At 35.0% G+C, this 144,179-nt stretch overlaps 4 protein-coding genes, 1 long non-coding RNA gene, 1 other non-coding gene and 4 pseudogenes across 6 annotated transcripts; 4 read left to right on the top strand and 6 right to left on the bottom strand.

Moving 5' to 3' along the window:
- The first annotated feature begins 23,563 nt into the window (after positions 1-23,563).
- On the top strand, positions 23,564-24,762 carry LOC120196311 (mitochondrial uncoupling protein 5-like). Its single transcript, XM_039198142.1, has 2 exons — positions 23,564-23,652; positions 23,761-24,762. The coding sequence occupies exon 2, from the start codon at positions 23,782-23,784 to the stop codon at positions 24,745-24,747; it is 966 nt and encodes a 321-aa protein (XP_039054073.1). The 5' UTR covers positions 23,564-23,652; positions 23,761-23,781; the 3' UTR covers positions 24,748-24,762.
- An 18,593-nt stretch (positions 24,763-43,355) lies between these two features.
- LOC120196120 lies at positions 43,356-56,613 on the bottom strand (annotated as a pseudogene).
- A 12,439-nt stretch (positions 56,614-69,052) lies between these two features.
- On the bottom strand, positions 69,053-70,272 carry LOC120196062 (annotated as a pseudogene).
- Positions 70,273-81,561: 11,289 nt separating this feature from the next.
- On the top strand, positions 81,562-82,329 carry LOC120196052 (60S ribosomal protein L28-1-like). The gene is made up of 2 exons (XM_039197948.1): positions 81,562-81,705; positions 82,087-82,329. The coding sequence occupies exons 1-2, from the start codon at positions 81,567-81,569 to the stop codon at positions 82,296-82,298; spliced, it is 351 nt and encodes a 116-aa protein (XP_039053879.1). The 5' UTR covers positions 81,562-81,566; the 3' UTR covers positions 82,299-82,329.
- Positions 82,330-89,954: 7,625 nt separating this feature from the next.
- LOC120196045 (classical arabinogalactan protein 4-like) lies at positions 89,955-90,777 on the top strand. The gene has a single exon (XM_039197941.1). It carries the CDS (start codon positions 90,154-90,156, stop codon positions 90,541-90,543), a length of 390 nt encoding a protein of 129 aa, XP_039053872.1. The 5' UTR covers positions 89,955-90,153; the 3' UTR covers positions 90,544-90,777.
- Positions 90,778-97,531: 6,754 nt separating this feature from the next.
- Positions 97,532-97,637, bottom strand: LOC120196511. Its single transcript, XR_005523178.1, has one exon. It is a non-coding gene; the product is annotated as a small nucleolar RNA R71 (small nucleolar RNA).
- A 10,960-nt stretch (positions 97,638-108,597) lies between these two features.
- On the top strand, positions 108,598-110,353 carry LOC120196290 (annotated as a pseudogene).
- Positions 110,354-114,003: 3,650 nt separating this feature from the next.
- Positions 114,004-124,564, bottom strand: LOC120196300 (kinesin-like protein KIN-14B). Its single transcript, XM_039198136.1, has 8 exons — positions 124,382-124,564; positions 123,605-123,796; positions 123,316-123,507; positions 122,724-123,077; positions 116,343-116,441; positions 115,391-115,531; positions 115,145-115,303; positions 114,004-114,620 (listed from the first exon to the last, which is right to left on the bottom strand). The coding sequence occupies exons 1-8, from the start codon at positions 124,562-124,564 to the stop codon at positions 114,165-114,167; spliced, it is 1,776 nt and encodes a 591-aa protein (XP_039054067.1). The 3' UTR covers positions 114,004-114,164.
- A 4,713-nt stretch (positions 124,565-129,277) lies between these two features.
- Positions 129,278-130,702, bottom strand: LOC120196495 (annotated as a pseudogene).
- A 120-nt stretch (positions 130,703-130,822) lies between these two features.
- On the bottom strand, positions 130,823-131,361 carry LOC120196038. The gene is made up of 3 exons (XR_005523131.1): positions 131,130-131,361; positions 131,010-131,027; positions 130,823-130,892 (listed from the first exon to the last, which is right to left on the bottom strand). It is a non-coding gene; the product is annotated as an uncharacterized LOC120196038 (long non-coding RNA).
- Positions 131,362-144,179: the final 12,818 nt, after the last annotated feature.

The raw sequence follows: 144,179 nt of genomic DNA, 5'->3' as shown, positions 1-144,179 counted from the left end.
TCTACCCTGTCAAGGATGTCAAAAGCTTCCTCAGGTGATTTATCTAGTAGGGTGTCATTTGCTGAGGCATCTAACATCATTCAAGTTGGTGCGTTGACTCCATTATAAAACATCACCACTTGCATCCAATCATGAAATCCATGATTAACATATTTTCGAAGTAAACTTTTATACCTATCCCAACATTCGTACATTGATTCATCATCGCCCTGGTGAAAAATCACAATGTCATTCTGAAGCTGTGTATTCATATTGGGCGGATTATATCGGAGTAGGAAACTATTGCATAAATCTGCCCATGACTCTATTGATCCTAAAGGAACTCCGCTGAGCCAAGCTTTTTCTCTATCACGTAAGGAGTAAGGAAAAAACTTCAGTTTGAGAACATCTTAATGTACTCCTTATTATCTAAATGAATCGCATACTTCAACGAAAGCACGCACATACTGTCTAGCATCTTCATTGGGTCTGCTACCAAATTGGCCGATAGAGTTCAGCATATTAAACATCACCGGTTTAAGTTCAAAATGAGTGGTTTGTATCTCAGGTGCCATTATGGCAGGATTGAGGTCATCAAGAATTGGGTTCAAATGATCTCGTATCGCTCTTGGTCTTGCAACTTGATCTCCAAAATTTCCCATGTCGTTTTGATTCAATTGTCATCTGGTTCTTTGGGCACGCAACCTTTGTCTGAATGATTGCTCAACTTTGGGGTCGAATGGTTCCAAAGGTTTACCAGCAGATCTCAATGTCATGCACTAATAAAAAATCTATAAAAGAAAATAATAAACTACGTTAGACTATATAATTATAACGTGACACAAAGAACTTGTTATGACTGGAAATTTCGTCAGTTATCAATCTCCGGCAACAGCGCCAAAAACTTGATCGCTTGTGAATGTATATGCTAAGGCAAGCTAATCTATGCAAGTATACACAATCGATGCAAGTAATATAGTAGTGAGTGAGTATCGTCTCCACAGGGATTGGATTAGAAATATCTTTTCACCACAACTAGAACTAATGCCACAAATTAATCCTACTAAGTATTAAAGCTAAGAATAATGATTCAATGATTTCAGACAAGTGTGGTCAAGACAAAGAAAATATGCAGATAGATAAAACAAAACAAAACAAGTATTGGATGAAATATAATGCAAAACAACCTCACATATTCATACGTGTCACAGAGCACTGATGCTAAACCATTGTCTCGGCAACAATTATTTTAAGCCCATAATGAATTATTATGACTCACTAAACTACCCGACAAGATTACTAGGTATTCTTAGATGGTTGCTATGGCAATACTTATCGGCGTTAACTATAGAAGTTGTCTTAACCTACTCTAACATGTATCTATTTTAGTCGTTTGAAAATCGCTCCTTATCTCTAAGGTAGACAAGTTAGAACTTAACCTCTCTGCTATTGTCTGGCTATGGAGGACACCAAGGAAGACTGGGGGGCAGATGGAGAGAAAGCACTGCAGTTGCTTGCTCACGCCTAAGGTAAGGCTCTTCTTTCTTCTTCCTTGCCCCCTTTCTTTTTGCGACTACGGCTGGTAATTATAAGGAGAATCTCCTAGGGCTTTGCATGCTTTTGAAGTTTTCTTAATTAGTTGTTATTAATTTCCCAAACTTAAAAAGGAAATATGGCTGGCGATGTCAGGATATTCATGGCTTGCTTGCACGTGAAGCAGGTCATCCAGCAGGCATGTGACATAGGTGGTTTCGCCATATTTGCTTCAAACTTCTTCAGATAAATCTTACCTCTGTGAGATAAATCTGCTCCTTAAGTTCTCATCTGCTCCATTGGCCTTTGCAACTTTTCATTGTCACGACTGAAATGTTCTTCCTCTGTAGAATTCCTGCACAAACACAACTCAAATAACCCCTTCTCCTCAGCAGCATCAGTTAAGCCAAATAAATCTTGCCTAGGAAAAACTTATCCACCACAACCTATATGTAACTAAATGCAACTAAAAATGCAGTGCATACTTTGTTTAGACGAGCAATAACTTAAGTGAAAAGACTATAATTTAAGCCTTTTTACGAAGTTATCATGCTTTTATTAACCGAGATGAGTGAAGAATGGGCTGTAAGAAATATCAAAAAGAAAGGTGATAGTGAATGTATTACTTGGATTGCCTTGAAAGAAGTAATCTACCGCCATCCAGACAAAAGAAAGTAGATTGATATGTTGGCTTTAGGAATTTATGGATTAATCATTTTTTCAAAGATTATGGGGCATGTAGATATATCAACTGTAGACTTATTTGAAAAATTGAACAAGAATGCAGATTCGGTTCCTGCTATGTTAGCTGAAACATTTCCCTCCTTGAATTCTTGCAGACACGAAGGAGAGGGACATTTTATAGGCTGTGCACCTCTATTGTTGGTATGGATGTTGAATCATCTTGAGCACGAAGAAAGAGCTCCTGGACTAGTATTCCTAGAAGATTTCTCACCTTTGCAAGATTTTCTTTCTCATAAATGGCCTGGAGGTTATAATGAAGAAAAATGGATGAACATCTTCTGAAATCTCGAAGATAACGACGTATTATGGCGAGCCTCATGGAATACTTTTTCAAACATACTGTATAAGTGTGGAGAGCATGATTAGGTTCCCTTTCCTGGCATATGGGGTTCCGTAGGATATGTACCTTTGATGGTTTCCAGAAAATATGGATCAAGTCAGTTTATTCCTGCGACATCTAGTTTATTAGAATCAGAATTTGCATTTAGAAGTGATTAGTACAAGGAAAAGATCAGAAAGGTTGCTGAGGCTTGGAAATGGATTCATCGGGTAAATTTATTTACTTTCAGTCAAAAGCTCTCATTCGAATACGAGCAATGGAGAATCAACCGAGTCAACGACAACATTCCAGTGGTTAATTTCGAGAGTGTTCAACCTATCAAAGAACATTTGAGAATTATACCATCTCCATTAGAACTGGCAAAGAAAGACTTTGAGATCGAAAGAAAGCAATGGGAAAAAACTCTCCAAAATCTGGAAAATGAAGTATACCATAAAGAAATTGAGATAGACATTCATAAGGGGTGAGCAGATCAAGTCAGCAAAGTTAAAAAATAGCTCAGGATGGATTTCAATGATCTCCAGTCAACCTATCAGCGGGTGGTAAAGACTCAGATTATGAAAGGATCAAGCAAACAAGAGGCAACATGTCTAAAAAGAAAAACTGAAGAAGGTAAAGAGGAGCTCAAACAAAGTAAACACCATGTTAAGATACTTGTCAAAGAAAATGAGGCATTAGAGCAAAGACTATTAGAAAATCAAGCTCAAAACCAGAGACTAAAAGGCAAGATCATAAGATTGGAAACCGCACTTCGAAGTTAATAAAGTAACTCGGAAGTTAAAAATCTCAGAAAGCATGTGAATGAGCTGGACACCAAAGTCCAAGATCTTCAGAGAAAGACGAATCAACTCCCTATTATCCCGTACGAAGGAATTTTGCAATGGCGTTATCGTTGGGAACGCGCTCAATGGAGAGTCAAACAAAGAGACGACCTCATTGTAAGGTATCTGGAGCAAGTTCAGGGAGTGGCACAATATTTACTGGACTTAGCATACGAGGTTGTAACATCCTCAATATCAGGTTATTGATCAAATTGTAAAGTTTCATAATTTGGTGACTAGAGTAGAACCATGGATTAGTTCAATGATTTATTTGGAAATAAATCATAAAAGTTGTTAGTAATTATTAGATGAATTGAAGGGAAAAAGGGTCATTTGACAAGGATATTTTTATTTTCCTTATAAGATAAGGAAACCACGTGGGAAGAGAAAAAAGGTTCCAGAGTTCTCTTCTCTTCTCTTCTTCCTTCTTCATACGTGAAGGCTTGACTCAATGGTGAGTTTCTTTGTTTGTTGATTAATTATTTATTTTAAGGTTGGGTTATGATCATTAGATGATAATTAAGCTTAAGGAAAGCTTAATTTGTTCTAAAACAACAAGATGAAAGATATAGAAGAAATGAAAGATATAGAAGATATTAAAGAAAATGAGTTTTTAGATGAATTTATGGAAAGGAGTTAATAAGTGAAATTTGAGAAGGAAATTGACTTGTCATCACTAAGAATAAGAGATATATGAAGTTAGAAAATATTAATAACAAAGTTGAAAGTTTAGCAAGATTCTTAAATTTTAAGAATCGTGATGAGATATGGAAGATAAAGATGGTTTATATGGATATAAGTTGGTTTAAGTAATGGTAATTGAGTTTAATGACATGATAGGGGCTTAAAATAGAAGTATTAAGCTGAAAAGAGTGAATTTTCGGGCATAAAAATGAATTCTGGGCTTTGTGCATCGATGCACATTCAATGTGTACCGATGCATCATGGGTATTTCCAGAAATTGTTCAGTGTGTATCGATGCACCCATTAAAAAGGGAAACATCAAATACAGTTAGTTCATCGATGCATAAGGAGTGCATCGATGCACCCCTTTAAAATGAAAACATCGAAGGTGATTGGTGTATCGATGCATGGGTAGTGCATCGATGCACATGTTAAAGAATGGATCGATGCACTTCAAGGGGAAATTAAAATAGACATTTCTTGTGATCTAAGAAATGATAGATTAAAATATATCAATTGGATATTGATATGTATCAATGTATGATTATATAGATATCGAGCATGAACAAGTTCCGGAGCGATTACCAAGTCAAGATTTGATCAAAATAAAGGAAATCATAAAAGTGGATTGGAACTTAGTGAGGCCCAGGTGAGTGCATTTTAGTGATGTATGATGAATAGAAACAAGACTCACGATGAGTCTATTTCCTATGTTAGAATGCATAAATTATATGATTATACGTATATGAATGAAACGAATTGTATGTATGCATGATTATATGTGTTAAAATGCTTTTGAATGTAATAATATGAGAAGTATGTGCTATGTGATGTATATATATATATGAACATATGTGAAACTAAACTATATGACTACATGTATATGTGAAAGCAACTATTAGCTTATATGACATGTGATATGAAAGTATATATGTGAAATGATATAAGTGAAAATGCCCATGTTATATGATACGAGAGCTATAGGTATAGTTGGCATGCCAAGAGTCGAGGGTCTACGCGGTCCTTCGGGACATACAGTGATCCTTCGGGATATTTCATAGTGGTCCTTCGGGACAAAATTTCATAGCCCCTAGTGGGACCCCTTATGAGCTGTGGTGACAGCATAGTGAACAACCTCAATAGACTCACATATCTACAGTTCTCACAGGTGTACATAGGCTAATAAGAGATAACATTGAATACAATATATATGATATAGATATATGTTTTGTTATATAAATTATATGATATGATATATGTGTGTGTTAATGATTATTGTATATGTTATAAGATATATGATGATATGAACATAATAGATCGTTTAAACAAGAGAATAGAAATATGAATGGTAATAATATGATAATGATAGCAAATAAGATAATTATATGTATGTGTGGATTTGATATATGAATGGATATATGTTTGGATATGATGTGATAGCAGTAATTGTTCATGCAAGATTACAAGTTATAGTTTACATTATATATTTATTGCCTCACTAAGTCATAGACTTAGCGTGCAAGTGATTTACACATAGGTTTCAAGAAGAGTGAAGAGAAATGTGGAACAAGACAGGTCAGTTCTCCTTACTGAAAGTCAGATCAGAAGAGAGATGAATAATATGTATTTGAATATATAAAGTTCTAGTTGGCATGTATTCAAAAGAATATATTGTATAAGCTCTGAATAGTTTTGTAAACGTTTTTTTATAAGTTATATGTTATAAAAGTTTTAAATTACTCACTATTTTATACAAGTAAATGTTTTGAAAAGTCAATGTGACACCACAGACTCGTATTTGGTTTTTAATAAGGTTGGGGTTGTTACATTTAATGGTATAAGACCTAAGGTTTAGCAGATTCTAGGCTTAAATCGAAGTCAAATGAGGTTTAAAAATGTGTATATACCAACTAAAAGTGAAATTTTTTTATCTGATAGTGTAAGGAGTATGTTGTCTTGCTAATAGAATAAGATTTGTATGATATAGTAGGAATTGAATATAGAAATTGTCAAAGTAAAGTAAATCGATAGCTAACAAATCTGATGGTGATAACAATTCACCTGCCCTGGCCAGACAGGATGAAGAGCGAAAACCTCAAAAAGTGTCTTATAAGATTAAAGGTTGATTTCAGAAAGTTGAAATCATACTAGAATATTGATAGAAGATCTTTATTGTTTTGAATTGGAAAAGCAATATGGATTAGTTTTGTTAGTATATGGATAAGATAGAATATGGTGAACAAGTGTCACCATAAGAACGTTAAAAAGATCAAATGACGTGGTGAGTACTTATAGAAGAGCTCAAGAATATGTGCATCAGTGACAAGAGTATAAGATGTAGAAAGCCAGAGTTTATGAGTTGAAACAAAGAATAGTGTTGTACATAAGCAAAAGTGTGTATATGATAAGAGATTTCATTTTAGAAGGAAAAAGTTAGTGTTGGCTGACAAGAATATGTGATGGGAATGTACTGGAAGTATAAGATTATAAGATATTGTCAGGATATGATAGCCAAATATGAAATGAATCTGGATACAGTTGTATATTTGGATCATGGTAATGTGGTATAGTAAAGGAAATAAGGATTTGTATATTTGATTAAAGCTGAGGATTGATAAGAAGAGTTTGAGAATGTGTATATCGATAATTAGTTTATAAGACAAAGGAAGTTATAATGTTGAGTTTGAACAACGGAAAATTCAGGATGTATGAGAATAGATGTGAAATTGACAAGTTAAGTAAACGAATTTTGAGATAATTTCGATTAGAAATGATGTATATGATTGGTTGACTAGGGCTTGTGCCCTAGATTGAACAGATGTTATCGACTAGATATCAGAGTAAAAGTGATAGAGTTATAAGATTGGAGGAAAAGATAAAGTTGAGTCAATCAATTATGATGTGAATCTGAATATAGTTGTGTATTTTGATCAGATAGTTATGATGTAGAAAATGAGATAATTATTTGCATGAAACCTTAAGGAAGGAAAATACAAGTATAAGAAATGATAAAGAATGAAGTTCTGTATAAGAAATGGGTTATCAAAGTTATGAGGATGCAATGAAGACTGGTACATAGAGATGAGTATAGATGATAAGACAAGAGTATGTGAACATGAAAGGAAAGATATGATTTGTGTATAAGGAATAAATAATGGAATAAAGAAATAAAATGGATTAAATTAAAGGATCAGATATGATAAATGTTATATGGAAGTGTAGATGATAATTTTGGTATAGAAGTAAGAAAAGTGTGCAAGGTGATGTGAAAAGATTCTTTAAAGTGTATGTTGAATCGTATTTAAAGAAGATTTAAGGTCGTGTTCTTGGTTAAATGATGATGGAAAAAGAGTTTGGCTATGGTTATAAGGTAATTAGAGATGTATGTTATTGTCTATGTGATGAGTGACATTATATGGAATTTTAGAAAGGTCAAAGGAAAATGCAGAATCGAAGGAGATAAAAGACATAAATGGATTGAGGCTATGGGTTACTGTCTATATTATAAGTGACACTAGAAATTCGAAGATATGTTCTTATTAATATGTTCAGTGAAAATTTGAGGAAAAATTTTCTTTAAAGGAGGAGAGATTTGTAACATCCTCAATACCGGGTTAGTGGTCAAATTGTAAAGTTTCATAATTTGGTGACTAGAGTAGAACCATGGATTAGTTCAATGATTTATTTGGAAATAAATCATAAAAGTTGTTAGTAATTATTAGATAAATTGAAGGGCAAAAGGGTCATTTGACAAGGAAGATTTTTATTTTCCTTATAAGATAAAGAAACCACATGGGAAGAGAGAAAAGGTTTCAGAGTTCTCTTCTCTTCTCTTCTTCCTTCTTCATACGTGAAGGCTTGACTCAAAGGTGAGTTTCTTTGTTTGTTGATTAATTATTGATTTTAAGGTTGGGTTATTTTCATTAGATGATAATTAAGCTTAAGGAAAGCTTAATTTGTTCTAAAACAATAAGATGAAAGATATAGAAGAGATTAAAGAAAATGAGTTTTTAGATGAATTTCTAGAAATAAGTTAATAAGTGAAATTTGAGAAGGAATTTGACTTGTCATCACTAAGAATAAGAGATATATGAAGTTAGAAAAGATTAATAACAAAGTTCAAAGTTTAGCAAGATTCTTAAATTTTAATAATCATGATGAGATATGGAAGATAAATATGGTTTATATGGATATAAGTTGGTTTAAGTAATGGTAATTGAGTTTAATGACATGATAGGGGCATAAAATAGAAGTATTAAGCTGAAAAGAGTGAATTTTTGGGAATAAAAATAAATTCTGGGCTATGTGCATCGATGCACATTCAATGTGTACCGATGCATCAAGGGTATTTCCAAAAATTGTTCAGTGTGTATCGATGCACAGGAAGTGCATGGATGCACCCATTAAAAATGGAAACATCGAATGCAGTTAGTGCATCGATGCATAAGGAGTGCATCGATGCACCCCTTTAAAATGAAAACATCGAAGGTGATTGGTGTATCGATGCATGGGTAGTGCATCGATGCACATGTTAAAGAATGCATCGATACACTGTAGAATGTATCGATGCACTTCAAGGGGAAATTGAAATAGACATTTCTTGTGGTCTAAGAAATGATAGATTAGAATATATCAATTGGATACTGATATGTATCAATGTATGATTATATAGATATCGAGTACGAACAAGTTCCGGAGCGATTATCAAGTCAAGATTCGATCGAAAGAAAGGAAATCATAAAAGTGGATTGGAACTTAGTGAGGCCCAGGTGAGTGCATTTTAGTGATGTATGATGAATGGAAACAAGACTCACGATGAGTATATTTCCTATGTTAGAATGCATGAATATATGATTATACGTATATGAATGACATGAATTGTATGTATGCATGATTATATGTGTTAACATGCTTTTGAATGTAATAATATGAGAAGTATGTGCTATGTGATGTATATATATATATGAACATATGTGAAACTGAACTATGTGACTACATGTATATGTGAAAGCAGCTATGAGCTTATATTACATGTGATATGAAAGTATATATGTGAAATGATATAAGTGAATATGCCCATGTTATATGATACGAGAGCTATAAGTATAGTTGGCATGCCAAGAGTCGAGGGTCTACGCGGTCCTTCGGGACATACAGTGATCCTTCGGGATATTTCATAGTGGTCTTTTGGGACAAAATTTCATAGCCCCTAATGGGACCCCTTATAAGCTGCGGTGACACTATAGTGAACAACCTCAATAGACTCACATATCTACAGTTCTCACAGGTGTACATGGGCTAATAAGAGATAACATTGAATACAATATATGTGATATTGATATATGTTTTGTTATATAAATTATATGATATGATATATATGTGTGTTAATGATTATTGTATATGTTATAAGATATATGATATGAACATAATAGATTGTATAAACAAGAGAATAGAAATATGAATGGTAATAATATGATAATGATAGGAAAGAAGATAATTATATGCATGTGTGGATTTGATATATGAATGGATATATGTTTGGGTATGATGTGATAGCAGTAATTGTTCATGCAAGATTACAAGTTATAGTTTACATTATATATTTATTGCCTCACTAAGTCATAGACTTAGCGTGTAAGTGATTTACACGTAGGTTACAAGAAGAGTGAAGAGCAATGTAGAACAAGACAGGTTAGTTCTCCTTACTGAAAGTCAGATCAGAAGAGAGGTGAATAATATGTATTTTAATATATAAAGTTCTAGGTTGCATGTATTCAAAAGAATATATTGTATAAGCTCTGAATAGTTTTGTAAACGTTTTTTATAAGTTATATGTTATAAAAGTTTTAAATTACTCACTATTTTATACAAGTAAATGTTTTGAAAAGTCAATGTGACACCTCAGACTCGTATTCGGTTTTTAATAGGGTTGGGGGTGTTACACTACCACTTTGAATGAAGAATTGGAACCAGGAATCAAAGAAGCTCATAAGGTCTTTGAGTTACTCAAACACATACAGCAGTTAGGCGAAGTCGCTCAGATGTATTTGTGATGTTGTATCTATACTATGTTTTAAAGCTTTGTAATAAAACTTTGTTTTAATATAGAAGATGTTCTAAAGGAATCATCTCAATATCAACACCTTGCATTTTTGCATTGGCATTTTTATACTTGTTAATAAATATTCATATTCATTAAAAATGGGTTTTTTTTCTTTTTCGAAGAATACTGGACACCCCTAAGCATCCATATAATACCAGAAAAAGGGTAATGGACGATAAGATCGCTCAAATTGAAAGAAATCAGCTTGAAATGCAAGAAAATCTCAAGAAAGCTCATGAAGAAATGCATGAATAGTTTATGAAATCCCATAATGAGATAATGGAAAATTTTGCAAGTATGTTATAAAGGAAAAGTATAGACCAATTAAATACTCCAGCTGTTGGTACTTTCACTGAAGAGCCTTTATATCCTCTAGGTTTTACACCAAAAGTATAAGGTTAAAAGGCCAAACTAATGGGAGAGCCTTTATACCCTCTATATCAGACAACCCCTAATACTAAAGCTCAGTCAGGAGTATTTACTCAACCAGGAAGGGTAAACCTAAATTTACCTAGTGCTTCTATAAACCAACAACAAGTTGAGAATGTTCAGATTTTGATCAAGAAGAAAATAAAGAGTCAAACAAACAATTGGAACAGCTAATGAAAGAAGTTAGGGTTATGAAAGAAGGCTCTAATGTATATGGAATTGAAGCTAAGAAATTGAGTTTGGTACCTGATTTGGTATTACCACCCAAGTTCAAAATCCCAGATTTTGAAAATTTTGATGGTATGAAATGTCCTTCTACCCATATCACGATGTTTTGTAGAAAAATAACAGGTTATATAGTAAATGATCAACTACTGATCCATTGTTTCCAAGAAAGTTTAACTGGTTAGGTTATCCAATGGTATAACAATTAAGTAGAGCTCATATTAAATCTTGGAAAGACTTGGCTAAATCTTTTTTGGAACAATATAAGCATGTGAAGGATATAAGTCCTAATCGAATGGTGCTACAGAACATGGAAAAGAAATTCAATGAAAGTTTCAGGCAATATGCCCAGAGATTGAGGGACATAGTTCTACAGGTACATCCACCCATGGAAGAAGAAGAAACAAATGTGCTCTTTGTGAACACTTTGAAAGATCCTTTCTTTACCCACTTCATAGGGAATTCTTTTAAAAGCTTTGCTGACATAGTTACAGCAGGTGAAATGATTGAAATGACAGTTAAGAGTGGGAAAGTGATGAGTCTAGTAAGAAGCCATTTATGAGAAAGAAAGAAAGAAAATGAGGTGAATGATGCAAGGAAATATGAGTCTAATAATATTACAGTGTCTCGACCTCAGGATATTGGATCTTCTACACAAAACTTTGTTAAACAAAGGACAAGGGAACCAAGGATGGAAAGAGAGAAACCTCAGTTTGACCAAATTCCACTGACATACAAAAAGTTATACCAGATATTATATGACAAACATATAATATCACCTTATCATGTATCACCCCTACAACCTCCATATTCTAAGTGGTACAATAATAACTTGCAGCGTGAATATCATGTAAGAGCTCATGGATATTCTATCGAAAACTGCATCGCATTTAAAAGAATTGTTCAAAGCCTGAGAGCAAAGAATATCTTAAATTTTGGGGATAAAGAGCAACCAAATGTGGCTCAAAATCTGTTACTCAATCACACATGAGTAGGAATCAATGCAGTTATAGAGGAAAAAGGAAAGCATGAGATAAGGCAAGTCAGTAAAATAAAATCACCTATGTTATGGGTATCGACTCAAATGATCAAAGTTGGCTTACTAAAATCTGATTTGTCAGTAGAACAGCTAACTTGTGGAAATATATATCATTATCATGGTTATGAAGGACATGTTATACAACAATGCTAAGATTTTCGGATTTTGGTACAAAAAATGATGGATGAAAAGAAAATGGAATTTTTCAAGGAAGTATCAGAAGAAGAAATGGATATTTGCGTCTCTGGAGGATCATCTAGAGACGTTTACAACTCTAATCATCCTTTAATTATCACACCAAGGACTCAGATATTAGAAAATAAAGCTTTGAAGGTGGTTATCATTTCACTATTCCCGTTTCCTTATAAGGATGACAAGAAAGTTCCATGGAATTATGAATGCCAAATGAAGAAGATGATAGGAGGAAATGAAGAGGTAGATGAAGTTGGTCATTTTACCAGAAGTGGGAGATGTTATTCTAAGGAACCTGAGAAACAAGGTCCAGTTGATAAAGGGAAAAGGGTCGAGCTACAGTTACAAGAAGATGAAATTGTCATCAATGAACCTGTAATTGAAAATTAAGCTATATAATTCTTGAAGATTATCAAGCACAGTGAATACAGTATTGTTGAACAATTACACAAATTGTCGGCTCGTATATCAGTTTTAGCACTTTTATTAAGCTCTGAAGCACATCGAAATGCTTTGTTAAAAGTGTTAAATCAAACTTTTGTAACAAATGAATTACCTGTAAACAAATTAGACATGTTGATTACAAATATACAGGCTGACAATTTCCTTTCTTTTTCCGAAGATAAATTCCTTCTGAGAGGAACAGTAGCCTTAAAGCTCTACACATTACAATTAAGTGCAAATAACATATTTTATCTTGAGTGTTAATAGATAATGGCTCAGCTTTGAATGTAATGCCATTAGTGACCTTGAAGAAATTACCAATTGATAGCACACTCATGAGAAGTAGTCAGAGTATTATCCGAGCTTTTGATGAAACCAAGAATGAGGTATTAGGGAAAATCGATATTCCCTTAACTATTGGTTCAACTACCTATGAGATAGAATTCCTTGTAAAGATTATTATACCCACTTACAATTGTTTGTTGGGAAGACCCTGGATTCATCAAGCAAGGGTAGTTCCATCTACATTACACCAAAAGGTAAAATTTGTAATAGATGGTAGGCTGATATGTCTTAATAATGAAGAAGACATCATTGCTTTAGTCTCTACCACTGTTCCATATGTCAAATTGGATGAAGATGTTATTGAATGCTCCTTCAGATACTTGGAATTTATTAACTCAACATTTATGGCTGAGGGGAAAAAGATGCCTAAACCCAAAGTTTCCAATTACACAAAAATGGGACTCAGATTGACCATAGGGAAAGGGGAAAAAACTAGAAAAGGATTAGGAAGCTATTTGCAAGGGCCAGTTAATCCAGTTTTACCTATATACAAGAAAGATCGATTTAGTTTAGGGTATCGTCCGACAATAAAAGAGAGACAGAGGGACATTAGAAAGAATGAAGAACTGAGAAAAGCAAAGTTAGCTGGAGAAGACCTTACATGGGAACCAATGACCTTTCCACCATTAAATAATACTTTCGTATTTGGAGGACATACTTTTCAAAAGAATCAGCAAAGTAAAGGGCTGATTGTTGAAAATGCTTTGAAAGAAATAAGTATCAATGTCATATCAAATGATGAATATGCAGAAAGGAAAGCTATGAGCATTTACCCCGCCTCATTAGACTTTGAGTTAAATAATTGGACTGCAGAAGAATTACATGTAGTTTTCAAGTCTTTTTCAGAGTAATACACCCGAACTTTCACTGTTGCCTATACCCTGGGGCAATAGTTTGATTTTGTGTAAAGGGTTAAACTATGTGTTTTTCTTTTTCAATAAAAGATGCATTAGTTACAAATGACAATCATTTCAAATGCCTTTTCATGATTATATATATATATATATATATATATATATATATATATACTCTTGTTTATTTTTCTTTCAGGAACTCAAATATCAATGACATAGATGCGATGATATTGACCCGAAAATTGATTTTGAGCAGCCTATGTGTCCTGAGGAAGTTGAGGGTTATAGTGAAGGATGTGGTTTACCTTCAGAACTGTTAAAAATGGTGGAAAAAAGGATAAGAAAATTTTACCTCATAAGGAACCTATTGAGATCTTAAATCTAGGGTCTGATATGAATAAGAATGAGGTGAAAATTTACACCACTTTATATGATAAAGGGCTACAAGATTTGATTAAATTGCTGCAAGAGTACAAAGATGTATTTTCTTGGTCATATGAAGATATGTCGGGATTGGATACAGAGTTGGTAGTACATAAGTTGCCAATAAGATCAGAATGTAAGCCAGTGCAACAAAAGCTGAGAAGAATGAAACCTGAAATTATACTCAAGATCAAGGAAGAAGTAAAAAAAGTAATTTGATGTTGGGTTCCTTAAAGTAACCAAATACCCTGAATGGGTAGCAAATATTGTCCCTGTAACAAAGAAGGATGATAAAGTCTGTATGTGTGTTAATTATCGAGATCTTAATAGAGCCAGTCCAAAGGATAATTTTCCTTTGCCACACATAGACACATTTGTGGATAATATTGCTAAGAATTCTTTATTCTCATTTATGGATGGTTTCTCTGGCTATAATCAAATCAGAATGTACCCTGATGATATGGAGAAAACAACGTTTGTCACTCTATGGGGAACGTTTTGCTATAAAGTGATGCCATTTGGATTAAAGAATGTAGGGGCAACTTATCAAAGGGCTATGGTAACATTATTTCACAACATGATGCATAAAGAAATAGAAGTTTATGCAGATGATATGATTGTTAAAGCCAAGTCCGAAGAAGAGCATGTTGAGAATTTAAGGAAGTTTTTCCAGAGATTAAGGGAATGTCGGTTAAAGCTCAACCCAAATAAGTGTACATTTGGAGTGACATCTGGTAAACTTTTGGGATTTGTTGTAAGCCTAAAAGGAATTGAAATAGACCAAGATAAAGTCAAAGCTATTCAAGATTTGCCACCCTCATAAGCACAAAAAGTGGCTCGAGGATTTTTAGGAAGGCGTAATTATATAGCTAGATTTATTTCGCAGCTAATTGAGAATTACGATCCAAATTTTTGCCTCCTAAGAAAGAGTGATTCTGAGACATGGAATGAAGAATGTCAAAGAGCCTTTGAGACAATTAAGAAATATCTATCAAGTACTCTAATATTGGTATCACCTATCCCAGATAAACATCTAATTCTTTATTTATCGGTCTGGGATAATTCAATGGGGTGCGTATTAGGACAGTATGATCAAACTGAGAAGAAAGAAAGAGTTATTTATTATCTCAGTAAGAAGTTCACTGAATGTGAAACTAGATATTCTTTGATTGAGAAATTGTGATGTGCATTGGTATGGACCACTTGAAGGCTTAAACAGTATATGTTGTATCACACTACATGACTTATATCCAGATTTGATCCTTTGAAGTATCTGATGAATGTACCCGCATTATCTGGAAGATTAGCTCGTTGGCAAATTTTGTTGTCGGAATTCGACATCCAATATGTCAGTCGAAAAGCAGTAAAAGGGAGTGCAATAGCTGAATTTATTAATAATAGAACTTCTTAAGAATGTGAGCCAAAAAATTTTGATTTTCCTGAGGACTTTATGGCAATATCAGTAAAAAAATCAATTATATCCACCAATGAATATTGGAAGTTGACTTTTGATGGTGCTTCGAATGCTTTGGGGCACGAAATTGGGGCAATTTTAGTTTCACCGAATGAAGAGCATTATCCATTCATTATCAGACTTAATTTTGATTGTACAAACAATATGGATGAGTATGAAGCATGTATTTTGGGTCTTAGAGCTGCCATTGAACGTAAAGTAAAAATACTTAAGGTTTATGGGGATTCAGCTCTAGTAATTTACCAAATCAGAGAAGAATGAGAGACAAAAGATTTCAAGCTTATAAACTGTCAGAAATTGGTTTTGGAACTCATCAAAGAATTTGAAGAAGTGACTTTTGATTACATCCCCAAAGAATAAAATCAAATGGCAAATGCCTTGGCAACTTTGGCAGCCACATTTAAGGTAAATGAACATGCAAGTATGATGCCTATTGAAATGCAGGCTTACGAATATCCAGCTTATTGTTTTAACATTGAAGAAGAAGAAGAAGAGAAATCCTAGTACTATGATATCTTGCAATATATCAAATATCAGAGTTATCCTGAACAAGCAACCGAAAATGATAAGAGAATCATCCGAAGAATATCATCAGGGTATGTACTCGATGGGGAAGTCTTGTACAAAAAGTGTCTGGATCAAGTCCTGCTGAGATGTGTGGATACCAAGAAAGCTAAATTAATTCTTGAAGAAGTACACGAGGGAGTATGTGGTATACAATGGTTAGACAAATTATGAGATTTGGATATTATTGGTCAACTATGGAAACATACTGCAATAATTATGCCCAAAAGTGTCACAAGTGCAAAATCTATGGAGACAGAAAGCACACTCCTCCTCATCTATTACATGTAATGATAGCTCCTTGGTCATTCTCTATGTGGGGTATAGATGTTATTAGACAATTTTTTCCAAAAGCTTTAAATGGTCATCGCTTCATTTTGGTAGCAATAGACTATTTTACCAAATGGGTAGAAGCAGCTTCTTATGCAAATATTACTCAGTCCACAGTCTGTAAATTCTTGAAAAAAAGATCATTTGTCGATATGGTATGCCAGAGAGAATAATTACCGACAATACTTTGAATCTGAATAACAAAATGATAAAATCAGTCTGTGAGCAATTCCAGATAAAGCATCATAATTCCACCACCTATCACCCAAAGATGAATAGAGCGATTGAGGCAGCTAATAAAAATATCAATAGGCTTTTAGAGAAGATGACTGGAACTTATAAGGCTTGGCAGGAGAAACTACCATTTGCTCTGTTAGCCTATCGAACTTCGGTACGAACATCAACTGGGGTAACTCCATTTTCATTAACCTATGTGATGGAAGCAGTATTACCTATTGAGGTAGAAATTCCTTCATTACGTGTTCTATCAGAAATAAAGCTAGATGAGGTAGACTGGGTACAAACCAGATATAACTAGTTAAATTTGATCTAAGAAAAGAGAATGATAGTCATTTGTCATGGTCAGATGTATCAAAAGAGGATGATACGAGCGCATAATAAGAAAGTTCGCCTCTGAGAATTTTACGAAAGGGGTCTTGTGCTTAGAAGGATTTTATCATTTCAAAGGATTATCAAGGAAAGTGGATGCCAAATTGGGAATGACCTTATGTTATAAAAAAGGTTTTTTCTGGAGGAGCTTTAGTCCTTACGGAAATTGATGGACCTGAATTACCTTACCCAATAAATTCAGATGCAAATAAAAGATATTTTGCATGAAAGGAAAGAAAGTTTTAAGGAACTCCATACCTTCATCATAATTTCGAGATCCTTTTGACAAAAGCTACACTCAAATCACTTTGCGGTGTGCCAGTTCAAGAGCATTTATGTTATTGGTATTTGAGGATGCCTATTTTGTCTTTACAAATAAAAGTTTACCATGTATATTCTTTGCATGAATAAAGAAACATGTATTCTTTTTAATTCTTTTTGTAAAACATCTTGATTTGAGAATTTAAAAATGTAGTTTAATTTGAAATACATGAAATCATGGTGCATTATCATTAAAAAAGTTTCTTTGAAGAATACATGTATTATGAGATTAACAATAATGACATGATACATGAAATATTGAAGTATATAGGAGGTTTCAAATACCTGATGAGGATCTGAGATATGTGTCATTAATCGAATGATTTGTCACTTTTGCTGGTGGAATTGAGAAGAACAAAAATAGGTTCAAATTCGTTCAAAAAGGATCAAGATGGTAAGTTGATATAAAATGATTATATTTGCTACACCCATGATGAGACTAAGTCAAGAACAGACAACAAAAAGTGGTCCTCGTTCGAAAAAAAAAAGAAAAAAACCTGAAACTTTGTCATTACACATATTTTAGGCATAAATAGGATTATGGCATTCATAAATGCATGATAGCAAACATAATGTCACATTTTCAGGACTTTCAAATGAAAGTCGATGGAACTCTGAAATATAAGTAATCAACTCAAAATCCTTAAAAAAGATATCCAAAGATCGCATGAGTTTAGTATCCACTGAAGAGTAGTGGAACAATTTCTTTCCGAGATTGCAGATTTGGTCTCCACGGAAGAAGTGGAAGCAAATCAATCTTGAATATGATCTTCGCGGAAGAGTAGTGAAATAGATTCTTTCAAGCGATGCACATTCAGCCTTTACGGAAGAGTAATGAAACGATGCACATTCAGCCTTCACGGAAGAGTAGTGAAGTGATGCACATTCAACCTTCACAGAAGAGTAGTGAAGCAATGCACATCCAGCCTTCACAAAGAAGTAATGAAGCAGGAACATATCAAAAATTTGATCTCCACAAAAGAATAGTGGAACGGATTTTTATCAGAATATGAAGTCAATTAGACGAAAACTTCTTGTCTTTCTATCTTTGCTTTATTCTTGTTTACACAAAAATAAGCGAATATGGGCAACTGTCGACAATCATTTTCTTCTGAATTTGGTTTCAATATAATTATATTATTATATTATAATTACTTTATTAGTATATAATATTATATTATTATAACTAATTATTATAATTTTATTACAGGCTCAAATGGAAAATAACTACAACCCGAAGGCCCAATTACAAGTAAAACCCTGAACCCATATTACAACCAGATCCGGTGCACATCCAGACCCGGTACAGACCTAGACCCGGTGCAGACCCAGACCCGATCCAAATAGCCCAGCAGACCTAAAGATAAAACCCTAAATAATGCTAGGGTTTTCACACAATGTTTCAGTGCCCCACGAATCATAGTCATTTGATCCAGAGATAGATCTAACGGTCACCGTGCAACCAGCAAAACCCTAGGGTACTCATTGTAACCCTAAGGCTATTCCGGCGATGCCATAGTGGTATGATACCTCCGTCACCGAATACTTCAACCAGTGCATGCCACGATGCTGTTATATCCTCTCCAGATCGAAGCAATCTAAGTACATTAAATGCACTCAGCCTCTCCACCGCACAACTCACCACCCCTAGGGTGAGTCACCACCATAGCTCCGGTGACTCACCAGGGTTTACCCTTTTAACCAGTCCAAGGAATGACTCGAAGAACCTTATAAATAAGGTGAACCTGCAAACAAGAAAGGAACAGAGAGAAAAAAGAACGAAGCAACCACCCAAATACACAACAATCAAATTACCAAAATATCAAGAAAAAAATAGGAAAAAGAGTTACCTTCGTCGGAAAGCCCAAGAGTCATCGGAGAAGTTGAACTTCGAAGGTATATTTTCTTAGATCTACTGTGATTTAAGGCTATTTTGGGTAAAGGGTCGCCAGATTTGGCTTTAGGAAGAGAAGAGGTTTAATTTGGTATATTCGGGTAAATTCCGGCCACCGTGAGTGGTGGCCGACGAGGGGTATCGGTGTCGATATACGGTGGCCGACAGTTGCCAGATTCCCTCTGGCAAGGGAATCCTAGAGAGGGTCGAGAGCTTTTCTCTCTAAGAGATAGAAGCAATTTGATGAAATGAGGCTTGAAGCCTTTTTAGATCGGTTTAGGGTCTATATATATCCTCCTCGAACGGTGTCGTTTTAGGGAGGGAGTGTCGGTGCATTTTTAGAAATGGGAAAATGCCACCCGAGATCCTTGTAATTATTGTAATCATTCGATTTAGTACCTAAAAGCATGTTTTTGTTCATTCTAATTCAGTTTTCAAGTATTATTTATTTTTATTTTAGTCATTAAATATATATATGCACTTATATTTAGAATAAATAACACGTCTAGTACCTTAAATATTAATAAATTTTACTTTAGTCCCGTATTAGTAAATTAGGGTAACTTACATAATTTTAGTATTATTTCGAACTAGGTTAATTAATTTTAATAATTTATGTTTTAATTATTATTATTATATGATTAATTATTATTAGTATTTATACTTTAGTATTATTATTATACATAATTTATAATTTAATCTGTATAGTTTTAATATCAAATATTATAATTGGATTAGTAATATTTATGTTAAATATTATTTAGTAATTATTTATATTAAGTTATTTGTAAATTTAAAATTAAATACAAATTTGTTAATTTATTGCAAAGACTCTAATTAATAAATATCGGTATCAATTTTGGGCGTTGTGGGGGTGTTAATCCTTCCCCATACGTAACCAACTCCCGAACTCATTTTTCTAATAAGCAGACCCGAGTTGTATTATTTTAATATTATTCTTATGAATTTTATTAAAATAATATGACATTTTGGTGATCAATCTCGCCAAATTAAAATATTGATGGCGACTCTACAACTTGGTGTTTCATCTTATTCAAGGAGGATAAACACTTACTTTTTCGAGACTAGTTACACTCTTTGAAATGTACTATTTGCACTCTCCGTCGCCGGCAGAGAAACGACTCGACAGCTCCAATTGTTAATTGAAAAAAAATTAATATATCGGTTGATGATGATTCACTCCTTCTAGTTTGAACACAGAATCATATTTAGTAACTGAATGACAATCGATCGATTATATAAAGGTATTGGTCAAGATGTATTGAAGAAAAGGAACTTAAAAATCTCTCCTTTTCTTATCTGTTCCTAGAGTTTATATATTGACCGTAAATGGACTCCTTTTACATGCTTATGTTAAGTCTATGATCATGATTGATATGCATAGATCAGCAATAAGTATAAATATAGCCGTTAATTTAGCATGTTTAGTTAGAAATAAATTTTTCGATTTTATCAAGAGTCTCGTTGATGACGTATGCTCTTCGATAAATTTTCTTGAAATTGTTGGTTGTTGGTAGATAGATAAAGAGTGATATTTTTTTAAAAATATCATATACTTTAAAAATTATTCTTTTTTTAAAAAGAAATTATATTTTTTCAAAATGAGGGCATCTAAACATATCAAACTCAAAATGATATATGACAACTTCAATTTTTAAAACAAACGTATTTTATCATGAAAAATATTTTTGAATTTAAAACGTTATTTCAACCAAGATACTAAAATTTTTAATTTAAAATTAAACTTAAAATACAAATAAAGTTTGAAGTTGAGCATGATGATTGAACTTATTTTTATTAGAAAAGAAGTCTAAGGAAGGGTGGATTTACTAAGTCCGTTAGGAGAATTAGGCGTATACTATGTTTTGGAGCAGTTATTAGATTTAATGGAGATTTAGTGTATACTATTTTTTTGGAAAAAGTTATTAGATTTAATGGAGAGCTAGTGTATACTATTTTTTTTGTAGAAGTTGTTAGATTTAATTTAATATGTTAAAAAAATTATGTAATTATTTTTAGAAAAACTTAAAATTTTAGATTTTATTCTTAAACTTTTAGATTCACCTATATAAAGATGTAGATATTAGGTACATCTAAGATATTTCCATCCACGATCTTGAGTAGAAGCTGCTTACTCCACCTTAGTGATTATTAATATTTAAAAGAAGGTTAAAATCTGATTGAAAGAGTCGCTTTGGCCGAGTTGTAAATGCATGAGCCTTCAAAGTACATGGGATCTCCCGCGAGAGGTCGAATCAATGCGACAATATATTTTTAAGTTTTGTCTTTACCTACAAGTTGTACTACTTTTACCATTGGTATTGTGAATAAGCAGCAAGAATCCATATTTAACTCTGATGTTTCATATATTCAGCCCGCCGAGGTAGCAGCATCTAATAGGTTTGAGATTTGATTTCCATCCTTTTATAGTTACAAGGTGTGGTTTCATTTTTACCCCAAAAAAAAGGAATAAGCAATTGTTAGTGGACTGTGTATTGAGAGCATTTTAGTGGAACATGTTATATAAGTTTATATAATTCATCGGCAGATCTCAATTTTGTTTGCTGCTTACCACCTCTGCCAGTGAAGCTGTCTGTAAAACTATCCTTATTTTGTGAGTCAATATTATACCAAAATATCTCTGCATCCTGCCAGAGACTATTTGACGATCAGATAAACAAAGAGACATTGAACGATGATAAGAAGAAACTATAGATAGATGAGACAATTTGATGGAATATGGATCCACATGGTAGGGTTTGCCAAAAGCTAGCCTTTTTATGGATGCCAGAAACTAGTTTTCCATGTTTGGTCATATTGAAGTTGAAACGGTAGATCCATCATCTAATAAAATATCACTTGAAAATTTAACACAGCTTTACTTCGGTCGAGTGGTTAAGGCATGCGCCTGCTAAGTATATGGGATTTTTCCGCGAGAGTTCGAATCTCTCTTAAAACTTTTCAACTTACAAGTTGGGCCCAGGCTTCCTCACCTATACACCTACATGCAATGCAAACTTGGTCAAGTATTCAATACGTACACGTGGATGGCTTTTTATAGCACTGCAAAAGCCCATCTCTCAACTTGGACCTTCAATTCCATCTTTAATTACTTACCCTTCAATTTGACTTGATAAAATATCTATTTTGTAATTCATTTATATAGTCATATTTTTGTTTTAATAATTTAATTATTTTTTTAAATCTTACGTAAGGTAATATTTTATTTTTAAAATTATTATAAAAATAATTATTTAAATTATACTTAAAATTAACCTTTAGTGTCTAATTATATTTAAAGATAACTTTAATGCCTAAAGAATTTATCATTAAAAATAATTATCTATTATTTTCTCCGTTAAACTTTTAGGTATCTACTGCTAAAAATCGTTAAATGTCACATGTCACGTTTATATTTTTTAATAAAATATTATTTAATTTTTTTTAAAGAAAATAGGATAGCGTGGATCAATCCATGACCCTATTTAAAAGGAGCCAAACACAAAGCCACTAAGCTAAGCATACTAATTATCATAATGTCAACACAATTTATATTAGTTTATTTTAACGTACCACTATAAAATAAATGATTTTAGCTGGATATTAGATCAAGCCTGAGACCTTTCGCAAGGATAAACAAATGTTTAGCCATTGAAGACTCTAAGGAACCATATAGGAAGTCAAAGAAAAAGAAAAGATAAAAGAAATCATGCAAAAAAAGAAAAAGGGTGAGACTGCCCAATCATAACCCAATTGTGCCATTGACCCAACCAAACTCACAATTTCGAAATTTCACAAAGTCGTATAATTTTTTTAAAAGAAAAATCTTACATTCAAATTTAAATTCAACGAACTATTGTTTGTTTGATATTTTTATTTATATATTTTCAAATTAAATAAATATTCATAATTTTTTTGAAAAATTATTTTAAATTAAATTCGAAACTTAATTCAGAGTAATATCCCTTAACATTACATGTACGCTTGGTTGACAATTTATATTTATAATTACATAAAATAATTTCATTCATTGTATCTAATAAACAAACCCTAAATTATTTTCAAATTACCCTCAACTTGGATCCGTCCGCCTACGTGTGGGAAATTATTGACTTTGATGAATTGAATTTTGAAACGCGTAGAGACGGTCCAAAGAAGTATCCCTCGCCTCGCATGTTCTTTTCCCCTTATAAATACTCATATTCAATAGCCATTGTCCTCCGTTCTCATCTCCTGGTTTCCAGTGAGATCAACCCTAGCTCCTACTGATCTTACTAGCTTCATCTCTTTTCTTATTTGTTTTCTGAATCGTAATTCTTTTTTCTTCATTGGCTTGTTGATCTGCAAACGAATTTTGGTAAAGAGATTAGTTTTTGCAAAATCAGAGTTCAGCTTTTGTTTGAGAGAATCGAGATGGGAGTCAAAGGTTTCGTGGAAGGAGGAATAGCCTCAATCGTGGCCGGATGTTCCACCCATCCTCTTGATTTAATCAAAGTCCGAATGCAACTCCAGGGTGAAAACCACGTCCCCAATCCGGCAGTTCAAACTCTCCGACCTGCTTTAGCCTTTCAAAACACCTCATCTGCGGTCCACATCCCACCTCCGCCGCCACCCGCAGCAGCGCGTGTCGGTCCAGTCGCCACCGGTATCAGGATCTTCCAGACCGAAGGCGTGGCTGCTCTTTTTTCTGGCGTATCTGCCACCGTCCTACGCCAGACCCTCTATTCCACCACCCGCATGGGACTCTACGACATCCTCAAACAGAAATGGACCGATGAGGAGACGAAAACAATGCCTCTCTCCCGTAAAATCGGCGCCGGATTAATCGCCGGAGGGATTGGCGCTGCTGTCGGGAACCCAGCCGACGTGGCCATGGTTCGGATGCAAGCCGACGGACGCCTCCCCGTATCCCAACGCCGTAACTACACCAGCGTGGTGGACGCCATCACTCGCATGAGCAAACAAGAAGGCGTGACCTCCTTGTGGCGTGGCTCGTCGCTAACCGTGAATCGTGCGATGTTGGTGACGGCATCGCAGCTGGCTTCCTACGATCAGATCAAAGAAACGATTTTGGAAAATGGGTTGATGAAAGATGGGCTCGGGACACACGTGGCGGCGAGTTTTTCAGCGGGGTTTGTGGCGTCGGTGGCGTCGAATCCTGTTGATGTGATCAAAACAAGGGTCATGAACATGAAGGTGGAGCCCGACCAGAAGCCGCCGTATGCCGGAGCTTTGGATTGTGCCATAAAGACGGTAAAAGCCGAAGGACCTATGGCGTTATACAAAGGGTTTATACCCACAATCTCAAGACAGGGACCATTTACGGTGGTGCTTTTTGTTACCCTTGAACAGGTCCGGAAATTGGTAAAGGATTTCTAAGGTATTAAAAGATGATGAAAATGAATTTTAGGAACCGTAAGTTAGGTAATTGTTTTCCAGATTGATGAGGTTAAAACTTAATATCCATGGAATTGTAAGAAAATGGTAATAATGTCTTATTCTATTAATGATACTTTTATCTTGATGTTAGTGTAGTGCGCTCTTGGTGGGGTTTTGATTTTCAAGGCAATTGCCTACTACGTTTTCCAAATTAACAAATGGCCTAATTATAACAAGTAGATGGCCATTGTAAACTTTCTAGACCAATTAAAATGTAGGGTATATCACCTAAGCCTTAAGGTGATCTATCTACCTCGATAAGCCAACCGGGTCGAACGTTCGCTCGCACATTGAAATTTAGGTGGCGTTTGGTTAGATGGAATCCCTTGGGATTGGTGGGAATTGGAATCCAATTCCATCACTTTCCCATGTTTGGTTCAAGTTTTTCAAGGGAATTAGAACCCATGATGGAATTCAATTCCATCAAATGAGGGAAAGTGAATTCCATCCAAAAATGGATGGAATTCAATTCCCTTGTTAGAGAGAATTGAAATTTGATCATACTACCATCATCAATCATTCGGTAACTTATTCATATATTGAATAAAAATATTTTTTTATTATTTCGGGTCTGGTCGGGTTCCTAATTCATGTATTCGGGTCGGGTCGGGTGAAACTTTATTTTGGTCGGGTCGGATCGGGTTTTTTTAAGTGTGATATTCGGATCGGGTTCGGGTTTAGGGTAAAAAAACCGTACCGACTTGAAAATATATATAATTCAGGTCGGATCGGATTAAGTCACTATTTTTATTAAATAAAAATAATTTTTTATTATTTCGGGTCGGGTCGGGTTGGATTTCTAATTCATATATTCAGGTCGGGTCGGATGAAACTTTATTTTGTTCGGGTCGGGTCGGGTTTTTTAAGTGTGATATTCGGGTCGGGTTTTTTTAAATGTGATATTCGGGTCGGGTTCGGTTTTAGGGTGAAAAAACCCGGACCGACCCAAAAAAATATATAATTTTACCTTATATATTTATGAATAATTACAATAATACTCCTCTATATATAATTTTTTTCAATTAAGTTAATGTTTTTATTGAATAAAAATATTTTTTTTATTTTGAGTTGTGTCGGGTCGAGTTTCTAATTCATATATTGAATAAAAATAGTTTTTTGTATATTTTTTGTAACTAATTAACATACTCTGATTGGAATGTATCGAAATATTACTCTATCTTTTGGTAACTTATTAACATATTTTGATTGCGATGATTTTAACTTATAATGTTTATTAACATGATTTTTATAATTTATTGAAATAAATAATCAATCAATAAAATAAAATTTTAATATTTTTTAATTTTTTATAATATATTACTACATGTAAGTTGTGAAATAAATTAAAATAAAGCAAAAAAACAAGAAGGGCAATTCTGTCATTTTACATTACTGAAATCAAATTCATCTGACATGTATGCGAACCAAACAGAATATGGAATTGAATTCCAATTCCATTTTCTGCCAACCAAACAGAATATGGAATTGGATTCCAATTCCTACAGATTCCAATTCCTTCATAGATTCCAATTCCCTCATAAACATTCCAGCAAACCAAACGCCACCTTAGGGGCGTAAACGAGGCGAGTAGAGTTCGAGTATTGTTGAGCTTGACTCGACTCAAAAACTTTAAAATGAAACTCAACTCGACTCGAAAAGTCGAACTCGAAATCATGAACTGAATCTCGTGAGCAGCTCAAAAAGGCTCGTAATGGAAAAAATCTTAAATTTAACTCGATTGAAGCTTCAAACTCAAACCTGAACCTTAAATACATGAAAATATTATTGTATTTAAAAAATCAATACATAAATATTAATATTATTAATAATTTATTTAAAAAGAATAAAACCTTTATATATTATATTTTTGAGCTGCTCACGAGCCTTTCGAGTCGAATATCAAGTAGCTCGTTTCGGCTCGTTAAGAACTCGAGTCGAGTCCATTCGACCCAAGTATTTATCGAGCCTTGATCGAGTCGATCTCGAATAGCTCACGATTTGTCTCGTCTCATTTACAGTCTTATTGAGACTTACTGAGGATCAATTCCCTGTGGTTTTATTTTGACGAACCAAAATGTATAAAAAAAAACTATGTAATCCTTAACGTTACTGGTATTTAAATATATTTTCCATTTCATAAAAAAAACTATACATCTATTATTTAATTTTTATTTTAATCATTTAATTATTATTTTTAAAGTATATATTTAGTCATGTCTTTAAAAATTTAATAGTAAAATATGTAAATGGTTCTTTGACTATATGATAATGTTTTATTGAGTTCATCGAGTATTAAAAGTTATAAAATTATCTTTCAACTATAGGAAGTTACTTTGTTGAGTCATTCGACTATTAAAAGCTATAAAATGATCACCCAACTCGTATTCTTTATTAAAAATTGATTACAATTTGAATTGAACGTTAACATGTGATTAAGATATGATAGTCATTTAAGACTTCGAGATCATATTTTATCATATCACGGCTAGTATATTAACATCCAGCTGGAATTGTCATCATTTGTTTTAATGAAAAATGATGAGTTTGAAACATATAAATAATTGGGTGACAATTTTATATCTTTCAAACTCAACAAAGCAAAGCCTTATAGTCAATAGATCATTTTGTAACTTTTAATAGTCGAATGACTCAATAAAGTATTGCCCTTTAGACAAGAGACCATTTATATACTTTACCCAAAAATTAATTATGATACTAACATATCACCATAACATTTTGTCACATCAATAATAAATATATAATAAACCATATGATCAAAATAGAATTAAAATATAACGTATTTGAAAAATAATAATAGTTGGTGTATACACACCATTTCGTCCCATGCCTTTATAATATATTATATTAAAAAAATTATATTATATTATTTTTTTTTGTTACACGTTTCAGGCCCAACAGTGTACAACACGAACAGGTGACCCAGTAAACCCTAGACGGATGCCTTGCTCCAGCCATCCTCACCAGCGCCGCATGAGGTCAACACCCGTGTCTGGATTTCATGCAACAAGCCCCCCGAAGACCCTTTGTTCTTCGCACCTCCCACGGCAGCACGACTCTCGTCTCCAACGGTCTCGAAATATCCTGCAACAAACAACCCAAAACAGCCGAAGCATTTTGAGTCCAAGTAGGACTCTAAATCTGAGTTAAAAATAGGTTTCTTTAGACTATAAATAGACTCATGCATCAAGAGGAAATGACACAGAGAAAAACATGGAACCAAAATCAGAGGAAGGGGCAACGATTTGGAAAAATTGAGGGAAGAAAAGGATAAAAAATAAGCGTGGAGGATCCAAAGCCAGTATCTAAAAGCAGGAGGAGTAACAGAGCATTTTCATTGCAAATCCAGTTTTTCTACACGCAAAACATGGGAGATGTAACAACTTTTGACTTATTCTTTTTATTTATTTTTTTATTTATTTACTTTATATATATTTTTCATTTTATCCTAATTTTAATATTTTTATTTCTTTTTACATTGTTATATATATATATATATATATTTCATTTTTCATTAATATTAATATATTAATATTTTTTATTATTATTTTCTCATGTTTATTTTCATATTTACAATCCAACACTTTTGACTTTTTAGGGATACTTTCAATCGATCAAAGATAATTAATTCGAATTAAATTTTGAAATTTCAATTTAAATTTTGATTTTCGCGATTAAGACAACCGATGAATTAATTGGTACCGAAAGGGTGGTTCAAGGGTGTTAATCCTTCGTTGACCGTAACCAACTCCCGAACCCAACACATTCTGGTACAACACAGATTAGGTAAGATGGTGTTCGACCTACCTAGATTCGTTTTAAATGGTCGGTGGCGACTCCAATTCATTTAATCCAAGTCAAAGCCCAATTCGGGGCCAACCGAAATACGGTTACGAAAGCTTGGCGACTCCGCTGGGGACATAGGTAAGTGAGTCAGACTAAGGTAATTTCCAGTTGTCTTTTTAACGAAAATGATAAGTTTAACTTTTAAGGTAACATTTCGGTCCTTATTACTTACTTTTGATTATATTTTCGAGTAAATAGTTGTACTAACCGTTTTCTAATTATTTCAGCATTCCAAACTCGTTTTTCACTTGAGGCTCTAAACCCGAGCTTCGAACCCGTTTTTAAGTGGGGGTGAATGCGACGCCTTCGTGTGAATTTATTCACCGTATGGGCCTAGCAAGTAACCTTCAGGATTCATATACCTTATGCCTTCGTGTGAGTTTATTCTCCGTATGGGCATAAGGGAATGTGTCCTCTCGAGTTTAACTTAGTTAACACAAGCTTATAATAGGCTTAGGACTAAGGGTCTGGCAAGCCCAAGGGGGCACGGGCAAGGAGAACTCGGGTACACTTTTTTAGAACCTAAACCGAGAGAGTACAGGGAATTAAAGCCCATCCCAAAACCTCATTCCAAACCCTAAGTTACTTTGTTTCCTGCCTTACTTTCTGTTCAAAGCATGTGAACTAAACAAATAAGCGGTTAGGATTTGTTTGAAATTAGCATGCGAGATAGATATCATGTCCATGTAGGAATTAAAGCATGTGGGGTAAACATCATGTGGGGTAGGACTTTTATTTTTCATGATTATTTTTTATTATTTTCACCTCACTAACTCTTTTCATTTTTATTTTTTTTATTTTATTTTCATCACTTCCATCATTTAAAAGAGGTGTTGATCCACCAAAAATGTGTTTGTTAAACATGAATATCTGCATTAATAGACAAAGGGGTTGTAATACAAGAGATGAAAAATATAAAGGACAGTCTACAAGGTGACTATGTGTCGCATTCAATCCAGAAGACGTGGTACCACAATTGAAGAGTGTATCACTCTGCTGCATTATAAAGGACTCAGAATGAACCGGGTCTACATCAAGCACAATGAAAGTCTATCTTTGAATAACTGACTGGCAGAGGTTGCAGGGGCAAGATGAAGGGAGTCCCTTCAAAGACCCTTGCTGACGAATTCAAGAAATAGACAAATGAACTTCACATAGTTCCTATCAATTGAGAGCTTCAATGATGTATTCGTTGGGAACAGGTTCAACAAAAGATAAATGTCAGAGATACAGTCATTTGAGACTTCTTGGGCCAGTACAAAAAGCAACTCAACATTTGCATGGTTCATCCAGAGAAGCCAGAGTGGTTCGACAGGTTATTCAACCGGTGACAGACGAAGGCAAAAGACTAGTCAACATGTCAGAAGCTGTCAGGATATTTTTGTCTCTTGAAAGATAAAACACTTTTGCCTCCAAATAAGGATTATTTCTAATAACAGATACATTTTTTGATCAATGCCTCGAACATTGCATGCATCATGCATTCCTGCATATTTCGCATTATTTTTTATTACATTCACATGTCTCATAAAAAATGGGAACATTTTGATTCTATTCCCAGGACCTACAAAGAGCTTTACCAACAACTTCTTGACACCCATGTAGTGTCACCATACCTGGTAGAAACCATGAAGTCCCCATACCCCAAGTGGTATGACGAGAATGCTTATTGTGAATATCACTGTGGTGTCCTAGGGCACACAACTGAGAATTGTTACGCATTCAAGAGAGCCTGTCTGTTTCAGTTATCCGGTGGTACAACCAGCTCAGCCGAACTCATATCAAGACGTGGAAAGACTTAGCCAAATATTTTTTAGAGCAGTACAAGCATATTAACGATATGAGACCAGATCGTGTTATGCTGCAGAGCCTGAAGAAGAAGCATAATGAGAGTTTCCGACAGTACGCATAGAGATGAAGGGATTTATTTGTGCAAGTTCATCCACCTTTGGATGAAAAAGAAACTAGAAAGTTGTTTGTACAGACCCTGAAGACACCTTACTTCAGGAACTTGGTAGCAATCACATCGGGAAGTTTCTCAGATCTAGTTATGGCTGGTGAGATAATCGAGCTAGCTATAAAACAAGGAAAATTTGAGGGAATGAACTCCTGTGAGAAGCCTCTCATGAGGAACAAAAAGCGAGAGATCGATAATGTCAACACCTACAACGCTAACAAAGGTGTTATGATCTCAACCACTGCAGCTGTACCATCTGGTACTTCTGAACGAACTCAGAGAGAACCAAGTAATGAAAGGGAATCTTACATGACTAATATGGGGATTAGACCTCATAATGCCTTCCATAAAAAGACTCGCATCAGTCTAATCCCAATGACATATGAGGAGTTACTCCTAACGCTAGTTGAGAAGAATCTTGTGACTCCGGTTAAATCCAAACCTAGAGAGGACCCATATCCTGAAGGCCATGATATTAACGCCATATGCAACTATCATATTGGGAGCTTAGGGCACACCACTGAGAACTGTGGGGCATTGAAACATAAGGTCCAAGATCTGATTGATTCAGGGGCATTGACTTTCAATGTGTAATGGAGCATTCTGATCGAGAGTCAGATGGGGTATCCATCAGGTATTTTTTTTACATTTTTAAGCATATCATCTTGTTTGAACTTTTCTTTCTTTCTTTCGTACTTCTTATGTGTGAACTTTTTTTAAGTCACTTGACGTTCAAATATTTTAAATAAAATGCTTCCTTATGAGAAAATGAGCAAATTTTAATCTTGAATTCCTTGAATATCATCTTAATTAAAGGCTTTTTAATAATCGATGTTGTAAATCTTTGACAAATGACAAGATTGAACCCTGCAAAACAAAGACCCCTTGATCATAATTTAAAAGCTACATCAGACTACATGCTCTTCTCTTATGAGGACCAAGCTAGTTTTCTTTTCTCATGAAAGAGTCCATCCAGGGTATGGCATTCAGACATGTATTAGGAGCGGATAAAATGTGGCATCTAGTACCTGAAATTGCAAAGCTACTTGGTTTCTACTTCTGTTAATGACGTTCAATGATGATCATGATCTTCTCAGATGAAATGGTCAAGTAGGTGAATCTAGTTTAGGTCAGTTGCTTGGGAATTGAACTCTAACGATGAGATTTTCTGACTTTCAAAAACACCTAGACTATAACAGGTTCTTCTTAACAAACTTAAGAAATTGGACCCGTATACCCACATTATAATATTATATATACACAATAAAGCTTGAGCTATCCCTCTAAAGCAATTGGTTAAACGCCCTGGCTTTATGGATAAGATTCAGCTAGCCTGATAAAGGTGATTATAATATACAATAAAGCTTGAGTTGTCCCTCTAGAGCAATTGGTTAAACGCCCCGGCTTTATGGATAAAATTCAGCTAGCCTGATAAAGGCGATTATAATATCTATACAATGATATTAAGATGTCCCTATAGAGCAATTGGTTAAAGGCCCGGCTTTATGGATTCAACTAGCCAGACAATGGTAAATTTAAATAAGGAGTTTCGGTAAAAATGGACTAAGGGAGTTAAGGAACACATGTTATAGTCAATTTCACACGAGCACTTAGGAATTTCATTTTTAGACCGATATTTCTGCATTGCCTTTGTTAGAAGAGCCTATGAAGCTTGAACAAATGAAAGATTTCAGAGAACTGAAACATAAGTGTTCTGAAAGGTCTAGCCATTGATTTTTCTAGTTGTGTCATTTTGTTCGCCTCCGATCAAAATGCCAAATCAAGAAAGAGGGGCATGCCATGATCTTCTCGATGACCGAATCGATGAAACAATCCTTAATTTAAATAACCTACCTCTAAACAAACTTTTCGATCATGATATTTGTCAAAGATTTGCAGCTATCAAAGCTTAAAAGAGAATTTGATTCTTTTGATATCCAATGAACTCATGTTTTATGATTTACTTCAATTATGAAACCTAGAATGAGGCAATATTTTTCAAAGTTGCTTTTGATATTATTCAAAATTTTGAAAATTCAAAGGAAGAAAGGCATTTTTCAAACAAGATAAGTTCTCTGGAAGCATATCTTGAATTCAACAAATATCTCTCTGAAGCTCAAGATCGAAGCTGAGATTTGGGGAAAATTTTGATAGGTGAAGGAAAACAAATTATCTTAGGTTGAGATTTACAAGAGTACACCCTGGTGGAAATGAAGACAAACTGAGTCAGGGGAGAATGAAGACTGCTCACACAATTATTCCCTTCACAGATCAGCATTTTGTACATCAGATTTAAGCATGTTGAAGAATCCAAGATCAAGAATCATAAATTTAAGATTCCAGCATTAAGAGTCATCGAGACGGATAACTAGAGATTGAGATTTCTCTCTAAACCTTAAAGTAACATGTTTCACATATACATTTTAGGCATACATAAGAGCATCGCATCCATAGCATCGCATATTTCAACTTCACAGTGAAAGATATTGAACTCTAAAGAAGTGTAATTTACAAGTGTGGATCTTAACTTCATAACGAATGATATCCAATTAAAAGCTCAATTTCACAGCGAATGAGCCATCTACGATTTTAACTTCGCAAAGAAAAATATCGTGCCCGATGAAGTGATTTAGTGTCACAACAAACATGTCATCCACAAATTTGACTTCCTTAAGTCAACGATTAAAGCTTCTGAAAGGATTTCTTTAACACGCATGAACAAGCAGATTATCGATCACCTTTGAGATTGTTTCTCTCGAAACAAAGGGGTCGTCTCGCTCAAGACTAATTTACTCAAAAAAAAGTTTTGTCTCTCTTGATACAGTTTCTTTTAAAACAAATTTTGTCTATCTTGAGACATTTTCTCTTAAAACAAATTTTGTCTCTCTAAAGAAAGTTTCCCTTGAAACAAAATCTTTGAATCTGTTTTCCTTGAAACAAATTTCGTTTCCCTTGAGACAGTTTCTTTTAAAACAAATTTTGTCTCTCTTGAAACATTTTCTCTTAAAACAAATTGTCTCTCTTGAGACAGTTTCCCTTGAAACAAAATCTTTGAATCTGTTTTCCTTGAAACATATTTTGTCTCCCTTGAAGACAGTTTCTTTTGGAACTAAGTTTTGTCTCTCTTGAGATAGTTTCTCTTAAAACAAATTTTGTCTATCTTGAGACAGTTTCCCTTGAAACAAAAACTTTGAATCTGTTTTCCTTGAAACAAATTTTGTCTCCCTTGAGATAGTTTCTTTTGGAACTAAGTTTTGTCTCTTTTGAGACAGTTTCCCTTGAAACAAGTTTTGTCTCTCTTGAGAGTTTCTCTTGAAACACCAACCTTTGAATATGTTTCTCTTGAAACACAAAAGACCTTCTAGTTCGATTACACTCAGCTCAGAGGAAAATCAAATTTACAATATTTATTTATTTTTTCATTTTTCATTAATATTATTATATTAATATTTTTTATTATTCTTTTCTCATGTTTATTTTCATTTTTACAATCCAACACTTTTGACTTTTTAAGGATACTTTCAATCGATCAAAGATAATTAATTCGAATTGAATTTTTAAATTTCAATTTAAATTTTGATTTTCGCGATTAAGACAACCGATAAATTAATTGGTATCGAAAGGGCGGTTCAAGGGTGCTAATCCTTCCTTGACCGTAACCGACTCTCAAACCCGACACGTTTCTGGTACAACGCAGATCAGGTAAGATGTTGTCTGACTTACCTAAATTCGTTTTAAATGGTTGGTGGCGACTCCAATTCATTTAATCCAAGTCGAAGCTCAATTCGGGGCCCAACCAAAAGACAGTTCTGATAGTTGGATGATTAAAATAAAAATTAAATAATAGATGAGTGATCAAATAAATAGTTTACCTTGAAATGTATTGTCACGTTTTTAATTAATAGGTTTAGGTTAACTATGAGATAAATTTAACATATCGTACATTCATACTTCATTAAAATGCTAGACAACCCTTAATTCAAACATCAGCTCCAGAATCATTCGTCTACGATTAAATTTAAACGATCTTTAGATCGAAGTTGAACCAAATAAAAGAACTAAAGGATATTTTTTGTGACTAAAAATGATCCAGCCACTGTAATTTGTAACTAATATTACTAATAGTTCCTTTTGATTTGCTCTCATTTATTAAACTCAGAATTGGTAAAGGCCAAATTGATGAGTATATGGTAATGAATTAATAGGGGACATCAGCTTGTTAAGTAGTTGGTTATTATATGCATGAATTAATACCCAAGTAACCACTTTTCGTTGCAATCGAAGTTAAGTGCCTATCAACGTTGGCTTAATTTTCAACGTCGCTGTTAATATTTTAAAACGATTAATAGGTAAAGTAGTATTTGTACGTAAATAAAATGCATAGATATACATATTCTGTCTAAATTAGGGCTGTAAATGAGACGAGACAGACCGCGAGTTATTCGAGATCGATTCGATCTTAGCTCGATAAATACTCTGATCGAATGGACTCGACTCGAGTTCTAACGAGCCGAAACGAGCTACTCGATATTCGACTCGAAAAGCTCGTGAGCAGCTCGAAAAAATATTATATTATAATTTTATATTTTTTAAAATTACATTATTAAAAATATATTAAAAATACATTATTGATGAATAAATATTCTTGAATTGAAAATGGTTAAAAATATTTTTGAATAAATATTCTTATATTTATTTTAAATTAATAAAAAATTATTTATCTAATGACAAATATTTAATATAATTCTAATGATAATATTTTTAATAACTAATTTTTAAAATTGTTGTTATATTTTAAGGTTTCGGGTTCAAATATCATAAATATCAATGGTTTGAGCATTTAATATCAAGATATTATATTGTACTTACCTCATAACTAATTTTTTATTTGACAATAAATATAATATAATATAATAAAAATATGATTCAATTCAAATATTAATAATTTTAAAAAATATATCAAAATAGAGTGTAACCGATTTTATAAAGAATTAAGAAAGAAAAAACTCATGTAGACTTACATTAATATCTTAATTAACAAAATTAATGGCATCAAATCATATTTGAGATAAAATGATCATCCAACAACAACAAAACCCTATTCTCATATGTAATGGGGTAAAGGGGAGGTAGGGTAGTAGGCTGACCCCAACGTCAGGTTGGGAGCAGCTTCCGTGGAAGACCTCCGGCAGTCAAAAATTTAAAATAAAGATAAAATACAATGCATGTATAAATAAATAAATAAATACATAGTTGAACAGTCTTCATATGCGTGTCTGTAATGGGGAATAATCCATGCGTAAAAATCTCAACATATAGACAGAAACGTAAGTCCGGGCTAAATTTAAAAAGAGGAAACATGAAGAGAAGGTTACACAGTAGTCAGAGAGAGCAAGTTACGAGAAGGAATAAAGTCAAATGGGTTAAAACCTAAACTAAGGCAACACTACTCCGCTACCCTAGTTCTAAGCCTTCATAAATTCCAATGACAGAAACGTATAAAAAGTAGAAGGCTAAATCCTTCAAATCAGATCTCAAGTAGTCTACCCACTTCCTCCTTGGTTGACCTCTCCTTTTGGAACCGTCGACTGTAATCGACTCTACCCTCCTGACAACATCCGACAGTTGTCGCCTAAGGACATGCCCAAACCACCGTAGTCTTCCATCCCTAAACTTTTCGGATACAGGAACCACCCCCAAGGACATCCTAATTGCAGAGTTTGGTGTCATGTCCCATAGAGTCCTACCACGTGCCCATCGAAGCATTCTCATTTCTACGGCCTCCATCCTCCTTACGTGATCCTTCTTGATTGCCCAACATTCTGATCCATACAGCAGCGTTGTTATAATTGACATTCTATAAAAATTTCCCTTAAGTTTTAGACGCACCTTCTTGTCACACAAAACTCCAGTGGCAGCCCTCCACTTTAGCCATCCCGCCTTTATACGATATGTAACGTCATCATCAACACCCTCATATTTATGTATCATAGACCCTAGGTACTTGAAGCAATCCTTTGAGGGGAGAACGTATCATTCGATGCATATTTCTACATCTTCATCGTTTTGGTTCCCGCTGAAGTTTGAACATAAATACTTTGTCTTTTCAATATTGATCCTTAGACCTTTATCTTCCAAAGCAGTCTTCCAGGTAGACAGTCTTCTATTCAGTTCATTTTTATTTCAGCAACTAGGACAATGTCATCAGCGAAAAGCATACACCATGGAATAACGTCTGGTGTCGCGCAATAGATGTCGTTTATAATCAAGGCGAAGATGTAAGGGATAAGAGCCGACCCCTGGTGGAGTCCGATTTCCACCGGGAATGCCTCGGTGTCGCCAACTGTAGTCCTGACGTAAGTAGTAGATCTACAGTACATATCACGAATCACCCGTATATAAGCATTTGGGATCTGTCTCATTTCCAAGGTCTTCCAGATCGTATCGCGGGGTACGCTATCATACGCCTTCTCAAGGTCAATGAACACCATGTGGAGATCTCTATTTTTTCCCTATATTTCTCCATAAGCCATCGAAGTAGATGAATCGCCTTCGTAGTAGACCTGTCTGGCATAAAGCCAAATTGGTTTTCCAAAACCTTAGTAACCTGTCTCAACCTTGCCTCTATCACCCTTTCCCATAGCTTCATGGTATGACTGAGTAGTTTAATACCTCTGTAGTTACCACAACGTTGGGGATCTCCTTTATTCTTATAGATTGGTATCACCGTAGACTCTCTCCACTCCTCTAGCATCTTGGCAGTCTCTAAAATAATATTAAAGATGTTGGTCAACCACTTAATTCCCTATTCTCCTAGGGTCAACCACACAGTGATAGGAATTTGATCTGGACCGACAGCTTTGTCCCTCCCCATCTTTATAAGGGTTTAGAGTAATGTGATAGGATTTAAGGTTTAGAGTTAATGTGATAGGATTTAAGGTTTAGAGTTTAGGATTTATGTAATAAGGTTTAGGGTTTAGGGTTTATGTTTAAGGTATAAGGTTTAAGTTATGTACATGAATGTAACATACAAATTATGCAAAATGATATTATGTGACTCCTACATAAATCATTCGCATACTTATACATAAGCATATCAACATGCAAAATAAATATACACACCTAATTAAAGAAAACAATCCTAAACAGTGACTAAATTAAGAAAAACCTAAATGTGAGGACTAATTTAAGCTAAAATTTAAACAATTGAGGGATTGTTTTGTACCAAACGCATAAATCTAGAGGGCCTAAAGCTAATTTACACCTAAGGTTACGGTGGCTAAATAATAATTAACCCCAAAGTTAATTAGGGTTTAGAACCTAAATTAAAACAAACCTAAACCTAAACTTAATATTCATTTCAACCGCTCAAGCCTCACGCCCTCACCTTCTCCAACTCCCCCCTCTCATTCTCACGCACGACCCATAACCAGAAAACAGTGTCGTTTCTCTCGCCTTTCTTCAACGGAGTTCTACACTTTGACCACCAAACCCTGATAACCAGGTAAATAAAGAATAAAGAATTTTGTTTGTCACTGTTCTCGGCGATCATGTCGGTCAAGGAATGTCACTGTGGGAAGCTCTTCCTTCTGTTTCTGTTGTCGGTGGCCAGGTCGAATTCCTAATAATCCATTCATTTATTACTTCTCTTTTTTGCTTTTTTTAATTTGTTACTTTTTTTCATTGGAAAATATAGCTCTGGGAAAACTTCGATTTTGGAGAGCATTGTCGGGAGGGATTTCTTACCTCGTGGATCTGGTAAATTTTCATCTATGTTCTTGGAATTTGGATAAGATAACGAATAATAGGAAATGTCGGATCTTGCTGATTGGAAGGTGATATAATTAGAAATAAACATATTAATTCAATGTTACTAATTTTAGCTCATTTGAGCATAGTTTTAGATCAGCCAACACTATAGTGAATGTGATTCCTTGTGATCCCTGTTCCCAAATTTAAATTAAATAGTTCACTTACTTTGTAATTATGGTTTAAAATGACATATATATGAACTCAAAAATGAAAAGAAAAGACACATATCCTTGTGAGTTGATAAGGTAGTTATGATGAAGAACATGTTCCTTCCAAAATCTAATTTTTGTTTTTTATTGCGTTTTAAGGGATTGTTACACGGAGACCATCGGTGTTGCAGCTTCATAAGACAGAATCAAGAGCTAAATATGCAGAGTTTCTTCATGCTCCAAAGAAGAGATTCACTGATTTTGGTAATGCCTCTATTAGGATACTTGAATATCTAAAAATTTGAATATGTTACCTACTTGTGTTCTAAAAATTTCTAGCTTATTTTCTAAAGTTTTACCATCTATGTTTCCTTTTTTCTTTGGTAATATGTGCATGATATTCAATTTCTTCTTCCTTTTGGGAATTGAAGATGTTATAGGTACTAACTGAGACTTGAAAGTATACAGGTTTTATGAGGAGGGCATATTGTGTAATATGAAATAATAGTATTTCTTTGATACATTAGTGCTCCAGCTTTGTTTTATATGTCAAATAATTTCATTAAGGTACAACATTTTTTTTGCTCACTTCATTATGGTGCAACTTGATAGCATCTTTTCCCATCCCTTTTTACAGTAAGAGAAGTGATGGTGTATAAAATAGACATTCTTGTTTACATCTAGCTATTTGATGAAGGGAAAAGGAAACAAAAACCCTTGCCTTCCATGTTCGATATATAACTTGCAAAAGGAAAAAAACTATTTCATTAAGGTAAGAAGCTTCGAGCTAGCTTCCGTTAATATTATATTAGATTGTTCCAAACTATGATAAGTGTTGGTTTCGTAACTTTAACTTATGAGATACACAAAGCACCATACTCATGGTATTAGATTGTTAGGAGCTATCATTCAGTGCAATGAAGGAACATAAGAGGATGGAGGGTACGAACAGTGCAACGATCTCCTCTTTGTGGCCTACAGTATGGCACGGGATCTTGTAGAGCAAGGCATGGGCAGATATGGGCACGGTGTGGGTCTTGCTCGGGGTGCTGGAATTGGCAAGACCAATGCAGCTCAATTAATTAGATGTTGGTGTTCTTCAAGTGGGAGCATGGGTGGCTGGATGGGGAGCCGAGCCTTTGTCTGCTCATGGGTGGTGCTTGAGCAGCAGGGTATGGGTGTTGCTGCTTGGTTGTCGTGCTTCACGTGGGGACTAGTGTTTTAATTGAATTTGGGTTTGATGTAAAGGGACTCTAGACATTTAATTTGGATTTTGGATTGAATTTCAAAAAAAAAGTATCCTAAATTTCTTGTAATTGTATTTTTATTTTTTAGATTTTTTATAGTTCATACACTCATATTATAATGTATTGGTGATGGTTGATTAAAGGGAAAATTATTTATATATTTTAAATGTAATATAAGATTTTTGTAGGTTCAAATTCGAGTTTGAGTTCGAGCTCCTAAATTTTTTTTGAGTTCGAGTTCGAGTTCAAGCTTCATAATTTTTAGCTCACGAGTTTTCGAGTCGAGTCGATTCTACGTTTAAAGTTTTCGAGTTCGAGTCGAGCTCAACAATACTCGAACTTGACTCGGCTCGTTTACACCCCTAGTCTAAATGAACATAATTCATTCGGAATATGATGGCTGAATTATCACGTTGTCCGAATCCGACACAAAAGGTAAGAAGATTCTTATGACAGTGATGCTGAGTTGGGATGTTTCTTCCTCACTTCCCTTATGAGGCTGTCTGAATAAGACTGCATGTGCAATGATTGTATCGGTGGGGGACATTAACCAATCTGCCTTTGAGACCCGGTTAACCCCTATATAACACCTCAATTTTTCCCGAAATCTAAAACCTTAAAATCTAGGTTTTATTTCTAAATCTCTAATTTTGATTTAGCGCCTATATCATAATGAATATAACATTTAGTGCTTATTTAGAAAACCCTAAAGAGTACAATAACTTAGATGGTAATTTACCCATTATTCTTTTAATCACAATCCTAACATTTGTTTAAAATCACGTGCGACAGCCTTTAATTTTCTTTCGCCCCTTTCTTCATAGCACAGCACGTTTTCTTTTCCCTATTTCTTTCTTGTTTCTTCACTCAACGTCGTTAGTCTCTTTCACGCTTCGTCGCTGTTCATCACTCAGGTGAGTTATTCAACGTGATTGGTCGGTTTTATCTCAGCCCTCTCATCTATGATTGTTGGGGAAAACAGGTTATTTCCCACACGAACGTAGTTTTAAAATTGACCTAAAATGTCAAGATTAAAACCACCAAAGGTTGTACAGCGGATAAACCTGTCAAACTATTGAATATTGAAACACAATGGAAAAGAACTGAATAAAAACAATAAAAGAGAGAACACAACAAATTTACGATGTTCGACGAGAATATCGTCTACTCCTCGGGCACCACATCGGATGATAACTTCACTATATCGCCAATATTACAACAAATGGAATTCTTTAGAATTCCCAAAATGGGAGAATGCAGAATACAAGAGGAAGAGAGAACTTGTTTTTGGGATGATTTCTAATGGAAATACTTAGACCTATTTATAGTTGAGTTTTAAGTTTTAAGAACAATATGTTCAAAGTTTGGCCACCTACCACAGAATTTTCCAATGTGTACAGGTTAGCCACCAAATATGAAATTCACATGTTCAAAGTTTAGCCACCAACCAAGATGAAATTTCTAATAAGTTGGCCACCAACCAATATGAAATTTCCAACTTGTCAATTTAATTTCTAGACAAATCTAACAGTGATTTCTTAAACCCATCGTCAAACTAAATGGGATTAATCTCTTCCTCCACACGCTGCCAGTGTGAACAATTGTCGCCTTGATCATCCGTTGATCGGGGACCACTTATAAGGAGATCTGGTCAATCGAAATCGGGCTGGGCAGTCTTGGTCAGTCGCGAGAGCCCTTATCGGGCCTTTTTTTCTGTCGATGTTGCCTCTCCTAATTAGCGCTGTCGTCGGTCGTTTTTGGTTAAGGTGAGACCTGTCGTGCTTCGTTATCGACTTCAGAGACTGCTGCCGGTGTGTTTCTGTTGCTGGAAGTCCCATTTTATCCATGCATGCAGCCCCATATTCGAACCAGAGACTACTTCCCGGTTCCTTTTGTTTCGAATTAAGAATTATTTTTATTCGTTCTAATTATTTCGTTAACTTGGAATTTGTATTTTTGGGAATCTAAAATTTGAACGTTATAATTTTCCAGGAGACTTTGACTCGGAATCGGAATCACTATCTCCATCGCCATTACTCACGACTTTCAATCGAATTGTATTTCTCGTATAGACCGTGAATGCTAATTTATATTTATAGCTATTTGGAGTGATCGGTAATTTAGATTATTAATTTATTATTACATTAATATGTAGGAACTGGTTCGAGTTGAACTATTGCTGGAGCTTATTGTGATAGACACTACGGCCGATGTTTAATCTAGTTGAGGTGTGTTTCTATTGGGTGCTATATGTATTTCAAGTTGATTGATAGATTGTTTGAAATTGGTTGTGAGCATGACTGATGTGTGTACTGATGTTTTAAATATATTTTGGTTAAGCCTGTTGTTTGGAAATTGGTTTCGAACATGACAATTATGTGATATTGTTGTATCAGTTGAAATTTATAAAAAAACTATATGTGAAATGTGATATTTATCAGATTCAGATTATGTTATGTTTAGACTCTAGATCATGTAACTATATTCTCATTCAGATCAGATTGGAATTTGGATATATGATATTCGAGTATGTGTTATTCGGATCGAATTCGATATCAAATATATGTGCTATTTGCATATCATATTTGGATGAATTTTAATAGAGGAAGCTCAGTGCATTCACTCGACGGGGTGAATGTCACTTTTTCAGATTTAGTGGTCTATGCCTTTGTGGCGAACCCCACTCATATGGTGTGTGAGTTGGAATTAGTGTGGTTTTGGGTATCCTACTCTTCTAGGTGTGACAGGAGTACGGGAGGGTGCATGAGCTTGTGCATAACATGTAAATTTATGACTATCATTGTTTGATTCAGATTACGATTATTACTGGTTAACTTGAACTATGATTTTAATATTATGACTCAGACTATTAATATTTTTTTGTTTGAATCGGATTGTGTTTTGACTTGTGTTTACTTGCACTTTAGAGACACACTAAGCTTAATAGCTTACACTCCCATAGTTTCTTTCTTTCAGATACTTAGATTTAAGTGAACCGATACTTGGTGTTCGACATTTCACCGTTTTCATTATTTATATAGTATGACTTTTTCTCGGACTCTATGATCATTACTTTGTCAGCATTTTATTCGAAAAATATTTATTTTGTTTAAATATTTTAGGACATTAGACATTAATTTATTATTTTGGATTGATAATAATGTTTTAATACTTATTTGACATACTAGATTTTCTTAAGTTATTTATTTAAAAATATTTTTTAGTTTTGGAGTTTCAAATGTCTTCTAGCATTAAATGATTAATTTAGAGTTTCAAAATTCAAAATCATTTCGTGAGGGACAAGTTTTAATGTGACTTTCTAAATTCGACTTAATTTTCCTTTAGGTAAGATTTAGGGGGTTACACCTTATTTTTCGGATAAAGACAAAATATATTGTATGCATTTTTAAGACTTCAATTTTAGAGAGTATATTGTTGGGAAGATAGCTGTAAACCTGAATGCGATAAAAAATACTCCTCTCTTCACTTTTGCTATTTTTCTTCAAGTTGTGTCTATACAGAAGAATCAAAACCAAGATTATCCTACTTCTCTTCATTTACAAAATCCTCGCAAACATCGAACGGACTTCCGTCACAGATGGAGGTGGCTCCAAATCTTTTTCCTCTAGTGCATTTCCATGCAACTTCTGCATCTGTGCCCCAAAGATTTCATCCAATACCTGCAGTTTAATGGCTGCCATTATGAATATTATGTCAAACTAAAAATGGAAACATTTGAGTCACTAGCACATCATCCAAAGGAGATGGTGAGTTCCTGTTAGGAATTGAAAAATGATTCAACCAAAACAATACTTCATTTTCATTTCTTATTTGAGAAGGGTTACATTGTTTATATAACTTTTAGTTGTTGAACAATGAAGCAACCTTCCTAACAGAATTGACAAAGATAACTGTTCCTTTCAACAACCTAACAGCCTAAGGTTTTTATTATCTGGAGCACAATGCATTCCTTGCGCATGAGCCTGACTGCTAGCTTCTCGATCTTTCTCCATGCACGCCATGCATCCTTCCATGCAACGTGATCAGCTGCACGATCATTCCTCTAACATTCCTCCTGCTTCTTCTTTTCCTCTTTCCTTTGTTAGACAAACATGTACCTTCTCTCAAAATAACGCAAAGGCTAATTTTGAAAATGGCTTTATGAACCTATCAGCAAATTGGTGTGTTGCAGGAACATAGCTAATAAGCAGTTGATTTCCAACAATCTTTTCTCTGACAAAATGTACATCTAAATCGACATGTTTAGATTGTGAATGTTGAACAGGATTTGCACTTATGGATATTGCACTTGTGTTATCACACCATACAATCGGTTTTTCCTGCCTTATTACTCCAGTATCATTCAACAATGCATTAATCGAGGTAACTTCTACAACCGTATCTGCTAGGCTGTGATATTCTTCTTCAATGGTGGATCTAGAGACAACCTTCTGCTTCTTTGTACTCCAGGATACTAAGTTACCACCAACTAGAACACAGTGACCGGACATGGATCTTCAATCATCCACACAACCACCCCAATCAGCATCTGCAAAGGCAACTTGTAACATCCCAAATCAGGGTCAGTGACTAAATTGCAAATTTTGAAAGTTTTGTGTTCAATTTAGAAATGAAATTAAAAGTCTCAGGATTTAAGTAAAGAATTAATATTGGATTAAATAGCAAAGATGGATGAACTAAAGGGGCAAAATGGTCTTTTCATGAGAAAGATTTTTATCTTCCCTTTTTGAGTATTATAAAATGTGGGAAATATGAGAGAGTTCCAGACTTCTCTTCTTCATTCTCTTCTTTTCCACCGTGAAGCCATAAGCAAAGGTAAGATCTCTTGTTAGTTGATATTTAGCTGAATTTAGGATTTGGTTATGATTATTGGATGATAATTAAGCTTAAGGAAAGCTTAAATCATCTTAAAAACAAAGGATGGTGGAATTAGGAGAGATTAAAGATTTTGAGTTTTTGAATGAAATCTTGAAATAAAGTTGATAAGTTGAATTTTAAGTTGAATTTGACTTGTAAATAGTTGAATTAAGAGATATGGAGTGATAGAAAGGAATTTAGAACATGTTGAAATTTGAGTATAATTATTGAATTTCATTAAGAGGATAGGATTTTGAGAATTAAGATGGTTACAAATGGGCTTAAGTATGTGTGTTTGAGTTTAGTATATAAAAGAGGTTGAAATATGAAGTGTTTAAGATGAAATGAAGTAAATTTCGTGTTGAAAATATGATTTCTGGGCTAGGGGAATCGGTACCCATTCAAGGGGAATCGATACCCCCTCAAACGAACCAGAAATTCTAGAATCTCATAGGGGAACTGATTCCCCCACAGGAGGGAACCGATTCCCCCTAAAGGAAAATTATGAATATGGGTTTAATAAGTTCGTTTAAGTTGCTAATATCCAATTACAAGGTGTAGGTATCTAATGATTGCCTCAAAATGTACATTTATGTAGATTTTGCGCGTAAAGCAATTCCGGAACATTTGGCAAGTAAGATCGATCAAGGGAAAGATAAGAGATTGGAATTGACTAGTGAGGCCAAGGTGAGTGCATACTAGTGACATGTAGTGTTTAATGGAAATAAGACTTGCGATGAGTCTATTTCCTAGAGTAATATGCATGAAGTCATAGACATGATTATGTGTTGGTTATAACTATATGTGATTATATGTATTACATTGATTGTATGTATGCATGACTAAAGATAATGATATGCTTTGTATATGCTATATGATTTATGTAAAACTTTATTATATAATAATGGAAGAACATGGAATAAGTTATATGATAGAGTCATAAGAAATGAAATGAACATGAGAGAATAAAATAATATAGTATAAGTCATATGATATGGTATAAGTGATTATACGAGAAATGTTAGGAGACTCTAAGAGAATAGTATAAATTCGAGGGCATAAATAAGGATACATAAGTTATATAGAGAAGATTGATAAATTAAAGGAAACTATGGTTTATGTATTAAAGTGAAGAGCTACAAAGTTTTATTAAAGAGTATTGTGGAAGTCATGAGAAATTGAACTAAATAAATAGATGGTTTATGTGAGTGAAAAGGGAAAATGATATAAAATAAGTGGAAATTATTTATAGGATAGAATGATACTAATTGAACCTGTAATATAAACTTTATAAAGGAGTACTTGGGTAAAATCATTATATGATACAATTATAGAATATTATTATACAAATTATATTAAAATAGTATATATGAGAATATGAGTAAGTTTATAGGTTATTGATAGGACATATAAGAGTATATAAATGTATGATAATATGAAAAAGTGAACTAAGTTTAATGATGTTGAACCTTATGAGTAGAAGTTATGTGATTATAAGTAACATGATTATATGATCACAAGATATGATACATGATATGAGATATGAAAGAGAAATATATGTTATATGAAATATTATATGACTATGCGATTATATGAAAATGTTCTACGCGTAAGTGAACCATGTGTTTATATGTATATGGGATATGTGATTTATATGACGATGAGCTATGTGAAAGAACTACATGACTATGTGTATATGTGAATGTATGTTAACATAAATATTAATGTCCATGTTATGTGTCATGAGAGCTAGGGGTATAGTTGGCATGCCAAGAGTCGAGGGTCTACGCGGTCCTTCGGGACATATATGTATTCTTTGGAACATGTGTGAAGTCTGGTGAGACACATATTTGATCCTTGGCATATGTATATGATTCTTAAGGAATGATATGTGGTTCTTCGGGACATATATGTATTTTTTGGAACATGTGTGAAGTCTGGTGAGACATATACTTGATCCCTAGTATATGTATATGATTCTTAAGGAATGATATGTGGTCCTTATGGACATTATTATATGGCACTACTGTGCAATTCTACGCGACACTCTGGTGCAATTCTACATGGCACTTCGGTGCAATTATACGAGCTGTGGTGACAGCATAGTGCACAACCTCTATAGACTCACATATCTATAGTTCTCACATGTGTACATGGGCTTTGAAAAGAGAACATAATTTGATATAATGATATGTGTATTTCTCGTGACATGGTAGAAGTGCATATATGTCATGGTGATATGAGATGCTATGCGTTTATGTATTATATGATTATAGAAATTAGTAATGTATTGTGGCATATTAAAATATATATAATATGTTTATATTCATTATATGCTCATATGACGGAATTGAAGTAATGACAAGGGAATTAGTAAGGATATACAGGCTGGTGATATGAGAACAATGTATGTGATATATGTATATGATGTGTGATATGAATTGCATGATATGATATATGTGTGATAGGGGTTATGGTATCTGTTACATAATATACATGAATATATGTTGATGTATATGTAAATGAGTTGTATAATTTGATAGCATAAAATAGTCATGCATGATTAGTGGGTATGAATTCCATTAGATGTGTTTTCTTTATGCCTCACTAAGTCATCGACTTAGCGTGTGAGTGTTTCACACGCAGGTTACAGAAAGTGAATATAGAAGCTGTGAGGAGTAATACAGGTTAGTATCTCCCTTACAAGATTTCAGATCAGAAAATAGATGAGTTAAATGATTTTCGTTATTTTGAATATAGTTGGCATGTACTAATTGATTGAGTTAAATATGCTCTGATCGATTTTGGTTATGGTGGTCAAATTATGTAACTAAACTGCTTTTACTTTAATGAAAGTTTTAAATTTTCTTTGAATTTTGTCAAGAGTCAAAGTTTGAAAAGTCAATGTGACACCTCAGACTCGTATCCGGGTCGGTACGGGTTGGGGGTGTTACACAACTACTCTCAATGCTTCCTTTGCTGGTTTAAAAACTAAACCATATTCAATTGTGCCAACTAGATACCTTAGAATGCATTTGGCAGCCAACAGATGATTCTCGCGTGGTTCATGCATGAACTGAGAAACCTTGCTCACACTATATACTATGTCAGGTGTCGTGTGACAGGCATAGAGCAATACTCCAACCATACTTCGAAATTCTCGAGCATGTTCAATGAGTTTTCCTACTTCTTTTTTAAGTTTATTAGAGACTACCATAGGAGTGCTGGTAGGTGTTACCTTTAACATTCCAGACTTTGCTAATAGTTCTAAAATGAACTTCTTTTGAGACAACATTATGCCATCATTACTGCCCTGAACTTCAATTCCTAAGAAATAATGCAACTTATCGAGGTCCTTCAATGAAAAATTGACTCTATGCGATCGATTGTAGAAATAGATTGACCAGTGATCACAATGTCATCTACATAGACAAGTATATATGTTACTTCCCCTTGAACAAGTGAGACAAACAATGATGCATCTACCTTTGACACTTGAAATCCCATCTGTATCAAACTTTATTTTAATTTGTTGTTTCAGTTCCTGGGAGCTTGATGCAGTCCATATAAAGCCTTATGAAGCTTACATACAAGTTTGGTGTCATCCTTAGCTAACTTCTCAAAGCCCCATGAAGGAACACATTATTAACATCCACATGTCACAGTGGCCACTTGTTAGTTACAGTAATATATAGAATAACGTTTACGGTTGGAAATTTAACTACTGGGCTGAAGGTTTCTTTAAAATCTTGTCCAGACACTTATAGAAACCCCTTAGCAACAAGCCTTGCTTTGTAACGTTGTACTGTACCATCAAGATTTTTCTTTAATTTAAATAACCATTTACAGCCAAATGAGGTTATTCCAGTTGGAAATGGAACTAATGACCATGTTCTATTTTGTTGTAAGACAGCAAGTTCATCATGCACAACTGATTTCCATTGAGTGGACTGCAGAGCCTGATGAATATCAGCAGGTATAGCAACATCCTCCCCAACAAAAATCACCTTTGGTTTAAAAATACCATGCTTACTTCTTGTAACCATAGGATGGGTGTTGATTAAAGGTACCTGATCAGCACACTATCACCATCAAGAGAATGCTGAGTTGTCTCAGGAATTTCTTCAGTATTGACCACTGGAGCAGTATTAAGTTGTGGACTTCTGGTTGAGTGCTCTGAAGACTCAGGCACATCATCTAACTCATTCGCAAGACTCACTTCATTCTAAGTGTGGCTTGTCTGAGAAGATATACTAGTAGATTCCAGAGAATGGGCCACTTCAGGAGGACACGCAGCATGTCTTCTAGAAATAATGTCAAGTGCTGTTGACCGTGGTGATGTGACCACACGATGATCATTACATTGTTTATTAGCTGCAAAAGGAAAAACAAGTTCATCAAATTTCACATGTCTACTAATAAAAATATGACCATTTGCTCCAAGGCATTGAAAACCTCATTACTGAGAACTGTAGCCTAAAAATGTGCATTCTTGAGATCGTGGCATCAACTTATGAGGTTGAAACTCTAGCAGATTTGGAAAGCATCTACAACCAAAAACTTGAATGGTTTGATAATTAGGTTTCTTGGCAAACTATATCTCAAAGGGAGAAACATTGTTCAACACCTTGGTTGGCAATCTATTTACTAAGTATGCAATTGTGATTACTGCATAGGATCAGAACCTGATTAGGAGTGATGCTTGAGCCAAAAGCGCTAGAGCCAACTCTATTAAATGTATATGTTTATGCTCAACAACCCCATTTTGCTCAGATGAATGAGGGCAAGTAACTCTATGCAAAACACCTTCACGAGCTAATTCATCTAACCAATTCTTGTATTCACCACCCCAGTCACTTTGTATTGCTTTGATTGGTAGTGAAAATTGAGTCTGAACCATGGTTTTAAACAATCTAAAGGCAACAATAGCCTCTGACTTATTTTTCAACAGATACATCCATGTATGCCTAGTACAAGCGTCTACAAAAGAGATATAATAGCGAAAACCAACTGAAGGCTCAGGTGAAGGACCCCAAAGATCAGTGAACACAAGCTAAAATGATATATCATACATTGTGGTTGAATCAACAAAGGGCAACTTGTGACTTTTACCCAAACAACAAGCAACGTACAATTGATTTGCATTACTTGTAATGTTAACAGAAATGGAATTACAAACCAATTTCAAAGTAGAAAAGGTTGGATGACCTAATCTCCTATGCCAGAGTTCAAAGGAATTACAATGATCATGTACTTTATAAGCTTTTGCATATTACAACCACTTAGTTGACTATCAAAGTAAACGAATAGAGACCCCCTGTCTGCTTTCCTTGAAGAATGACTTTGCTTGTTACTTCATCTCGAACACTACAACCATCAGCATGAAATTCAAAGAAGATGTGATTATCCCTAGTAAGTTTCTAAATCGAGAGAAGATGTTTAGTGATTTTAGGAACATGCAGTAGATCATTAAGGAGCAAAGTTTGAGACGATGACCTTAAAACAGATTGACCTACTAATTTAACTTTAAGAGAAGATCCATTTCCAACCACAAGATTACATGGTCCATCAAGATCAGTTAGATGACTAATATGGGAGGCATCAGGAGTGACATGATGTGTCGCACCCGAGTCCACAATCCACTGAGCACGTGATGAATTTAGAGCTGCAGCATGAGTCACACTTGCTTGTGTAGACACAGAGCCCGCTCCAGTCTTGCTGGCACAGCATGTACAAGTAACATTATCAAGGTTAACATAGTTAACACTGCTCGACTCATCCGTGTACTGTAATCGAGCACTAGTGGCAAGGACTCCTGTAAAATCACGATCAAATCTGTACCAGCATCTATTAACTGAATGACTATTCTTACCACACAACTGACATTGAAGGCGTGCTCGACCTCTACCACCATCTCGACCACCACGCATCGTTGAGGGCTGTTGTTTGAACTTGTGAAAAGTTCCAGATCTTGTAGATCCACCATGTAACTGTCCTTGAGCTACACTTGCACTCATAGGAAGGTTCTCGGGCTGTGCATCAAATCCAACCAACTATGTCTCAGCATCAACCAGCATTGAATAGACCCGATCGAGTGAGAGAGTTTCAGAACTCGATGTAATGACTTCCATAAAAGATTGATCCTCTCTTGGAAACCCTTTGAGGATAATTACTACATGTTCTACCTGCGAAACCAGATTGTCACAGGATGCAAGGGCATCACAAACTTCTTTGGTGCGAGTGAGGTACACACGCATCGAATCATCGCCCTTCCTTAGCGATTGTAGCTTATAGTTCAAATTCATCACTGTAGTTGTTGACTTATTGGAAAAACTGGATGACTGTGCTCCAGACAACTGCTGCAGACTCAGCGCCAACAAACTGAGGCAGAAGAGGAGCACTGATCGTTGACAAGAGCCACGAGGCAAGAACACTGTCTTGTGCCATGAAATCCTCAAACGCCTCGTTAACAACAGATGTACCTTCAACATTAACAACGAACTCAGGTGGAATAGGCATGGTTCCATTAAGAAGTCGTTCCAAACGATGACTGCGCACCGTAAGAAGAACCTGATGTTTCCACAGCAGTTAATTCGATTCATCCAACATCACATTAACCTTTTTATTGGTAAACATGATGCTTAGAAAGAACTGAAAAACTAAGCAGCAAAGAAAAGCGAGACCCCAGGATCCTTAGCGAAAGATACCATGTTAAGAATTGATAAATGATTCAACCAAAACAATACTTCATTTTCATTTCTTATTTGAGAAGGGTTACATTGTTTATATAACTTTTAGTTGTTGAACAATGAGGAAAGCTTCCTAACAGAATTGACAAAGATAATCGTTCCTTTCAACAACCTAACAGCCTAAGGTTTTGATTATCTGCAGCACAGTGTAGTCCTTGCGCATGAGCCTGACTGCTAGCTTCTCGATCCTTCTCCATGCACTTCATGCATCCTTCCATGCAACGTTATCAGTTGCACGATCATTCCTCTAATAGTTCCTCTAACCGATCCAATTTTATATCGGAATGTTCATTACCAAAGAAACACTTACCGAAATTGCAATCCTTAGGCTCTTATACCAGGACACGTTCTCTCTTCGGTTTTCCATGAAATGTAGAACGTTTTGTGAAAATTGAGAACGGTATTATAAACATGTTCCATGGTTTTAGGTTAAGGTATATGAAGATATTTGCTAGTTGTACCTGTCCCATCCAGTCCCAAAAATTCTGACAGACGGTTACAAACACATGGGATTCAAAGACAGAATGGAGGTTTTCTATCATATTTATCAGGAGATCCTTCAAAGGCTGCATCCGGTTTCTTACATCGGACTCAACAACACTTTCCTTTGAGTCCTGGATTATCTTCTTCAATCTCGTAGCAGTTTGAACTCGTCTGTGAAAAACAAGAAATAAAAGAACATAAGAATTCATTTAACAAAATCTCATAATCATGAGGGGATATGCTATTAAAGAAATTAGTTGAAAATCACTCATGGAAGGAGGCTCAAAAGAATGATAATAAAATCAACAATGGCATTCTTTGTGTTCTAGTGGAGGCCTACGCACATTCTCGGCAAGTTTCTCAACAATTGCTTGAAATGGTTTCTGAATTCAGCCCTCAGCATAACTGTAATTTCACTGATACGCTCTCCTGGAATTGAGTTTCCACCGGGTGGAGTGCAAGGACACCACAACTTCAGCCAGGATTCGATCTTGGGATGCAGTACAGAAAGCATCCTTCTCATGGAATTCAAAAGAATTCCCAACTGAAACATTAATCATCTTTCTTTTGTTGTAGGAGATAAAAACGGAACAGATCAGCAAAACATGTAAACAAAACTTTACCTCATCATGAACAACGTAGATGACAGGTGTTCCTTTGGTGAATTTCTGAACATATTTGCCAATTATCTTAGGAGCAAGGCCGTCCTTCAGTGGAGCTAGAACATCGGCATACTGCCGCTCTAAAGATTTAATAATAGCTCTTTCAACATGCAATAGACTTTTTACAGCCACAAGTACCAAAGAAATTAACATGTTCATTTAGGATAACACAAAATTAAACACAAACAAGAAGCATATTATGCGTGAAGTTAACATGACTGTCAGACTGAAGCCTTAAGGCTCAAGATCAAAGCTACCAAGTTCCCCTGAAAACTGATACCGGTCATGCAACAAGGTTACGAGTTATTTTGTAGTTTCAGGTCCACTTAATGAAATATTCCTGTCTTTCAATATTCCGTAATGTTTACAGCAGTAGCAATACATGATGAAAAGAATATTGCATCCATCAAATCCAAGTTACGAAAAACATAAAATATCGTTACTTTTGAGTTCATTTTGAATTCTATAAGTCATCTCAGTGCTCCATAAATCTTAAAGTCTGTAAGAAAAGTTAATACAAGGAATAACAACATATGTTTTCCAAGATGATGGTGAATTCCGGCCAGCAAGAAATGATAATTTCATATTCATTCAATGCTTCTGTTAGCTGATCATACATATCATCAACAAAAGGAGTTGATTGTTGTGTTTTTGTTCAGAAAATTTAACCTGCAATCAATTTCAAGAAAATTGTCAGTTGAGGGGGGAACAAAAATACCCTTACAATCAATTTTGATAACTCATTAAGTATAAACCCTTGGCAGTTCTCTGGTCTAGGCAGCTTGCACACATACACACATATATACATAGAATAGAAAGAGAGAGAGCAGTGGCGGAACTCAACATTATTTGTTGAGGGAGGCATTTAAAAATATCTAAATTTATGAAGGGAAACAATGGATCCTTCCACGAGCGCGCGCGCGCGCACATATATATATATGTATATTTAACATATCGGGATAAAATATGATGATCCTAAATTATATATTCCAAGCAAGACTGACTGGTTTTCTCAGATGTCATTTAAGCAAGTAAAAAAGTAAAAGATAAAAAGTAAAAGATGCACAAGTGTACAAAAACTACTTAGTCTAACAACGAGTAAGTCAAGACAGAAAAACAGAACCAACTCTATCTGACCTTTCCTAGATATGACATTTTCACACGAACATGATAAGCAGTCACACAAGTCTGCAACATAAAATCTGTACCTTATCGAGTTTGCATGAATCAAGTAAAGAATGGCGTTCCTCTTCAATCCAAGACGTTATATAAGACTGAAACAGCTCTTTTGCCTTAATTCCCCCCTTTATAGGTCTGCAAAATGTTAAATGATCAGAGAAGAATGGAAAACAACAGAAAGTAATTTTCAAACCATAGAAATTACAGATTAGAACAAGCTTATATAATCTATAAAGGAGCTAAAAGAAGTAAAACTTTTACTTAATATTCCAGGACGACAGGTCTCTTTGAAAGTCTGCTGTTGCAATAACCAGTTCTATTACAGGAGGAGAAGGGCCTGGAGGGGGCATGCAACAAGAAATGCACGCAACCTACTGCAAAGGTCCACACTGTATATGGGTGCTGAAAGATTCGGAAGGTCTATAAAACTGCAAAACGTAGAAGATGGAGCAGCAACAGAAATTAGCACCGAAGAATCGAATCAGTCAAAAAGAAAAGCCAGAAGACAGTAAATTGCTACATATAGAAACATTTACAGTTGTATAGATGAACAAGTGGGAGGGGAAAAAGAACACTTGTTTCAAATACAATAAATCATTTTGCATGCTTTGATCTACTGAAATAAGAGAAAATCACCTAGGAAGTATATTCCACTCGTGGATCTCAATATCAGTGAAAATTTCTTTCTTGATACTCAAAATTGAAGTTTTCATCTTCTGAAGACATTGAAAGAGTCATTGGATCCATTAATGCTCGAAACGAACTCATCTGTTTCAGCCTGATGCCTTCTTGATCTCTTTTTCGCAGCAACCTGCAAGGTTATTGCAAATTCATTGAAGGAACAAACAGGAAAGGAATATATAAAACCATGACTATGAAGAAACAAGTCACTTATACCTGAAAATATCCACAGAACTTCTGTTGTATCTCGAGAGTTAATACATCATGTAATAGGCTATAGAGCTTGATGGCAGGGACCAATGCAGGAGCTGGTGCTCCAGTGGCAGCCTTAAAAACACTCGTCATCCCTGATGGCGATGATTCATCTAAGGCTTGTAATTCTCAAAGATCACATTTAAAATATGCTGGATCTGATCCTCAACTTCTCCAAGGATACGGTTCTGATTGATGTTAAAGCATCATATTCGTATGGCGAAAGAGTTTGTAAATATTCATACATTTTTTAACACATATTACATACAAATGTTAGAATGATGCATCAAAATGACAATGGCAAAGTGGCACATCTTAACTAAATCAAAATTAAGATGGAAATTCAAGAAACATTTTTCCAGTAACTTGTACCTTGAATCAGAAGATCCAAACTAACAAGAATTCAAAAGATTAATTAAACTTAAGAAACATGATTTTTCCACTTGAAAGCTTTGGACTATAAATGGCTATGCCACACACAACAAGAAGATGGTCCGCAGCCCCTACTTTGAATGCCCTACCAAAATAGAATTTTAGACGTCCTTGTTTTGGCAACAACCACCCTCCCCTTAATTTTATCACAATATTAGATGGCAATATCTCTCACTCAATACTTTAGATCAGTAAAACCCCATTGGAAACCACCATCACAAGAGTCATAAACCCTTTAAAGAACCTTACACCAATCTATACAAACACAGATAGTGTGCCACCTAGAGACATCGAAAATGTGCTACCAAGTTCCGCGTCAACGTGACGTAAAAATATCTTTGCTTTAAGCATCATAGGGCGAAGTAAATCAGGGTTATTAAGGGATTATAAATTTCCAATAACCTCGCTTACTAACTTCTTTTTCACAGCACAATTTATTTTATTACTAAAATTAATATTGGTTAAATGTCAGTAATTCTCCAAATGAACAAAAAGTCGCTACTCATAATTGTCCTAAACAAATAAAACTCGAATGTAAATAAAAGCCCATGAATATATGACACTTACACCCTACCCAAAAAAATGATTCTTTCACTTCAATTGTTTAATTAAGGGATGAATATAAGATTTTATGTTAATGATGAATTTATAAAACTTTAAATGACGAAAATAAATTATCAATAACAAATATTTAAAATATATGTAAATTTAAAATATTTTAGAGAGCAACAACTCTTCTCGATCCATATTGGTTCAATCTCCTTCCATCCACAAGATTTTATTTTTTCCGATAATTACTTGAGAGTTCTATCTTAACAGGGTAATTTACTCTAAAGACAGACCAAAGTAGATAATTTTTTAGGGTTGTCTTTCAGGAACATACATATGATTTTTTGTTAGAGTGTGTTAACTTAAACTTATAAAATTTCATAGAGGCGAAAACATATTTTCAATAGAAAATAAATAAAAAATCTAAAATATATGATAATTTTAAATTTTGATGATAATTATCCTCTCGATTCACCCTTGTTGCCTCTGTGTTAGATCACCACATTGCACCTTCTAGTTTTTGAGCCTTGATCGTCCTCATTAATTCAACTTACTTTTCAAGGTTTGGGTTTGAACCAATGGTGGTATGGTCTCGCAGGAAGAGGCACCTTAGTGAAAGGTAACCATCCAAGAAGACAACATCAAGCATGTGGGTACTGTACCCTATATTGATTATGCTTTAAGGCCAACCAAAAACACCCCCACTGCTCCCTTCCACGTAAAGCACTTGCTTAATCTACCATACTAACATTCATGCCCTTCATAATCCTCTCTCCATTTCACAGACGTATTTGACCCCTAAATTCAATCACCCAACTAAATTAACTCCCCTAACTGTCATTTTTCCCCCAAAACTAAAAACACCCCATGCAAAAGCTTCGTTCCAACTATAACATCGGTCCCATTCCCCATCTAGTCTCAATCTTTGAACTTGGATTTAAAACGTCAGGTCTGGTACTAGACAACAAATAAGAGGAAGAAATAGCATTATCTTGAGGATGGACCAGAAGCAGATTGCTGATGATTCCAGGGTGAGTAATTGGCTTTTCTTATTTTGTTTTTAATAAATAAATTTTTTATTAATATATTAAAAAACACTCAATCATTTGATATGAATGCATGCGGTGATCGAACTCTGATTTTTTAGGAAATAACAACACTTTTTAACCACCGAAATTGTGCGGTTCGTGCTCAATAAATAAGTTATTGTGTTGTGGTGGTACTGCAGGTTGATTTTCAGAAGCAGAAAAAGCAAGGGGCGGCCATGTGTGAAGAGGAGTGGAGGATTCGAGGTGAGCTATAGAGTGAAATAGAACGAGAGTTGGAAGAAGAGATTAAAGAAGGAATATACCATCTGGCATTTAGATTGCACCGCCTTTATCAGCACAAAAGGGGTAAAACACTTTCTGAGGTGAATATAAGTATAAAAATGGAGGGTGGAACCAGAATTGAGATTAAAGAGAGTAAGAAAGATCAAAAGGGTCAGTCTGTTAGACCCCGGAGCCTGATCTCAAGATCAAAAGCTTCTAAATCTAAGGCTAAGAAGTTTGATTGGGCTAATAGTCTGAGATCAGCAGGGGCTGACCCTGACCCTGCAATTCTTAACAGGAAAACTGATAGATCATACCAAGCTAAGCTACACACCAACAATGATCCTAAACTTGAAAACACAAGGAGAAAAGGAAACATGGGTGTGAATAACAAGCTTCTCGAGCTTGGATGGAAGTGGTAAAATGAATTTGGTTTGGGTTTGTTTATTTGTTCATATGCTGCATGTGAGCCTACTATCTAATACTGCCAATAAAGGATCATCGTATAAATGTTATGCTTTTTTTATAAAATATATTACTCAATGTAAATGTTGAATACATATATGTGTCTAGTGAAAAGATTGTATATCTTACAAATATAATTGTTAAAACTCGAAATCTCTAAATAAAATAATATTTCTTTTCATTTTTGAGACCACTAAATAAAGTCTTTTATATACATTATTGTACAAAGCTTTAGAGAATATTGAGTTGGTAGAGAGTCCAGGGTGTGGCATCCCACATTAAAGGTTTATTGGGAGACCAGATGGAAAGAGAGAGGGGATTATGGTCTGGGAATGAAGCGTCATAGTCTTGTCCATGTCCAATTGTCTATATCAACGCCTCAAAACAGAAGTATAAAAGCAAAAGTTATATCCATAACGTGTAAAACTGACCATGGGTGGGGCTTGGACAGCGCATTGTGCGCGATGGAACAGACCGGAAGACCTTAAAAAATTAGATTTATTATTTGTCAACACATTTTTTCGTCATACAACACTCTAAATAATTTTAATTTAGTGGCATTCTGAAAATAAACATAACGTTAGAGTTTTATTAGGATTCAAACTTCTAAAAATATAATAGAGTTTTACTATTATTCAAACTCCTAAAAATATGATAGAGTTTTATTAAGATTCAAACTTCTAAAAATAGGATCTATAAGCATTATAAATAGTCATTGTAACTGTCTATTGGAACACACAATGAATAGACGAAATACGAAAAAATTTGGTGCAATCAAAGAATTGTTTTTTTTTTTGCAAAGTTTCGAAGGCAACAAAGGTAAAAAACTTTACCTTTTTCGGTTGTTAGGCTTGCATGTGTCGTTTATTTCTTGATTTCGATTTGTAAAACCACAAAAACTCAAAAGGCCGATGACCAGAGGAGATTTTTTTTAAACTAACTTTTAGATCTACGGAACCCCGAGGCTATTTTGTGAAAATCGTTAGGACATTTGGAAAGAGGAAGAGAAGAGCTTTAAAAAAATTCAATTTTTTTATATTTTATTTTTTTTACTATTATTATTATATATACTTTATTATTATTATTATTATTATCTTTTATATATTTTATTTTTTTTATTTTTTTATTTATTATTATTTTTTAAAATATTTTATTTATATGCATATTCATTATATTTTTTATCTTATTTTATTTCATTTCCCTACCATTATTATATTTTTTTCTCTCTATTTATCTATTCATATTACTATTATATATATATATATATATACATTTTTTTTTCATTTATTTTTTATTTGTTGCAAATACTATATTTATTATTACATATATACATATATTTTATTTATTACTCTTATACCCTTCTATTTTTATTTTCTCTTATTACTCTTTACTTACTGCTTTTTATTCTATTTTATTTATTTTTATTTACTTTTTTTTATTTTTTTCCTATATTTCTTTTTTATTTTTATTCATTATCTTTATTTTTTTATCATCTTTACATTTGTTTTATTTATTTGTATTTTCTTCTTATTTTTTTATTTACTTGTTTGTTATGTATATATTATTATCATTCTTTTTCATTTTATTTTTCTTATCGTATTCATTTTTATCTTCATTCTTTTTTTATTCATTTATTTTGGTCATTTTTTTATTTTCTTTATTCTATTTATTTTCATTTTTTTATCTAACAAGTTTCTTGACTCTCTTAAGGGTACACCTTTAAAACTATCCAAGGTAAGTAATTGGGATCGTATTTTTACATTTTAATTTTAAATTACAATTTTCTTAATTTAAGACAACTGAAAATTGCGTATTACCAAATGGGCAATTCAAGGGTGCTAACCCTTCATTGACTGTAACCGACTCCCGAATTTGACACATCTTTGGAAAGACGCAGATCAGGTAAGAAATAGGGTATTCGATCAACCCATTTGTTTTAAAATAAATTATCGGTGGCGACTCCAATTCATTTAATCTAAGTCGAAGCCCAATTTCGGGACCCAACCGAAAGACGGTTCTGACAGTTTGGCGACTCCGCTGGGGATGGTAAGTGAGTTAGGCTAAGGTAATTTTCAGTTGTCTTTTTAACGAAAAAGGTAAGTTTAAATTTTAAGGTAACATTTCGATCCTTATTGCTTACTTTTGATTATATTTTCGAGTAAATAGTTGTACTAACCGCTTTTCTAATGATTTCAGCCTTCCAAATTCGTTTTTTTCCTCTAAGGCTCTAAACCCGAGCTCCGAACCCATTTTAAGTGGGGGTGAAAGCGATGCATTCGTATGAATTTATTCACTGTATGGGCCTAGCAAGTAACCTTCGGGATTCATATACCTTATGCCTTCGTGTGAATTTATTCTCCGTATGGGCATAAGGGAATGTTTCCTCTCGAGGTTAACTTAGTCCACATAAGCTTGTAATGGGCTTAGGACTAAGGGTTTGACAGGACTAAGGGTTTTGCAGGCCCAAGGGGGCACCAGCAAGGAGAACTCGAGTACCTTTTTTAGAACCTAAATCGGGAGAGTACAAGGAATTAGAGCCCACCCAAAAATCTCATTCCAAACCCTAGGCTGCTTTGTTTTCTGCTTTACTTTCTGTTCAAAGCATGCGAACTAGACAAATATTCGGTTAGGATTTGTTTAAAATTAGAATGTGGGATAGAGACCATGTTCGGGTAGGAATTAAAGCATGTGGGGTAGATATCATGTGGGGTAGAATTTTTCATTTTTATTATTGTTTTAATTTACCTCACTAACTCTTTTTATTTTTTTTCTATTTTATTTTGTTTTCATCATTCACATCATTTAAAAGAGGTGTTGATCCACCAAAAACGTGTTTTTTAAACATGAATAATTTGCATTAATGGATAAAGGGGTTATAATACAAATAGATGAAAAGCTTAGAAGTCTAGTCGTGGTCAAAGAATACTCAGAGGAAAAGGTTGCAGGGGCAAGACAAGAAAAATGTTGCTGACCCGGAGAGTCCTTTCGAAGACTACGAGAACAAGATTGTGAAACCCTAGCTGAGCTTGAGACCATTATTGACGAATTCCAGAAACAAGTTGATAAACTTCGGATGGAGCGCTCTAATGGCGCTTTCATTTGGAACAAGTTCGACATAGAGTGAAAGCCGGAGATGCAGTCCTACGATACCTTTTTTGGGGCAAGCAGCTCGTCACCTGTACAAGTTTAACCAAAGGAGCCGGAATGGTTCGACAGGATATTCAACCGGTGAAAAAAAAAGACGGAAGATGAATCAACTTGTCAGAAGATGTGCGGGGTCTATACCATCAAAAAAAAATTATCTCTTCAAACGTATCACTTTTGTCCCCAATAAGGATTATTCAGAATAACAGGCACATTTTTTGGATCAATGCCTCGGACATTTCATGCATCATGCATTTAGACATTTTGCATTTTGTTATTTTCTTTGCATTCACATTAACTAACGGAAAGATGTCTCATCGGAAAGGAACAAATACTAGAGATACCACCTCAAGCTCAGAACACGCCCCATCCGCATAACACCTGCTTGAAAAAGAAAAAAATAGAAGCCAGAATTGCTCAGATTGAGGAGAACATGTTGAAGCTCCAGAGAGAGTTGGAAGACAAGATAAACGAGAGTAGTCTGAGTACTCTAAATACAATCATGAAAAACCAAGAGTCTTTGGTCGATCAAATTGTGGCCAAGTTAGTTGGCCTACAACAGACTAGTGCGCCGGGGCAGCTTCACCGAAAGAGGTAATTATACCACCTACCCCACAAGTGGTTGTCTCACCTGAAATCTTACCGGAACTTCGAGGGGACTCATCTGCTGCGAAAGTGAAACCCTAGTCCTCTGTATTTAACCCTGAGAGCAATCCGGGTTATTACTATATACTGGATTCATATGAAGAGGACAAATCAAGGAAGATGGATGAGAAAATCAAGTAATTGGAGGACCAAATGAAGGTAGTTAAAGGAGACCATGACTACCCTAGAGTCGATGCCGCGGAGCTCAGTCTAGTCCCGGACTTGGTTCTCCCTCCGAAATTCAAGACCCTAGAATTCGAGAAGATTGACGGGAATAGTTGCCCATCTACTCACATCACCATGTTTTGCCGAAAAATAACTGGATATGTTGGAAACGACCAACTCCTGATCGACTGCTTCCAGGAGAGTCTGTCGGGTTCAATCATCCGGTGGTACAACCAGCTAAGCTGATCAAATATCAAGGCCTGGAGGGACCTGGCCAAGTCATTTTTGGAACAATACAAGCATGTCAATGACATAAGGCCATATCGAGTTATGCTACAAAGCATGGAAAAGAAGCATAACGAGAGTTTCAAGCAATACGCATAAAAATGGAGGGATTTGATTGTACAAGTTCATCCACCCTTGGATGAGAAAGAAACCCGAAAACTTTTTGTACAGACCCTGAAGACTCCATACTTCGGATACCTAGTTACGATCATATCAGGAAGCTTTTCAGACTTGGTTATGGCCAGAGAAATGGTCGAGTCGGCCATAAAGTAAGGTAAGATAGAAGATGGAGAGGCCAGTAAGAAACCTCCTGTAAAATAAAGGTATGGGGAGATTAACAATGTTAACACCTACCACACTAATAAAGATGTTACAATCTCCAAGCCAAAATCAAATGTTGTTGTACTGACAGGTACTTCTAAACAAGATTCCAGAGAGCCTATGAGGGAAAGAGAACATTTTGACCCTATTAGCATGACCTACAAAGAGCTTTACCAGCAACTTCTTGACACTCACGTAGTGTCACCATATCCGGTGGAACCCATGAAGCCCCCATGCCCCAAGTGGTATGATGAGAATGCTCATTGTGAATATCACGGCGATGTCCTAGGGCACACTATCGAGAACTGTTACGCATTCAAGAGAGTCATACAGAAGATGCGTAACCAGAATTGGATTGACTTCAAAAACTTGGGGGCATCCAAGTGATGGAGATCATTTCATCATTTAAGGCATTCTGTTTGAATTTGTTTTCTTTCATTTTTTCTCAAGTTTTTGTAAGGATTTTTTTTATGTTACTTTAAAGATATTGAGTAATGAATCACATTTGCAAACTTGCAATTATTTGAATATTAACTAAATTAAAAAACTTTGTAAATGATTCAGAATTACAGATCTTTGAGAAGTTAACATGGTCAAAAACTGATAAAAAATGACTTTACCCCGAAAAACTCGAACATCATTTACATAGCCTTCTCCCTTAATAAGGCTTGACATTTAGATGTGCATAGGTGTGGACAACATGGGGCATCGTTTGCATATGACAATTTCTATACTATTTGTTTAAGACGTTCAGTGATGATAATAATCTTCACAGATGAAATAGTTGAGTATGCAAATCTAGTTTATGTCAGTTGCTTGGAAATTGAACTCTAAAAATGAGGTTCATTGACTTTCAAAAACACCTAGACTATAATAGGTTCTTCTTGACAAACTTAAGAAATTGGATCCGAATACCCAGATTATAATATTATATATATACAATAAAGCTTGAGTTGTCCCTCTAGAGCAACTGGTTAAACGCCCCGGTTTTATGGATAATATTCAGCTAGCCTGATAAAGGTGATTATAATATACAATAAAGCTTGAGCTGTCCCTCTAAGGCAATTGGTTAAACTCCCCGGCTTTATGGATAAGATTCAGCTAACCTGATACAGGTGTTTACATATTGAGTTATCCCTCTAGAGCAATTGGTTAAACGCCTCGGCTTTATGGATTCAGCTAGCCAGACAATGGTGAATTAAATTTATTTAAATAAGGAGTTTCGGTAAAAGTGGACCAAGGGAGTTAAGGAACGCCTGTTATAGTCAATTTCACACGATCACTCAAGAATTTCATTTTTAGACCGATATTTTTGCACTACCTTTGTTAGAGGAGCTTACAAAACTTGAACAAATGGAAGATTTTAGAGAACCGAAATAGAAGGTCTAGTAATTGATAATGCTAGTTGCTTCATTTTTCCGCATCCAATTAAAATGCCAAGCCAAAGAAAAGCATGTTGCAATAACCGAAAAAATGACCTTTTTATGGCTGAAACCTTAGGTCAACCTGAAGTCAACTTATCCATTTGAACATTTGTCAAAAAGCTATAACTCTAAAAACATTAAAAAGGGCTATTGATTCATTTGATATACTTTGAACTCATGTTTACAATTTGAAAATATTTTACAGCATTTTTATCATTTTCCCTCCTAAAACAAGAAAAAGAAAAAAAATATTTTCAAACAGAACAGTCTCAGATATGAAAGGTCTATAAAGCCAAAGCTTGAAAAGAGAATGGGGCACGATCGATTCCATGGACCAGATTAGCAGGCAAAACACGAGACTCCAATCCAAGAGATAAAACATAACTCATTCATGTTGCATGCATCTTAGGCATACTTAAGAGCATAACATTTATTATTTTTTGCATACATGATTTTTTACAGCTTTTAGAGTTAAGTTTCGACTTCAAGATGAAGGATACTTGATTCGAAAGCACCTTTAAAGATTGATGGTGGTTGCTTAACTCAGCAGCAAGAAGTTACACCTCAACCAATTCGACGATTGAAAGATCAATAATCAACTTCAGATGAGTTCGAGAACTAGTTCAGAAAGTGTCCAATTCAGATTAACTCAAACGAGAGGCTAATTCCTGATTGACATTTTCAAGCCAGATTTCAATTCCACATCGAAAAATATCCGGCTGACAGAATTTATCAGTGGACTTCCTGTGAAGGGGAGTCATCTAAAAATCATATTACTTGGTTCAGACCCGCTCAAGGGAACCACCTGGAGAATTATGACCGGCTTAGACCCGTGAAGGGAAGCCATTTTTTTAGAAACTATCGGTAGTATAACTCAAGGGTTTTCATTCAGTCAAGACCTTCGAGTTCGACTGCGCTCAGCTCCAAAGCATATCATTTTAAGCATAACTTAAGTTGAGAAGGGTTATATGCCAACCAAAGACCTTCGAGTTCGACTACGCTCAGCTCCAAGGCACATCATTTGCAGCATAGCTTAAGTCGAGAAGGGTTATCTGCCAAAAAACCTCGAGTTCGATTACACTCAGCTTCGAGGGTACATCATTTAGAGCATAAATCAATGTTAGAAGGGTTATCGGTGACCGAAAGACCTTCGAGTTCGACTACGCTCAACTCCAAGGCATATCATTTTGTAGCATAACTTAAGTTGAGAAGGGTTATCTGCCAACCAAAGATCTTCAAGTTTGACTACGATCAACTCCAAGGAACATCATTTGCAGCATAGCTTAAGTCGAGAAGGGTTATCTGCCAAAGACCCTCGAGTTCGATTACACTCAGATTCGAGGGCACATCATTTACAGCATAACTCAAGGCTAGAAGGGTTATCTGTGACCAAAAGACCTTCGAGTTCGACTACGCTCAGCTCCAAGGCATATCATTTGCAGCATAACTTAAGTCGAGAAGGGTTATCTGCCAACCAAAGACCTTCGAGTTCGACTATGCTCAGCTCCAAGGCACATCATTTACAGCATAGCTTAAGTCGAGAAGGGATATCTACCAAAGACCCTCGAGTTCGATTACACTCAGCTTCGAGGGCATATCATTTAGAGCATAACTCAATGTTAGAAGGGCTATCTGTGACCAAAAGGCCTTCGAGTTTGACTACGCTCAGCTCCAAGGCGCATCATTTGCAACGTAACTTAAGTCGAGAATGGCTATCTTCCAAAGACGCTCGAGTTCGATTACACTCAGCTTCGACGGCGCATCATTTACAACATAATTCAAGGCTAGAATAGTTATTTATCACCAAAAGACCTTCGAGTTTGACTACGCTAAGCTCCAAGGCACATCTTTTGCAGTATAACTTAAGTCGATAAGGGCTATCTGCCAACCAAAGACCTTCGAGTTCGATTACACTCAGCTTAGAGGCAAATCAAATTTACAGCATAGCTCAAGGCAAGAAGGACTATCTGTCAATAAAATTGTCGAGTTCGGTTCCAGTCAACTCAATGACACCTCAATCACACTATTGTCCGGCTGCAATTGAGGTTTTCAAGTCAAGAAGAAGGCATGGGTTAACCGTGCCTTAGTGACGAAAAACTGTTTTTCGGCAGCATAGCTTAAGTCGAGAAAAGCCATCTGTCGATAAAGACCTTTCGAGTTCGATTTCATTCAGGTCGAAGAAGACCTTTCGAGTTATTCCTACATCAAAGTCAATTTTCAACTCCACCGAACGAAAAGTGTCTTTTAATCTTTGCCCTATCCCCGTTACACGACTATGAGCAAAAAGGTGCAGTTGTCAACACACCTTTTCATCTGGGTACAATACTCTCAACAACCCTGATTTAGTGGGATTCTGAAAACAAACATAACGTTAGAGTTTTACTATGATTCAAACTCCTAAAAATATGATAGAGTTTTACTATGATTCAAACTCCTAAAAATATGATAGAGTTTTACGAAGATTCAAACTCCTAAAAATATGATATAGTTTTACTATGATTCAAACTCGTAAAAATATGATAGAGTTTTACTAAGATTCAAACTCCTAAAAATAGGATCCATAAGCATTATAAATAGCCATTGTAACTCACTATTGGAACACACAATGGATAGACGAAATACGAACAGAAAATTTGGAGCAATCAAAGCATTTTTTTTGCAAAGTTTCGAAGGCAACAAAGGTAAAAACCCTTATATTTTTCAGTTGTTAAGCTTGCATGTGTCGTTTGTTTCTTGCTTTCGATTTGTAAAACCACAAAAACTCAAAAGGCCGATGACTGGAGGGGATTTTTTTTAAACTAACTTTTTAGATCTACGGAACCCTGAGGCTATTTTGTGAAAATCGTTCGGACATTTGGAAAGAAGAGGGGAAGAGATTTAAAAAATTTAATTTTTTTTTCTTTACTTATTATTATTTCTCATTATTATTATTATTATTATCTTTTATATTTTATTTTTTATTTTTTATTATTATTATTTTTTAAAACATTTATTATATGCATATTCTTTATATTTTTTACCTTATTTTATTTCATTTTCCTACTATTATTATATATTTTTTCTCTCTATTTATCTATATGTATTACTATTATATATATATATACATTTTTCCATTTATTTTTTAATTGTTGCAAATATTATATTTATTATTACATATATACATATATTTTATTTATTATTCTTATACCCTTCTATTTTTATTTTCTCTTATTACTATTTACTTATTGTTTTTTATTTTATTTTATTTATTTTTATTTACCTTTTTATTTTTTCCTCTATTTCATTTTTATTTTTATTCCTTATCTTTATTTTTTTATCATCTTTACATTTGTTTTTTTTATTTGTATTTTTTTCTTATGTTTTTATTTACTTGTTTGTTATGTATATATTATTATTATTCTTTTTCATTTTATTTTTCTTATCATATTCATTTTTATCTTCACTCTTTCTTATTCCTTTATTTTGGTCATTTTTTTATTTTCTTTATTCTATTTATTTTCATTCTTTTATCTAACATGTTTCTTGACTCTCTTAAGGGTACATCTTTAAAACTATCTAAGGTAAGTAATTGGGATCGTATTTTTACCTTTTAATTTTAAATTACAATTTTTTTTAATTTAAGACAACTGAAAATTGCGTAGTATCGAAAGGGCAATTCAAGGGTGCTAACCCTTCCTTGACTGTAACCGACTCCCGAATCCGACACATCTTTGGAAAGACGCATACCAGGTAAGAAATAGGGTATCCGATCAACCCATTTGTTTTAAAATAAATGATCGGTGGCGACTCCAATTCGTTTAATCCAAATCAAAGCCCAACCGAAAGACGGTTCCGACATTACTATTGTTACAATAAAATTGCAAACAAAGTATTATGGATCAGTGGTAAAATTCTTGGGCCCAAAACCACATAACCTACGGTCGAATCTTATTGAAATCATATGGGAAATACCAATAATTAGTATTGTGCTACAGCTGTAAAACTTATCTTTTTTAATTTTGTCTAACTCCACTTTACGAGAAAGGAGTTCATCTTTTTCAATTCACTTTATCAAACTTCAATTATTCATCTTCTCTCATTAATTCTGATTCCCACCATAGTCATAAATTCCTTACCTTCCTTTAATTAATTAGTTCCATTAATCTCAATTTTTCAACAACAACACTATTTTTAAGAATTTGCACAGGGCCTCCAACGTCCTAACTCCGGCCCTGAAAATGACCCTAACTTTTTTAACTTCATCTTCCTCGGGGATTCTAAGTAGTTTTTTTTTTTTTTGGTTGTTTTCTTTAGAGAAGGAAACGATCCAAAAGAATCTTGGGATGACCCCCCTTTGCTTGGGTTACAGTGGCCTGTTGTGCAGTAGTATTTGGAGTCATATAGGACCCAAACCCACTTTAATCCGTCTTATACTTTGCACCCACTTCCTACTGCATTTTCATTTCCCTATCTCTCACTCTCTCTCTCTCATTATTTTGCTTAATTAGAGAAACCCTAGCTACATTTATTTCTTATTAATATCGGTCTCACGTTATATGCTTGAATTTTGAGACTATTCATTCTAACCATGTCGTAAGTAAACTTGAAACCTACAATCTCTTACTAAAAATGTGATATATCTTATTATTTTAAGATAAAGGATAAGTTCTCCTTTGAGGTCGTATAACATTAAGTACCACACTAACGTATATTAGCAAAGATGATGTGAGATATTTTCATCCAAAAAAAAAAGGATGATGTGAGATATAATGAATTTTAGACTCTGTCGAATGGAGTTGGAGACCGGAGAATTTCCATATTTATAGATAAGAAACTAAAATGGATAGGTCTATCAGTATTATTTAGGATTCCAACATAATCCTTCCGGACTTCCAATAATTATAAAAGGAAACCCTTTTTCATCTCCATAAAAAAATAAAAACCCTAAATAACTGGGCAAATTGTTGTTTCTAGATGGATTACACAATTCTGTCCACTTATATTGAACTTGAAGATGAATACAAGTATGAAGAAAAAAAAAGAACACATATACTTGATCCAAATAATACAGTTTTTAGCTTAGTTTTGAGCTCTAGAAACTGGTGCCAAGCCAAAAGGTTTAAATCAAGTATCCAAAATCAAGAATAAAGATAATGCACCATATTTATTAAGTAGGAAGAAGATGAATCACTGTCTGATGCAATTAATCTTTTGACCAAAGACAATATAGACTGGACCACACAGTTATGCAATTCCCATATATACATGCATATGCAGCTTTAACCGATACTGTGGTTAAAATTCCCGAATCAAGCAAAGTATTCTGCATATCTTGTTGGTAAAAAGATTTGGATTTGCAGCAGCTATATGGTCCAAAAAAACAAGCACATCTCTCGTCTTAAAATCTTACCTTTTATAAGGAATCATATCCCTCTTTTACCTACCATGTGGTTTGAAATCTGACATAACAGCTCACCAGCAAATAATCTCATCCACTCAACCAAACAGAACCTGACCAACAAAGGTTGTAATAACTAAACAAGTGCATTCATTCCCATTCCAAAGCACATATATCAATGTTAGTGCAGCTGAAGATTTGCTTAAACAAAAAAGTTGGGTTAGAAGAAGCTAAATATCTACCATTAACTCTTACATGCAGATAAATTCACGTACAAAAGGTTAACTAATTAGGTTTTTAGCAAATGTTTAATACGTGATACAAGGATAATCTTGATTAATCCTCTCCCTAACTTGTTAGAGCTCAAAATTCCACCAGTTAAAGCTCTTGCATGTTCAGGCCTCTTTCATTTGCATTGCATGTCTCTCCACTTTGCCTCAGTGCACCAATATCTAAATCCATTTTCACATTAAAACATGTATTAGGATTAGAATTAACATTAAGTAAATATGGTTAATAATTACTAACAAGGTACCAGATGTTAGCCCCCAGAGAAATCAAACTATTTTTTTTCAATTTTATTTTGCCTTGAAGAAGCTGTTTTCTAGGGTTTCTTACCAAGAGTGTTCTTGTTGTTATGCATCCATACTTTGAAGACGTGCCTTTTGATCCCTGTTTCATTGCAGAACTGTTGAACTATGGCTTCATCGTGTTTCTGAATCCGCCACCCTAGCCTCTCAGCCAACGCCGCCATCTTCTCCTTCTGTTCCGGCGTGAACTTTGTCCTAAACCTCTTCCTTGAACTCACTAGATTCGAAACATCCTCTTGATCTTCCCTGCTGTGTCCGCCGCCGCCTCCTGAAATTGAAGGTAGAGCCAACGGCCTTTGTTGTCCCGCCGCGTGGAGGTACCCGGTTGGAGATCTAAAGTAAGGCGTGAATTGCGGTGGTTCGTGGTGGTGGAAGTAGAGGTCCGTCATGGGAACGGAGTGTGGGAGCCGAGTTCCGTTTCCTTTCGGTGGAAGTTACGGTGGCAGTTACAAGCTGCGCATTTGAGAGCTTCGAGGGTACCTTCAGTTCCAGCCGGCATGAACTCACAGCAACCGTCGACGGCGTAACCGCCGATTCCCACTGCGTGGTTCTTCAAACACTCTCTATACCTAGGCTTCCTCTGCAGCTGAGCCGCTGGAGTTATTGAACCCGGTATTTTGGCTGGAGATGAGTTTCCAAGCGAGTCATAACTCGGTGCCAAACCCATCTCTTCTTCTTGCTCCTCTTGATCCTCAAACTCCATTTCTCCCACCAAAGACAAAAAATTTACCCCCAGAAAGAGATTTTAACAAAACAAAATTAAACCTTTTCTTCCCTATAGAAGACAAAGAAGATAAGAGGAACAACGCAGTGTGTCCATAATATTTTCCCCCTTTAACCTGTCTTTTTTTTTTTAACAAAGGATCCTTCTTGATTACTCACCCGTTCCAAAAAAAAAATACTAATAATCTTTAACCTCTCATTTGATTGATTTTTACAGAACTGTAAAATACATGGGGATAATTTTAAGGGAAGAGTGGGTACAGTGAAGATAGCAGGCCTGGGGTTTGTCCACTGTTGGGTACAGTTTGCAGAACGGACAAATTAAAGAAATTCAACGTTCACGCGCTTTCTCCCCGCACTGAAACTTACGTTATAATTAATTTCCTGGGTTTGGATGGGACCCTTTCAATTTTTCTCGTTACCGAAAGGTGGGACTTCAAAGTGAGGTCAGGTGGCGCGTGATGCTGCGTGTACACTTAGTACGGAGGGGAGGAGAGCAGTTTGGTGCGGAAGAAGATGGGGACACGGAATTACTTGGGCGAGTAATAAATTGTCGGCATTAAATGCAAATCTTGGGCGAACCTCTGACGTGTGCCAAAGTTCCCGACATTGGTTGTTGGCGTCAACAAGCAATTAATATCCCGCTGGGTTCTGTAAGTGAGAGAGAAAATTAAGGAGGCAAAAGTAGGAGTTTAATGGGGGGTTTTTAATACTCTCCTGTGATTCGCGTGGAGGGAACGTGCTTAGAAACTCATTAGTGGGGGCGGTTGTGTTAGGAGGTCGAAAGAGTCATTTTCGCTCACCGAGCCAGGCAGGCATGCACACAACAGGAAGATGGGAGAGAGATTTTCTTTTTACTTGTTTCTTTCCTTCATCATTTTCCAAATAGAAAATGTCTTGAAATTAATTTCTTTTGGAAAGAGTAAAATAACAGTAATCAATTCAATTCTTTCACTCAATTAAGTTTTGTAATTAAAAATTTTGATTCATCAAATTTATCTGTTTTGAAGCCCAAATGCTCAAATTGATTGATTTATTTCAATACTAGATGGTTTATAATATGTTGCATTCGGGCCTAATAAATGGTGGGAGCAACTACTTCACTAAAGAGAGAAAGTGTCCTAGTACAAATTAGTATGGAGAAGCCGTAGAACTCCATGGTATGCATTCATTGTCTTGTTGACTCTCCTTGGTACGTTAGTGGTGAAGTCTAAGTAAATATTGTGAAGAATTCAAGTGCATCCCATTTGCTACTCATGTATGGGGAACTAGAAAAACTAGTGAGAGTCCTTGCAAGAGATGTCAACAAGTTAAGGAACAACCGAATATTGTTGGCCAATGTTTTACTGAGAAATTACAGCATTTAAAAAACTTCCTAGGAATCGGAAGCAACAATGAAATTTCAGTATTTACGCTTTCGGTGATTTATGGATCATTGTTATTCTTAGAGATTTCAAGTTCGAGCATGACATTTACAGGGTACTTGAACCATCATTGTCAAATAATTTAAAATCTTTTAAATAAATATTATCTTAAAATCACTCTAAACTAATAACAAAAATCTAATAAATTTTTAATATTCACACCTTTTTATTTCAGATAAATTTTGATGATGAATTTTTTTAAAAAAAATAAAATGATTGTAACACCTTAAATTTTGGGTCAAAATTTTAGATTTTGATATATGGCCCACGAAATCAAGTAATGCACCTATCTAGAAAATAAGAAATTAGGATTAGATTGGGTCGAATGAGAATCGGCCTAAATAGAGTTAAAAAGGGGATTTTAAAGATAATTATAGAAGTTTAGGGATAAATAGTGCAACTTTTACCCATTGAATGAAAGATATACTACACCCAGGTAGTCCCAAGGATAAGGTGGCATGGACACACAATGTGTTGTGGAATTCAAGTTAATTTCTACCAATAATAATAAATTCACCTTGAAAACTATTATTTAGGTGACTAGTGTGAAAACAATTGTACTAAAAATCACCCTAAGGTAAATTCTCAGGAAAGAGTGGAGGGGTCACAATGGTCCCTCTTAAAACTCACTCTCCTTAGACATAATTACCAAGACAAATAATTTTAATAGGACAATAATTAACAACAACTATACCCTACAATAGCTATTAAATAAACATAAAAGAGAACACCAAAATTTAACGAGGTTAGGCCAAAATTATGCCTACGTCCTCGAACACTACTAAAATAATATTTCACTAATAGAATAAATATTACAAAGAGAGAGAAAGAATACAAATAGCCTTTAATATGAAAGAAGGCTTATATTTGTGGGATGTTAAACTAAGGAGGAGGATGGATCTATTTATAACAAAAGAATTTCCCCTCCTCCTTATACAAAACCAATATGGGATTCAAAATTTGCCAACAAACCAACAAATCTCCACTTTGGCAAATTCCACACATCTCTCAAAAATTCAATCTTCAGTAGTATCTGCAAATTTATCTTTCAATTTGTAACAATATTGACCAGTTTAAACTTGATCGTAGTTCCCACTTTTGTCAACATATCAGTAGGATTCTCAGTGGTCCGAATCTTCTGGATTATGACTCAACATTCTTGTAGAATCTCTTGTACAAAGTGATATCGAACATCGATGTGCTTCGTCCTTGAATGGTAAACCTGGTTCTTTGCTAAATAAATAGCACTCTGACTGTCACAGTGCACTTTGATGTGCTTCTGTTCCATTCCCAATTCACCAAGCAACCCTTGAAGCCAAATTGCCTCATTCACAGCCTCTGTAACTGCCATATACTATGCCTCTGTAGTAGACAAAGCCACTGTTGACTATAAGGTAGACTTTCAACTGACTGGATCTTTTGCAAATATAAACACATAACCAGTAGTTGATCGACACTTGTCAAAATCACCTGCATAGTCTGAATAAAAATACCCAACTACACACTGATCATCTTGTTTGTCTTGCTGAAAGACCAAACCAACATCTACGGTGTTTAAAATATACCAAAGAATCTATTTCACAGCTTGCCATGTTCCTTTCCAGGATTATGCATATACCTGCTCACAACCCCAACTGCCTGTGAAATATCGGGTCTCGTACACACCATTGCATACATCAAGCTACCAACAACACTTGCATACGGAACCTTTGACATGTATTCTCGTTTTGCATCATCCTTAGGTGATATGGATGCACCAAGCTTGAAATGAGGAGCAAGAGGTGTACTAACTGGTTTTGACTTCTCATTCATGCCAAAACGTTTTAGTACCTTCCTCAGATATTCTTTCTGAGACAAACAAAGCCTCCCCAATTTCTTATGCCTTGTTATCTCCATGCCTAGAATCTTCTTCGCTTCATCAAGATCCTTCATCTCCAACTCCCTGTTCAATTGAGTCTTTAGTTTCGCAATTTCTGTCTGACTCCTGTAAGCTATCAACATATCATCAACATAAAGAAGAAGATATATATAGGATCTGTCTTGTAGCTTGCGTAAATACACATAATGATCATATTTGCTTCTTGTGTACTTCTGCCCTATCATAAACTTATCAAATCGCTTGTACCACTGCCTTAGAGATTGATTCAATCCGTATATCGATTTTTCTAATTTGCATACCATCTCTTCTTTTTCAGCAACTTTGAATCCATCTGGATGAGTCATGTAGATTTCCTCATCCAAGTATCCATGTAAAAATGTAATTTTTACATCCATCTAAACTAGTTCCAAATCCAACTGCGCTACTAAAGCCAACAAAATTCTGATGGAGGAATGTTTTAAAACTGGAGAAAATAATTCATTATAATCAACTCCCTCCATTTGAGCGTAGCCTTTAGTCACCAATCTTGTTTTGTAGCGGATGTTATTCTTCTCAGGAAATCCATCTTTCTTTGTATATACCCACTTGCACCCAATTGCTTTCTTTCCCTTTGGAAGACTAGCTAGTTTCCACGTCTGATTCTTTTGAAGGGATTGCATTTCTTCATTCATGGCGATCCTTCACTTTTTATGTTCTGAACTTTGGACTACTTCATTAAAAGTGGCAGGAGCGTCATCAATTTCAATTAGTGATGCAAAAAATACCATATCAGCATAACGAGCAGGTTGTCTAATGGTCCTCTTTCCCTTTCTGAGTGCAATTGATTCATGTTGCTGTGGAGGTTCTTGGGTTTGAACCTATTCTTCATCTGAATCTTCTTCTACCATAGGAGAGTCAAAATCAGTTTCCTTACTGGTTAGGACAATTCTGCTTCCTTCAAACTCCACATGTTTGGGAGTTCAATCTGTCTGCTCCAATTTTTCTGAAGTCACCTTTCTCAACATGGTAGATTCATCAAAGATAACATCTCTGCTGAAGATTATTTTCTTTGTTTCTGGACACCAAATACGATAGCCTTTCACACCAGATCACCTTCTTTGCTCTTGGATCCAACTTTGATTCCTTAACATGGTAATATACAGTGGAACCAAACACATGTAAGGAATCATAATTTGTAGCAGGTTCTCCAAACCATTTCTCTAATGGTGTTTTACCACCAATAGCAGTCGATGGTAAACGGTTGACAAGGTGACAAGAATAGACCAAAGCCTCATCCCCAAATTCTTTGCTTAACCCAACATTAGACAACATACACCGAACCTTCTCCACTAATGTACGGTTCATACGCTCTGCCACCCCATTCTATTGTGGTGTATATCTGACAGTGAAGTGCCTGACAATACCTTCTTCTTCACAGACTTTCAGAAATGGATAATTTTTGTACTCTTCACCATTGTCTGTACGGAGACGTTTGATTTTTCTGCCTGTTTGAGTCTCCACCATCTTTTTCCATTTAAGGAAAAATCTTAGCACCTCATCCTTTGTCTTCATTGTATACACCCAAACTCTACGGGAAAGATCATCAACAAAGGTGACATAATAGTGTGTTCCTCCCAATGAAGTTGTCTTGGAAGGCCCCCATACATCTGAATGAACATAATCCAAAATACTTTTCGTATCATGGATTGTTGTTCCAAATTTCACCCTCGTTTTCTTCCCTTTGATGCAATGCTCACAAAAAACTAACTTGCAAGCCCGAGCACCCTTCAATAATCCTTGATCTATCAGCAATTTCAAGGATTTTTCACCAACATGCCCCAAGTGCATATGCGATAACCTGGTTGCTTCTGACTCCTATTCATTAGTAAAAGTTGCCACTGCTGCTGTCCCAACAATTGTACTTCCCAGAAAGTAATACACATTGTTTCTTTTCTGGATTCTCTTCATTATCACCAGTGCACCAGAGATAATCCTCATAATCCCATCTTTTGCCCTCATTTCTAAACCTTTTGACAATAAGGTTTCCTCAGAGATGAGATTTCTCATTAAATCTAGTATATAATGGACACCTATTAAGGTTCTGATTGATCCATCCTGATTCCTCAAGCGAATTGAACCAATCCCAAGTGTGTCAAGAGGGGAATTATTTGCTGTGTATACAATTCCACCTTTTAGTTCTTTAAAATCAAAGAATCATTCTCTATTGGGGGTCATATGGTGGCTACAAGCTGAATCTAACAGCCATGAACTGGAACAACTGGTTGATGGCGTAGCAACGAATGTGAAATCTGAATCTGCATCATTATACTCGACCACATTTGACTCTGAGACAGCCTTTCCGCTTTTAGGTTTGCCTTTATTCTTTAGTTTGGGATATTCTTTCTTCTAGTGCCCCTTTTCTCGACAAAAAGCACATTCATCTTTGCTCAATCTGGACTTTGACTTCGATCTCCCTCTCCTTCCTTTATTCTGTCTCTTCGAACGGCCTCTAACAACAAGAGCTTCTGCTTCGACACTTGTGTTTTCTTGTTTGTCTTTCTTTCTCAATTCATAACTATACAAGGCAACAGTTACTTCACTGAGAGACATATCAACCTTCCCATGAAGTAGAGTAGTTTCAAGATACTCAAACTCATCAAGAAGTAATCCCATCAACATCAGAGCCAAATCTTCGTCTTCAAAAGTCACGTTCATATTCATCAGATCAATCACCAGCTGATTAAAGCTAGTAATGTGATCATTCATAGTTGTACTTGGTACATAGTTGAAGCGAAACAATCTCTTTTTCATGTAGAGCTTGTTCTAACCGCTTTTCTTCAAAATTTCTCCTCCAGTACCTTCCACAATTTACTTGCAGAAGTTTCCTTAGAAAATGCATTCTTATGCTCTCTAGAAAGACACGATCGAATAGTACCACATGTCAATCTATTGATCCTCTTCCATTCTTTCTCCTCAACATCATCTGGTTTCTCTCCTTCAATAGTAATGTCTAAACCCTGCTGAAATAGGGCATCTAGAACCTCACTTTGCCACATGCCGAAATGATCAGTGCCATCAAAAATCTCCATTGCAAATCTAACATTTGTCACAGCATTTCTTGCCAAATTTGAAGATGAAGAAGTTGTTGACGACGATGTGGATGTTTTTGTGTCGTCTGTCATTTCTGCTACAAATTCTATTTAATAGCTGTCAATGCAGAATGTTAATTAGCCCAAGGAAATTTTTTCTGATGTGGAAGATCAGCCTAAGCCGCAACCACATAGCATACTAAAATAAACCAAGAGTTCTGATACCAATTGTTGTGGAATTCGAGCTAATTTCCACCAATAATAACAAATTCACCTTGAAAACTATTATCTAGGTGACTAGTGTGAAAACGATTGTACTAAAAATCACCCCAATGAAGATTCCCAGGAAAGAGTGGAGAGGTTACAATGGTCCCTCTTAAAACCCACTCTCCTTAGACAGAACTACCAAAACAAGTAATTTTAATAGGACAATAATTAACAACAACTATACCCGACAATAGCTATTAAATAGACATAAAAGAGAATACCAAAATTTAACGAGGTTAGGCCAAAATTATACATATGTCATCGAACACTACTAAAATAATATTTCACTAATAGAGGAAATATTACAAATAGAGATAAAGAGTACAAATAGCTTTTAATATGAAAAAAGCTTATATTTGTGAGATGTTAAACTAAGGAGGAGGAGGACTCTATTTATAACAAAAGAATTTCCTCTCCTCCTTATACAAAACCAATGTAGGATTCAAAATTTACAAAAAAAACCAACACAATGGACAAGAGCTGAATTCTTAGCACATTCCAAATTATGGCATATTTGGAAAGGATTTTATTCACCCAAGTCATTAGAGCTAAGATTAATCACCATCTTTTAGTGAGCTTCAAGAAAAGCGGGTCATTATTGTGTAAGAAGATACGTAAAATTTTATATTAAAAGATAATTTTTTAATAAAAGTAATTTAATTTTTTTTAAAAATTAAAAGTGAGGATCACCCCTATCGATCCGTATCCATCCGTGTACTGTATAGAGCTTCGCAAAGGACTTTAAAGATGTCCAAGTTGTAGAAGATCGCATTGCATAATTTTAATGTCATTTTATGTTTTAAATTCATATTTTACTTTTCCCAAAGGCCAAAGTCATTTGAGAGATTTAGAATCCTTTTTCCACGTTTTAAATTATTCTATAAAATGTTTCTATGAAGTAATGCATAAAATAACAAGTAGATAAATTGTCAAAAAAAAAAAGATAAAAGACAGACTTATCACTTAATGTAAAATAAATTTAATATCTTTATTTTATTTCTTTTAAATTATATTATTATTTAAAATTTACTTTTATAAAATATTTTAATTATATCCGATACTTAATTGTTTTTATTAATTTAGCGTAAATACAAAATAGTGTATGTTTAAATATATATCTTTCAACCACTTGATATTAAACACTCATACCTTGGTATTCTTGATTAGGGATGGCAATGGGTCGGGTTATGGTTGGATTTTTTATCAAACTAATCCGACCAGAAAATATGCACCCTCCACCCGAACTCGACCCAAACCGAAAATTTTATATCCTTCATTCGACCCAACCCGACCCGAAAATATATATTCTCCACCCAACCTAGTATAAATTAAGAATTTAATTAAAAAAATCCGACCTAACTTCATCCCTTAAAAAATCTGACCAAACACGACTCAAAACCTTTTTTTAAAAAAATCCGACCCGATCTGGTTAGAACTATCAAATGTGGGTGAAATTGCCATCCCTTTTCATGATGCTCAAACTCGAGACCTCAAGAAATATCAAGAATTCTTTTACCACTTAGATCGTTTGGTTCATACTATCCAATACTTAATTTTAAATAATAGATCAAATACATTTTATAATTTAAATTTTGTTGAAAATGGTGATAAATTGTGCTAGGTTTATTAGCCCCAAACTGATCCCGATGAAACGTATGGGTTCACCAACGAAACCGACCAAGCTTTATCGAGGTGCTAGGCAGCGTTACTGAGGGAAATGGGTCGCCGAGATTCGGCCACTGATGTCCCACTTCAAATATGACATCCTTAAACTAAATAAGGAATGGAGGGATGAAGACCATGCTACCGATGTTATTTCCATGGCCGAACATATTCCTGAACTTAACCTTCCTGTTGTAAGTATATCAATATTTCAGATTAAGAATATTGATACCGTTCAAAAGAGAGCTGTAAGACGAGATAACGTTTCAGAGAGAGGAGAATTCTGATTTGGCTTCACATTTGAAAAAAAAAAACCCAAGAATCAAATATTGAGCTTGTTTCCATTCTTCAGGAACTGGAATATACAATAGAAAAGCAGAAAGTAGAAATTGATAACCTTCTGCTGCAAAATCTGAATGTGAAGAATCGCGGAAGGATGACTTTGGTGAAACAATATTCTTGAACAACAAGACAAGATTTGAAAAACATTATTCAGGTACTGAAGGAAACTCTGAAAGAAAAGAACCATGAAATTGAGATTGAACAAGCTTCAATGAGTCGATCGATTATGGATTGTGAAGCTGAATGGAAGGGAAAATTAGATGAAAAAGAACAAAAAAATCATTAATTTGGAAATGGAATTGTCCGAAGCTCTAGGTGTCCAAGGTTTAAAGGAAATGGGCTCTGAAAAAGAAGTAGATTCTCATCTAATCAAAGAAGTTGAAGATCTAAAACTAAGGGTGCGGGAATTTGAGAGAGATTGCAATGAGCTTACTGATGAAAATATGAAACTTCATATATTTCATTGATAAAGCTTGGTCGGTTTCGTTGGTGAACCTATGTTTCATCGAAATCGGTTAAGAGCTAATAAACCTAGCCATATGGTGAGGTGGGTTGAGGATTTTGGTTAAGATAGCTAGGTTGGTTGGTATGGAACTGAGCCGGGATCTGAGGAAGAAGAAGGGGAATGGGAAGTATAAGCAGTTTGCATAAAAGGTCAATAAAAATGGCTGTCCATTTTTCCCATATGTATGGGGTAAGAGAAGGTAAGATAGTAGGTTACTCCCAACACTAGGTTGAGAGCAGCTTCCGTAAGACTTCCAGAATTATGAAATACCCTCCGTGGAACTCGATCCTACGACCTCAAGGTTAAGAACATTGTGCTCTACCAACTGAACTGGATGGTCATTTCATATAAAAGGTCAATAGTTTTCATTAATTTGTGACCGGTCAACGCTCCAAGTAAGCCGTTAATGGACCGACTAAGCATTTAACAGCCAGCTCAGCTTTCTGTCATCGAGTTAACTGCCGTTAGAGCCGAGCTATCATAGTGTAACAAATCAATAATGTTAATGATTAATTTGTAATTTTTAAAAGTTCAGTATAAAAATTGAAAACTTATTCAAATTTTAGCGACTATTCGTATAGTTTACCTTAAATAAATCATACTTCCACGTCTGCAACATTAACATTAAGGGCGCAAATTAATAAAACGTTTGATGAACTGTTTGTGAATTGTTTGTATAACATTCGTTTATGTTTATTTATCAAAGTAAATAAACGAGTATGAACAAAATTATTTATGTTCATTTAATACACGAGTGAACACAAACACATGTATCTTCATTTCGTTTATGTTTACGAACAATCTTTTTTATGTTTATGAACAAGTTCGTTTATCGACTTATTCATTTATGTTCACAAACAAATCGTTTATCGACTCGTTCATTTATGTTTATAAACAACTTGTCTATTTATTTTCATAAACAAACTCTTTTACTCGATTCCTTTTTTTTACATTTTAAATATTGAATATTAAATTAACAGTAAATAAACACATTCATTAATGCTAAATAAATAATTCGTGAATATATGAATAAGTACGTTCACGAAAATAAATAAGTAAAAATGAATACTTTCAGATATAAGTAAATAAACATGAATATAGTTGTAGGAGAACATGACCATCTTCAATTTATAGTATCTTCGGAAGATAAAGTAAAAAAAATGATATTGGGTAAAAACAGGGGCAAGGAGAGACGTATGAGGGGACAGCCTGACAATATGCAAAGACAGACAGTACTCAACCCAGAAAACAAAACAAAAGAGGGAAAAAAACACAATCACTGCTACATATCTATGAATACAATAATATATCGTCAGCTAGGACAATGCAAATACTTCTCCTAAACTTTAGAGGGCGTTGGGATCATGGAAATTTTATTTATTGGTAGAAATTTTCTTTTCTCGGACTGTTATACTCACGTTTAGATGGAAAAGATTTTCATTTGAGGATATTATCTCATTGTCAACAGTAATTATTTTTATCTTTTTACTAGGAATGTCGTTTACACATATTACATAAGTTTTTATTTATTTCCGGATATTTGGACTAAAATACTATTTCTTCTCATCTTCTTCCCGTGATCTCGTTTCTGTCCAATTTCCTTTGCTTAGAATTCTTCCTGGTAAGATTTCTCCTCCACTCATTTTCTTTTAATTTCCCAGTAATTATACTTTGCTTTTGATTTTGATTCTTTTCCTTTTCTTTTAATTTTTCCTTTGCTTTTGATTCTTTTTCTTTGCTTTTAATTTTTCCTTTGCTTTTGATTTTTTCTTGATAGTCTAGTTTCAACAACTTCTCCTGAATTCGACCTCCATACTTTTGATTTGAGTTTACTGTGAGTACTAGTTCTGTCGTGAGGATCCAGAAATCTCATGAAACTCTTACTTTCTCTGACGTTGCTTCATAATGTTACATTGCTTTATTCATTTTCCATTCCACAAAGTACATAATTTCGTGCTTTCTCAGCTGAGCTTGTTGTTTTTCGTATGTTGTTTAAACGTTTGGAACGTTTCAGTGTTGAGCTTAGAATGCGGATTCTTTTTCTTTTTCTGCACAAATAATCCATGTAAGGATTCCATAAATTTGATAGATTTATTTCATTCTTGCCGCAACTTCAGTGGTCCTAATATAAACCCTAGAAGCCAACAGGTTATTCTTATATTATTTTCTCAGTTTTAATATTTCATTATTTATTTTGTTTGATTTGTTTTTTAGTATTTCAAATCTTACAAAGGAGGTTCATTTTTGTGGTGAATCTGGTGCAGAGAAAATGGCGACAGTTCCAGGACAGCTGATCTGGGAGGTAGTGAAGAAGAGCAATTGCTTTTTGGTGAAGCAGTTCGGAAGAGGAAATACTGGAGTTCGGTTCAGCAAAGAGCCTAACAATCTCAACTCCTACAAACACTCTGGTATTCTTTTGATCCCAAAGTTTTCTCTTTTTCCTTCTTCATGGACGATTCAATGATATTGATCTTAGGCTTGTTGCAAAAGAAATGATATTATTGAGTAAAAGTGAAATAGAAATTATGTTATATGCATATGCAAATGTTTTGTATGTATATTGTAATTGATGTGGAACTTGTACAAGTTATCAAGTGATCTAAAAGAAGTTTGTGGTTGTCTAGATGATGGTTTCAAGGGGAAACATAAATTTATCACTTGTATTAGTTGTGATGTTGTATTTGTATTTTATTTATTGTTTAATCTCTTAACTTTTCCCGATTCTGAACATTGAAATATGTTCTCTGGTTTTTAATTTTCTTGTTTTTGTTTGATCCGTGTAATTTTAGGGTTGGCAAACAAGAAAACAATCACCATTCAGCCAGGGGACAGAGATCAGTCTGTGCTGCTAGCAACCACCAAAACTAAGAAGCAGAACAAGCCGTCGGCCTTGCTTCACAAATCTGTCATGAAAAAGGAGTTCCCCAGGATGGTGAAGGCAGTAAAAGACCAGGTATATTGGAAGAGCCTTTTGAAAGATATCCATTTATTCTTTTTCTAGGTTTGCCTATTGATATTTTGCTATTTTTCATTATTGTCCTGAAGAGAAAAAAGTCTTATTTTTCTTTCTTAATAATGTTAATGATGCTGAGAGAAGTCTTTTTCTGCTTATCTAATATTAGTTCTATGCCATTAATTATACGCGAGTTCAATTTATAAATAGAGAAAATGTACATCATTTGTATCATGTTCCATCCATTCTCGCTTTGAGAGGATAATACAACTACGTGCATTTATTTTATTCTCTCGTTGTTACTTTGTTCTTTATTTTTTGTTACTTTTTTTAGTGGTTAGAATAGTTACATTGGTGTTTAAGCTTCTGCATCCATTGAAGCCTAACATGTCGAGATCTTTAGCGAGCGTAGATTCTTGTAAAACTTGTTTTCATACTTACTTAGACCCCGACAGATCAAAGAGCGTCTAAAAGTATCTAAAACGATATTCCACCGTATCAAAACTCTAGAGCCTGACACTATTTATATCCCTTATCTTATTTTTCTTAAACCTCAAATTCTCTTGAGCCTTCAGTTTCCCTCTATTTTTCTTTTCTTTTAAAGGAAAAACTCTCATCGGGTTCGATTTTTTTTTTTACAATTATGTCTCAAGTTGAGGATAAAACGGAAGTACCATAGGTGACAAATGGGTCATTAATATCGGGTTCAGCTCGGATTATTTTGGTTCGGGTCATTTCAGTTTAAATTTAATTCAAGTCAGTTTCGGATCGGGTTGAGTCATTTCGAGTTTCAGTTTTATACGGATTTATAGTAAGTCAGGTCGTGTTCGGGTATCGGGTCAGGTTAATATCGAATCATTGATTTTGGGTTGGATCAAATGGGATCGATTGATTTTTGAATCATATCAAATATCCGATAAGTTATTTTCGGTTTGAGTCAACTTTGGATATTCAGGTCAATTTTAAGTTGGGTTGGGTATAAGTCAAATAAAGTATATATAGAATTATTGATATATTTTTGTAAAAAATGTGTCATTTTTTTAAAATCTTATCATTTGTGTTCAATTTGATTCAAATTCAATTATCATTTATAGATTATAATTTAAGTCGATATTCAAAAAGTATGGGACCAATTTAGGATGAAGATTATAGACTGGGGATGAAAATGAAATGCTCAAAAGTTTGAGGACTTCTTTAGAATAATAGTCATAGTTTAAGGATGAAATTAAAATATTTAAAAGCTTAAGGACCAATTTGAAATAAGGGTGATAGATTGAAGACATATGATGCAATTAACTCATTAATGATTCGTAATTTGATTTAAATTAATTGAAAGCCAATTTAATAAATTATTTTGGTATTTTTATACATTTTAACTCAATTATCAGGTTAAAATCGAGTTAATGTTTGGTTTAGATCAGATATGGATAAATTAAATTTAGATTACTTTCGGTTCAGGTTATTTTCAATTCAATTGCTTTCGGTTCGATTAAAATTCGGATTGTTTTGATCGGTTCGTGTTACTTTCAGTTTGGTTAACATTTGAGTCAGTTTCGGTTTGATTCGATTTTTTCGAGTTTCGGATCAAATTTGAATCTATTTTGAGTCTCGATTCGAGTAAATTAGTTCGGATAATCGAATTCAGATAAGTTTGCTAGGTAGAAGGAGCAAATTGTTGCCATTAATTTTGTGAATATGACGAGTGTTTTTAAATATTTACCGGATATTTTATTGATTTAAGCGGATGCTTTTTCTTGGTATTAAATCAAACAAATAAAAGAGATACATGTACGGTACAAGAAATACAGTAGTAGGTGTTAGAAATAAAGTTAGTCTGTTTTGGATTTGTTGGTTAGTTAGCAGTTAGTTTGTTGGGCCGTTCATATGGTTTGCTGGTACTGGACAATATAGGCCTAATGATTGTAATGGGCTGCACACCCTTTCAAATATAAGTATTAGCTTATTCTCTCGTAATATTGACTGCTGCCGTTCGGTAGCCTCCGGCCACAACGCCGGAGTTACAAGGTTTCTTACAGCAGGAAGCTAAATTACACAGTACGAAGTGGTCTTGACATACAAAACGTAATATGCAAACTACAGACTTCCGATCACAGAGGTTGAATCTGTCAATGCACTTTCCTCTTGGAACTCATCACCTCCTCTAAATCGCTTCTGCTGTTCCACTTGAAGTTTTCTTAAGCAACTCTCCAACAAGTTCTAACCTGCAGCCCATCGACGAGGAATCGGTAAATGATTTCTAGACTGATTTCGATATGTGGAAATTGTGATAGAGTAGACCATATATTATCATACATGTGTTCATGAAAAGTAGTCTTAGATCTGGATAGGTGGGCAGAAACTAGAGACTTTGAATCGGATTCTCTAACATGGTGACAGTTGACCATATATTATCAGCTGTTTCTTCCTCTCTACCACATAAGTGTAGCCTGCACTCCATTGTTGAGGACCTCTCGGTTCTAACACGATAAAAGTTAAAACTCACTTAAAAGAAAACATGGATTTAGGATATTAAGGCAAGACCGAATTGTCTAGGGACCAACCATATCCCACAAATTTTGGCTGGTTATTTTTCCACTCTATGGATTTGTTAGATGCTTATTTAACATGGAATTGGAAATTCTTAGTACATTTTTGAATTTGATAGATTCATGTAAATTTAAATATAGTCAACAATATATATATGAAGAAAAGAATGAAAAAGAGGTTGGAGCGTTGGATGTAGGCATGAGGCAGGTAGGAAAGGGTGAGTTAGTTAAGCTAACTTCTTAGTTAGAACAAAGGACCCACAAATGGGCTTTTCGAGGCACATAGTGCTCAAGTGTTCAATCATTGCATTCATTCATCTAAAGTTACTGTGGTTGTACGCCTTTCATGCTCAAATCAAGATTAATTAGGCGCTGAATTTTGCACTAAATTCCATTACTTGGTATTATAATTGATGGTTGTTGGCTCACCATGTGTCCGTGAAAACATTTTGCTTTTACAACAGTGCTGCATTCCACAAAATCAAGTCATGTGGTTGAGGAAGATGAAACAAATTAATCATTCATGTTTATGTGGCTAGGGAATTTTGAAAATGGCTTTAAATCTCTTCCAGAAAATAATAAAAAATTAAATTAATACAAAGCTAAAATAACACTTTACTTGCTATTAAACATCACCCTCATTCCACTTGGAACTCTGCGAAAAGTTCTATTTCCAGACAATCTTAAAAGGCTAAAGCTGGCAAGAAAGACTTCTAAAACGGATAGTGATAGAAACATAATTTTATGTTAGATAATAAATATATAACACTTTTAAAAAAATAAATTTATTCAAAAAAAATATATATATAAGATATATACAAAAATTACTTTTTTCAAAAGGTTACCGATCTAGTCAGTCCCCACTCGGTCTATCCGTGAAGAGTCTATTGTGTAGACTCTACAATTTACAGCAAACTCATCATTCATATCACCATATGGTAAAATTTTTCAATCTATACATAAATAAAATGAACTTTCTCTCTTTCGGATCTCTGTTTGTTTGTATAAAATATTCGTGGTCGAAGATCATTACAATCTAAAACCCGCCATAAAAGAAATGTCGATCAACGTGATCGTTGATGGTGTTGAATCTGTTCAGGGACGAAGAACAATTACCCTAAATTTTGATGGTTTAATTACTTTTAGGTCACTACTATTTTAAAATCATTACAATAAAGCCCCTGTCCGCCCATTGATGGTTTAATTATTTAATGACCCTTTCCGTTCTAAATGGAATCATGTCTTGATTTCTAATTTTTCTAGTTTAATCACTCTTTAAACATTTTTTAATTTTTAATTTATTCAATTTTACAGATCTAATTATTTTAAAAGTTAAATAACTTATTTCCTCATAATTCAATCTTGGTTATGTCTATAAATCCTATAAATCCGTCAATGGACAGATTTTTATAAAAACTAGACTCTTCTATTTGTTGGAAAATTATAAATTACTTGAATAAAATTGATGCTCTTTATAACAAGTATTGTCACTTGGTGAAAAGGCATAATAATAATAAGTTATATCATTTGGTGAATGGACTTATCTTTCGGTTTAAAGTTGCATCCATTCAATTATACTTATTAGTTTTTCAACAAATTCCTTCATCAAATGATTTTAACTCCTCATCAAAAGGTCATAAACTTTTGATTAATTTTTTCTCCTCTATATATAGGCTAGTTAAGGCACAAATTTTAGTGACAACTTTCACAACTCTGAATAGGAAATCACTTAGAAATTCCTTATAGATCTATTCTGTCCAAAAGTAATATTGTGTTCGCATGATCGCTACATTTATGCTTATTGTTGTGATTGTTTGTTGCTGTAGGATAGGAGACCGGCGTCCAACATTACTTAAATCACCGATTAGATGACGGATATGTCTTGAGGAAACTATTCATACAAGTCTCAACAAAATTTCCCCTTCTGTTTATCAAACTCCGCTCATCCAATTTCATGTCTACATATGAGTAACTAATCTCGTTTTTCTATCTAAATTCTTTATTTATTTTGCTTCGTTCGTTTACATAATGATATTTTTATTATTATTATTATTATTATTATTTTTTACTTCTCGGATTAATATATTGTCTAACAATATTAAGAAGGTATGATAATTTGTCTGATGTTCCGTTATTGTAGCCGAGGCTGCTCATGATCTTTTAATGTAACATGGAGACTTGACTTCAAATTTGTAGAACTTGAAACTAATAATATTGAAATTGCTCGAATCTAAAATAACTTGTCTGATGTCTTAACCAGAAATGCTTTGAAAACTGCTATCTTTGAGCTTCGAGATCGTGATTAGGTCAGAAGAATGAGATATGTTCGTAGAGAACAAAACAGTGTTGCTGATAAACTGGCAACGTAGGAAAGAGGTACCCATTAGTGTTCAAATGTTGAATAAGACTTCGATGGAGTTGCTCGATCTGCTGCAGCAGGACGTGCTTGTTTCTAGCTAAAGTTTATGCTTTGTGTCTGTTTCAATAAAAGAAAAAGAAGGTACGATGAACATATAATAGTGTCGTAGGGTGGATACACCACCAAATCAGATTGAAGCCCTTATTTCGAATTGTGTTTTTAATTCCTACAAAACAGATTCAGTTTTCATGAACAAGATACCAACGTGTCATTATTACAATCATAATTGAAAAAAAACTCAAAATTAATTCATATATTAAATAGCGACCTATATATCTTAAGGTAAATTATTTTTTTGGGTCATTTCAACTTTACCAATGTATTAGTTTTGATCACTCAAACTTGTAACTTTTTATTTTATCATTAAACTTTGAACTTTATTTGTTTTAATTAATCAACTTTTAAATATCCTACTGTAGCATTAAAACATTGCGTTTTAAGGTTTATAAATTTGAAAAATTTTCTTAATGTTTTGAACCTTTCTTCTATGGTCAGAATTTCCTTTATTACCAATAATTGTTTATAATATAATTATTTTTTGGTACATCGTGAAGTTACAAACCGACAGCCTACGTTTTTAGCGTGGCTTCTCCTCTAGCACCAGCTATCAACAAAGGAATTAGTCCATTTGGAGTTCAGTTTGTTTATCTCGTTCCCTTGTTTATATGTTTACCCGGCTATCTACGATTTAAGGCAGACGTAAGATTTTATATTAGGGAATTCAACTTTAACTTATAAAATTTCAAGAGACGAATAAAATTTTAGAGGAATAAAAGAAAATTTAAATAGAAAATAAATAAAAAAATATAAAATATATGATAATTTTAAAATTTTAAAGAGACTACACCGATTCTTACCTAAATTTATCCATGATCTACGTATTTATAATGTAACGAGTAACAAAATGTTCTAGAAAAAACCCTTATTCTCCATTATTTGTGTGTGTGTCAACAACATTTTAACTCTGAAAAAGAATATCTTTTAACCACGATAAACAACTAGTCCTAAATACTTCAATATATTAAAAAATTGTCACCATCCATCATAGCCACCCTGACTTTGACAGCTGTACTGAAATGTCAAGTTTAGAGTTAATCTTTCATTATCTCAAACACCCATATTAAACCCATTTTAGTGTCGAACTCAAATGGGCATTTGCAACGTGGCCAATGAGATTATCTGTATCTAAACTTAATGAACCGAATAAAAATTCAAAGGGGTATTAAAGTAAAATCACCGACATAATGAAGAAATTGTTGAAAAGCTCAAGGCGGCGAACAGCCTGGCAAGGGAAGACGGTGGACAAAAAAATATGTTATAGTTGGGAAATAGTATATTGTAATTTTGTCCAAACCCCCCCTACTATGTAGAAAGTGACTGACCTTAAGCAACCAACAAAGTTCTAACCTTAATGGCACTACGCGCGGGTAAATCCAAAATTTATACTACTAATTAAGTTCCTTTAATCAAGGACAGGTGTCAGAATCACATACCTTTTAGAGTGGGGAACAGCTGTTTGTATCTGATTCTTGAAGAAACTTCTAAGAACGAAAGAGCAAATGGAATCAGGTGCAATATAAAATCATATTTAATAAATCCATTTAAAAACGAGACACATAAATAGAATAAATTTTAATTTACTAGTTCAATATTTTTCATTAAGATTATTATTTGATTTTATAATACAAAAAGTAAATATTAATTTTTACAATAAAATAACAATAATAGTAAAAATAGTACGAATCAATTGATCACAATAATTAAAAAATGATGATTATTTTTTAAAGTCTTAATTTTTAAACATAAAATTTATAAGAATTTTTGAATGTTTATTATCAAATAATTAAACACATTTACTTTTGTTTATTCTATATGTTCCATTCACAATTTTATAAACAAATTCATCTATTTCTTTTTTCTTTCTTCAATTTTAGCTCAATTTATTATCATATTCTTGTAATTATATCATACAATAATTGATCCATAAATATTTTATAAGATATGTACACATGTATTAATAATAAAATTATTTTGTATGAGATAAATATAAATAATATTTTAGAGTCGACATCATCACTATAATAAAAAACTAACATAAAAAATTTCAAATTTTAGAATAAACAAATGCATACTCTAATTTATACATAGATCCACCATGCAGGTAAAGACGTGGCCTACGACACATATTTTCAAAGACTTTTTAACACTGTTTGAGGTGATTATGTTATGTGGTAATCTAATATTATAAAGTTAAAAAACGGTTATCTTCGGATATAATAAATAATACGATAAAAATAATAATATTTTATATTAAAAGTAATTTAAAATATTATAATTTTTATAATAATTTTTATTTACAATAAAAAATATTTATGATATTTTAAATTTAACCGAAGCTGTTTAAATTTTTATTATATTTTTATTACGTTCAAAATTGTTGAAGTAAAGTTTCAAGTTAAACTACCGTCCTTTAGACTTTTCGACGCAATTTTTTCAAAGACCTTTTAACATACATGTTATATTTTTACCTTAATTAACAATTTAACATTAAAAATATAAATCCAAAAAATAATATGAAGCGAATGTTAATTTTTTTAAGAAAAAGAAATTAGGTAATATTTATATAAAAGGGACAATAAAACGTGCCCAGCGCATTGCTTAGCTTAGCCGTCATGTGGTTGCATGTATTTTGTAATTACAACATATAAATATATGCTACATATTTCATATTTTTTGTGTAGACAATAAAAAAGAATCCAATTGCATTTTTGTTTTGGTACCTCTTTTTCTGTGCTGTCCACTCCCACGTTCTCCTCTCCCTCTTTATGTATTCAGTTCCCTCACCTCTAAATTCTCTACAATTCCGATAACCAAGACACTCTTCCCGGTGGCAGCTTCCCTCACCTTTCTCTCCGCCCAAGTTTCGAGTTCAGTCAAGATGAGCTGGACCACGTTTAAGGTTTTGCTTATGTTGGGTCTTCTGGCCACCTCTTGCATGGCTCAAGCACCAACAGCTCCGCCAACGGCACCACCAGCAGCTACCCCGACACCGGCACCAACGCCACCACCAGAAGCTACCCCGGCATCGACCCCGTCTCCAACACCATCTCCGGCGCCAACTTCCCCATCGCCATCTCCGACAACCTCTTCACCTTCTCCATCACCAATCTCTTCCCCTCCTGCTCTTACCCCATCGGGTGAAGTTGCTCCAGCCTCCGAGCCTGCTGCTGGCCAAGGCCCTCCACCCCCCTCTGCCGCCTCCACCAAAGGCCTTTTCATTAGTGCAACTGCTGTGGCCGCCACTCTCGTCGCTGCTGTTTTGGCTTAAGAATGTGAAGTCGCCTGCTTTGGGATATTTTCTTTCCTTCTCTCTTTTATTCTGTCGAATAGTATTCTTTTTTGTTTTTATAATTTATTTGCCATGTATGGATTGATTGGTGATTACGAGTCCATTATTTGGGGTTGGGGAGGTTGATTGTCTGATCGGACGGTTGTAGAGATTGGACTGCTGTACATCTTACCACAGTGGAATAAAATCAGTTTCTTATTCTTCCCCCCCCCCCCAAAAAAAAAAACTAATGCCACCTGTTATGTTTTTATTCTTCTGATCAAAGAATTAATTGTTGTGTTTAAGATTGAGAAGGGAGAATAATGTTAATGGGGAAATTTTGACTAAATCATAGAGTTGGATGAAATGAAGAATCTACTTTGTGTTTTCTTTTCAAGTGGTATGGATATATTTGAATCCAAAGTGCGTTTTATTTATGGAATGTAGTATTATTTTTGGGAATATAATTACCGAAATGTAATATTAACTAATACATTACTGAGAATGTTGCATTGTTATGTTTGGTTCGTTTAGCAGGAATGTAAGATTACAGTGTTTTGTTAAATGAATAAAAGATTATTGAAATTTATATTTTATCAAATTGTCTTTATTATATATTTGTTTTTTTAACAAATTGAATTCTAAATATTCAAATGAAAAAATTTGTATAAAAGATCATAGAAAATATATAATTTTACTATTTTTAATTTATATATTTTCTTTAAAAAAATTAAATTCATAAAATTTATATAATTTTTTTTACAAAATTTAAAAGATAAATATGTTTAATGAAATGATTTTATTTTATTTTAACCACACTTCATATAAAATTCTAATTATTAACTTATTTTTGTAAATCTAAAATAGTTTAAGGATAAATTTGCAATTTAACCTTCTTAGATTTTTTTATTTAACGACAGAAGAAGAATATTTTTGAAATTTTTTTGTTTTAAAGGCATTTTAATCTAAAACGTTGGGAAATGACAAATACCTAAGAGATTGGAGAGAATCACATTCCCGGTAATAAGCCCTCAAAATGCCATTGTTGGGAATGACTTATTACCGGAGGTCGAGAATCTTTGCAATCCAAAACGGGGAATCACATTCTGGAAAAAAAATTCCCCCGGTAATCTCACAATCCTCCATCCAAACGCACCCTTAGGGTGCATTTGGTTCACGAAATGTAAGATTACTAGTGGGAATGTAAGATTACCAGGGAATATGATTACTGGGAATGTTGTATTTTGTGTTTGGTTGGTTTAGCAGGAATGTAAGATTACCGTGTTTGATTAAAGGAATAAAAGATTATTTAAATGTATATTTGACCAAATTGTCCTTATTATATGTTTATTTTTTAACAAGTTGGAAAATATTTATATATTTTCTTTAAAAAAAATTAAATTCATAATATATATATATATATATATATAAAATTGAAAATATAAAAAGGTTTAATGAAAGGGTAAAATTTTATTTTAACCCCTGAACTTCATATAAAATTTTAATTATAGATTTTTTTGTAAATCTAAAATAGTTTAAGGATAAATTTGTAATTTAACCTTCGTCGAATTTTTATTATTCAATGACAGAAGAAAGATATTTTTTGAAAACAAATTAAGGGCATTTTAGTCCAAAACGACGATAATCCAACAATACCTAAAGAAAAGGAGGTAATGACATTACCGGTAATATACCTAAAAAAATATGCTATTGGTAATAAAACATTACCAGGAATGAGATTCCCGACCAACCAAATATGGGAATGTGGATTCCATTCCCATGAAAATCCCATATTCCTTGAACCAAACAGCTCCTAAAGGCAAGTTTCAAGATTTGACGAAAACCAACTTCATTCGTAGCTTTTTACTTTGATAATTCAACTTTGACATTTTATATCAAAAGGGTATGTATTTTTATTCAAATTACAACATTAACCCATCGAGAATTCCAGATCAAAACAAATTCAATTGAAAAGAGGAGGAAAATATTGCATTTCTCCGCAGTTTTCTTTTAATTATATAAGGTGATTATAAGATAATATTGATTTATAATACATGTACTCATTGACTATGTGCATATCGATTTATATTTCTTTTTTTTAAGCATTACAACATTTTGGCAAAACGCTCGTAATTGTTGTTTATCACGTTGTCGTAACTGTTGGCTGTCATTGTATGAAGATTACTCGTAATATTCGACAAAACGCTTAAAGTAACTCAATCACTCTCTGAATCCTAATATCAAAAACCCAGTCGACATTTCGGGTTTCTTCATTAATTTCTTCAACATTACATGAATATTTTGTTTGACACTTGAGACACCGATGTCACGTTCCAGGGAAGAGAGTTAGAGTTTACGTAAGGGAGAATTGGGGAAGGAGCTAGGGATTACAGAAAAGAAAATTGATAAATTAGGGAAGGAGCTAGGGATTTCGGGGGAATTCAAAATTGAAAGTAAAAAAGGGAAATTGAAGTTACCTGAGAAACACATGCAAATGAAGGTTAACAAAGGGCCAAATGGGTTAAATGAGACGGGAGACGGGCCGAAGAAAGAAAGTGTGGGCCTCCAGCTTACCTAACCTAGTAAGGCTGTTGTTGCAAGGAGTTTTCATGCGCATTTCAACAATTACAATCCAGGCAACAGTTATTCCAATCTTATAATATTTCAATAGAAAGAAAAATATATATGCAATGTAATCAGCTCATTTGAACTTATGAATAAAAATATCAGAGTTTTTCTTCTTATAACCTTATTCTCTCTAATTTCTTAGTCTTTTCTTTATATTTTTCAGTTTGATTTTGACAATTGGTAATCAAAGTCACTTTTTGATCCACTTCCAAGCTGAGAAAACAAAAAAAAAAATCACAAAAAATGGTAGAGGAGAATCTACCAAAATATCACGAGTCCACAAATGAAGAGAATCGAGAAGCTATGCCCAAATGGTGGAAGGAACAAAAGGCTATTTTGAAAGACAGATTCAACAATTTCGAAGCCAAGTCTGATGAAAAGGGGGGGTATTAACAGAGGTTACTAACACTGATTGCTAAGAGTGTAGATGAGGTAGACCAATCAACTCCACTGACTAGCTTAAAGAAGGAGGAAAGGTTTATGAGCAATCAAGAAGGTAAGTTACCTATACAAGTTACTATTATTGATGAACATAAGAAATATTCATTCAAAAGAAGTGATCCGGAGATCTTAGCCTTCCAACATGCAATGAACCCTCCATTAACTCAGGATGATCAAAAGTTAAAATGGGGAAGTAGCTAGGAATAATTAAAATGATGGATAAATAAGTTCAAATAGAAAGAAAAACCTAGTCAAAATTCAGTCATGGAGTTTTTTTCCTCCTAGAACCAAGATTGAGATATCCACTTTTACTGGTGAGAATCCTATAGGATGGATAAGAAAATGTCAAAAGTATTAAAAAATTATTTATTTTGAGAGTGCCTAACAATAAAAAAGTAGAACTAGTAACAATTTATTTAGTGGGAAGAGTCGAAGTCTAGTTTGATGGTTATATAACATAGAAAAAAAGGAATCCTTTGGCATGAGTTTGCTTCAGATATCTACAATAGATTTTATGACAGGAACTATAGTGATGTTGTGAAAGAATTTAATAAGCTGAACCATAAGGGATCAATGGATGACTACCATGATAAGTTTGAAGAGCTTAGGTCATTCATGTTATAATATAGTCCATTTTTAGAGGAGGGATTCTTTGTCTCAAGCTTCTTGAGTAAATTAAGGAAGGAAATTTAACACATGGTTAAAGCCCATGAACCAAGGTCCTTAGTTGTTGACTTCAAGTTACCTAAATTTTATGAGTTGACATGGGAAGTGAAAAACAAAAAGTACAAGTATTCTCCTAAGCCTAACATGATTAGTCCAAATGCTTCATATAGGGCTTAGGGTACTAATGTGAGCTTACCCTTAAGAAGTAACCAACCTAGCGTAATCTAGAACAATCACTGCTGGAGTACAGGAGAACACATGGGCTATGTTATGAATGTGGTGATAAATTTACACCATGCCACTAGTGCACGCTTAAGCAATTATACTCTATGAAAGAAATGGAGGAGAAGAAGGAAACAAAAGTGGAGGAGAAAGAGGAAGTAAAAGTATATGAAGGGCAGAATGATCAATAAGAAATTTCCAACAAAAACAAACTCAAATATATATATTAATGCCTCAACTGGCCAGACAGGGCATAATACCTTAAGGATCCAAGGTTCTATCAAGGGAAAGCCAATACACATTTTGATTAACAGTGGTACTACCCATAATTTTATCACATAGAAATGATCCAGGGAAGGTATTGAGGTGGAACAAACTACCCCCTTAGTAATCATAGTGGTAAGTGGTGAAAAATTATACAGAATTGCCAAGAGTAAACAATTAAAGTGTAGTATGCAGGGGTATCAATTTGAGCATGATTTTCGAGTCCTTTTTGGTAGGGTGTGACATGGTTATAGGAGTAGACTGGATGAAAAATATAACCTTTTATTGATGGATTTCAACAACATGACTCTTAGTTTCAAGAGTGGAAGTCAAGAAATCCTGTTGAAAAGGGGTAGACTAATTCCACTATAAAATTGATATCAGGCAACAACTGCAGAAAATGAGGGAAAATGGTTCTAAAATAGCTGGAGAGATTTTTATGCTGAGTGGTGAAGTTTTGAAAACTGAGGTGCCCTTGGAAATACAAAACACATTGATTAAATATCAAGTGATTTTTGAAGAATCAGTAGGAATGGCTCCATAGAGGAAGTATGATCATTCAATTACATTGAAACCTAGTGGTGAAGCTGTCAACATAAGACTATATATGATGTCTTATCATCAGAAGATAGAGGTGGAAAAATAGGTGGTTGAGATGTTGTCTTCTTCCATTATCCAGACAAGTAAAGCCTTTTTCCTCACCTTGCTTATTAGTTAAAAAGAAATATGAAAGTTCGAGGATGTATATAGACTACATGTAATTAAATACTTAAACAGTGAAAAATAAGATCCCTATTCTTGTGGTGGAAGATCTTTTGGATGAGTTAGCTGGAGAAACTTATTTTTTCAAATTGGATTTAAGGTTAAGGTATTGACATATCAGAATCACCCCTGAAGACATTTCAAAAACAACCTTCGAAACACATCATGGATATTTTGAGTTTAAGGTAATGCCCCTTGGGCTGACAAATGCACAAGCAACATTTCATGCTTTGAAGAATTAATTTTTTTGGTCTCTATCTTAGAAAGTTTGTGTTGATTTATAGATCATTTTTTGGAAGTCCTAAAAAAGAATCAATTATTTGCAAAAGATGTAATGTTTCTTTGGACAAAGAGAGGTGGAATATCTAGGGCATGTGATATCTAGTAAGGGGGTTACCATTGATTTTTCTAAGGTACAAGCTATGCAGTAGTGAATATTACCTAAGAATTTGAAATCTTTGAAAGGGTTCTTATAACTCGTAGGGTATTACAGGAGATTCACAAGGAGTATGGGGAAATCAATAAACATTTCACTAATATGTTAAAGATGGATAAGTTTGAGTGGAAAATGGAAGCTATAGATGCTTTTGAATTGTTAAAGGAGGCAATGTGTAAAGCTCCAATCTTAGTTTTACCTAATTTCAACAAGACTTTTTATTTGAAGGTTTATGCCTGTTTCAAAGGGGTGGGGCAATTCTCTCTCAAGATAGTAGATTAATTGCCTATTTGAGTAAAACATTAGGGTCAAAACATACAAATTTATCCATATATAAAAAAAGTATTTAGTTATACTTATGGCCGCGACAAAATGGATGCATTACATGGAATGAGGACCTTTTGTCATCATGATAGACCATTAAGATTGCATTCTACTTATGTACAACATCAGTATTTGTGAAAGTGAGTTTAAGTATATGGAGATATATGCTACCAATTGTCGTTGCTTTGTTAACTACTTGATTGAATGAGTTGGTGAAAATTAATTCTCATTGGTTAAATGTTTAATCTTTGAAAGGAGATTAATGTATTAATCATTTCATGATGCATAATGGTATTGTTACAACATAATCATACTATTAACTGTCAAATTACAATAGTATTTACTAGTTCAGTGGTCTATTTTCTCTCATGTTTGCTACTACATTCCTTGCCTTTAATATTCTGAATTTTTATCTTTGCTGTAAACCTATCACCATTTCATTCCAAACTTATCTTTTGTAAAGAATCAACAATTCTAAGTTGTAATTCTTTTCCATGTGGGTTCGACATTCGAAAATCTTGTAGTTTTCACTTTATTACTTGATTTATGGCGCATGCACTTGTATTGAATGCTATAGCAATTTTGTAGTATCAAGTTTTTTTCGTCGTTGTCGGGGAGCAATGATATTGCATTATAATTGTTTTCTTTATTTTCATTATTTTTTTCATATTTTTGTTGTTAATTTTTTTAACGTAGCATTAGTGGTGCATGACACATAGCAACAATAAGGACTTAGAGCCATTTGATCTTAAAATTAAGCGGACTATCCACCAAATGAGGTAACAACATCAACAACAACAAAAAATGACTTTATATAGTGTTCTACCTTTACAAAGTATTATGATGTTGCAAAATTACTACAAAATCGATGATCACAACAGGTCAATCTGAAAGCATATTGTGCCGTTATTAGACGATTTGAAGCCTGACATCGTTAGACCTATCATCCTTGCTACTCATTTCCAGTTGAAGCCTGTAATGTTCTAAATGTTGCAATGTATAGGGCAATTTAGTGGGTCAATTATCGAGGATCCTAGAGAACACCTTAGAGCATTCTTGGAAGTGTGCGACTCTTTTATACAATAAGGGGTTCCCGATGAAGCTTTGAATATGAAGTTGTTTCCCTACTCTCTTTGTGAAAAAGCCAATATGTGGCTTAACTCGTTGATGCATGGAGTTACAATATAATGGAAATGAGCTTGCCCAAAAGTTTTTGCTATGATTAATCCTCCAAACATGAATGCGAGAATGAGAAATGATATCGCATCTTTCAAGCAATTAGAGGATGAATTTTTTATGAAGCTTATAAGCGATTTAAAAATTTACAGCACAAATGTCCTATGCATGGTTTCTGACATTGGACACAAATAGAGATATTCTACAATGGTCTTAACATGCAAACAAGGATGGTTATAGATGCCTCTACTAATGGAGCATTACTGGAAAAGTCTTACATCAAAGCCTATGAAATCCTTGAAAGGATCTCCAACAACAACATCAGTCATAGCAATAACATACGCAATAACAATTGATATTGCCATATCAACAGACATATCATCAAGAAATAAAACCACAACAATGTAACAAACAACAAATCTATCAAGGGAAAACTTTCAATCAAGTTAGAACATTGTGATCACTTGAGTCTCTACTAATGGAGTATATTTCAAGAAATGGGAGGAATGGTGATTTCATTCAAAGTCAGTCAACATCACTAAGAGCATTGGAAACTCAAATAGGGTATCTGTCAAATGCTTTAATTCCCTTAAAAATTGACATTTTTGCCCAAAACAGACTAAAAGTATTGATACTAACCCAAGAGTATCAATACTCCTGCAAAAGTTTCGATAATTTATATAAGTATCGATACTTTTAAACATTCTATTCTAACTAGTTTTAAAACTTTATGTGAGTTTCAAAATTATATCCCAAAGTTTCGATACTCTTGAAATAGTATCGATACTCTTACCCAGAAACTCACGAGTTTGTCCAAAATGAAGAACAAGTATCGATACTATCCCTATAGTATCGATACTCTACATGCAAAAGTCATAAAACAAATACGAAAAACTCTATTTTTAAATTTAAAGACCTTAGGGAGGTCGCCAAACATGCTTAAAGTTTTATTTATCAAGAAGGGTCATAATAAAGGCTTATTAGCATGCTTATAACATAAAAAGAACAATCTACCATGGAAATTGCTAAACATGCTTTAAACTTAACTTTCTAACACATCTTAACTTCCCATGATCTACTTGGTATGAGAAAGCTATAAGTGTGTTACCTTATTGCGTTGGCTGCTAAAACAAGTCTTGAATCAACTAGAATTTACCCTACCTTCAAGAAAAACCCATTTTTAAAACAAATTCTAGAACTCACAAAATGAAGCTTGAAACAAAGCTTGAAGGATGGAGAGAAATATTCTTACCTTGGCTACAACAACCAAAGCTTGAATCCTTAAAATTTTTCACTAAAGAAAGGATAAATGATGAAGAAGAAGAAGAGATGAGCGTATGGTGAGAAAATGATGGGGTGGTTCTGATACAGTTCAACCTAGCCTCATTTGGATGGATGGTGAAGTTGAGGTTGAACCTTTGATTGTTTCGATCTAGGAAGGTGGTGAGTATCTTTGCATAGTAAGTGAACCTTTATTTCTTTTTATTCCTTTTATAAGACTACCCTTCATTATTTAATCTTTCTACCTTTCTATTTTTTCCTCTACACTAACAAAATTTTCAGCCGACGTCCATAACACTTGAAAGGTCTCGAGTTAGTTCTTTTAAGAACTTTACAAGATAGGAACGAGTGGAAAAAGGCTAATCGAGTGTGTGAGATCAGAAGGGGAATTACAAAAGCCAAAGACATATTCCCGAGTGAAACACGAGTGCTTGAGTGGAGTGACATCACAATGTTTTTTTGGAGTGACCGTGAGGTTTTGTTGTGTGAAATTTGGTAAGGTCCTAATTTTCACATTTCAAATTTTTACTAACAATTTTATTTGATCTTTCCTCTTCCCAAGCAATGGAGAACATTCAACAAAGAGAGAATGCATTTCATACTCGTTGCCATGTAAACGGTAAAGATGGCAAAGTATGTCTTGTAGCCATTGATAGTGGAAGTTGTACAAATATTGCAAGCACATACATGGTTAAGAAGTTGGGGCTTATAACATTCAAACATCCCAATCCATATGTTTTGCAAGGATTAAATGAAGATGAAGAGTTAGAAGTCATAGAGCAAGTACTTGTTTCATTTTCAATTGGGAGATATGAAGATGAGGTCTTGTGTGATGTTGTTTCCATGAATTCAAGCCATCTTCTCCTCGGACGTCCTTGGCAGTTTGATAAACGAGCATTGTATGATGGATTCTCCAATAAATATTCATTCAAACACCACGGGAGAAAGATCATGTTGGTTCCAATGTGCCCAAATCAAGTTCATGAATGCCAAGAGACCCTTAAGTCACGTATAGAGGAATGAGAGAAAACTAAAGCCATGAAGAAAGTTGAAAGAGAAGTTATACATGAAAAACAAATAACATTGGAGAGCGTTGAACATGCACAAATCAAAGAAGAACATCATGAGAAAACCAAGACATTTGGAGTTGAAAATGAGAGTGTGATTTTGCGTGAGAAATCCATTGGAGTAATTGAAAATGAGAGTAAGAGTATTAAGAGTAAAGATAGAATTCAAAACAAACATTAGCATGAGAGAAAAGAATGTGAGGAGAAGGAAGTTTTACTTTATACTAATCAATCTTTTCTTCCTATTCTTTCATTTGATTTGCAGGTTATTCCAAAGGCCATACCATTGCAAATTGATGAATCACATTTGTCCATTGAAGTTCTAAAAGTTGTAACATCTGGTATTCTAAAGCATATGCTCTTTGACATTCGAAGTGCGTTCATTCTATACTCAAAGTTCAAACAACCTTATGAAAGGGAAGTTTCAATGAACCAAATTCCATTCATGAACTTTAATGAATCTTGTATGTTCATTCACATTGTTAATGATGTTTCATGTTCTAACTTATTTCTATTTTGCAGCACATTGAATCATTTACATGGAAGTGTTCTTGCTTGTGATCATCAATTCAAGGAAAAGAAATGAGCATTATCCAACTATTCAAGATTCATAATGTGGAAGGGTACAAAGACTAAAGTTGGCAAGCCTTACCTACTTGAATGATTCAAAGATATTCATGCATACCCTAATAGGCATAATGATCTTAATTCATCCTTTCTTACACCAATGGATCAATCAATGACAAAAGCTTTCGATTTGAGGAAAAATAGTTCTAAAGAAGGGGGGATGATGAGATCATGCCAAGGACCAAACTTCTTCAACACATGATCACTTCATGGACGTTCTTCCTTGTTGATTCTAAGGGAGTCTTACCTTATTTTATTATTTATTTACTCATTTATGCATTACATGTCACGTGAATATGTTTATCTTATTCTTAATTTTTGCTTGAATATTATATGCTGTCATTTATATGTATAATATATGATATTCATGCATGACTTATTAATTCACATCTTTATATAACTCATTCAATGCATATGCATTCATAGTTAGCTCATTTGCATTATTAACATAGGTGGAAGCATGCATTCATAATTATTATAGCTCAATTCCTATCTAATTATTTGTTTACATACTTTGTCTAGGTTCATTGGATGCTAAGAAGACTAAAGGCAATTGAAGAGTTGGTTGGACAGTTCACGTCAGTCAGATTGATCAACATTTTTGAACATGTTCCAAACATATTTTGGTGATAAAGTCTTCTTAACATTTAATCCCCTATCTCGTAGCTTTCCAAATCATTTTGAATCACATAAATACGATATCGGGAGCTTGAGATATTCCCAGATTTCTGAAGACAGTACAGGCTGGAAATTAATACGGGATTTGCAATCATTCATCTCCTTCAAAGGACTTATGCATGGGAGGAATTAATGAAGACATACATGGACGATAAAATAATATTAAAATGAATCAGAAAATTGGTGAGGAGGTGCAAGAATTCTTTTAAAGGCTTTTAAATTCATCCATTCATGCATATTCATGCAAGAAGCCAAATAGTCATGTTCACACAAGGGGGAAGAATTTCAGCCAAGATACATTCATGAACATTCATCCATAGAAGACAAATCAACAAGTTCACACAAGGTGGGATGAATTCGGCCAAAGGATGTATTCCATTAAAAGATGAACATCCATTCATCAAAATTCATTCACCTACGCCATGCTTTGTATCTACATAAAGTATGAACATTCATCCATGAATGTTCACTCATTAAAGCTTGTATGTGTATCCTAGGAATACTTAGGCCTATAAATAGTTTAGATTTCATTTTGTAAATGAATTCACTTTGTTTAATCAAATATTTGTGAGAGTTTCTCTCTTTAGTTCTTAAGTGAACTTTATCGACTTATCAAGCTTATGCTTGTGGCGTCAACCCCTTTCTTTTCACCTTGATGCTTCTGGTTCCTATCTCTTTATAGATAGTGGGTCAAAGTACTTAATACCACCCCTTGAAGAAGCAATATAAAGTCTGGGTCTTTGCTCTCTATAGCATTGGTTCTTCTTTGAGTCTTCTTTGAGATACTACTTCTCATATTCATCTCTGTAACACCCTAATTTAGGGGCTAAATTTAAAAAAAATATAAATTGGTGAATTTAATTGGTATTTTTAGAAGAAATCAGGGATTAAATTATAAGATTTCAAAGTTGGCAGACCATTTTAAGAAGTGTAGGAAATTCAGTGGCTAAACCCATGATTTAGCCATTTTTTATTTTGGAGAGAATTATGAATCTCTCCCCCGTATATTTTCTGGAAATTTTTCTAGATTTTCCTCTTCATCAACCCCTCTTTGAACTCCGATCTAGTCGCCATCCGACCTCCGATCGACGAGCCAAAACCACCATCGTGTTCGTTGTCGAGCGAGGAACAAAACCCCTCAAACCTTTTGTCGTGAATCGTCACTGTTCATCGTTAATTTCAGTCGGAAGTATAGTCAGTAATAACTCGGTTTTAGTTGGTTTTTCATCGATTCACGACGATCGGGTCATCCGTTTACGACACCTCCCGCACCATCGTGTTCGTTGCATCTTTCCGAGTTCGCCGGTGTCATTCTTGGTCTCCGTCGACGGCGGCGCGTGAGGAGGTGAAGTGGTCAAAGTTTCCGATTCGTTGAAATCGAGCTCTCCGCCATTCAAAAATTTGAACCGAGCTTTGTAAGTATCCTGAAATCGCTCAAAATAATTTTAAAGAATTTTTCCGTGATTTTTAGGCTGCCGGAAGGGGCCCCACGCGCCCCTACGCGCCGCCACTGCGCGTGGGGATGGTCCAAATGACCGGTTTGACCGGTTTTGGTGCATAGTTGACCGGTTTGACCGGTCATAACTCGACCCGTTTACCCGAACCGACCTGTATATCTGACCCGTTGACCTTTTGACCGTTAACCGACGTTGACCACTGTTGACCAAAACTATGACCGACTTTGACCGGACATTAAACGACCTTTTGACTTCGACCGAGTATACATATCCTAACATCTTTCGACGTTCCAAATCCGATTCCGCTGTCCGTTTTTAGAAATTCAAACCCAAAGGCCTCGAAATTGCCGGTCAAACCCGTTGACTTTGATTTTGACCAAAAATTCCAAATTTTTGAAAAGTCATATTTTATGCTTTCGACGTCCTGAATCCGAATCCGAAGTCCGTTTCTCCAAATTCAAACCCAGTAAGCTGTTTTTCACTAATTTATCACCCTATTCGATCCGTTTATCGCAATTAAGCTCCGTTTCTGATATAATTTATGTTGATATGTATCTGAGGAATTATTGAAAGTTGAATTGAAGATCAAAGGCGTTCAAATGGAATTTTTATGGTCGATCAGTATTGCACGGAAATCGAGGTAATACTTTACTACATCTTTATGCTTTTTGGAACATGTGAATATTGGTAAATGCATGATTAAGACAATGTTGGTCTCATTTGTGTAGTTAATTAGTTTCTACACTCGATATGAATGTGGTAGAAATTCAGTATCTGAATACGGATCGAATGATTAATATAAGAGATTGAAAGATTGTTAGAATTAAATTACAAGTTTGTGATTAGTGATAAAGAAAATCAGACACGGATTTGTAAATTATATTTTATATCATCAAAGGTTAAATGTTAAAGGTACTTGGATGGAAAATTATGAGAATACTTCGGTAGGGTAAAAATATGAAATTACCCTTATATTGGAAAATGATAAGAATTGTCACTGGAAGTGGATTAATAAATCTAAAAAGACATATTGATCTGATAAATATATTGATGTGCATAAGAAATGTTAGTTGTACTTGGAAGTTATGGATAACCGGTTTTTAACCCCAAGAGGGCTTATGCAAGATACTAGAAGTCTGTTCAGGGAATTATTTCAAGATCAGAGAGTGTTCAAGAAAGCAATTAATCATAGGATCTATAAATTATATTATTTTCGTTAAGAGATAATATCGAAATTATCTGGTTAAGAAATTACAAAAATACCTTAAGAGATAAAAAAGTCTGAGTTGACCCTGAATGAGAAAGTACTTTGAGGATTTGTACTTAACTCGATTAAGTACGAATTTAATTGTTAAGATCTTATCTTTGTACATAAAAATTCATGATATTCCGTTTGTAAAATCTGAGAAGGCACTTGACCCGAAAATATTCGAGTAATGAGTAAATATCTAAAGAATAATTTATCGGGGGTATTCTACTGTCAGAATTATTCGAAAGGACTGAAGGAAATGATAAGATTGGATTAAATAATAAGACCGGATGGAGGAAAAAGATTGAAATACCGTGGATCTATAAAATGACCAAAATACCCCTGTAATGGAAATGACCCAAGAATATCACCAAGCTCAGGAATGATGGGATATCCTTGAGCTCTATTATGATTGGAATAAAACTAAAAACCAAAATACCCTTATGGTCTATATTAAGTAAATGTCTTGGATTAATTAAGGAATCCAAATAAGCATAGGTATTGGACTACCTTTAAAGGTAATGAAAAATAATTTAAGTGAGTATATCAACCCTAAAGCTATGTCAATACCTGAATGGCGTAGATATTACTGGAACATGTGTTCGTATTCTCAAGTTTGGCTCGATGATAAATTTTGGAAGTATTCAGCTCAGCTCAGCTTTAGATCGTATTCAGTACTAAGAATTGGACGTTTGTTCGACAAATCAACCACGAATACCAAATTGAATGGAATGGAAGTACAACATGTATCTGAAATTCAGGAACGTTTGAATTACTATGGAAAATCCTGAAGTAACTAGAATGGACATGACTGCTAAATGAACTAGGTAACCTCAATGACTGATGATTTAATAAGTAATTTGGATAAGTCTAGAAACTCTGATGAGTTTACGTAGTGTACAATTACAATGGGTTATGAACAAATTAATCAAGTACGTCAACATTTCATGATATTGTGGAAGCGTGGAAATGAAATAAAGACATTGGAAGATTTATTCAGCGATGATTCCGAAAATGGTCTATGGATAAGAATTTGTGGTATTAAAGAGTAAATACCCTAGAAGGAAAATGAATTGACCAGTCGACATAGATTATTAAGGTTCTGAATCTTCGTTCTCAAGTTGTTCGATTATCCGATTAATTGACATGGATGTAAAGGATTCTGAATACCCTTCTGATTACGTACAGCTTCTGAAAACTGTCCGAATAAGATAATATCCTGATAATTCACATTCTGAATAACTGATGATTCTGTCAGTTAATGAACTCTCCCAATAGTGATTCTAAATTCCAACATTCTATCGACATACTGAAGAACTGTATTTCTCTGCCTGATACATTACCTCTAAATAATACCTGTAAACTCTGGTGTGTTCCCTAATTACATAAATATTTTATCTGATTTCAAATTTGAATTATGTTATGATACCTGACCTGGATTCTGATATGATATTGACATGGATTCTGATCTGATACATGATCTGGATTCTGATATGATACTCGACTTGAATTATGTTTTGATTTTTGATATATCCGTTTACGGACGGAACATGTTTTATTGGGGGGTATTGTTAGAGGAAGATTACTTGGAGGTTCCTCGGCTGTGTGCTCAGGGCCTTACTTACCGGTTCCTCGGCTGTGTGCTCAGGGCCTTACTGGACGTGACAGGGTTGTATGGTTCTGGGGAACCTACACATTTTATTCGTGACGGATGGGGGTATATATATATATATATATATATATATATATATATATATATATATATATATATATATATATATATATATATATATATATTTTAAAAAGATCTCAAAAGTTACACGATTTTTGGGAACACACTAGAAAACCTATTCTGATCTTCCGAACTCAGTTATCCGAAATATTTCTCTGAACTAAAAGCTCATTGTCCGTTACCACCTGAAATATCAGTAGGATCTCTGCTCAGCATAAAAATCTGTAAATGTTCATAAACAATAAGGAAATATATATTTATTTGTATCTGCACGTTCATCAGCATCATCTGATAGTTCTGTATTACTGATCTTTCCGAAGCTCACTCTATTACTCACCTTTTCAGGTTAAAAGAATTGTACCAGTGCATCTATCGACTTCAGTAAGGGAGTTCGTCCGGTGTTGTTGCAGAGTATGGTACATGTGATTAGGGGGCATGTAATTGTATTTTGATTTATATACGAGTTTGGAAATCTGTTTTATTTTTAAATAGTGAAAACTGATTTTATAAGTTTATATGTTCTGATAAAAAGTTTTAAATTTTCTGCTATTTTTACAGTGGGTCGTTCTGGTGGCCCTAATGTGACTTCCAGGATCGGATCGGGTTACCCGCATCGGTCTGGGGGGTTACAATCTCCATCACCTTCATTCTACATCCATTACCAAACTTCATCATTTCCATGAAACATATCACCAACTTATATATATTTTCCGCTTCCATATTTATCTTTCCATTTCATTACTTCCATTTAACCATTTTTTTAGCTTTCTTGTTTGTGCAGGATACTTGTTGCTTTCCTAAAAGAAACAATCAAAGGTCTTGAAGACTTCTTTAGGATCGGTTGGAATGATGATGTTGCTTGTCACTTTTGGCACCTCTTTGCATTTTGCTTTCTTTGTTTCCTTTCTTTAGTTTTTTTTCACTTGGAATCCCTTGTTGATGTTGGGATTAACTTGCTGATTTTTTTTTGCACTTCTCTTTTTGATTTTCTTTTTATTGAATGGTAGGATGTTGCTTTTGCTTGTTCTTGTTGCAATCCTCCTTAGCTCTGATTACCATATGATGTAAGGCTCTTCTGATGCCTTAACAAATGATTGTGGATCTAGGAAGGAAGCAAAACAACCTATAAAGTGAATGGCTCAAAACATAATGGTTAAGGGTGGTAAAGGTATGGGTGAATAGGAGGGCTGTTTGAAATGAGTGATGGAAGCAGAAGATGATTGAAATGACTATGGTTATGGCGATGAAACAAAAGGATGGTAGTGAGGATAGTATCTTGAAGAAGACTCAAAGAAGAACCAATGCTATAGAGAGCAAAGACCCAGACTTTATATTACTTCTTCAAGGGGTGGTATTAAGTAATTTGACCCACTATCTATAAAAAGATAGGAACCAGAAGTATCAAGGTGAAAAGAAAGGGGTTGGCGCCACAAGCATAAGCTTGATAAGTCGATAAAGTTCACTTAAGAACTAAAGAGAGAAACTCTCACAAATATTTGATTAAACAAAGTGAATTCGTTTACAAAATGAAAGCTAAACTATTTATAGGCCTAAGTATTCCTAGGATACACATACAAGCTTTAAAGAGTGAACATTCATGGATGAATGTTCATACTTTATGTAGATACAAAGCATGGCTTAGGTGAATGAATTTTGATGAATGGATGTTCATCTTTTAATGGAATACATCCTTTGGCCAAATTCATCCCACCTTGTGTGAACTTGTTGATTTGTCTTCTATGGATGAATGTTCATGAATGTATCTTGGCTGAAATTCTCCCCCCTTGTGTGAACATGACTATTTGGCTTCTTGCATGAATATGCATAAATGGATGAATTTAAAAGTCTTTAAAAAAATCCTTGCACCTCCTCACCAATGTTCTGATTCATTTTAATATTCTTTTATCGTCCATGTATTTCTTCATTAATTCCTCCCATGCATAAGTCCTTTGAAGGAGATGAATGATTGCAAATCTCGTATTAATTTCCAGCCTGCACTGTCTTAAGTAATCTGGGCATATCTCAAGCTCCCGATATCGGATTTATATGATTCAAAATGAGTTGGAAAGCTACGAGATAGGGGATTAAATGTTAAGAAGACTTCATCACTAAAATATGTTTGGAACATGTTCAAAAATGTAGATCAATCTGACTGACGTGAACTGTCCAACCAACTCTTCAATTGCCTTTAGTCTTCTTAGCATCCAATGAACCTAGACAAAGTATGTAAACAAATAATTAGATAGGAATTGAGCTATGATAATTATGAATGCATGCTTCCACCTATGTTAATAATGAAAATGAGCTAACTATGAATGCATATGCATTGAATGAGTTATATAAAGATGTGAATTAATAAGTCATGCATGAATATCATATATTATACATATATAAATGACAGCATATAATATTCAAGCAAAAATTAAGAATAAGATAAACATATTCACGTGACATGTAATGCATAAATGAGTAAATAAATAATAAAATAAGGTAAGACTCCCTTAGAATCAACAAGGCAGAACGTCCATGAAGTGATCATGTGTTGAAGAAGTTTGGTCCTTGGCATGATCGCATCAGGTTCACGTAAACATGATATAAAAAGGGAAGGGTTTTCAGCTTAAAAAAATAATGGAAATTTTGCACTATTAACCCCTGTACTTTCTCTTACATAAATCACCTATCACCCAATCTTTTTGTCCCCAACACAAGCCCGCTAACATAAAACTGCTCTAGTTATTTTATAAGGTCCTTTTGGGCTCAACTTTGGGTCTCGGGTTGACCCAAACTACTAACCCGGGTTTCAGGGTGTTAGATAGTTAAATCTATTAATCACTTCAAATTATTTAAAAAAATATGAAACAAAAGAAACGATCTAATTTTTGGTGCACTAAAATAAATACTATTTGGGCTTGCTTTGAACCAAAAATAAAGAAGCTTAGAAAACATAATCTCACCGATCCTTTCCTATAAAAAGGCCTCAACCATCTGCAACAATCCACGAGCCAAGCCTTTTTACCTTATTGAAAAGCAAATGCAAAATTAACATGTCGTGTCTAACAATCAGTGCCACCACCACCACCCATCTAACAAACGGTGTTACTTCTGTCGACTGCCAGAAACAAGTCCGATCATGGCGGCTTCTTCGTTCCCTTATGAAACTCCTCCTCCCAAGCTGCAACCGTGCCTTCATCGATGAACGTCGTGAAATCAATCCACCACCTGTATATGCTTCTAGCGTCATTACAGGCACCATCTTTGGTTATCGTAGAGGAAAAACCATCTTTTGTATCCAAGCAAACCCCAAATCCAAAAACGATCTGATTCTCCTTGAATTCGGAATCACTACATCCGCTTTGGCAAGGGAAATGCAAGGCGGTATCCTCCGAGTGGCGCTAGAGTGCACCACTTCAGGCAATTCAGAGTCGGTTTTGTCAATGCCGCTGTGGACTATATACTGTAATGGAAGGAAAGTAGGGTTCGCAGTGAAGTGGAAGCCATCGAAAGCTGATATGGATGCTTTAAAGCTAATGAGTTGACGATGAACTTATGTACCTGAGGGCCAATTTTGAAAGTGTTCGTGGTTCAGTTGATTCTGAATCTTTCCCAGAGCCGGTCCAATGAGTTTTAATGCCCTGTGCGAGATAATAATTTTATACCCCTATACTTGTACCGTATAATAGAAAAAACATAAATAATTTTTTTAAAACAAAAATGTAATAGAAATTATAGTCAAACAATACCATACTAATACAAACCAAAACCTACAAGGCTACAAATATCACCTAAAGCAATGCCTTCGTGCATTTTTATTCTTACATGCTTCACTAATTTAAATGGGAACAATGCAACATTAAATTATAAAATAAATGCATAGATGTTCTATAGGGAGACATGATATATATTACAAAATACACATTAGTTGTGCATTGATAAGATTAAAGGAGAAATAATGTAAAGCACTTTTAAGATCTTGCAAAAGCATCGAGATAGATAGCGTGGGATAGCGGGGAATAATTAAGGTAGATAGGTTGATAGAGCTTATTCCCCGGTATAGAGAAACATGGGAGGTGAAAGGTCAGCCAGGAGTAGAGGGAGCTGTAGTACGATTAGGGTGGAGGAACATCGCTGCAGGGGTTACACCGTGTTTGTGGACAACGTCAGTAAGAGATTATACCACTCAACGTTGAGAGCAGCCTTTGAAGTCCATGGAACAATGACTGATGTGTTTGTTGCTTATAAGAGCAGGATAAGGAAACATTTGCGAATGACTTTTTCTTTTGTTCGATTCAAATCTCTGGCAGAAGCAAAGAAGACAGTTAAGGATGGTCACGATAGAGTTATTGATGGTTATTCGATTGGAGTCTTTCTAGCAGTTGACCAAAATAGTTTGGAGAAGGTGCAATCGCCAAACAGCAAACAGAAGTGAGTGATAAGGGAGGCAAAAAAAGACTCGAGATCTTTCAAAGACGCTCTGGTTGGGCCTGAACATAGAGATTGCTTGGGGACTTCCGAAGGTCAGAACGAGGGGAGTGGTGACAACTCCGAGCTGGAAGTGAGAGTGAATATCGTAGAAGCAAAGTCGCGGAGTGGAGTTATTTGGGGCGATGGATCCTCGAAGTCCATGACTCCAACCTGTTTGAAATGGTCCAAACAGTAAAACTGATGCCCCAGCCCTACATGTTGCCCTGGGCCGTCACCCATCTGGCACATGTATTGGGCCGGCCCTGATCTTTCCATTTGATTGATCCTGATGGAAATATTGGTCAAGAGCTAAGTATTTTCTTTTACCGATCAAGGTGACCTTGAGTGATGCTTTCCCATTTCAATTTTCAAGTTTACCAACCTCTGCCTATTTTTTCTTAGTTTGGCCCTTTTTTTTAGCTGTGCAAATTAACATATGCTTTTACAAATAACAATCCTTTGTATCTAATAAATGATGTATGTTTTTATAGGGCGCCGACTGTGATGTTCTTTTTTTTTACATGGAAATGAAACTAATTTGCTATATTTTTAGCACGAGGATTCAATATTTTGGATGATCTGAATGGAATCATCAATCTGTCAAGTACATGGTGTTACCATCAAAGATTCAAGACAGAGAAAGCGCATTTTAATTTCAGCAGAAAAAAAATGACTGAGGGCAAGGCTGTCCCCATTTTGGCTGATGCCCAACAATGCCATGCAAATGTCGATCTCAATATGCAAATCAAGGAAAACACTACTCAACTCTGTATCAATTATAAAGGTAAAAAGTTATTAAAAAATTTTAGGCCTAAAACTAGGAACTCAATTATAAAGATATAAAGTGATATTGAGAAACTTAAGGTCATCATTTATAAATATAAAAAAGCGAGATTAAAAAATTTAAGAGTCTCAATTATAAAGATAAAGTTAAAATTAAAAAATTAAAAGATTCAACTATAAAAGTAAAAAAAAAATATAATAAAAAATAAGGGTAAAAGATGGCGTCCTGAGTGGTTGCTCATGGTACACCCCCTCATAGCCGACCCTGACATTACATCATTTCTAGAATAATCTTTCATAGGATTACTAAGTTGATAATCCATAGTCTTCGACATGAGCTTGACAGAATCAAATCTAATAGTTGACAATTATATATACATAATTTATCAGTCTATTAATAGACATGATGACTCGAAGCCCGACACCAATCACTCTATAATTAGGTATTTATAGCCTTAAAAAAGGTTGAAAGAAAGAAACTCTATCTCTTTCATTTTTTCACCTTTGATCTATAGTAATATTCTCTCATATCACTTTTTTCCTCCTTTCTCTCAAAAATATTATCGATTAATGCAGGGATGAACTCATTGATGATGGGAGGGGCTGCAACTAGGGCTGTAAATGAGACGAGACAGATCGCGAATTATTCGAGATCGACTCGATCAAGGCTCGATAAATACTCGGATCGAATGGACTCGACTCGAGTTCTTAACGAGCCGAAACGAGATACTCGATATTCGACTCGAAAAGCTCGTGAGCAGCTCAAAAATATAATATATTAAGATTTTATTTTATTTTTAAAAATTATTAATAATATTAATATTTATGTATTTTTTTAAAAAATACAGTAAGATTTCATGTATTTAAGGTTCATGTTCGAGTCTGAGGCTTCAATCGAGTTAAGTTTAATATTTTTTTTTCATTTCGAGCCTTTTCGAGCTGTTAACGAGCTTCAGTTCAAGATTTCGAGTTTGAGTCGAGTCGAGCTTCATTTCAGAGTTTTCGAGTCGAGTCGAGCTCAGCAATACTCGAGCTCGACTCGACTCGTTTACATCCCTAGCTGTAACCCTCCAACCCCGCAGAGATTTTTTTTAAAATTTAGTATATCTATATAAAATGTAAATATTTATAAGATAATTATAAATTGACTGAGTTATTTTAAAAAAAAATATACTTTATCCTTCCTAAATTAAGATCTTGACTCTGTCCTTAAATTATTGTCTGTCTTTATATCAGTTGTAATTCTTCGCTCAAATAATAAGGACTTGTATTTCTCCGCTCAAATAAGAAGCAATTCATTTGCTCACATCAACCCTAACCTTACAATCCTCACCCACGGTTGGGTCCAATGCTTCATTAAATTATACATATTATGTCACAGCAAGTGTTTCATGCAGTAGTTGAGTATGAAACAGATAATAATATGCCAATTTACGAGCATGAGAATTTTAACAGTCCACACTTCCAGCACACGCACACCACCAATAAACAAATAAAAAAAACATCATCATCTGTTTAATTGTTTAGCCTATGGATTTGCCATATTTTCTGCTATTAAAAACAAAAATGAAAGGACGGGTACACCAAAATCTGTTTGAGAAAGAATAAATAATAAAGAAGTTGATTGAATAAAGAAAAGAGTAATATTCCAAAAGAATATATAGATTTGATAAATATTGGCATTTTTCATCATTAGAAAATCCTGCAACTTGAGATTGCAATCCATGCTCAACATTGCCGATGAACACGTAATTGAAATGTTGAAGTTTTTTTGTATAATTGTCGGGGTGGGGGCTTAAGATGGTGTTGCATTAGCTGTTATGTTGCTTTCCTTGTGTCGTTTAGCAACACACTTGGACGACGCCTGTAATTACTGTAACTGTGCACATGGAATCACTTGTTACAACTGTTCAATATACATATCTATAGAAACATATAAACTGTTTAATATTGTGGAACCTAGCAACGCCTTTAAAACACTTTAGACGTACGTACACTTTCCTTTCTCGTCACCATTTATATGTCTCCCCATGTTGTCTTCCACCTTTCACCATTCCCCATCACGAGCTTCTGTTTCTTTTTTTGTACCACTCGTGTCATTTACTTGTACATGTTAATATAATCGTTGACGTATGCATTTTGATCATTTATCTTATGAGGAAGATAGATGAGATGGAGAGAAAGGAATGCCGACCCAAGCCTAGGTCACCTCTCTCTATAAAAGGGAGAAGAAATTCCTTATATATTCTCTACCCTTCGTGTCATGTTGCAGCCTTAGATAAGTGGGGAAGAGAGAGGGGAAGAGAGAGGAGAAGATGTAAGTCGTCTGCTAGTAGATTTGCCAGGGTTATCATGAGGTTTGTCATGCTTCTATAGTTCTGGAGCATGACAAAGTGGATTTAGATGACCAATTTGTTGTCAAACCAAATGTTTGTTGGTTCCACTTGATATGATCTTGTATGTTCTTAGCGTTGGGGATACAATAGAGAAGTAAAGTTGTGCATCCTATATGGCTGTTAAATCTGCAGTCCTATTTTAGTATATTCGTTTCAGATGATAAATCCATATCTTGTTAGTCGTTCTGTGATTTAAGAATCTCGTTGAACATGAAGTGAATCAAGGGGATTTCTGGGTTTGATAGTTTCTAGTTTTTTTTTTTAATAAATGATGATTCTATATGTATTAAATGATGAGTTATGCAGAAAATCTTTGTTGAAATACTCATTCACCAAATTCAGATGTGTGATGCGAATCGATCAAGATTAATTAAAGCAAAAACTTCGAACCAAGAGGGTAACAAAAAATATATTATAATATTAAAGATTAATTTTAAGTATTAAAATCAAACTAAACAATTTATAAAAGTCTAATTAAATGTATTATTATATCATTTTTATTAACTTATATAACAATACATCATTAATTTATTATATTTTAAATCAAATAATTATTTTACAATTTTTTATAATCAAAGGATTCAGTAAAAAGGGAATTCTTTGCATTCTTTACCTTAAATTTTATCAAGTCCGTTATAGTTATGCTGATTTTTCATTTGGGTGGGGGGATTAATTTTCTGCTGTGTTGTGATTATCTCTTAATACATACATTGAGTACTCAAATGATTGATGCCTGCATAAAATTGCCGCTATAATCAACCGCAACAGTGGCAGATGTGATGCAAACAGTTCCGCGCGCCAAACTTCCAATACTCCCTAAAACCGCCCTACAAAGCACGTTAAATCACAGGTTTACAACACCCCATTGTCCCTCCAAACACAAGCCAATCCCTCCTAAATATCATAAACAGAAACGGACCCCCCCCCAAAACCAAAGACGTCACAAAATAAAACAACATGCCCCTTTTCTTTCACGACTTCACATCTTTCAATACTCCCCCCTTTCCCAGCTTCCCAACTAGATCCCTTAGCGATGGAACCTTCATCGCCAAAGTCCTATACAATCTGGAATATCGAGCTTGGGTGCCATCTGTGGTCCTAGCTAGGGCGAGTAAGCTAAGAGCCTCGGGAAGTTCGGAGAATAGTTGTTTAATTTCATCCAAGCTTATATTTTCTAAAACTGAGGGTCTTGGAACAACCCTCACAATTTCACCACCTTTGGGCTCCTGAACCTTTGCATCTGCCTTGATGACCAGTTCAGAATTCGAGTTTGCTCCACATTTGATGATAAATGGGGTTGTTGAGCCTGTGTTGAATTGTAAGACATTCCATTGTGCAACATCAGTCTCAGTACCAGATCCCATTTCTGTAGATGGCTTTTGAGCATGGTCTATCTCACGTGCCTGATCATCTTCTTCACGGATCCACTTCAGAAGTACATGGATGGATGATTAAATAGCAAGTGAGAAAAACAATTGAAGCACCAAAAACGCCACGCACAACAAAATATCAGATGTAGTGCAGCACTTCGTCAGTCAATTGTCAAAAGGACAGATAAAATTATAAAGAAATCATCTTTCCATCTACAGCACTCGTTAGTTTACTTGGTGCAAGTTGTTTTGTCAATTTTGTTTATAGCCCTATTACCAGAGTTCAGGATCTAAGAGTTCTCATTATGCAGCCAAATACACATATCGCATGTCTCATTCAGAAGAACCTACGCTGATAGGGAACACTTCAAACTTTCCGGAAACCAACAACATATGTTTTAGCCATTTTAGGATAACTATGGCACCAGGCATATCTATTTGCCCGGACTCCAAATCAACATATAGGAAAGCTATGCAAACAGAATTACCAACCAAATCCGGATAATTCCTTTGATCCCTAAGAAGGAAGCATATATTGAATAAATTTTGCAGCTATGAAAATACAAAAGAAAATTTCATACCTCAACCAGGCGTCGAGCATTGGCAATTTGCCTCTGAGCGCAGGGATGATCAATGTCAAGGAGAGAGGGCATTTGTTCCCCCAGCTCATCTAGAGATGCTAAAATTGCTTTCTTCTTACTTCTACCCATGCTACTTACAGAGGATTGCCTCGTTATATCCTGTTCAACATATGTGTAACGTTATTTTCTTTTTTTAATTCTACAGTAAATCGTCAAGTAGACAATAAGTTTGAGAAGAGGTAAAACCTTGACTTGCTTCAATATGCTATCAAGAGAAATCAGGGATGCTAAACGGGCATCTTCAGCTGCAGTAGATGGATTCTGAATGGGCGAACTGCCATTCTCCAATGTTAGCAATGCAGCATCATTTCTCATTTGTTGCAAAATCTAAGCACAAGCAAATATTTCTCTAATCTGTCAGCATCTAACTTGTGATAAAAACAAAACATTAGCAAATTTAAGTTAATAATATCCTCTTGCAAAATTCAGCTCAGGCCAATAATGTCTTAATCGCGAAGGAGATATATCAAAGAGATAAAAACTAGCACACAATAATACACTAAACAATGGAAACTGACGAATTTTAAATTTAAATGCTACAGAACAAGAGATCAAAACAGAGGAATCATTCATCTATCCAGACTTCTTACTGAACATGAAAGCAATTTCTCTTTCCATAAAAGGAAAAATATCATTGACTGAAAGGCGAAGGGGAAAGCGATATTTGAAGAGAAAGAAACCAGAAAAGTCATAATTATTTTTTTTGAGAAAAAAAAGTCATAATTATTCATCATCCAGAAGAAAGTATTTTTATTCTATCATCCATTGTCCTGACCTATCAAGCAATCTAATTTTAGTCCACAGGGAACAAGTTTTTTTATTCAGCAGATATAAGAGTTGATGACATTATGACAGAGTAAGGTCTACCTAAAAGATCATCTAACGAATCAGAGCCTTGGTCAAGAAGTCACAACAGATATGCTAAGTAATCACGACTCTCAAGATTTCTTTGTAATAAAGATGAATTTTGACTATAGATGAAGTATGGCATAAAACTAAAGCTTCCCTAGAAAGTATGATTGAACTGGTACACACTATGAATACACCAAAAATATTAACTTTGGATTAAACAACTAATCTATGCAGGCAAGCTAATTATAAGATACTTACGGAGCGAAAAAGAGGCAGGATGGTTTACCTTTCTTCGTTTGTGATCAACAGATTCAAGAGCTGAACGCAACTTTGCCACTTGAGCCACGTCATCAGCTTCTTCTGTTGCTAGGGTACCAGCAATATCCTAACAGGAAAAAAAAACATTAGGAATGTCTATTAAATCACACAAATGGTTTTATCATTCATTATATATATATAGTGGGGGAGGAGATAATAAAATTGCAGCCACCGTCCCAAAAAATATACAAGAAACACTTACAGGGCATGTAGCACCATGTATAGGCAACTAATAAAGCACGATGAGCTTTTTCTATTGTAATTCAATGTGCCTAAAGTTTGACTATAATAACTATTAAATTGTCTATTAATATGAAAACTTTCTACTTTGTCTAGAAAATGATTGTAGAGCGCTGCATCCATTCCTGAGAGTTGGGGGAATCGGAAAGAGAGAAATATGCAATCCCCAAGAAACAGTTTCTGTCAGAAAGCAACTTCTTAAAATCAAGAGCTTTGTTTGAAATTAGTTAGAAGATTTTGTAAATATCTTAGTATCCAAAATCCCTAACTTTAAGGGATTAGTTCTTTCCCTAGAATTAGTTACTTACCTAGTTTAGAAGTTTCCTAAGGTAAGTCTTCTCCTTATATATACTAGTGTAACGTTCCTATGAAGAAATATGGTGGAAGTCAATGAAACCAGCAACCCCGAGGCTACTCCAGAAGCTCCAGTGAATGAAGGGAATTACTCAAATTCAACTAGTGGCATGCAGAATATACAAGCAGCCTACAGATTAAATGGAAAAAACCTAAAGTGGTCTCAACTAGTTCATACCTTCTTAAAGGGGAGAGGAAAGTTGAGTCATCTACTCGAAACTGGACCTAAAGAAGGGGATCCTAAGTTTGATGCTTGGGATGAACAAGACTCAATGGTAATGTCTTGGTTATGGAACTCCATGGCACCAGAAATCAGTGATACATGCATGTTTCTCAACACAGCCCAAGAAATATGGGAGGCTGTTAAACAGACTTATATTCGAGATGCTGCCCGGATTTATGAAATCAAGACTAAGATTTCATCTACCAAGCATGGAATTAAATCAATCACAGAATATTCCAATATACTGCAAAGCCTTTGGAAAGAGATGAATTATACTACCAGTGCATTCAGATGAGATGCAGTGAAGATGCAACACTCCTGAAAATTTTTGTCGAAAAAGATCGAATCTATGATTTTCTTAATGGACTAAATGTTGAATTTGATGCAGTAAGAGACCAAATTCTTGGAAAAAAGGATCTTCCCTCACTATATGAAACGATTGCAATTATTCGTGCTAAAGAAGGAAGAAGAGGGGTTATGATTGAGAACAATCAAGTGGAGAGTTCAGCCTTAGTCACAAGAGTTGTAATTGAGAGGAGGCCTGGCTTGGAACAGCCTATTAATGAATATAGTAGGCAGACATAACTTACAAGGCCAATAAACAAAGACACCTTATGGTGCACCTACTACAAGAAACCTCGTCACACGAAAGAGAAGTGTTGGAAACTTCATGGGAAGCCACAAAAAACAAAAGTTTTTCAGAAAAAGGTGGACAATCAAATAGGCAAGGACAAGCGTATACAACAAAGTAACTGGCTGGAGAAGATCCTCTAGAACCTCCTATTGAATTTAACAGAGAATAAATCGAAAAACTAAAAAATCTGTTGGGGACAATGGAGAAGCCTTCTTCAACGGGTACTTGTACACTGACATTCTCAGGTATATCCTCTTCTCAAAACTCTAAAGCCTAGGATATACTCATCCAAAGTTCCTGGGTAATTGACTCATGGGCTATACACCACATGACAAACGTCTGTCACAGATTTACCACCTATACTCCCTACCCTAGTAATAAAAAAGTAACAGTAGTATATGACATTGTTAATACAGTAGCTGGTCAAGGGGATATTATTGTAAGTGAAACCCTCGCACTAAAAAATGTCCTTCATGTACCAAAACTATTTACTAATTTTCTCTCCTTCATGTACCAAAACTATTTACTAATTTTCTCTCTATCCATAAAATCACCAAAAACACTAATTATAGTGTACTCTTCTATCCTACTCGATGTATATTTCAGGAACAAGGTACGAGGAGGATGATTGGACATGCTAAAGTAATAAATGGCCTATGTTATCTTGAAGACCCTGATGGACAAGTTAGTATCCTGAATTCCTCACCCTTATCCCTTCTCTCAGAATCTAAAATCAATAAAAACCAAATATAGTTACATCGCCTCCTCCTTGATTATCTATCTTTTAGAAATCTAAAAATTATGTTTCCTTCTCAATTCAAAAGTTTAAATGTTGAAGAGTTTCATTGTGATATTTGTGATCTTGCAAAACATAAACACACATCTTTTCTAGTAAGTAATAAAAGAACCTCCAATCCTTTTACTCTTATTCATAGCGATGTTTGGGGGCTATCCACTATTCCACACATATATGGGCCTGATGGTTTGTCTCCTTTATTGATGATTGTACCCGAGTGTCTTGGATATTCCTTCTAATACAAAAATCTGATGTGAGCTCTTCCAAACCTTTTACAAGATAATTAAAACTCAATTTGGGATGAAATAAAGAGGTTTCGATCTGACAATGCCAGAGATTACTTCAATCAAGTCCTCTCACCTTATTTCTAAGAAAAATGCATCATACATGAGTCTTATTGTGTCAATACACCTCAACAGAATGGCATGACCGAGAGAGAAAATGGTCATATTCTTGCCATCACAAGGGCTCTTTTGTTCCATAAAAATGTTCCTAAACAATATTGGGGGGAGTTGTCTTAACTGCCACTTACATGATAAACAAACTACCTACAAAGGTCCTTAAGCCTCAAAGCCCTATACAAACCCTAACAAAATTCTTTCATAAATTCAATACCTCTAGTAGTCTTAAATCCAAAAATATTTGGTTGTGTTACCTTTTTATATATACATTCTCAAAATAGAGGAAAACTTTATCCAAGAGCTATAAAGTGTGTTTTTGTTGGCTACTTTTCCACTCAAAAGGGGTACAAATGTTATCATCCTCCCACCAAAAACACAATTTCTCTCTCATAATGTCACATTTGTAGAAGAAGAAAACTACTTTACTCGTCCTTATCTTCAGGGGGAGATTTCATTCAAGGAAGATAAGGACAAATATTTTTTTCCTCCTTGATTTTCTAGCAACTATTTCTGATAATCAACCAACTACACATCAATTTCCTATCAATCAGTCAACCCAACAAGCTGATCCAACCCAACCTACTTTCATCCAATCCAAGCAGACCGAGCATGTTACACCCAGACCACAGCAAGGGGTTGAGAACACTGCTCGTCCCTTACTGGTTTATTCAATGAGAAGACACCAGTGCAAGTTCAATCATCATCTTCTCCTATACAACCCAAGGTAATTGTTGAACCTAAACCTATTTCTAATCAAAATAATACCACTGAAAATTATGATCAAAGTTCTTATCAAAGGGATTTTGACTTTCCTATTGCAATTAGAAAAGGAACGAGAGCTTGCACGAAACATCCTTTTTACTTATTCATGTCCTATAGAAGCTTGTCCTATACCCACAAAGCCTTCCTTACTAGACTAAACTCCATTTTCTATTCCCAAAAATGTATCTGAGACATTAGAAGATAAGAATTGGAAGAATGCCATTCAGGTTGAGATGAAAACAAGATGTGGGACTCGGTAAAGCTACCAAAAGGTAAGAAAATAGGGGGATGTAGATGGGTATTTACAGTAAAATTCAAGTCAGATGGTTCGTTAGAGGGGTATAAAGCGAGGTTAATGGCTAAGGGGTACTCTCAAACTTATGGATTGACTATCTTGAGACATTTGCTCCTATTGTAAAGACAAACACGATGAGAGTACTGTTGTCATTAGCTACCAATCAAGGACAAAAATTACAATAGTTTGACATCAAGAACACCTTCTTACAAGGGGATCTTAAGGAGGAAGTATATATGAGTATCCCACAAGGATTTAGTTCAAATAACAGTCAGATAGTATGCAGGCTAAAAAAGGCTCTATATAGACTAAAACAGTCCCCAAGAACCTGGTTTGGGAGGTTTACTAAAGTAATGCTCAAGATGGAATATAGGCAGGGTCAAGGTGATCATACTTTGTTTGTGAAACACTCAACTTCAAGGGGAGTAAGTGCCTTACTAGTATATGTATATGACATTATAGTTACAAGAGATGATTTGGAAGGAATGGATAATTTAAAGAAGTGTTTAGTAAGAGAGTTTGAAGTCAAGGAGCTTAGCAGACTAAAATATTTCCTTGGTATTGAAGTGACACATCTCGGCAAAGGATCTTTATATCTCAGCAAATATATATCCTAGATTTGTTGACAGAGACTGGCAAATTGTGATGCAAACCAATAGAAACATCTATAGAGGTTAATCACAGGCTTGGAGATACAACAAAAGATGCAGCAGTTGATGGAAGCTCCTATTAGAGGCTCGTGAGAAAACTTATCTACTTGTCACATACCAAACTAGATATTGCCTGTGCAGTTGGTGTTGTAAGTCAATTCATGCACAACCCTAAAGAATCACATCTAAGGGTGGTGAATCAAATCCAACAGTACTTAAAAGGTACACCATGTAAAGGAATTTTGTTTAAAAAATGAAAAACTAACTCTGGAAGCATATACTAATAGAGACTATGCAGGGTCCTTAGTCGATAGGAGGTCAACCTCAAGTTACTGCACTTTCCTAGGAGCAAAAAACAAAATGTTGTGGCTAGATCCAGTGCAAAAGCTGAATTTAGGACAATGACTCTTGGAGTTTGTGAGTTGTTATGGCTTAAAATCATTTTGGAAGATTTGAAGGTCAAGTGGGAAGGTCCAATGAGGTTATATTGTGATAATAAATCTGCCATCAACATTGCACATAATTTGGTTCAACATGACAGAACGAAGCACATTGAAGCGGACAAACGTTTTTTTTTATAAAAGTAGGAGGCCTCATTAAAAACCTCCCTCATAGTAGTCCCTTTCCCGAAAGAAAGAAACAACAATTCATAAAAGAAAAACGGGACAGTGGCCTAATTTGTACTCCTTATGTATCCATTGGAGATCAACTAACAAATATACTCACCAAAGGATTACCTAGGAAGTATTTTCAGATATTAGCAAGCAAGCTGAGAATGAATGATATCCACTTCTTAGCTTGAGGGGAGTGTCAGAAAGCAACTTACTAAAATTAGGAGGACTATTTGAAATTAATTTGAAGATTCTCTAAATATCCTAGTATCTTAAATCCCTAACCTTAAGGGATTAGTTCTTTTCCTAGAATTAGTTAGTTGCCTAGTTTAGAAGTTCCCTAAAGTAAGTCTTCTCCTTGTATATATTATTGTTTCGCTCCTATGAATAAATATACAAGAATTCAGTCCATTTCAACAGTTTCTAAGAACAAAAATGATGAATAGAAATGCTAAAATACTGTCATAAGTAGAATAGATATAAAGAAAATTTATCTTCAGTGAATGAATCTTTTCGATTTAAAAGTTTCAAATATGACATCACAATATTGAAAGAGGAAGAAACAGATTTCTAGCAAATCTAAAATTCAATAACTGTCATTTTTATTAGTTTTTCTGTAAAACTGGCCCAAAAACCTGTGATGTAATGAAACATATTTTATTTGTCGTTAAAGATGGATATAGCAGGTCCACCCTCGACTGTTTATCATTATTTGTTGAATGAAAAGCTAACTGGGAAGTCTTAGAGATTTACACACTTGTGAGGTCCTGCATATTGACTCGTTGTTAAGAATTCATTATGTTAGATTGAGAATCAGATAATAGTAGATAAAAGATTTCTATAAAACAATCTCTTTTCCCCCATGAACTCTAAAAGCTGAATGATTACACCCATAAAGGGGTTATCCTTTTGACTTACAGCTAACTTAAGCCTTAAAGTAAAAGGAAATATAGGTCTCACTAGCTTACCCTCTTGGAACAACATCAAGATTCAAGAATTCTTACATGCTAAACATTGCACCCAATTCTTCCAACCAAAACAACAAAAGCAAAGAACCTGACACATGTAAACTAAAAAGGTTTCCAGAATCAACAAATGCATAGAACCAACAACACCCTTGATTCCTTTAGAACCTAAAATGAAATGGGACATGTATGGTTCTTTTGACATGATAAGTAAAGCTTTGACGTAATCACTATGATATTTCAGATTTTGGATATAACACCATCAACCAAACTTTCCTACAAAGAAGGTAATCATTTGATTGAGTAATAAAACCAAATATTTATCCAAGACTTGGAATACTCATGTCTACATTAAATAGTTATAATACGAGTTACAGAAAGATCTCTAAAGGGGTTATCCTTGAGGTATATTGCATACCTTCAAGTGCTGCAATTGAGAAGTAAAAACTCGCTTTGCATACTCCGATAAAAGTTGACCAAGAGCATCTGTATTAGGAGGGAGTGCAGCACCAAGTCCAGCCATCCAACCATCCATAATAGCAGTTGAAAGAAGCTCTAACTGACCAGTGGTTCCCCCAGATGCTTCATCCCCAGTAATAGAAAGAAACTCGAAATTTTCTGCAAGCAAGGACCTAATTTGCGGCTGCAGTTCACCAGCAGGAGTGTGGACAAAAACAGCAGCAAGAGATTTGTTTCCTAATGCAAAACTTTTGGCCTCCTCTTGTACTTCTCTTAGCTTTCCACCAGTAACCTGCTGATGTCTCAGAGTATTCTGTGCATTTAATTGTAGACTTGCTTAAGAAACAATTAACTTTGATAGTTACCATGTCACATGAAGAAACATATAAACGAGATGAATGTCTCTCATACACTAGGATTTGACACATGTAGTGACTACTGAATTTTTTTCTAAGAACAATTAACAATAAGAAGCTTCCACCAAGTAGGGGCTAGGTTCTCTACCAGCCCATGTAAACGAAAAGAAGCAAACACTTAATGGTAACACATACCTGATCAAGTCCACGGATTCTTGAAACTACCGACGACAACTTTGATTTCTTTTCTGGCTTTATATTTACTTTAAAGCCCTGGATCTTCTCATCAACATAACGCACGAGATATCTTCCAGGACTGCTACTCCGACTGGAACTTCTACTACGTGCTGAATTAGGCTTTTCTAGAAAGCACTCAACTGCGGAAACCTACAAATTGAAAGATGAAATTAGCATCCATCAAGATAAAGGTACAAGAACCTATAGACAGTTGAGAGTAAGAAACAAGCATCCAGTATATAGTTACCTTGATGGACTGAAGCTCGGGTGATCTAGCAAGCAAAGACCTTATATATAAAATTCTAACACGGGAAACAAGCATGGTATCCATTACTCTCTTTGGTTCAATTTTCCGGATAAAAGCAAAAACATCATCTCTAATTTCAGCAAGTATTTCATGCTCTCTAGAAGCACCTGCTTTAATGACAGCTGCTAGGACCTGTAACATTGTAGATAAATGCAACTGTCAAATTTTGTATATCTCCACCATTTTACCAAATATATACCAGAATTTTAACAAGTCATACAATCAATCTGCATAAATTGATGGCCATTTCAAGTGACTTAACATTGAACAATAGGAAGATTGAGATAGGATTAATCTAGCTTTTCAACGGCAAAAGAGTTTGAAGATAAAGAGTATACATGACTTCAGAAAATAGACAAATTTTTTGAACTCCTCAAAGACTATCCAGCATTTTCCAATGATAGAAGATCACTAAATAGATATAGAATTACAGAAATGTAACTTTTTCTGCTAAAAAATCTAAATACACACAAGTTAACATCACTTTTTATTTTAACAAACCCTAAATCCCAAACAAAGAAGCTTGAATAAACAAAACATTGCAAAAGAAAAGTCATAAGTTGTGTTCCTAAAGACCCCATCCAGAAAGATGAAACATTGCAAAACCACTTTATCCCTTTTACAGTGAGAACACATAATTTTAGACCTTTTTGGTGCTAAATCCTAGCTTGGCCATTTAGAGTTTAGACCAAACAATTAAACACTTCTTAAGCTTACCAGCATCAAAAGCATGTTTGCTGAAATCGCAGCAATGCTATCATATTGGTCAGGATCGAAGTCATTCAGTGCAGCAGTAAGGTATTCTCCAGCAGGTGTGGTTTTAACTTTATCTGAACTTGCTTTAACCAAAGCACCAGCACCATCAGTCTTGTCCATGGACAACTGCAAAGGGACGTCCATGGAGAAAAGAAGAAAATCATTTTCAATGAAAGAAGAAGAATTGCAGGCTAACGCACTTCAACAATATCAGAGTGATGGTGCAAAAGGCAAAATCAATGAAGAAAAGAAATGCAAACGCAAATTTTCAACTAATAATAAAACGATATTGTTTTTTGTTTTGTCTTGATTGCAGATATTCTATTTCCCAAAGTACATTCATTCCATGATCTGATCTTTCTAATTTCTTTCGTAATCATAAATACGAAGTTGAAAGATTTCAATGTAATCGATGGAAACATCAAAATTTAACTCATAAATAGAGATTATTAATTAGAGAAGAGCGAAGAAGATAACTAGCCGGTAAAAAAAAAAATTCAAGTATAAAAAACTAACGGTAAATTGATGTTAAATTAAATAAACTTTATAAATACACGTATCATTGTATTATTGGCGGAACATATAAAGAGACGCACAATTCTTACTCGTTCATGAGTTTGTATAAAATAATTTTTAATTTAAATATATTTAATTTATTAATTTAAACAAAACATTATTACGATACGTTATAAAGACTATTATCTTAATAAAATTTATTTTATTATTTTTATTTTATAATAATTAAATAAATATTATTAAATTAGCTACAGATATTTATCTGTACATAATATAAATTAAACTTTTGAAAACACGATACATATTAAGAAAAGAATGTTGAAACAATTAATAAAGGGATGTTAGATTGATAAAAAAAATTAGGAGCGGAAGACAGTTCCTTATTTAATTATTGGGTAAAATACATAAATAGTACTCCGACTATATGAAATTATTTTATTAAATCTCTTGACTATTAAAAGTTACAAAATGATCATTTGACTATAGAATGTTATTTTATTAATCTTCGACTTTTAAAAGTTATAAAATGGTCACTCAATTATTCGTTATGGTCTAAATTCGTCCATTTTCATTAAAAAATTAACAACGATCTGAGTTGGATATTACTCTACTAGTTGAGATATAATAAAATTTGATCTAAAAATATCAAACAACTATCATATTTAAGACAATAGATGTAACCCCCCAGACCCAGTCTGTAAGTTAGACTCAAACCTAAGTGGTTACATATCCCATTCAGAGATTTTTTTTTCATATATTTAAAACAACTTATAAAATATTACAAGTAATACATAACAAAATATCAATAATACAAATATATCCAAAACGATAACAAAATACATGTCACCAAACACAACCGAAAAATATATAGAGATATACGTTCGTACAAAATAAAGTAGTTGATCTCCCCTGATGCCAAATATGCTAGCTTACTTGTCTGCTGTTATCTGAAAAAGGGTAAAAACTACGGAATGAGCTAAAAATCCCAGTGTGCCCTATACAGTGTATAAAAACATATATATCAAAATAATTCAGATAAAAAACAATTTATCAAATACATTTTAATAATATTCACACTACCCCTATCCAATCACCAAAATGTGTAGGTTCACCTGAACCGTACACCACCTGTACACCAGTAAGGTTTAACATGTGCACAAAGCAGAGGAGCCTAGGAAAACTGTAAGGCTTACCCTTGCACACAGCAAAGGGACATGGGAAACTATAAGGCTTACCTTTGCACACAGCAAAGAGACCTGAGAAACTGTAAGGCTTACCTTCGCACACAGCAAAGGAACCTGACAATACTTCCTTCAATCATACTCCCAATGACAAAAATAAACATGTATGCATTGGAGTAAAAACAGTAATTAATCCATTAAATATGGAAATGTTCCATATTTAGAAATCATGTACAAAAATACTATAACTATAAACCATATCAGAAATATACGGTAAATCATACATTAAATAAACATTATTCAGAACACCGAATATTTTCTCATAAAATATGTTATATTCTCATAATATAAACCAGTTCAGATATATAGTTTAAAACTATAAGATAACACTGTCAGGAAACACACCTGTAACAGTCTGAGAAATCAGATAGGGAAGCCTACTACTGGGTCTGTCGATCACGCTTTCCTGCAGCGCTAGATCCTACGAATCGGAAAAATCCATATTTCTTAATCTTTATTTAAATAATATATGGGAACCTACGAGTAAGTCTCGTAGTACGTGGTTCGGGCTGATATGACAAACAGACAACACCAGACCTAATTGATCCCTCTCAGGTGAAACACGAGTACATTCATAAAATATTTTACTGAATCAATTCCTTAACCAAATTTCAAATAAATAATCAAAAATGCTAAAATACTAAGCCTTTTGGGTTCACAAGCTTGATTCGGGAATTTTGGGTCAGAATTTTGCAAAACAGACTTCGGAATTAGATTCAGAACATCAAAAAAACATAAAATATGACCTTTCGAAAATTTGAATTTTTGGTCAAAATCAAAGTCAACAGGTTTGGATGACGATTTGGAGACTTTCGGGTTCGAATTTGGTGAAACAGACCCCAAAAACTGATTCGAGACATCAAAAAATATCATGATAGGTATATTCGAAAAAGATTAATGGTCGTTTAATGGCCGGTCAAAGTTTTGGTCAAAGTTAGTCAACAGTTGATCAACCATTTTACAAAATTTTCACCTTTTTAAGAAATATTTACATAATATCATCCTTTTCAAAATAATTACCAAAATATCACTCTTTTTAAAAAATACGAAATTATCACTTTTAAAAAAATTACGAAAATAGCATCATTTTCAAAATAATTACTAAAATATCACCATTTTCAAAATAATTACCAAAATACCACTCGGTCAACGGGTCGGGTGAACGGGTCGGGTCAACGAGTCAGGTCGGACCGGTCAACGGTCAGGTCGAACCGATTCGGACCGGTCAAACCAATTTCAAGCATTGGCCGAGTCTTCCCCACGCGCATTGGCGGCGCGTGGGGGCGCGTGAGACCTCCTACGACGTCCTAAAAATCACGAAAAATTTTCTAAAAATTATTTTGAGTGATTTCGAGATACTTACAAAGCTCGGTTTAAATTTTTGAACGACGGAGAGCTCGATTGACCGCCTCACCTTCTCACGCGCCGCCGTCTACGGAGACCAATGATGACACCAGCGGACTCGAAACAACACAAGGAACACGATGGTGTGGGAGGTGTCGAAAACGGAACAACGATCGGCGATGAATTTAAGAATCCTTTTCAAAATAATTACCAAAATATCACTCTTTTTAAAAAATACGAAATTATCACTTTTTAAAAAATTACGAAAATAGCATCATTTTCAAAATAATTACTAAAATATAACCATTTTCAAAATAATTACCAAAATACCACTCGGTCAACGGGTCGGGTGAACGGGTCGGGTCGGGTGAACGGGTCAGGTCGGATCGGTCAACGGTCAGGTCGAACCGATTCGAACCGGTCAAACCGGTTTCAAGCATTGGCCGAGTCTTCCCCACGCGCATTGGCGGCGCGTGGGGGCGCGTGAGACCTCCTACGACGTCCTAAAAATCACGGAAAATTTTCTAAAAATTATTTTGATCGATTTCGAGATACTTACAAAGCTCAGTTCAAATTTTTGAACGACGGAGAGCTCGATTGACCGCTTCACCTTCTCACGCGCCGCCGTCTACGGAGACCAAGGATGACACTGGCGGACTCGAAACAACACAAGGAACACGATGGTGTGGGAGGTGTCGAAAACAGAACAACGATCGACGATGAATTTAAGATTTTCTCGGTGGTGGTGCTAAAAAAAATCGGGACTTTGACTTGAAATTCACGGTGTTTGGCAACATTTCACTTCAATTAATTTAAGGGGTTTGTTCCTCGCTTGATGATGAACCCGATGATGTTTTCAAAACGACGATCAGAGGTCGGACGGCGTCGGTATCGTGATTGGAAGTTGGGTGTTAGAAGGATTAAAAACTTATAAATTTTGCTTATGAACTCACCCCCACGCCTATCTATTCAGCATTTAATATAGTGTCTATCGATATTTTTTGGGTAAATTCAAGACTTAATCCCTAAATTTCTTTACTCTATAACAACCTATAAATTTTGAAAACTTTCAATTTAATCCCCAATTTTCACCAATTACACAATTAAATCCTCAAATTTCAATTAATTTTTTTTTTCAAAATTCTGAGTTGTTACAATAGATGCTCAATGTCATTTTTAAAAAAAAATATATGTCGAGTAACCTTTTTGTAACTTTTGATAGTCGAAGGATTCAACAAAACATCCTATACTCGGGGATCAGTTTGTAACTTTTAATAGTCGGAGAACTCAATAAACAATGTCATAATTGGAAGATCATTTGTTTTACTTTACCCTTAATTAATTATTTTGGCGAAAGAACTGAAAACCAGATAGATTTATTTGTTAATCATATAATAGAAAGCAATACAACTTTTATCCTATTCAATTTTCACTTAATATAATGAATAAATATGTTTATAAAAAAATAGCTAAATTTATTTGTTTTTGATACTCTAATATGAAAAGCACAACAAAACTTGGGAGAATTGCAGGACACCAGAGTAGACCACCAAACTTACAATTTGGTAATTCAGCAGCTGCACCATCCCCATCATATTGAACTTAAAACGCTACTCAAACGTTTAGCCCAAAAGCAATGCTGAAAAGAATGAAATGATACAGGCACAAAGTTCCGATATCAGAATGTTGCAATACTCAACAGTGTTTCACTCCTTTTTCGATTTTGAAATAGCTCTCTTCCTGCCCCAGCATATAACGTACATGTGAGGACTACCTGCAACGTAAATAGGCCCTTCGAATAAGCATGACCGAAGCAAGTATCAGAGATGAATACTAAAGAGGAATGCTTCGTTCACCTGGGACATAGATCCAAGGGCAAGGATTGCAGCGTAGAAGTTATCGAAGGAGAAATTCCACTTGTTCGGCATTCTTATGCAACTTTTCAGAAGCCTGAGGATACACCAGCAGTTTTATTCAATCAATAAGCGTATTCTTTTCGCCTTATATACCAATTTTATTGGAATGAAATGCTAAAACACACAAGGTGGGGGGAGTTTAAGAAAAGCGTATTGTATCGAACATCAATCCTTTGCCCTTTAAAACATTTCTAAGTGTATTTGGTCCTACAATAACAAATATCACTTGGCAACCATCAACAGGAAAATTTCACTTGTTTTATCGAATTATGTTTGATTGAAATTATAGGTGTAGAACACATAAGCGGTAAGTATTACCTTAATATAAGCAGGGCAAAATAGATCAAGCCAACTTCACTGGTGATGCCAGTTGGATACAAACAAGAATGTGCTATACCTGTTCGGAGAAACAAAATATTAGCAAAATGAACACCAAGGATTTGACAAACTCAATTAACAGAATAGAACACGTGTATTATTTACCTATGCCACAAATGCCATGAAGGTGCAAAACCAAAGGCCTCCTTCATGCCAAAGAATGAATAATCTGAGATTAAAGGGAATTTATGAAAAATTAATTTCATTGTGACATCTATGTCTACAAAAGAAATGTCCTTTGGCATCGTCAATGTAGAGAGAAACATCAGCTCTGAAGAATGACGGCATATGAGTAAAATGATAACAAGATTCAATGCTAAGTTCCAAACTATGTTATTCGGACTCAAGTGTGAATGTTGGATACAGGTATATACTTCACACAGTGGTTATGTTAAATTACTTCAATGTTTTTCCATGTATGTGAAAGGTTATTGGAACGCCAGTGTTCGAAAAGGTTACTTCCAAGGAACAAGACGGGTGATAGTTTTTAAGCACGAGATAGACACAAATGAAATGGCTTAAGAAGCAAACTATATTTAGGTTTCTTGCTTCAGCAAAGTAAAATCATGAATTCAGGACAAGCTCCCATCCAGATAGAAATAACAGTCCACAAATCATTTGACCAAACAATGAAAACAAAAGAAGATACATCCAGTAAAACCCTGCAATATAATTATACTTTAAATACTAAAGAGAAGATCTCAAACATAACAAAAGCATGATCAACTAATTGAGTAATATATTCATCAGTTCCAATTCTAGATTACCTCCATTAAAGCTTCCCGGTATTAACTACAAATTTGAAGGAAAAATGGATAAGAAAACAGCAGAATTCAGTCAATTTTACCTCTGTAATGGCCCCAGCTGATGACCAACGTAACCAGAACGTGGGTTCGAATCTACGAATCACGATAATGATTTTAACTTTTAAGTAAAAATTAAGACAAAATAAAGAACATAAGGCTGTAAATTTAATTTTTCTTCTGTTACCCTCGGAAAACTCCATAAAATTCCCCAAGTTAAATATAATCTTGATCCAATCTGGCAGAGTTGATGACACTGGTGACCTAACCAGACCTGCCAAAATTAACAAACCAAAATAAGATTCAAAATATTTTTGAATTCAAATTAGTGAATTGTCGCAAGAACTATTATAATTCGTTTCAGAAGAACAAGAGAGCACTCTGCAATCACCTTTAAACCGTGAAGAATCTGTCAGGTAAATAGAAAACAAAACTAATTAAAGTTGATACACTTGGAAAATAAAATTAAGTGAAAGCATATTGAACGGGATGAATAAAGAAGCAAGAAAACCTCCAAAACGGCGGCGGATTGAGCTAGAAGGAGAGGGTTTTCGACGGCATTATAGACATGTTCATGACCTGATTCTTTCAAAGTTTTTAAAGCCAAAAACAAAACCTGAAACCTGCAAAAAAACCACGAAATTAAAAATTTGAAGTTCGACAAACGGGAAGATTATAGGAAAGAAATAATCTCAGATGTGGAAGTTTGCCAGCCGATGAAGACCGGTCCAATTGTAGATGGAAAGGTAGCCGCCTGAGAACAGAAAAAGCGGAAGCCATGAAAACCCAATTAAGAAAACAGAGAGATTCTTTGATTTCGTAGAGAAGGATAGCTATAGGGCGCTTTTACCTGAAAATCACCCGGTACTTTTGCTTAGGTAGACCGGAATGTTGACACCACTTAGGTAGATAGAAATGTTGACACCACGCGCCAATGTGTGTTTTAAGAGGCGTGTCTTTTAGGTTTTTTTACTATGTCAATTTATATAAATATATTTGAGTGTTTAAATTATTTTTATTAATAATGTAGATAAAAATTAAAAAGGGTATTTCATAATTTTTTTTTATTTTATATCTAATGAATTTATTTATATATTATTGTTAAATTACATTACGTTAATATTTATTATTAAGGTTTATATTAATTAAGATTTGATATTATTGATATGTATTAGATACTATTGTCAATCCATCTAATTTAGAAATATCAATTTTTCTTCTAAAATTACAAGCAAGTTAGATCACCCTCACATAATCTCAGTAGGGGTCTATAGAATTACATAGTTATGATAGTCTTGTTTAAGATCAAATCATAGATGAATTTTCATTTCCCTCACATCTTAAATTATATAAACCTCACATCTTACATGCTCATGGCACTGAGCAATATATTTTTTTATATTTTTATATTAGATTCAATTAAATTATAGATCTAATTAATCATATTCAATAAATAATATTTTTATGTCAATGAAATATTTTTAATTTGTGTTACATAAATTTTTGAACTCATAATTAAAAAAATATTTAAATATATTAACATATAAAAATATCTAATCTTAATTAATAAACTTTAATAATAAAATTAACTTAATGTAATTTAATAATAGTGTATACTTAGATTCATTAGATATAGATATAAAAGGTTAAGGAATATACATTTTAGTTTTTATCTCACATTATCTAGAAACATAACATAAACACTCCAATATGTTTATATAAACTAATCTTGTTATGCTCTTCAACTCATGGAACTAATAGGTATTAAATTACGATGTTAGTCCTATAATTTGTTTTTAAATTTTTTAAAGCATATTTTTAATATGCTTTTAGGAAATTTGATGTGTTGTCCCTTGAAATGTGATTTCTCACGTGGTGTCATGTCAACATTTCTTCTGGAATGCGTGTTTCAGGGAACGTGCCTTCGGTCAACCTAAGCAAAACACATCTTATTATAAAAGGTGTTAGATCGATGTTGCGTGTTGTGAGTACTATAAAATATACGCAAATAATGTGCAAGTATACACAATCGCTCAAGTAATATAATGATGAGTGAGTATCGTCTCCACAGGGATTGGGTGAAATAACAAAAGTCTAACCAAAGCAATGCAATATTCTATCTAAGTATAGTTAGTCTTGATATACAAATGTCACGGCAATGGATGTGTATGCTGGTGGATGCGGATTGACGGTGTGATGGTGTAGCAACTGGAAATGCAGTGGCAATGATGGATGTTTAATATTGAGTATGGTGAAATGTCAAGGCAATGAGAATGGTAAAACAATAAATAAAAATATAAATAAAATAAGAAGAAATAATCCTCACGTGACAAGCTTCCAATGAAATGAATGGTAAGGATTGGTCTAAGGTTGCTAAACTTATTCTCAAGTATATTAAGCTATCTTGTCTTTACTTACTCGACAGGGCTTTCCTAAGGTGTTCAAAAGAACCTAACAGAATAGGATGCCAAGGCATCTGCTCTCACTCAACGATGTTGTACAGCCTACCCTATTGATAAAAATACCTTTTTTAGTCGTTGAAATCCTATCCTAGTCTCTTCCGAGATCTAAGGGATTAAGTTATAATATTCCTAGGCCGGTTCAAAGCCCCTTGAAAATACCATAACCCATTGCTTATGAGGATCTTATCTTGCGTTTCTTCCGAATACTTACAAGTATTTTTAGTTTAGGATTCTTCCGAATACCTATCCTTCATCTAAGATATGGACATTTCCATGCCTCTTACAAGCCTAGATGGTGAAGCATTCATAAGCAAAGCAAATAAACCAAAATAAACTTAAATATACCATTAAAATAAAGTTTAAACACCATTCAACCAACCACCACCAAATAGTTAGTTCATGGTGGGTTCGAAATATCCAAACACAAAGTCATGAAAATTCGTTCCAACAACCCCCAAAATAATATAAAAATAGCAGCAAAAAGGGAAGTGAGAAGAAGCCTTCGACGCGCCACCGGAGGTCTCATCTCGGCCACCACGAACCACCTAGCTCGCTAGCTCTTTTCGGCGCCTAGCTTGTCACTCCTTGGAGCTTTATCAATGGAGGAATATTCCAAGGAAAAAGAAAGGAAAAAGAGAAAATAAAAATCTGAATTTTTCTGCTCTATGCGTGTGCTCACTCTCCTTTTTTTTCTCCCCCATGAGGTGTCATATATAATAAATAAAATATCTAGGGGTAATGATGAGTTTGTTGGGTGCGAAATACCCCTCATACCCCTAGAATCACATTTTGTGCATGAACCTTATCCTCCAAGTGGAAGTGGTCCATTGGTAGCTCTGGCAGGCGGTTACAGCAGTCCTCCACGTGCAGGGACAGCTGTCCAGTGCCAGCTGTCCTCATGCAGAAATATCTTTTTGTCTTTTTTTGCGCCAGAAATGTCAAGGCATTTCAATCTGCTTTAGCAACGTGTGATGCCGCGACATTACTTCCCAAAGAATCCTTTTCCTTGCTATTCCCTGCACACCATAGACAAACTGCACCTTTCCCTCAAACAACATCATTAAGAAATAAAATAGCACAACCACCACAAATGCAACTATATGCAACTACATGATCCTAAAATGACTAAAATGAGCTTTTAAACAAACAATAACTTAAGTGAAAAAGGCTTTAAAAGTAGCATTTTTAGGAAGTTAACACACCCCCAAACTTAAGCTATTGCTTGTCCTCAAGCAATGGATAGCAGTTACATAAGCATAATGTCATGGCAAAGTTCGATAGTAAGACAGGAGGACAAAATTGAATTTCAACCCTCAGAACGATAGGCTTCAACATGCTAGACTTATCAGAATTCAGTACTTTTCTCTAGGTCAAAATCCTTTGTGGTAGTGTGTGTGCGTGATTGTATCCAATCTATACTTATGAATTTAGACAATTTCTAATCAAGTCCCCTAGTTTTGTCAAGGCATTTACTTATCATTAAGCACATTTTTACTCCCTTTTCTTTGATTTTTTTAAACTGTTACGAAGGGAGTCAGCTCATCACACCTACTCTCCCACACTCTAGATGAAAGGGAGCATACCTTCCATCCCCGAGCTAGTTAAGTAGAGTCATTCTGTGACTTCTTTCATTCACTCATATGCACAGGCTTCCATTTATTAAAGAAGTTCCAGAAATGCCACGGCAAAGAGAGTGTCCCTCTACAGTTATGCTTAAGCAATTATTCACAGTTTCATTTCTAAGGGAGTTTTTTTTTATTTTTCTTTTAAACACCATATATATTTCAATGCCAAGGCTAACTAAAGTTCCTTCATAAAAATTTCCTAAATTTTCTAAGTATAGAGAACATACAAATCGTGTAAATATTTTTCACCAAGCATCAAGCCCTAGAGTGAGTTCTATCATTCTCAACAGTCATTACATTCATTCTAGCCTAACAAAATTATCATCATCGGGTATCCTCAAAACATTTTATCTAACTGTCCTAACCATTTACTGATGCCATGGCATAATACTATGCTAATGCTATCATGCATATGACCTACCAAGAACAATACCTCCACAAACTTAAGGGAAGCATTGTCCTCGATGCTTTAAAGAAAACTAAACTAACTATAAACTATATTATGCAATGAAATGCAACTAATGAAAATGGATGCAAGAGATGTACCTCAATGTTTACGTGATGGTGGTGCTTTGGAGGTGCTAGCAGCTCCTCGTCGGGTGCGCTTTTGGATAGGTGCTGGGCTGGACTCGGAAGAATTGGAGTAATAGTGTGTAATGCGTCCAGCCGTGGTCTTGGTGCGGCGACCACTATGTTGTGCAGGAGAAGGATTGGGTGCTGGGACGGGGCTGGGTGTTTCTTCGACAGGGACAGTGGGCGGATATTCAGGAGTCTTGGACCGGTGTGTATCAAGTAGGGTCATCAGTAGGAGGATCAGGTGCATCGTGCTCAGGCTCTGGAGATGCCTCGGCATTGAATGCCGGCAGAATTTCGTCTGGGAATCCAGGAAAATTCCGTTGTCCGTGGGGAATGATTTCTTGAAAGAATGATTCCACCACAGCATCTCTATGCTTTACATATCCAAAGAAGTTACGGATGTCACCGTGTAAAGCATGCATTTGAGCTTGAGTCTGCGTCACAGCTTCCTCGAGAGCAAGTAACCTTGCCTCATTCGATTATGTAGCACCTACAGATTGCTCATGAACAGGGTCGTTAGACTTGGATTTTCAATTCCCAACAACAGTGGAAGTCTAGCCCTAGTGATGCCATATAATCCAGGTAAAATTTCATCAAAAGCATTTTCCTCAACCTTTTTCTACGATAAAGCGTAATTAAATTAGGAAACACCAAAGCACTTACCTTTTACCCAAACAGTCGTGAACTTGTTGAACAATGATATGACCCACATTGATCGAACGGGATACCATTATAGAATGCAAAAGCAATAAGCGTGAAAGTGATCGTAGTGTGTGGGAGGTGGGCATTAGTTTATGCTTGAGAAAGTGATTCCATAGCTTTGCGCGCGGCTGAAGACGTTCCCGGTTGACTGAGTATCTACTCGTCTGGCGACCATTCCACTCAGTGTTTTCGAAACAAAGGTCCCCAAGATCCCATGTATGTGTTGCTATCTGCTTCCTCTTCGAACTTGGCATGGTTATCCACAACACCCTGCAAATGAAAATAATGATTAATAGCAGTGGATGTAAACGGATTTGCTTACCTCGAACGAAGATGGAGTGTTGATTGGGCTTGGAAATATCGCATAGAACTCCTTAACTAATGAGGCGTTCACCGAACCAGGATGACGGGCAAACTTCTGCCATTTGAGCGGCGCCACGATGTCCATAACATCGGGTCCAAAACCACCATCGTTTCCTCGGTAAAAATAAATCCTAACTCAAAAAAGAGTTTTCGGTTCTGAAGTTTTGGAACCGAGCCTTAACCTCATCGTTCTCAAACTGTTGCCAAGCGGTCGTGTCGTTGGAGCTGGTCTTGAGCGCACCATTTTCAGTGTTTTGAAGTAAGAAAAATGAAAAAGGAAGAAGCTTTGAAAGCTTTAAAAACTTGGATGTATTTCGGCTATGGAGAAATAACAAAGAAAGATGAATGAAAGAAAGAGAAAAGGTAAAAGTTAAAATGAAAGAGAAAAATTAATAATGAAGATAAAAAAAAGTTAAAAATTTGGGAGGGAAAAGGGTGATAGGACGGTTAAGAGAGAAATTAGTGGGTGGGGTTGTGCGTATATGGGGAAGGAAAAACTGCCAAAAGCAATGATGATGATGGGACAAAACTGTGGAAGAGAAAAGTAAATGTCAGAAATTAAATTAATAAAAAGAAACAAATCACAAGAATATCTCTCCAATTAATGCTTTGTCCTTTCCTCCCTTTGGTAACCGCTCCTTGTACGGTTTGCAGCAGTGTGGTCCCTACAAATCAGATCAAAAATTAATTACAAAATAAAATAAAATAAAACTAAAGAAAAAACTTGAATGTTAAATTTTATTTATGCACAGACACAAATTCAATGCCGAGGCATCGAATTTTGGTTCTCCTCTGGGCACGCTTCAGTATCGTGCAACCGTAACACGTCTTGTTGTGCGTGGGGAATTCCATTATAGGCTTTCAGACGCTGGGCCATTGACCTTGAAGATCTTCCCATTGTATTCTCTGATGTCAACAGCTCCATGGGGATAGACATAATGCACCTCAAATGGCCCTGACCATCGAGATTTAGCTTCCCAGGAAAGAGTTTAAGTCTGGAGTTGTAAAGCAAGACTTGTTGCCCCACATGAAAATGTCGTGGCATCAGTTTTTGGTCATGCCACTTCTTGGTTTTCCTTGTATATCCGAGCATTCATATGCTTGTGCTCTAAACTCTTCCATTTCATTAAGTTCTAATAATCTCTGCTCCCCAGCTAGTTGAGCATCGAAATTCAATCGCTTGATAGCCCAATAAGCTTTATGTTCAAGCTCAACCGGGAGATGACAAGCTTTACCATACACTAACTTGAAGGGTGACATCCCCAAAGGAGTTTTGAATGCTGTTCTGTAGGCCCAAAGTGCTTCATCCAACTTTGGCGACCAATCCTTTCGCTTTGGGTTCACGCTTAAAATCTCTGATTAGATATCTCAGCCTGGCCATTTGTCTGCGGATGATATGCCGTGGCAATCTTGTGTCGAACTCCATATCTCAGCAATGCCTTGGCAATCAACTTGTTATCAAAATGGGTTCCTTCATCACTGATGATAGCACGAGGTACTCCAAACCGAGTGAAAATATACTTGTGCAAAAACTTGAGTACGGTCTTGGAGTCATTCTTTGAAGTTGCTATTGCTTCCACCCACTTTGACACATAATCCACAGCAAGCAATATATATAATTTTCCTTCAGAAGATGGGAATGGTCTCATGAAGTCGATGCCCCACACATCAAACAGCTCTATCTCCAAAATTTTTGCGGCGGCATCTCATGTCGTCTGGAGATGTTTCCAGTCCGTTGGCATCGATCACATCCTTTGTAAAATGCTTGGGCATCTCTAAACAAAGTTGGCCAGTAAAAGCCTGATTGCAGGACCTTAGCAGCAGTCCTTGCTCCACCAAAATGGCCTCCACTTGGGGCCGAATGACAATGGTACAAAATATTACTTTGCTCCTCTTCAGGTAACATCGTCTAATGAGCTGATCGACACAATGTTGAACATATGGCTCATCCCAAATATAGTGCCTTGCATCGTGCTTGAACTTCTTTAGCCTGACTATTCAAATCAAAAGGCACAATTCCACTAACAAGAAAATTAACAAGGTCAGCGTACCACGGGATTGCCGCGGCATATAAAATTTTCTCATCAGGAAATTCTCTTGGATATCTACAGTGTCATGGCATTCAGAATTGTTCTCTAGCCTAGATAAGTGATCAGCAACTTGATTTTTAGTTCCTTTTCTATCTACCATCTCTAAGTCAATTCTTGCAAAAGTAAGATCCACCTAATAAGTCTAGGCTTGGCATCGTTTTTGTTCATTAAGTATTTTATAGCCGAATGATCAGTGTGAACAATAACTTTAGTGCCTATTAGGTAAGGTCTAAATTTATCAAAAGCAAATACCACGGCAAGTAATTCTTTCTCAGTGGTGGTGTAGTTCAATTGTGCTTCATTTAAAGTGCGGCTAGAGTAATAAATAACATGAAAAATTTTACCTCGGCGTTGCCCCAAAACAGCTTCTACGGCATAGTCGCTTGCATCACACATCAGCTCAAATGGTGATGTCCAGTCGGGAGGGACTACAATGGGTGCCGAGATCAGTTGTCGTTTCAGCTCAGTAAATGCGTCGAGGCATAATTCGTCAACACAAAGGGTGGTTTTGTTGAAGCAATGTGCACAAGGGTTTAGAAATCTTGGAGAAGTCTTTGATAAATCTTCTATAAAATCCAGCATGTCCAAGAAAACTTCTTATTCCCTTGACCGAAGTTGGTGGTGGCAATTTTTCAATCACTTCAATTTTCGCCTTGTCTACCTCAATACCCTTGTTTGAAATTTTGTGGCCTAATACAATGCCTTCAGTCACTATGAAGTGACATTTTTCCCAGTTTAAGACCAACTCAGCCTCCTCGCATCTCTTGAGAACTTTTGCTAAATTGCCGAGGCATCGTTCAAAATCATCCACACAAACAGAAAAATCGTCCATGAAGATCTCCAGAAAAATCCTCAACCATATCTGAAAATATAGCTTGCATACAACGCTGAAACGTTATCGGGGCATTACAGAGTCCAAAAGGCATCCTCCTAAAGGCAAAAGTGCCAGGGACAAGTAAATGTAGTCTTCTCCTGGTCCTCTGGTGCGATGGCAATTTGATTGTACCCGAGTACCCATCCAAAAGCAATAGAATGCTTTGCCAGCCAATCGATCAACATTTGGTCATGAAGGTAGAGGAAAGTGGTCCTTCTTCGTAGCTTTGTTGAGTTTTCTATAGTCCATACATATCCTCCATCCGGTCACAGTACGAGTGGGTAATAGCTCATTATCCTCATTCGTAACCACCGTCGTGCCTCCTTTCTTCGGAACACATTGGACAGGGCTCACCCATGAGCTATTGGAGATAGGGTAGATCACTCCAGCATCAAGCCATTTCATAATTTCTTTCATCACCACTTGCTTTATAACAGGGTTGAGTCTTCTTTGTGGTTCAATTGAATTGCCGTGGCAATCTTCTAGCAGAATCTTGTGCATGCAGATCGTGGGACTAATGCCTTTCAAATCGGCCATAGTCCAACCAATTGCTTTCTTATGCTGCATCAAAACACTTAACAAACTTTGCTCTTGGTTAGCAGTAAGGTTAGCGGAAATAATCACGGTAAAGTCTCATCGCTACCTAAGTAAACATATTTAAGATGCCCTGGCAAAGTCTTAAGCTCTAGATTGGGTGCATGCAATAATGAAGGCTTAGGAGAAATGAATTCATCAAAATTCAGAGGTTTAAAATTCATACCTGATCTAACTTGTACTAAGCTAGATTGCTCCTCCAAAATTGGAAAGTCGTCGGACTCCACTAAGCTTTCATCATCCACCCAATATTCATTTTCTGCTAGCTGCATGAAGTTGTTCTGGCAAAGATGTTCAATCTCTTCTTCAATCACTGAGTTCAATTCAGAAATGCCTTGGCATTCTTCAGTGTCATCAACATATTTGAGCGTTCTAAAAACATTGACAGTCACACACTGATCAGCCACTCTCATGGTGAGTTCACCTTTTTCACAGTCTATCAAGATACGTCCAGTGGCTAGGAAAGGTCTTCCCAGAATGATTGGTGCCTTGACATCAACTTCGCAGTCCAGAATTAAGAAGTCGACTGGAAACACTAACTTGTCCACCCTTACTATGACATCCTTGACTCTCCCTTCAGGTTTAACATGGGATTTGTCGGCAAGTTGTAAAATAACTGAGGTGGGTCTTGCATCTCCTATGCCAAGCTTCAAGAATATCGATTTCGACATTAAGTTGACACTTGAACCAAGATCATATAAAGCCTTTCCAACAAAATTAGCTCCAATTGAACAAGGAATAATGAAGCTGCCCGGATCATTTCTCTTGGCGGCAACTTACTCAATGAAGAAATTCTGTTGTCGTGGGCACAGTCTCTACTTTCCTCTTCTTGGTACAGATGTCCTTCAGAAATTTGGCATACATCAGAATCTGTTCACACATCTTCCAAGAGAGGTATATGGAGCTGATCAAGAATGTCTACGAACTTCTTGAACTGAACTTCATCATTGTGCTTCTTCATCTTTGCAGGAAGGGTGGGGGAGGTCTAGCTTCCTTAGCTGTAGGCATAGAATTTTCTTTTGCCTTGGCATCAGAATCTGGTACCTTGCAGAATCCTCCTCCTTGTCCTTCTCAGAACTCTATCATCTTGTAATTCAGCTTCAGTAGTGGGATTAGAATCATCATGTTGTGGCCTACTACCTTGACTTGTCGATGATTTGTGTTCCACCTAAGAGTTAACACATTGCAGTGCTCTTTTCCAGGCCCTTTAGTGACTTCATATCACTTGGCAAATATCCTTGCTGATGCTCTTGTAATGCCGTAGCAATCTGACCAACTTGACCTTCCAAAGCTCTCAGAGACGAGCTATGGCTTTGAAGTAAGGCGCCTTGACTATGAAGTAAAGCTCATTGATTCTTAATTGAAGTAGAATGGTCTTGCAGCATTGTCCTCGTAGTAGATATGAATTCTGAATTGTAGCTTCTAAGGAACTTATGCTTGCTGAAGATGAAGCTCCTTTGTTAGTATTATGCCATGGCATAGCATTTTGGTAACTTTGAGGCTCATTATGATTCTGTTGCCTAGTAGGTTGATTAGCATTGTGGGCTCCTTGATTTCCCCATGAAAAATTAGGATGCTGACGTCATCCAGCATTAAAGTGTTTGAGTAAGGATGTTGCTGCTGCCTCGATTGTAATTGCCTACCAAAGTTGATGGACTCATGGTTGGTTGGGCATTCGCTCTCGTGATGATTGCCTTGGCATAACAGACATGCCCAGATTAGTTGTTTTCACTTCCTCACATTAGTGGAACATGTAAGTTCTTCAACATATTAGTAATAGCGAGAGTTGAGCGGACATCGAATCTTTGTTCTAACTCGAATCTCCAGGTGCTCTCCTCCCACTCCCAAGTCTTGAGGAAGGAAATTGATAATCATTGTTAGCAATTCTGTCCAAGATAGCAAACGCCTCCGTAGTGATTTATCCAGCAATGTCCCATTTGCCGAGGCATCCAGTAACATCCTCGTGGGTGCATTGACTCCATTATAGAACATGACTACTTGAGTCCAATCATGAAAACCATGATTTGAACACTTTCGAAGCAAACTCTTGTAACGATCCCAACACTCATAAATTGATTCGTCGTCGCCCTGGCGAAAAGATGATATTTCATTCCTTAGCTGCATATTCATATTCGTGGTTGTACCCAATAAGAAGCTCTTGCAAAGATCGGCCTATGATCCATCGAACCTGCTGGTACACCACTCAACCAAGCCCTTCTCGGTCTCGCAATAATACGAAAAGCTTTAATTTCAGAAATCCTCATGCACTCCTTCTTGGCGGAAAGAACACAAACTTCCAGAAAATTGCGAATGTGTTGCCTGGCATCTAGTTGGCATACCCCCAAACTGTCCAATGGAATTCAACATGTTGAACATGACTGGTTTCAGCTCGAAATGTGCAGCTTGCATTTCGGGTGCCACAATCCCAGGGATCATCCAGCATCGGATTTAAATGATCTCGAATAACACGAGGCCTGATAGCAGGTTCACATTGTTTAATGCCTCGGCATTCTGATTTCGTCATCTTGACCAATGCCTTGGTTTCCAATCTGATACATATTTCTTTGAGCACGTCTTCTTCTTCTAAAGTCTTTCAATCTCAGGTTCTATTGGTCCAAAGGCTCTTCAAGTTTCTTCTAGGCATACACTAATAAACCTGAAAAAAAAACAAAAATATCAAGTAAACTATACAAAAATAAAATACAAAACAAATAAAATGCTCTGGCAAAAACTAATAACTTCAGCTGCCAATCCCCGCAACGGCGCCAAAAACTTGTTGCGTTTGTGAGTACTATAAAATACGCAATAATGTGCAAGTATACACACGCTCAAGTAATATAATGATGAGTGAGTATCGTCTCCACAGGGATTGGGTGAAATCACAAAAGTCTAACCAAAGCAATGCAATATTCTATCTAAGTTAGTTAGTCTTGATATACAAATGTCACGGCAATGGATCTGTATGCTGGTGTGGATGCGGATTGATGGTGTGATGGTGTAGCAACTGGAAATGTAGTGGCAATTATGGATGTTTAATAGAGTATGGTGAAATGTCAAGGCAATGAGAAATGGTAAACAGTAATAAAAAAAATAAAATAAAAGAAAAATAATCCTCACGTGACAAGCTTCCAATGAAATGAATGGTAAGGATTGGTCTAAGGTTTAAACTTATTTCAAGTATATTAAGCTATCTTGTCTTTACTTACTCACAGGCTTTCCTAAGGTGTTCAAAAGAACCTAACAGAATAGGATGCCAAGGCATCTGCTCTCACTCAACGATGTTGTACATCCTACCCTATTGATAAAGACACCCTTTTTAGGTCGTTGAAATATCCTAGTCTCTTTCGAGATCTAAGGGATTAAGTTAAATATTCCTAGGCCGGTTCAAAGCCCTTGAAAATACCATAACCATTGCTTATGAGGATCTTATCTTGCGTTTCTTCCGAATACTTACAAGTATTTTAGTTTAGGATTCTTCCGAATACCTATCCTTCATCTAAGAGATGGACATTTCCATGCCTCTTACAAGCCTAGATGGTGAAGCATTCATAAGCAAAGCAAATAAAGAACCAAAATAAACTTAAATATACCATTAAAATAAAGTTTAAAACAACATTCAACCAACCACCACCAAATAATTAGTTCATGGGGGTTCGAATATCCAACACAAAGTCATGAAAATTCGTTCCAACAACCCACAAAATATATAAAAAATAGCAACAAAAAGGGAAGTGAAAGAAGCCTTCGACGCGCCACCAGAGGTCTCCTCTCGGCCACCACGAACCACCTAGCTCGCTAGCTCCTTTCGCGCCTAGCTTGCCACTCCTTGAGCTTTATTAATGGAGGAATATTCCAAGGAAAAGAAAGAAAAAGAAAAAAAAAATCTGATTTTTCTGCTCTATGCGTGTCTCACTCCCTTTTTTTTCTCCCCCATGAGGTGTCATATATAAAAAAAAATATCTAGGGGTAATGATGAGTTTGTTGGGTGCGAAATACCCCTCATACCCCTAGAATCACATTTTGTGCATGAACCTTATCCTCCAAGTGTGGGTCCATTAGTAGCTCTGGCAGGCGGTTACAGCAGTCCTCCACGGCAGGGACAGCTGTCCAGTGCCAGCTGTCCTCATGCAGAATATCTTTTGTCTTTTTCTGCCCAGAAATGCCAAGGCATTTCAATCTGCTTTAGCAACGTGTGATGCCGCGGCATTACTTCCCAAAGAATCCTTTGTTATTCCCTGCACACATAACAAACTGCACTTTTCCCTCAAACAGCAT

This window comes from Hibiscus syriacus, unplaced genomic scaffold (assembly GCF_006381635.1).
Source record: "Hibiscus syriacus cultivar Baekdansim isolate YM2019G1 unplaced genomic scaffold, ASM638163v2 tig00004630_pilon, whole genome shotgun sequence".
In the NCBI taxonomy this organism is placed as follows: domain Eukaryota; kingdom Viridiplantae; phylum Streptophyta; class Magnoliopsida; order Malvales; family Malvaceae; genus Hibiscus; species Hibiscus syriacus.
This window is presented reverse-complemented; position numbering and strand designations above follow the sequence as displayed.

Excerpts from the sequence above, each read along its gene's own strand:
- LOC120196300 (XM_039198136.1), bottom strand. The coding sequence starts at position 124,564 with ATGGACGTCCCTTTGCAGTTGTCCATGGACAAGACTGATGGTGCTGGT. Across the intron at positions 123,797-124,381 it reads CAAACATGCTTTTGATGCTG|GTCCTAGCAGCTGTCATTAA; the intron begins GTAAGCTTAAGA and ends ACAATGTTACAG. Across the intron at positions 115,304-115,390 it reads GCATATTGAAGCAAGTCAAG|GATATAACGAGGCAATCCTC; the intron begins GTTTTACCTCTT and ends TATGTTGAACAG.
- LOC120196311 (XM_039198142.1), top strand. The coding sequence starts at position 23,782 with ATGGGAGTCAAAGGTTTCGTGGAAGGAGGAATAGCCTCAATCGTGGCC.
- LOC120196052 (XM_039197948.1), top strand. The coding sequence starts at position 81,567 with ATGGCGACAGTTCCAGGACAGCTGATCTGGGAGGTAGTGAAGAAGAGC. Across the intron at positions 81,706-82,086 it reads CAACTCCTACAAACACTCTG|GGTTGGCAAACAAGAAAACA; the intron begins GTATTCTTTTGA and ends GTGTAATTTTAG.
- LOC120196045 (XM_039197941.1), top strand. The coding sequence starts at position 90,154 with ATGAGCTGGACCACGTTTAAGGTTTTGCTTATGTTGGGTCTTCTGGCC.